General features: G+C 43.0%; 2 protein-coding genes across 2 annotated transcripts in view; both read left to right on the forward strand.

Moving 5' to 3' along the window:
• Positions 1-13,460: 13,460 nt before the first annotated feature.
• HEPH (hephaestin) lies at positions 13,461-96,886 on the forward strand. The gene is made up of 21 exons (XM_074199882.1): positions 13,461-13,644; positions 24,384-24,594; positions 26,562-26,806; positions 28,040-28,252; positions 29,171-29,353; positions 34,645-34,899; positions 35,497-35,665; positions 39,437-39,576; positions 39,912-40,043; positions 42,279-42,490; positions 43,383-43,527; positions 58,611-58,823; positions 63,729-63,942; positions 81,322-81,461; positions 83,884-84,015; positions 86,341-86,447; positions 87,083-87,308; positions 91,957-92,096; positions 94,666-94,828; positions 95,629-95,667; positions 96,582-96,886. The coding sequence occupies exons 2-21, from the start codon at positions 24,419-24,421 to the stop codon at positions 96,812-96,814; spliced, it is 3,477 nt and encodes a 1,158-aa protein (XP_074055983.1). The 5' UTR covers positions 13,461-13,644; positions 24,384-24,418; the 3' UTR covers positions 96,815-96,886.
• Positions 96,887-131,200: 34,314 nt separating this feature from the next.
• Positions 131,201-144,179, forward strand: part of LOC141501738 (G-protein coupled receptor 83-like) — a 15,622-nt gene continuing 2,643 nt past the window's right edge. Inside the window, exons 1-2 of the mRNA XM_074206012.1 lie at positions 131,201-131,453; positions 135,134-135,259. Of these exons, the coding sequence (XP_074062113.1) occupies positions 131,247-131,453; positions 135,134-135,259 (333 nt within the window). The 5' untranslated portion in view covers positions 131,201-131,246. The remainder of the gene's footprint in view (positions 131,454-135,133; positions 135,260-144,179) is intronic.

The following is a 144,179-nucleotide window of genomic DNA, read 5'->3' on the forward strand; positions in this document are numbered from 1 at the left end:
TTATGTCTAAATCCTTTGTCCATTTGGATCTTATCTCGGTATAGGTTGTGAGGTGTTGGTCTAATCTAAGTTTCTTCCATACTAACTTCCAATTTTCCCAGAAGTTTTTATCAAAGAGAGAGTTTTTATCCCAATAGCTGGACTTTTGGGGTTTATCAAACAGCAGATTACTATAATTGTCTCCTGTTTTTGCACCTAGTCTATTCCACTGGTCCACCACTCTATTTCTTAGCCAGTACCAAACAGTTTTGATGACTGAAGCTTTATAATAAAATTTTAGATCCGGTAGGGCTAAGTCCCCTTCTTTTGCACTTTTTTTCATTAAGTTCCTAGAAATTCTTGACTTTTTATTTCTCCATATGAATTTACTTACAATTTTTTCTAACTCATTAAAGTAATGTTTTTGGAATTTTGATTGGTAGGGTACTAAACAGGTAGTTTAGTTTTGGTAGAATTGTCATTTTTATTATATTAGCTCTACCTATCCATGAGCAGTTGTTAAGAATGTGTTTCTCTCATCAATCAACCATAGGGCATATTGGTTCAAAAATAAAGGTATTTAATTAAGCATGAAAGCAAAATATACACACAGCAGTATAATCTCCTATAGGTCTTCATATCTTCTGGAGGAGAAGAAACCATACAGAAATTATTCATGGCCAGAAACATGCATAGTTGAATATACATGGCCAGGCACATGTATGGCTGAGTCAATTCATGGTTCTGATGCTGTTGTTTTCTCCCCAAAAACATTACCAATGTCTTCTGGATAGTAGATCTAAAGTGTCTTTTTAGTTTGAGTTAAGGTCCTCTTTGATTCTCCCTGCCCCCCCCCCCATTGGGATGTTCTCTGCTGGGAGTGTCTCCACTGAACTAATTTCTGTATCTCATTTCTACTGAGCTGTTGCTCTCTGTTTTCCTTTGCTGGTCTTTAGCTGCTCTGCATCTCCTGCCCCGCCCCCCATCCCCCAGCACCCCTCCATCAGCTCTTTTAATTCATAGTCTTGTGAGTTATTTCTGTCATCTCTTTTGTGATATAGACCCCAACTGGCTTCAGCCAGCTATTGAGTTAGCTAGAGACAACTGTAGACATTTAAAGCTATCTTTGGAGGTGAACTCTTCTACCCCCATTGCCTTATCCCTCTTATATGAACTAAGACTAGAAAATTTCTTTCAACTCCTATCATCCATCTCTTTGTCAGCCTGGATACCCACAATTCATTCCTAAAGTCTTACTTAGTAAAACTACTACAATGGAATTTAAGTGAAGCCCTCAGGATAAGATCGCAATTCCCATCATGCTCCCCTCCCATGTAAATTATCTTAGGTGCAAGCCCAGAAAGAAGAGGACCAAACTGGTGAAGTTGGTCTAGTTATTCCCATTAAAGAGATAGAGGGAGTCTTACTGTACTTTCCATGTCATCATAAATTTAGCAATGGAAGAGATGATAGAGGTCATCTAGTCAATCACTAAGATCTTCCATGGACTAATTGTTATTGGATTTTAAGCTGGAAGGGACCATGTTGTCCACCTCTCTCTTTTATAAGATGGAGGAATCTGAGGGAATAAAGGGGGAGGCTGACTTGCTAAAGTCAGAAAGCCTCAAACAGTCCCTATTCCTCTTCTTCTGGGACATGTATTGGCCACAACATTCTGCTTGGGTCTTTAGGCAAGGGCAGCAGGGTGAGGGAGCAGAAGACAGTGAGCAAAAACAAGGGAAAGGGAAAAACAAGCTACTTAGCATTTTTTCCTGTGTCCATATTCCAGCCCTAACTATAAGGTCCCAAGATCAGTTTGGAAGGAGGAGGTCTTTGAAGAAGACCATGACATCAGGGAGGTGATGCCATGACAAGCACATGAATTGGATTTGAGTGAGGTGGTGCTGTGCTAAGTTACCAGCTTCACTTTCTCCTCCTGAGCCATCTGAGTCTAGTGGCCAAACATGAATCAGTAAGACTAGAGATGACTCTGGATACAAGGCAAACAGGGTTAAGTGACTTGCCCAAGGTCACACAGCTATTAAGTGTCTGAGACCAGGTACTCCTGTCTTCAGGACCAGTGTGCTACATCAACTGGACCATCTAGTTGCCTGCAGAAATGGATGATCTTGGAGCAAGAGGGTTCTAGGCAGGCAGAGTAGGGTGTAAGAAGAAAAAAAATGTAGGAAGGAGACAGGTAATGATGAACTTTAAAAGCCAAAGTTTTTTCCTAGAAGTAAAAATTCTAGTCAGAAATTGTTGTTCAGTTGCTTCAGACTATCCATGACCCCATTTGGAATTTTCTTGGCAAAGATACTGGAGTGGATTGCCATTTCCTTCTCAAGGAGGAAACTGAGGCAAACAGGATTAAGTGACTTACCCAGGGTCAAACAACTGTTAAGTGTTTGAAGTCAAATTTGAACTCAGGGAGATGAGTCTTCCTGACTCCAGGCCTAGTACTCTGTGTACCATGGCACCACCTAGCTGTCCTCGGTATGCAAATCCTCTCTCTGATGTGGTCTAACTGTGGTCTAAGGTAAGTCATTCAAGTTTTCTGAGCCTCAGTTTCGCCCTCTTTCAATAAGAAATTTTAGAATGGGGGATTTGCCTCTGAGGTCCCACCTTGTTCTATATCTCTGATCCTATGTATAATCATGGGCCTTCCCCTTTCCTGGGCCTCAGTTTCTCATGTAAAATAACAGGATGGATTTAATTACCTTCTGAGGTCTTTTAGATCTACATCTAGGCTACTATTGGGCAACTAAATGATGCAGTGAATATAGCAACAGTTTTTTGAATCAGGAAGACTTGAATTCAAATCTGATCTCAGATATTTGACTCTTCCTAGCTGTGTGACCTTGGGCAAGTCACTTAACCATGATTGCCTCCGATTCAGGGTTATCATCCTGATTCCTATCTGGCCACTGGATTCAGTTGGTTCTGGAGGAGAAAGTGAGGCTGGTGTCTTAGCATAGCATCCCTCACTCAAATCCAATTCACGTTCTTGTCATGGCATTACCTCCCTGATGTCATGGTATTCTTTGAGACCGAGCATCATCGTCAAGCTACTATAATCAAATTTAATGATAACAACTGGTTTCTGCAATTCTTCAAGGATTTCAAAGCATTTTCCATGCAATCTCCCTTCATGTCCCAAACCCCAAAGACAGAGATAGTAAATGTATTACAATCTTTTTTTTTACAGGGAAGGAAATTGAGATAAGTGACTTTCTCAAAGTCCCCCACTCAGAGACCCTTAATCCTATATCTTCTCATTCCGAGTCAAGCACTCTCTTATTAAGAGAACAAAGCCAGCTCCATGACTCTTCCCCCATCTCCAACAGCTACCTGGTCATTTGGGAGTAGGAGAGGTACCCATGACTCCTAAGGCCCCTGAATAGCCTGAGTTTGTTTCTCAGACTAGCTTCTGAACTTCTTCCCTGCCCTTTATTTCATCCCCTTTCTTCCCCAGTTCCTTTTGAAATTTCCAAAAGAATGTCCAATGCTTGGGTTGCCAATGGATCCCAAGCCAGAGCGGCTTTGGGGCTGGGGCCACTCCAGCTAACTGCTCATTTTGACCAGAAGGAAATAATTGCAGAGAAAACTCTTCCAGCCCAATGCTTTGTGAGGAATGTGAAACTAGGGTAACCCCTACCTTTCCAGATGATTTGAATGCTTCTAGATTTAGTCTCATGGAACAATAGAGTCAGATGGGGGGGGGGGGCGGCTAGGTGGTACATGGATAGAGCACCGACCCAGGAGTCAGGAGGACCTGAGTTCAAATCTGACCTCAAACACTTAATAATGACCTAGCTGTGTGGCCTTGGGCAAGCCACTTAACTCCATTGCCTGGCAAAAACCTAAAAAATTAGAGTCAGATGGTAGCAGAGCAGAGGTGTCAAACACAAGGCATAAAGGCCACATTCAACCCACAACACTTACGAATGGGGCCTGAATTATATTAAAATGGAATTGAGAAATATTGAAAAAATAAAATACAAGAAGACATTACATACAATATAACATTACATTTTTAACATCAAGTCAACATGGCCAATGCAGAAATATGTTTTGCATGACCTCCTATGTATAAGGGGTATCGTATTTCTTGCCTTCTCCATGGCTGACATTGGGGTAAAGAGAGGGAGAGAATTGGGAACTGAAAAATATAAATTTTAAAAATAAGATAAAATTTTTAAAAAAGAGAAAAATTAAAACTCAGTCAATTTGTAGCCCATGGGGAGCCCCCTTTATAGTTGATTTTTGACCCTGTTTCTTCCTAGAACCAAAGCAAGAATGGAACATAACTGTCACTTATACAAGGTCACCCCAAAGTCTTAGTGTGGGTTTAAATTTTAATAGCTTAAACTAGTAATTGAACTCTGTATGGCACTTTAAGACACACTATCTCAGTTGATCCTCAAAATCCCAGGCAGTAGGTGCTACAGGTTTTCTTATCTACATTTCACAAATTGAGAAACTGAGGCTCAAGAACATTAAGTGAGTTTTCCATTGTAAAATCACAAGCCAGAATCACTCAGGAATAGAAGCCAGACCTCAGGAATTCTAGTCCAAGACAATTTTCCTCCACACCTGAGGTCTCCCTCCGCTCGATCCCCTCTACAGTTTGGAATGAATTTTTACTTTAAAAAAGGTCATTGGTATCTTTTGATTTGATATCACCTTCATTTTCAAATCTATCCATCCCCCTACCCTACCAAAGGAACAATCCTCTGTATCATTGAGTTAGAAAGAGAGAAGGAAACAAAAAAAAAAAACCCAATTTAGCAAGACTAGCCCCCTCATCAAGTATCTGGCAGTCTTCATAATGTTCCACATCCACAGGCCCCTGCCTCTTGGAAGACGCTGGGGCAGTGCATTTCCCACTTCTTCCAAAGTGTCAAGCTTGGTCATCCTAATTATACAGTGTTTAGGTTTGTTATAAACTGGTTGTTCTTTCGGGGATACAGTGTGAGTCTGTCCTCCATGTCTGTTATATGTCTCAGGTTGGGAATTTCTAGACAGTAAGGACCCAGGCTCTCCAAATGGTTCTGTACAAGCTTTGGCTTGACACCATGTAAAACCAAACACATAATCAGTACTTTGTGATGACAAAGAAAATAATACATCCATATTTGGGGAAAAGGGGGGGAGACAAAAACCCAAGCCAGAGTAATGGCCCCATTCTGCTGTCCGCCACCCTTCCCCCACCCAAATCTGCCATTGAGGTGTCCCTTTGCTAAAGCTCAGCCAATCTCCAATCAAATGCAATTCAAGGGAGGGTTGCAACATGCCAGTATGGGGTGGAGACTGAGACTGGGAACTGTGCCCAGTTCAGAGTTCGCAGCTGGCCCCATTTCTGAGGTTCCATGAAGATAGATCACGCCCATACTAGGTTTCTTGAGCAGGGATGCTTGAACGTGTTTCAGATAAGGGAGTTCTTTGAGCTCCAGTACTGACCCTGGACTGTCCAACATGGGAAAAGAATGACTCTCTTTTGATCCTGCCATCTACTTTCTAAGAGAACTTCTATATCTGTGATGTAATTTGATCCTTGTTATCCCATCAGAAAGGGGGCAGTGGACCCAAGGGTGAGGGTGGGGCTTTGCCCTCTAATCAGGAAGAGAGGTCCCTCAGATTGACTCAAGCTGGGGCACCATGGCACAAGGAGGCCAGTGAAATTGCTCTTCCTTTGCCCTCTCCTTCTCCCCACTGTGTGTAGGCAGGTAGGTGGCACAGTGGATGGAGCATCAGCCCTGGAGTCAGGAGGACCTGAGTACAAATTTGGTCTCAGACACTTGATTCTTATGAGCTGTGTGACCTTGGGCAAGTCACTTAATCCTGATTGTCTTGCATTTAGGGCCATCTGCAATCATCCTGATTCATTTCGGGCCAAGTGGCTCTGGAGAAGAAAGTGAGGCTGGTGACTTAGCACAGTGCATTTCAATCCAATCCAATTCATGTGCTTGTCATGACATCACTTTCCTGATGTTATGGTCTTCTTGGAGAATGAAGGACAAACATCATCATCATCATCATCATCATGGCCTAGGAATCAGCAGGTCTGGGTTCTAATCTGATCTTTGACATTGTGAGATAAGATTCATTAGGACCTCCATTCTATTCCAAAATACCATTTGGATATTTTCCATAAATCATATAGAGATAATTAGATAAAATAAGTTCTTCTGGGGCAGCTAGGTGGAGCAGTGGGTAGAGTAGGGGCCCTGGAGTCAGGAGAACCTGAATTCAAATCTAACCTCAGACACTTAATAATCAGCTAGCTGGTCACATACAGCCGCTAAAGTGGTAGAACTGAAATGTCAACTGTTCTCCTTTAACTCCTAAGCTACTATAAGTTCCAAGGTCACCCATCAAGATTAACTCTGGCCTCAGCTTTCTCACTGACTTCCTGTGTCAAGGCAGAGGGACATTCTGCCCACTTCCCCTGTTCAGTCTGATCTTGGCTTCTAGGCCCTCCCCGTAATTGTTTACCCTGAAGCCCTTCATATATTTACAACCCTGCACATAACCCTTAGGGCCTCATTTGTAAAATAAGCAGCCAGATTAGATGAACTTTTAGCAAAGACCTTTACAGATCTGACATTTTCTGTTCTCGCTTATTCAAAAAAATGAATATTTTTTGCTTTTAATTTCTCAGTATAGCCCTCCTCCCTCCCCTCCCTTATCTCTGGTAGCAAAGACTAAGAGAAAGAAAAAGATTCATTAAGCAAAAACACCAAACACAACTAAATATGAACATGAATAGCCATGAAGGGAGATAGGGAAGGATAAACATTTTCTTAACTCTTTTACCTTGGCAAGCCTGCTAATACATGCTTCATTGTGCTTGTTCAATTTTTGTGTGTGAATGTATATGTTGGTATATATGCGTGTATGTGTGTTTGTGTGTGTAGGTATGTGTGTTTGCCTGTATGTGTGATGATTGGATCCATGGTTTTAGTGACAGAAACCAAAAGGAAAAGGTCATGTGTTATTCCCTCCTGCCCCTCTTCCTGTTTGCTCTGCCTTTTTAATAATGAGCTGTATGTGAGTCTGAGGAATGTCGTCTGACTCAGAGCTGCTTAGCTTCAAGTTAGCTCTAGAGTCTTAGTAAGCCCTGGATGCCAGGCACCATATTGGGCACCGAAGAGGATGGATGCATAGTAAAGCTACGCCTTGGTCTGGGTCTTCACGTCCCAGCCTGGCACAGGCCTACCATGCTTACACAGGAAGACTGAGTGGAGTGAATGAGAAAGGGGAGGACTTGGGGGCGGGGTGGTGGCTGCCTCTGACTTATGACCAAGGGGTTTTCTCCAGTGTCTCCTTCCACCTAGCGCATCCTCCTCCCCTCCCTCTCCATCGCCACCATGTTTCCCAGTACTTGCCAAGACCTCTCCTTTGTCCTGGCTCTCTGACCATTGGGACCAGGGTTATATTGCATGTTTGTGTTCCTGCCCCACCTTAGCTCATTTCCCTAGGACAGCCTTTGGGACCAGAACTCCCCAGCCTCCTTCTCCCTTCTGCCTCTTGGGTTCTTGCTCTTCCTCCTAGGGCCCCTTCCCCTCATTTGTCTCTCTTCCCCTCCCCCCCCAGCAGAGGGTCTGCCACACAGTAGGCAATATTGTTTGGTGATTGATTATACACGTATAACCTAGATTAGATTCCTTTCTATGGGGGGAGGGGGAGAGAAGGAAGAGAGGGAGAAAAATGGAAAACTAAAAACTACAGAATATGATCGTTGAAAACTGTCTTTGCACGTAATTGAAAAAATAAGGAAAATATTTAAAAAATGAAGGGGAACAAGAGCAATAACAACAACAAAAGTCACGGCCGCCCTGTACCTCAGTTTTCTCATCTGTAAATTTAGAAGGTTGGTCACGGCCTTTTCTATTCTGCTCTGTTATCTTTTGAGTCTCCCTTGTTAGAAAGTAAGACAGTGCATCATTCCTGTCCAAGCACAGTGCCTCGGAACTGACTTTGTTTTTTAATGGAAGAGTCATTCATTTCCTTGGTGTGGGGAACGTTTAGAAAGGAAGGGCTCTCACTCTCTCCCCCCAAAACAGACTAGTGTCTTCTCTTTAAGACTCTTGAGAGGGCAACTAGGTAGTGCAGTGGATAGAGCACCAGTCCTGGAGTCAGGAGGACCTGAGTTCAAAACCAGACACTTAATAATTACCTGTCTTACCTTGTATATATCACTTAACTCCATTGCCTTGCAACAAAACAATGTCTGGTACTCTCAGAGATTAGGTAACTTATCCAGGATGTACCTACCAGAGGAAGGATAAGAACTCCTGGTTTCCATACTAAGACTTGTGTTCTCTCTCCTTATACTCATTAGGAGAGGGACCGATTGGATCTCTGGATTTCTTTAGTTACAAAATTGGAACTTTCTGGAGAAAGACATTTGCTATGCAATTTATAGTCTTAGAGAGTTAGTTACTCAGAAGACTTCCCCAAGACCAATATATGCCAGAGATGGGACTTGAACCCATAACTTTCTTCTCTTCCTTGCCAGGCTTTCTTTCACCCTAATACTTCAGAGGTACTAAAGAAACAGTACACCAAATTCAATCCAACAGAAGAGGTATCCTGGCTCTCTTCCTCCTACCTCTGTGTCCTTAAGCCAATCACTTCTCCAATCTGGACTTCCGTCTCCCCTTCTGGAAATGAGGGAGGGTGTCAGTCAACATGATCTCCAAAGGAATGCCAATTATGTGTTTAATGCTGCATTATATGTTGTGGACCACAGTAAAATTACACAAGTCCATCCCTTCCCTGAGGGAATTGAGTTGGGGAGATGAGATCTCACAAAGGGTGGAAGGGCAGTGGTTTATAATTAAGGACCAAACTGTGTGGGATGGATAGTTAGTGCTACAGGGATTCATAGGGTCTTTGACTGAAGCCAGAAGGGACTGCAGAGGCCATCCAGACCAACCTCCTTTTACAGATGAGGGAACTGAGGTCTAGGGAGAGGACGTGACTCGCCCAAGGTAGGAAAGAGCTAACCTGGGATTGGAACTGAGGCTCTCCCTCTAGTCTTCCACTTCTCCCGGCCCCTCCCTTCCCTCCACTGCAATAGAAGAGAGAAGAGAGTAGGTTCCAGAAGGAGTTTTGACTTGTGTTGATCCTCAAAGGATGGCTAGAGACTAGAATGCAAAAGTGAAGGTTCCAAAACAAGCCTGAACATGACCAAGAGGGGCAGAGCCTTTCTGAAAAGGTTTTCACCCACCAGGAATCTGGGAGCCTTGTGCTCTCCATGGAGCAAATAGGATTTAACTAATCCCCAAAGAAATCCCTGAGGGGCTAAGAGGGCAGGATTTTCTGGAATTGAAATTGTGAATTTATTTTAAAAAAAGGGATCATGGGATTTAAGACTGGTGGGACCTTACAGGTCATCTAATTAAACTCTATTCTACAGAGGAAGAGACTGAGGCAGAGAGAGAACAACTGACTTGTCCCAGGTCACAGATGATTTGTTTGGGTCAAGGGAGAATGCTCCAGCAAAATTTAAAAACAAATCTTAGTGCTTGGTACCTTTTTTTCTTTTGACCTCATGATCTCCTTGGCAGAGGAGCCCTCTCAATGAAGAGTGGCATCTGGAGATCCAGGTACTGAGTGCCTGGGGGCATTGTGAATTGAAGTGATTGGCTCAGAGTCACACTGCCAATGGATATTCCATCTGGGATTTGAACCTTGGTTTTCCTAGTTCTGTGACCCAGGCAGATACTCTCTCTTCACTTGTGCTTTTCTCCATCCCTCAGCTACAGTGTCAGCTTCCTGAGGTCAGAGATTAGGCTTCCTCGTTCTTTGTATGGTCTGGATTTGGGTAAGCAGAGCGTGAGTATTTGCTTAAGATGTGTGAGAATTTGGTATTTAACTGGTCTCAGAGAAAGAGACCTTTAGTGAGCAGAGGGAATTGGACCCTTGAAAGATCAACTCCCATTTAGGCAGTTTTTTTCCATCTGGGAAATAGGGCTAATATGGACATCTCTATCATCCCAACAACATTATCTTCCATTTCCCTAGCACTCCGAGGTCTACAGCATGACATATATGGCCGCTAGTGTTGTTCATCAGGAAGTTAATGTCTCGACTTGCAAGTGACTTGGATTTCAGTGAGGCAGTGCAGGGCAAAATCAGTTCCACTCTCTCCTCCAGAGTCATCAAAGTCCAGTGGTAAGACATAGGTCAAGATGACTGGAGGTGGTACCATAGTGGTTAGAGCTGACCTGAAGCCAAGTGGTCCAGGATTCAAATTCTGCCTCTGACACAGGTGACCCTGGGCAAATTATTTAACCTCTCAATGTCCCAGGCAGGTTTCTAAGACTTAGAAGTTGAAGAGCAGTTTGGTGATCTGCTTCAGGGCAGGGAGATTTCTCATCCTGGAGGTCCCCAGATGAATAAAATCACAGGCTAGTCTGAAATTTTTAAAAGGAATATTTCACTATTTCACCATTTAACTCATGGGAAAGGGTGAGAAAAGCACCTTGTAATCCTTCAAGCAACAAATATTTATTAATCGCCTACTCTGAGCCAGGTATTTATGCTTTTCAATGGTGATGCAAAAAGATTCAGAAGACAGTCCCTGTCCTCAATGAATTTACAGTCCAATGGGGAAGACAAGATGCAAATCACAACAGGGACCGAGCTGGCTAAATAGAGAAGACAAATCAGGAATAATTAATAGAGAGAAAAATCTAAGAATAAGAGGGAGTGGAGGAGTTTCCGGTAAAGGAAGAGATTTTATCTGAGATTTAAAAGAAACCATGGAGGGGCAGCTAGGTGGTGTAGTGGATAGAGCACTGTCCCTTGGATTAGGAGGACCTGAATTGAAATCCAGATACTTGATATGTACCAGCTATGTGATCTTGGGCAAGTCATTTAACCTTATTCACCCACAAAACCCAAAAAACCCAACCCCCCCCCCATAAAACCCAAGGAAGTCAGTAGGTAGGGTGGAAGAAGGAAGGAAGAAAGGTAGGCATTTATCATCATCATCATTAATCATGTTATCATTTTAAAAGGTTTTTAAGGGGTGATGGCTGGCTAGATTCAAACTCTGATCTGCAGACTAGGGCTGTCTTTTCACACTAATGCAAACGTGCCCACAGCTGGCAGAGAGGTGAGACTGCCCCCCAAATGATTAGTAAAGGCCTATCCTGACCCTTTGATACCTCCAGGACCTCTATAACGTGTCTCCTGTTGGTTTCAGTGAGTCACAGTTGTGACTTCCCCTCCCTGCAATAAAAGCCTTACTGCCTGGACTTGGACCCCAACTTAATGAATCCTGTTCCCACCTTGCTGCCTGGGCCACGGTGCTCCAAGGTTCAGGGTGATGACGTGGAGTAGTCCTGCCTCCTCCCATCTTGCCCAGGGCTTACGGCCTGAGGTCCAAACCCAGAGGCCCAAGCTCGGGTCATCTCCTAGGTCTCCAGGGCCACTGGGCCACTTCTAGAGCTTTATGACACAGACTTTGTCCTCTCAGCCCATGCTTTTGGCCCATCCTCCTCCTAAGGCCATGTCTCAGACTCTCAAGCCACAAGAAGTCAGTGTGTAAGGCCAGCTTCCAGGACTGCAGCTGCTCCTAACTTGGGACACCTCTTCAACAAGTAAGGGCCACGGATGGAGGCAGGGTTCTGGGCCCCCATCTCCCTTCTCCCAAGCCCTTTCTTTCTTTCATTGGTGAGCCAGCTTAGGGCATTCTCTCTAGTGCTGCTGAGACCTCACCTATCTCCTTCCCTTCTTCAATCAAAAAGAGACTTCCCAAGGCTTTCCCAGTCTCCTGATCAGGACTTTTGCAATGGAAAATTTTCGTCCTTTGGCAGAGATTTCTTCTCACCTCAAATATATTCAGACTGCTGGGAGACGCCTTTGGACCTAGGGAAGCTGAGCTAGATATTTCATGTTCTAAGGTACCACCCAAACTCTGACATCCCATATCCTTAGCATCCAAGAACAGAGTACGTTCCACAGAAAAGGATCCAAGTCTCGGATTCTCGAGCATCTCCCTCCCCAGAGGTCTCTGGATAGATTCCAGGGGCTTAGATAGAAAAACAAACCATTTACGTTTATTGGCACAAACCTCCTAGTTTTCACCAGACTGCTGGTGGTCTACAAGAGACTTAATGCAAAAGATCCAGAGCCCCTGCTCAAATCCAACCTTCTCATTTTCCGCATGAGAAAAGTGAGGCCCAGAAAGGAGACAAGTGATTTGGTCAAGGTCATGCTACCAGTAAAAGTGGCAGATTTGGGATCAGAATCCTCCCTGGCCTGTGGTTATTTCTAGTTCCACATGTTACTTCCTGTAAGAGGTCAACCTGGTGGTTTTTACATAAAGAGAGTTAGCAGCAGCACCAAAACACAGAAGCAATTAGCAAGTCCTGAGAGTCTTAGATTAAGCTTGTGGTCTGGAGGGAAGTGACTTGGCCAAGGCCACCCAATGTGCTAGTCACTAAGTAGCAAAACCAGGTCTTGACTTCTAGGCCAACCCTCTTTCCTGCTCCTTTTGCTTTTTCTATGGGGGCCTGTGCCACTTCCTAAAGGGCAATGTTTAGGCTACTATTGCCTGAGCTGGTAGGCTGTTAGAGGAAGTAGCAAGGTAGGAGGAGGGAGCCTGGGAGGATAGAAGTGGGTTGAGAAGCAGGAGGCCTCAGGCCTTCAACCTGGGAGGCTCAACCATTTGCTAGTTGGGGGAGGCAGCCAGGTAGGGTGGGATATGCTCTGGCTTCTGAGCCAGAGCACCTGTGTCACATTATTGCCTGATCCAGCTGAGTGACATATTGGCCTTGGGGCTCAGCTGCTCCATCTCTAATGATGGGGGGTTGGGGGAGGGAGGTTGGACCAAAGAGTGGCTCTGGGGTGCTTCCTGGCTAGGAATGTCTAATGTGAGGAAGTGATTTTATTTCTGCCTTCCTGGGCTTTGACTTCCTCTTTTGTAAAGTGAAGGGATTAGAAGGCTGTTTTAGAAATGCTAAGGTCTTTCCCAGCCCAGGCACTCTCTGTTTGAAGGCTCCCTCCCAGCTCTGCCATTCCCTGTTCTAAGGAACCTCCCAGCTCTGCCATTCCCTGTTCCAGGAGCCTTGGCAGCTCTGATAGTCCCTATTCTAAAATCCCTCCCAGCTCCAACATTCCCTGTTCTAAGGGCCCTTGCAGGTCTGACCTTCCTCCTTCCACAGGCCCTCCCAGCCCTGGCTCTTGCCTTATGCACCAGAGCAGGAGACAGGGCAGCCCTGCAGAGGCTGGGGACCCCGGGATCCCCTTTTCGCTTCTGCCTGATGCCTGAGAGAGAGGCCCCAGAAGTACCTGTCTAAGGATGGGGCAGTGGGCCTGGGGAGCGGCTCCTCAACCCTGGCCATGCTTTTCTCCTCCCTAACCCCTTCCTCTCAGACCAGATAACAAAGACTCCCCGATCCCGCCCCTGAACCCCGCCCCCGGCCCCTGGCCCCGCCCCTGGGCCCCAGCCCGGGCCTCTGGGAGTCCCTGCCAGGATCTCGGCCCAGGTTGAGCCAATCCCAAAGGCCCCGGACGCTTTGGGGACCAGGTCTGGGAAGGGGCCAGGGCCTGGGCCCTGGGCAAAACCCGGGGCTCCCCTCCTAGTTCCCTGTGGCTTCCTTGAGCTTGGTTTCCCTAGGCTGCTGAGGGCTGGGCCCAGGAGGCCAGGTAAGCCCCTTCCTCTGGAGGCCCTTTCCTGTCTCTCTTTTCCCTCTCTCCCTTCCTCTTTCCCCTCCCCCCCCCCCCAAGACAAATAAGGTCCAAATTGTCGGTACCCAGAGGGCACAGTGGCATGGGGTTCAGTGGCAAGAGCAAATGGACCAAGTACTTGAGGATCCAGATGCACTTCTTGTGCTCTTTGTGTGCGTGGGCAAGGCCCTTTCCCCCTCATTCAAATAAAAGGCTTGGACCAAGAGACTCCTGTCCTAAGGCAGGGAGACCCTAAGCCTTTGATTTGGAGACCCTGTTCCTTTCTAGCCCTTTGAGCTCAAACCCTTTCTGGGCCTCAGTTTCTTCTTGTGTAAAATGAAAGGGTGGGACTACCTAATCTGACTCATGATGCAGCAGCAATGGCAAAAACCAAACCAAAACAAACAACCCTCTTTGGTTGGGATCTGGGTGGTAATTTGTGCTCTGTTGCAACCCGTGTGACTTTCTAGGCCCCAGGGATTTAGAGCTGACCTAGGGGTCAGGAAACTGAGGTAAAGGGTGCTAAAGGCATTTGTGTGAGATCAGAGCTAGGAGGCAAAGCCTGATGGGCTCTTCAGATTCTAAAATGAAAGCTCTACATTGGCTTCCCCTCCCTGGGCCTCAGTTTCCTTCTCAGCCAAAGTCTTCAAGGCTGGTGAACTGAAAGGGTGAATTCCTAGACAGTCCTGCTCTACTCCACCCCCCCCCCACACACACACACCTCCCAGAAGCCAGTGAGGTGAGGAGTGTGAAAGAGTGTGGGATGACCACTTAAACTATTAAAAAAGCCCAACCAGCTCTGTGTCAGAGCTCTGCTTTGATGTGGTTTCAAACTGGTAATGTGAGGCTAGGAAGCTGCTTCTGAAGGGCTAAATTTGAACACTTCCACGTTGAGTAAGCCAAGTCACAACACAGACGGTCAACACAATGCCAAGTCAGTCTGGTTTGGTGGGCCAAGGTCTGCGTTGGAACGATGCTGGTGGCTGAGGTGTTGGATGGAGTCAGGCAGAGGGGACCCCAGGGAGAAATGGACTCTTGCTCTCGTCTTGTCACTAAGGAATCCAGGCCCCCATGGGCAAATCTCTAGGCCTCAATTTCCTTAGCCATGTGTACTCAGTGGTAGCAAGGACATGGTGGATACGGAGTGCAAAATTTCTAGGTTCATGGTCCAACTCTCATACTTACTTGCTCTCTGACCCTGGGAAACCCATTTTTACATGGTGAGTCTCAGTATCCTTATTTGTCAAATGGGCAGGTTGGATTAGATGGCCTCTAAAGTCTCTCCCAACATGGTGCTTTCAAACTCTCCCATTCAATGGTCTAAGTTTTCTCCTAGCTCTGACTTTGGGTCTGCTAAAGGTCTTCTCAGCTGTGTCTTTTGGGCATCCTGAAGACACGATGAGCTCTAAGGTACCTTTCAGTTGTGAGATTCTGGGTTCCCAGCTCTGACATTCTCTGTTCTGAGACCCCTCCACTTCTAATATTTTGTCCTTCCAAAGATCCCTCCCAGTTCTGGCAGTTTATGTTGGAATTTGAGTTGAGTCTTGAAGGAAGCCAATGAAGCCAGAAGATCAAGGGGAGGATGGAGAGAACCTTCCAGGCAAGGGGAACAGCAAGTACAAAGGCAGGAAGACTAGAGACTGGGCTTCATGTTTGAGCAACTACGTGTTGGCTGTTGTAGCTGGATCATAGAATTCATGGAGGGATGGCTAATGGAAGATTGTAACTTTAGAAGGGGCCTAAGTTGTGAAGGCCTTCAAACAGAGCATAGTTTCATTGATCCTGGAGGTAATAGAGAACCACTGAAGTTTACTGAGTAGGGTGAGTCAAGCCTGAACTAAGGAGAATCCATTTGGCAACGGAGTGGATGCAAGGAAAGAAGATGGATAGGCTGAAGTGGAGGATAGACGAGAAAGGGGAGGCCAAGCATGGCACCACTGTGGCATGAGATGCTGAACACCTACCACGAGCATTTGGTGTGTGGGCAGAAAAGGCCTGGCATGCAGGACCACTCACTAAATCAGTATTGGTTGTTGTCAGCAGGCTGACTCTGGCTCCAGGTGAAGGGGATGGCAAGGCAGGGTTCCTGTACTTTGACCTTAAAAGAATAGCATGCAAATTCTCACCTGTTGTGCATATCTTCCTTGGACAGGATGCTTACGTCCCAGGATGGAACAAAGTCTCCCTACCAGGCTGAGACTTTGCCAAGTCCACCCAGCCCAGGGCTACTTTTTCCCATCTCCTTTCTTCAACTCTTGCCCCCTTCCGCACTTCCTGTTGCACTTAGTTCCTGGCGTGCACTCCTCCTTCCTCTTTCACTTCTCATTCCTAGACTTCCACTTGGGCCTTCAAGTTGCTGTTGCCCTGTAGATAGCGCCTGGTCTGTTTCCTGATGTTTGGCTAGCTTTCGCTGTTTACAGAGCTCTGCGATGGGGCCTGGCATGGGAACCCAGTTGGGCTGCACCCCTTATTTCACAAATTATGGAGAGGTGAGGGACCTGCCCAAAGTCACATGTACTCTCTTCCTCTCTCTCCCCCTTCTCCTTCCTTCCTTCCTCCGCAATCAGTATATGGCAGCATTGTATCAATCTTCAAATGCAGTTGTGTATAATTAATTCATTTGCTCAATAAACATTTATGTAGAACCCTCACAACTTAGGAATGAGGAGTTCTGACTTCATGGGGTTTATACTAAAATGAGGGAAAAAAATGTAAAAAAATGTATAGCTCTTAGTATGATGCCTGTGGCACATAGAAGGTTCTACATATATGTTGTTTTATTGTGATGAAGATGATGATGATGATGATGATGATGCTACATAGTCGATGTTAGGGATAATGTAGGGAATCAATCAATCCAAAAACCTAAGTGGCATAGGGCGGGCTTGACCCAGATTGGTCCAAGTTCAGGTTAAGAATTGGGACAAAAATCAGACATGCAGATACCATCTATAATTTAACAAAAAGAAGGTTATTTAGCAAGGACGCAGTATGTATTTTTTCAGCTGAGAACAGCTTCCTTGCCTCTGACTTGGCCGTGTTGGTATCTTGATCAGAATCTCCCCACTTCTGGTGAGCAGACTTTCATCTGGGACCTGGAAATTAAATGAACACCTTCAGCTTTAGCCTCCTTTTCCCAATTCAGTCTTGGGAATATTTCAGATTACGTCACATAGATGTTGATTCTGTGACACCATGTAACTGTACAGGCTCGTAGCACTAGAGACTTAAAAGGAACCTCAGAGGTCAACTAATCCAACCCCCATTTTATAAAGGAGTAAACTGAGGCCCTCAGAGGGGAAGGCTCAAGGTTTCATACCACAGGAGAGGACATGACTCATTCCATTTGACAGATAAGATGTGAGCTACAGAGCTGGAAGGGACCTCTGAGACTACTTAGTCCAATCCTTTTATTTTTACAGAGGAGGAAACTTAGTCCCAGGGAGGGGAAGGGATTTGCTCAAGATTTCACAGGTGGTACCAAACATTGGCGTGGTGTAAATCAAAATGTGCTTGTGGAGGACATTGAATGGGGGCAGTGGGGGATCAAGGTATTCTTGACATCAAGGTAGAGATGACATTTGAATTGGTTTTAAAGGATGGGGGGGGGGCAGCTAGGTAGCACAGTGGATAGAGGGTCAGTCCTGGAGTCAGGAGTACCTGAGTTCAAATCTGGCCTCAGACACTTAATAATTGCCTAACTGTGTGACCTTGGGTAAGTCACTTAACCCCGTTGACTTAAATAAATAAATAATCTTAAAAATGGTTAAAGGATGGGGAGGAGGTTATCATGTGGAGAGTGGGATGAAAGCCATTATAAGGGTATATAGTGAGATCTGTTGTTGTTCCTTCTTGAAGAGGACCATGACTTCAGGGAGGTGATGTCTTGACTTGCAAGTGAATTGAATTGATCAGGTCTCAGTTTGATGGAGGCCGTTCTGTAATTAGTGTAGCTAAGAAAGAAATGAGGCAAAAAATGGCCTCTTGCATAGTCCAAAGGCAATTAATCTGGAAAGGGAAGACCCTCAGGATTTCTGGTCAAGGCAGTAACAATTGCTGTTTGCATTCACTCTGAGGGAGGGCGGACAGTACTTGGTATATTGGAGGGAGTATCAGAGTACAAAGTAGGGAGAATAATAGAAGAATAGAAGAATAATAGAAGACTCTGAATGCCAGGCCAGGTCAGAAATACCAGCATGAAGGCAGTAGAAATAGGGGGGAAGGGGCAGGTACAAGGAAGGAACTCCAAGCTTGGTCTAGTTGGCCCCTAATAATATAGCCTCTTGCTATATTACAAACACTGTGCTAGTCCCTGTAGCCACAAGAAAAACACAGTCAGTTCCTATCCTCACAAAGTTTGCAGTCAAACGGAAGGTGATGGAAGATAACACACAACTCTGTACCGACAGAAGAGATCCAGAATTGGCCAGAGAGAATTTGATCATGCTTGAGGGAAGGCACTGGAAAGAGTTCTGAGCAGAAAATGGAAGGTGGAGTTAAGGAGGGCAAGTGTCCAGGCATGGGAATAACTATTGAGGATTCTGGGAAATGGGAGATTGGGTGAGGAAAAGCCTGGAGGCCAGTGTTGCTGGATCCCAGAGCACACAAAAGGGAGGAAGGGGTAAAAAGAATGGAAACAGGAAGGAGGCAGGTTGCAAAGTCATAGGGATAGTTATAGTGAGTTACTGGAACTTAATTGAACAAGGGAATGATGTGGGCTACTTTGGTAGCTGAGTGGAGGGAAGATGGGGAGAGCCTTGTGGCAGACAGAACCACCAACAGCTATTGCCATAGTCCTGGTGTGAGGTAATGAGGCCCTGCCCCAGGAGGGGGTTGTGTCAGAGGAGAGAAGGGGGTATATTGGAGAAATATTCAGAAGTAAGAAATGATGGGATTTGGCAGTAGATTGGATGTGGGGATGAGAATGAGGAGTCAAGGAGGACACCTCCATTTAGAGGCTTAAGGGCCCGGGACATAAGCCATGCCCATGGGTTGTGTCATGCACAACAGCAAAGAGGTTAGGGAGAGGGTGGCTTTGGAGAGAGCAGTTTCAGTTGACTGAAGATGTCGGAAAAGAAGAGAATAAGAGAAAAGGAAGAAGAGGCACCAATTGAAGGAGGCCTTCTCAAAGTCTTGAGAAAAGGTTTTAACAGCAAGAGGGGCTGGATGAATCACAGATGTGTGAGCCATGGGGATGTTTGTAGGCAATAGGGAAGGAGCTCATAGAAAGACTTTGAGGTTTAGTAACAAAGTAAAAGGAAGACAGAGGAGGCAGTATGCTGGAAAAAGCTAGGAGAGAATGAGGTTGCCCATGTAGAGGGGTTTGGCATCAGTCAGGGCCATCTCAGCATGGGGAACAGAATTGAAGGCATGGGAGTGATCTGACAACAGCCTCCATTTGTAGATAGGAGGCAGGATTCTCAGCTGAGAGGAGGGAGGAGGAAGCTTGAGGAGGGATGAGAATTAATTGTGGTGAAATTGTGACTTGTTACCTTGCCAATTGCCTTGTTACAGTGAAGGCCCAGTTGAACTTAAGTAACAGAAATTGGCAGTGGACCCAGTTGCCAGTGTTTCATAGTCTTCACCAGCTTTGTTCAGCAGAATATGAATAGAAGGGAAAGAAATGGGGGGAGGGGCAAGATTGGCCCTAGGATAAGGAGACTGAAGGGCCCCAGACAAGAATGTCAAACTCAAGACCCGCAGGCTGCCCAATAAGATCAAAATGTCTTTGGGAAAGGTGTAACGAAATAAATAAAAATACATTAAGGTATAACTCCATTAATTTGTGGCTTTCTATGTCAATATGTGGCCTGTGGGAATGTTTCAATTTGAGTCTGACACCCATGTTGTAAATTATTGCCCTGAAGCTAGGCCCTTTTAGACCCTTTGACTGGGCAATACTAGGTCTGTATCAGAGAAGAAGGAAGAAACCCACAGGTACAAGAATATTCTCAGTCGCTTTTTGTGGTTGCAAAAAATTGGAAATTGAGGGGAATGACTGAACAAGCTATGGTATATGAACATGATGGAATATCTTTGTTCTGTGAGAAATCATGAGCTGGATTTTCTCAGAAAAACTGGGAGGGCATATGATCTCATGCAAAGTGTAGAAAGCAGAAACAGGAGAATTGTTTATGCTGTAATAATAATAATTCCATAAATTCAAACAACTTTGAAAGACTTAGGGACTGTGAGAGGATGATGCCCGAGGACTGATGATCCAACAGGCTTACCCACCTCCCAATAGACGGGTGATAGACTCTCTCTTTTAACAGCCTCATCCACTCTTATGGTCTAGGAGTCATGGATTGAAGTGGTCCAAGTTGAGTTGTGTGTTATTTTGGACATGGAGAACCTGGGAACTTTTTTCCTTGACTATAAATATCTGTAAATTTCTGACTATAAATATTAATCAGTAGACAAAGGGAAGCTGAGAGGGAGAGAAGTTGGAAGTAAAAATACAATTAAAAAAAGAAGCCAAGGACAGAATAGATCTCAATGGACTCACCAAGGTATCCAGAAGGGGAAGGGAGGAGAGTGTAGGCGATGAAGGCTAGATGGTCATGGTGAGGATGAAGAACTGGGCTATAATAATAATAATAACGTCTGTCCTTCAATTTCGAAGAATACTATGACATCAGGGAGGTGGTGCCATGACAAGTACATGAATAGAATTTGAGTGAGGGGGCTGTGCTAAGTCACCAGTCTCACGTTCAACTGCAGGGCCATCTGGGCCTAGTGACTAGCTGTGGATCAGGGCAACTGGAGATGTCTCTGGATATGAGACAATCGGAGTTAAGTGACTTGCCCAGGGTCACACAGCTAATGAGAGTCAAGTGTCTGAGGCTGAATTTGAACTCCTATCCTCCTGACTCCAAGGCCAGTGCTCTATCCACTGTGCCCCGCAGCTGCCCCTGAAGAGCTGGACTAAGGGTTACAAGGCAGAGGAGAGGGTGAATGCCAACAGATTCTGATCAGATGGAGGAATTTCAGAGTTCATGAGTATGGAAGTTGTGCATTTGTGGGTGATGGCAAGGTCAAAAGTATGGCCATCTCTGAGAAAAGATAAGGTAGAGTGGAGGTAAACTGAGGAAATAGGAGGTCAGAAAGCATTTACTAAGGCTCTACTCTGGGCCTAACAGTCTAACGTGGGAGACAGAATGCATACAACTATGTTCAAATGAGGTAGATAAAGGTCATATTGGAGTTCACCTCAGAGGGAAGGCTTGTAGTTAGTTGGGAGAGGGACCAGCGAGGGAATGACCCAGGAAGCCCTGTGTTTAGGCAGGATTCATTTGGGAGCCCAGGGAAGGAAGTGGGAAAAGACGAGGCAGGCAGACCCTGCCTCAGACCTAGGCAGACTTAGCTGTTGCAATTGTCCAGGTCAGAGGTGAGAAGAGCCTGGACAAGGTGGTAGCAGTATCTAGGGAGAGAACAGGGCTTGAAGAGACATCATTTGGAGGAGTACCCATATGTAGGCTAATGCTCCTTACTAGGAGGGCAGGAGATGGGGAAGAGAGAAAGACTGTGAGTAAGGCACTGAATTCATTGAGGAAGGAAAGATTGCGTCCTGGGAGTTTGAAAAAAAAACAGCTGCCAGAAGCTTGTGTGATTAATATGGATTGAATGAACTTCAAACTGAAATTGTGTAAACGCAGCAGCAGTGAGGCTAGGCAGGTAAAGAGGTTGTCAGAAGAGAGAGGACAGAAGGATCCTGGATGGATCCTTGGGATACTCTTGAAATATGGTTCTGATCCAGTGAGCCTTCATCGGGAGATGTCCAGGGTTGTGTGTTTGTATGTGTATTTGTCTGTTTGTCTGAGGGGGGGGGCAGGCATGCATTATATTATTTCCTGATCTGCATTTCTGGGGGGAGAGGGACTCTGAAAGCAAGGTGGAATGTCTTGACCGCTCTGGGGATTAAGACTTGCCTCTGACTTGGAATAAGGACTGTAAAACTGGACTGAGAATCCCCTCTGGGTCTTCAAATGTATAGAGACAACTAAATCAGGATTCTGGCATCATCTTATTTGATTTTACCACAACTTTGAGAGGAGGAAGAGGCCAAGTCCTCTCTGGATCTCAGTTTCCCTTTATGTAAAATAGGATCAGACTATCCAACTGATCCCCTGCCAGCTCTGACATCTGGGGATTCTAACATTAGACTTTCCCTGGGATAAGAAGTACCAGAATGGTTCACATAAATCATTGGAAAGAATTTCTTTTTTCTTTTAATTTTTAATAACAAATTTAATTATTTTTTTCAACATATAAAGATAGTTTTTAACAATCATTTTTGGTAAGGTTTTTGAGTTCCATGTTTTTCCTCCCTCCCTCCCCTAGATAGAGAGTAATCTAATATAAACCTGTTTAGCCATGTTAAACATATTTCCACATTAACCATGTTGTAAAAGAAGAATTAGAACAAAAAGGAAAAAATGAGAGAACAAAAACATAAAACAAAACAAATTTAAAAAAAATATTTATTTTTCCAATTACATGCAAAGATACTTTTCAACAATCATTTTTGTAAGGTTTTAAATTTCACATTTTTCTCTGTTTCTCCTCTTGACAGAAAGGAATCTAATATAGGTTATACATACACAGCTATGTTTAAGATATATCCATATTAATCATGTTGAGAAAGAAGAATCAAAACAAAAATGAAAACATCATGAGAAGAAAAACACGTAATCCATAAAGCAAATTTAAAAAACTGAAAATAGTAAGCATTAGTCTGCATTCAGAATTTATAATTCCCTCTATGGATATATTCTCCATCACAAGTCTTTTTGAATTATCTTTGATTATTGTACTGCTGAGATGAGAAAGTCCATCATAGTTGATCATCACCCCATATTGATGTTAGTGTGTTCTTCTGGTATCCGTATTGGTCTGATCAGCCACAATTGGACACACTAATTTGTCTCAAACATAGTGATGTCATTTTGGTCTTTGATAATGACAGATATGAAGCAACCAAGCAACCAGCTTGTCCTCATTATTAGACTAATAGTGGTTAGGGTTTGGAGTGGACTGCCTCGGAAGGTAGTTACCTGCCTGGGACTAGACTAATAGTAGAGGGCGGGAGTTATTGTAGAGGGATCCTTATTCAGGTACAAGTTAGTTTAGTTGACCTGAAGTCCCTTCTTACCTGAAATTCTATGATTGCTTGAGATGAGTTTCTCCTTTTATGGGAGAGAGGGGAAGCTGAGACCCAAAGTGAGAAATGGGGGGGGGGGGGGGCTCTGGACCTTTGGGAAGAAAAGCAGGTGGGCCCAGTACTCCTGAGGGGTTTGGAGAACCCAGAAGGAAGGGGGCAATTCAAGGTAGCTCAGTGGAGCTGTGACTAGAATACCAGATCTGTAGTCAGGAAGACCTGAGTGAAAGACCAGTCTCAGACACTTCCTAACTGGCTGTCCCTGGGCAAGTCATTGTACCTCTTCTGCCTCAGTTTCCTCAACTATTCAATGGGGATCATAATAGCCTTTCAGGGTTATATTTTGAGGATCAAATGAGATCAGATTGGTAAAGCACCTAGTAGATTCCTTAATACTTGTCTTTTTCTCTTCCAGTCATAACTTGGGTGTTTTCCATTTTTTCACCCAGCTACCTGAGGGCAGGGGTGACCTTTCTCTCTGTCTTTGGTATCGTCTGAGCTCTTAGCCCAGTAGCTAGCCCCCAGGAAATGCTTAATTCCTGGTAATTGACCATAACATGGTCCTTCTTATTTTAGGTAATAGGGGAGAATGTTTTCTGCTCTCTCCCATCCTCCATAGAAACATCAAAATGCTTTTCACTCTTCTGTTTCTTCATTAACAATGTAGACAAATAAAGGATTAATGAACTATATATATATATATATATATATATATATATATATACATATAATTAAAAACTCTATCAATTAACAGGTGTGATGGCAGCTGCTTGTAATTTCAGGCACCGGAGAAGCAGGGGTTGATGCAGATTGGGTGTCTCTTCCTGTTAGCGTTTCTCTCTTCACCATCATCCCTCTGGGTCACTTTCTCAGTCCCATTTTCCAGACTCCAGACTGGGGCAAAGAAGGGATAGACCCCGATTCCCTCTCTCTTCACTTAAGAGGCCTGGGGAAGGTGAAGCCCCTTGATCTTTGTGAATTGCACCAATCCATTGGGATCCCCAAAGGTAGACCAGCCTTCTTGAGTTTCTGGCCTCTAATTAGAGAGGGCAGTAGGCAGTTACATAGTCATTAGAGGCTGGTTGTTGTAGCGGATCACAAGTCAAGTCTGCATCAGGAAGGTAGGAATGATGCTGGGGTAAGAGATCAGTGATCTAGCACCTTGTGATGGTTCATCACAAGTCAGTTGATCCATCCCCCCCATACCTCACATGAAGACAGGCTGGAATTGGCACTACCCAGAGGCTCCCAGTCCTTGGATCCAAGGGACACATATGGTGTCCCATAAGTCTTCATGCAGTTTCAAACTAGTTCAAGCCGTTTTTGTTCTTCTCCATGAAATGAAGGTAGTTAGACCAACATGTCTTAAAGGGTCTTGCCAGCTCCAAAACTTCTTGAAGTATGGAGCAGAGTTACTGGGAGAGGCTGGCACATGGCCTTGATGTTCTTGCCTTCCAGTTCATCTTTCTTTTTCCTTCCCCAGCACTGGGCTTAGGATACTCCTTGGCAATCTCTTGAGCTACATAGACTGAAGGCTTCTTTGATATCTCTCTTGTAGGACAGCAAGTGCCCCTCCACGTGCCTGCCAGAGAAATGCAGGCCATGGACCAATGGCAGCTTCTGGGGTCCCTGCTCTCTATCCTGGCATTGTGGCCTTATCCAGCTCAGGGGGTTACTCGGGTCTACTATGTGGGCATCCAAGAAGTCACTTGGAACTACTTGCCGAAGGAAAGGAACATCATCACGGGCAAGTCAGTGGAAGATGACAAGTAGGTGCTACCTTGAGTAGGATTGGGGGGTGGGGGTGTGTGCCAAGGGGGTGAAGAGCCCTGGATATTCTGGTCTCTACCATGGGTCAGGGAGTGGCCTCCTGGGAAAGAGGGACTTAAAACTGGAAGACTTTAGATATCTTCTAATATAGCCCACTCATTTTACAAATGAGGAAAGTGAGTCTCGGAGAAAAGTGACTTACCTACCCAAGGTAAGTATTTTGTTTTTGTTTTTGTTTTTTGCAAGGCAATGGGGTAAAGTGCCTTGCCCAAGGTCACACAGCTAGATAATTATTAAATGTTTGAGACCAGATTTGAACTCAGGTCCTCCTGACTCTAGGCCTGGTGCTCTATGCATTGTGCCACCTGTGTCCCCCCAGCCCCCAGGCAAGTCTTAGTGAACAGCAGAATTAAGATTTAAAATGAAGTCCCTTGACTCCAAATTAGTATTCTACTATTCTTTAGGATTCTAATGTGAGAATTATTGGTACCACTAATCATTGTTAACATTAAGGTTTACCAAGGAGCAGCTAGGTGACACAGTGGATTGAGTGCTGGACATGTAATTAGGAGGACCCGAGTTCAAATCTGGTCTCAGACACTTCCTAGCTATATGACCCTGGGCAAGTCATTTACTTTGTTTACCTCAGTTTCCTTATCTGTAACATGAGCTGGAGAAGGAAATGATGAACTAGCCCAGTATCTCTGCTAAGAAAACTCCAAATGGGGTCATGGAGAGTTGGTACAACTGAAAAATGTCTGAAGCAGAGTTTGCAAAGCACTTTACCCATGAGAACCCTCTGGGTAAAGTATTATGAATATCAAGAATTCCACTTTAGAGATGAGAAAACTGAGGTATAAAGAGGTGAAGGGACTAGGCCAAGGTCACATAGCTAGTAAATAGAGGAGTCTTTTGACACTAAGCTCTCCATAGCTGCTTGGTGTGGGTAATCACAGGTGCTCACTTTTCTTTAGCCTTTACAATCTAGAACATGTTTTCTAGACAACCACCCCACGAAGGTATATGGTACCCATTTTGCAGATGGGAGTGTGAAGCCCAAGTTCACAGTCTAGTTTCAGATTCCCATCTTGACTTTGTTCATAGAGACTCACTTTGGACCTCCAGAACCTTGGAGTTTGGGGCCAGTCATCCAAAGCCGATCTCAATTCTGTGACTTCCCATAAACCAGAAAACAGGGCTGGACATCTGGCTGCAGCCCAGTCTTTCAGAAAGAGCCCATCTTCCCCTTAAGCCCAGTTTTGGTATCCCAGACTCTCTGGGTTGGAACAGACTGGCCAAGGTCACTTCAGCCTCTCCCCTGCCTCAGACCTCACTAATAACCAGCTGGGTAGAGCAGAAGATTGCTGGAAGTGAAAGCAGTAGACTTTGAGTTCAAATCCCAACTCTTTCATGTATTAAGTATGTGACCTTGAGCAAGTTACTTCCTTTTTTCCAAGGCCTCCTTATAAAATAAGAGGCTTGGACTAGTTGGTCTCTGAGGTTCCATCCAGCTCCAGATCTAAGATCTTGTGTGTGACCTTGGACAAGTCACTTCCCTCTGGGTCTCAGTTTCCTTCTCTGTATAATGAGGACTAGCTAGACTAGCTAGACAATGTTCCTTTCAGGGTTCTAGGTGCCTAAGACGCAGTCTGCTCACTATTAAATGGGGACTATGATCAGCATGTTATCTACCTCCCCTGGTTATTGTCAGAACAGTCATTGACCAACCTCAGGGTGCTAGAGAAAGAGTTCTTGACTGGTATCCATGACAGATTTCAGGGAATTGGAACGTGGATGGGAAAAAGGGGGCAGGTTTGTTTCCTCTAATCTTTTATTTTGTTTGTATTTTTTAAATGATCCTGAGAAGACATTCATGGATTACCCCAGATTCACTAGCCAGGGAGCCCAGTCTGCACTCAGGAAAGACAGGTTGCTATTTCACTTCTCCTTTTCTCTCTCCCCATAGTGTGACTGCTGGTTTCTTGGAGCCCGGCAAGGACCGAATCGGGAGCATCTACCATAAAACTGTCTATAAGGAATACTCAGACAGCTCCTACACAACAGAGGTGCCCAAGCCGGCCTGGCTGGGCTTCCTGGGCCCAGTGCTGCAGGGGGAAGTGGGAGACATCATCCTGGTTCACCTAAAGAATTTTGCCAGGCGCCCCTACACGATCCACCCCCATGGTGTCTTCTATGAGAAAGTCTCTGAAGGTCAGCTGGCATGCCTTTCCTCCCCAAGCTGGGCCCCTCATCCTGATTGGAGGGAGTTCTGAGGGCCTTTCCAGGCCAGTAGTCAGGACATCTGAAGGTCAGGTCTGACTCTGCAGTTGCCAAAATGGGCACTTCTCTTGACTTCTCTGGGCTTTAGTGGCCCACTCTGTAAAATAGACCTAATAATCATGTTTGGCTTACATCAAGGATCAAATCTGTGGTTTGGGGGAGAGTGCTTGGAAAATTTGGAAGTGCTGTTCACAGAATTTGAAAGCCAAAGGGAACTTTAGGGTTCCAACAAAGAAACTGAGGCCCAGTGTGGACTTGCCTGAAGTCATGCAGCAAGGCAATAGCAGAGCTGAGACCTGAGCCCAGATCTGCTGGCTCCCTATTTTTATGTTACACTTTGATATGACCCCAGGGAGCAGATCAGAGAAAAGGAAGGGACTCAGACCCAGGCCAGTGCTGACACTATTAGAGAGAGTTGGCAACGATTCTGGCCCCAGGGTTTTCAAATTGCCATCTTGCGGAGATCCTAGAATTTAGTGCTGGAGGGGACTGTGTATGTATGTTCCTCATCTGGGTCAACTCCTTCTATTGATCAATGAGAAACCAGAGAAAGAGAGAGGGAAGGATGACAGGGAGGAAATGAGATAGGAAGGGAGAGAAGAAGGGAGGAAGGAAGAAAATCACTTCATTATATATAACCTGAAACAAAGGAAAGCTCTGCTGGGCCCTGGACTGGAATCCTGAGATATAAAAACATCCACCAAGCATATGCCTGTCTACAGGGAGTTTAGATTCTAAAAGGGGAACCCGAGCCTGAGGCCTGGATCCTGGAAAGAACCCTAGAAGGCTGCTGTTTAGTGTTGGGGAGGTCTCAACCCTGGCCAGGGAAAGGAAAGGCCCAGGTAGGCTACAGGAGGTGAGCTACAGGGCTGGAATTCCAACTTGGCTGTAATGATGCCTAATGGAGAGGTCTTTCCACCACCCTATCATAACTGGTCTGTTCTCTTAGCATCTTGGACCTTAGGAGCTCTTAGTGTTTGACTACTGGGTAAAACCCTTCTCACCTGGGAGAATTGAGGCATGGGGCAGGGTGGAAACTCCCTCTGGTTGGTGCTTCCTAGATCCAGAATCCCTCCTCCCTCAACTCAGGCGACATTGGGTGTCTTGCTTCCTAGATGAATCTTCCCTTCAGCCTCCTCATGCTGGAGCAATTCTGTTTACCAGGTTCCCTATACCCAGATGGCACCTCTGGAAGGCTGAAAGCAGATGATGCCGTTCCCCCAGGGGGGAGCCACACCTATAACTGGACTATCCCTGAGGGCCATGCACCTAGCCATGCTGACCCTGCTTGCCTCACCTGGATCTACCACTCCCACGTGGATGCTCCCCGAGACATTGCCTCTGGCCTCATTGGGCCCCTCATCACCTGCAAAAAAGGTAGGGTCTCCTAGGGAGAGTTCGAGGATAGAGCATGGGGTATCTGTCTGCTATTGCTGTCAGCCAGAGCCCTTTGAGCTGTTGGCATGAGGAAGTTGGCAGCTGCTGCCAAGAGCCCTAAATAGGACGCCAACTTCTTCACTCTGAGGCTGCTTAGTAGATAAAAACCTGGAGAGCCCAGGTCTGGGAGCCTAGGCTATTGCTGAAGAGGAAGTAGAGACTAGGAGAACTAAATGAGGCTTTTTCATGCCATAGCCAGGTAGCTTGAGGGTGGCTTCCCGTGGCTACCTCTGAGTTGGCTCAGAGAAACCTGATGTGCCGGACTGTGTTGTAGAGTTGTCTGATATATTGAGCTCAGACAACATGAAGAGGCTGGAAGATGATGCTTCTCAGTGTCGTAAAGTTATTGACTGCCTGAGTTGGAGGGGCTGCCCTCCTGCAACCCTTTTTATTCTTCTACTACCATCTTATTCCTCCGTACCTCCCTGGTAAGGTTCCTAGTGGTAGGCAGGTGGGTGTGATTAGGGTGGGGACCCATCAGGGTTTGCCTGGGATCAAGGAAGGAGTTTGCTTAGGGTTTGGTCTTGCTTCCTTGGGGCAGGGATTTTTAGGGTTGCGATTGGTTTGGAGGAGGGATGTTAGGGGTGTGGTGAGATTGGAGGCTTGGCTAGGGTTGGATATATATGTGATTAGAGTTGGGATTGTGGGTAGGGTGGGGCTTGTCTGAACTCAGGGTGTGGCCAGGGTGTGGTCTAGGGCAGGATGGGAACAGACTAAGCTGTTTCAGTTTCAATTGAAAGCCTACATCAGAAGGCTATAGACTTTTCCTGCCATTGATCAAGGCTCCTAGGCCTCCTCTCTTTCTTCTACTGTCCAACCCTTGGGGGTCCTCATGGCCATCTCATTTACTGTCTCCAGGAACTCTGACTGGAAGCTCACCTCCCAGGCGACAGGATGTGGACCGAGCCTTCTTCCTCCTCTTCAGCATAGTGGATGAGAATTTGAGCTGGTTCCTTGATGAGAACATTAACTCCTTCTGTTCAGACCCCAGCTCAGTGGACAAAGAGGATGAGGCTTTCCAAGAGAGCAACAAGATGCACGGTGAGCCTGCTGACTTCATGCTCCCCCTCACCCATCTCCTTGCCCTTATCAGGGAGCCAGACATTTGGAACCCCCGATTTGGGTCTCTGGTCCCCAGAGACGGATACCCACATCTCATCAGGCTGATGGGGCCTAGGGACCCTTGGGTGCCTAGCAAAGACAAGACTGCGGTTGGGTAGAAGTCTGCATTCTCCAAGCCCTAGTAGAAAGGACTTTTGGCTTGGCCAGTGCCCCAAGCATATCAGCAGGACCTGCCTCTAGAAGTTCAGTGTGTTTGGGTGAGGAATTGACCTTGCTCAAATTTCAGAAAATGTCAGAGCTAGAAGGAATCAATCACCAAACATTTATTAAGCCCTTACAGTGAGGCAAACAAAACAAGCATTTATTAAATGTCTACTACATGGCAGGCACTGTGCTAAGTGCTGGGGATACAAAAAGAAACAGAAGATAGTCTCTGCCCTCAAGGAGCTGCAATCTAATGGAGGAGACAACATGTAAGATAAGTGGAAAATAATGACAAGAGGGAAGGTCCTAGAAAAAAGAGGGCTGAGACAGGTTAGGACTGAAAGGAAATCTGGGAGAGAGGCAGGCAGTGAAGGAAGGTGAGCATTCCAGGCCTGGGGAATGGCCAAAGAGAATGCTGGGAGCTGAGATATCGAGGGTCTTGTTCCTGGAACAGGCAGGAGGGTGGGGTCACTGGAGAAAGGGAGTGAGGTAAGAATGTTGGATTTGATTTGTGTAGTGTTTGTATAGTATGTGTCATGTATGCATGTAGTGTACAGAGTGTGTATAGTATGCATGTAATATGTGTAGTGTGTATTTGTGCGTAGTTTTGTAATGTGTATATAATGTATGCATGTAGTATGTGTGTATTGTATGTAGTGTAGATTGTGATCATGTGTCTGTGTGTATGTAGTTCATGTACAGTGCGTGTTTGTATATAGTTTTATAGTGTGTTTATACTTGTATATAGTATGCACAGTATATGCATGTGTATGTAGTATGTGTATAGTGAATATATACATGTGTGTGCATAGCCTGCATAGTATGGGTGTGTACTATGTATATGTATGTAGTGTGTAGATTGTGTAGTATATCATATTTGTGTGTAGTTTGTGTAATGTATTCATAGTGAATGTAGTGTATCTATGTCTTTAGAATTTGTATAGTGTGTGTATGTTGTTCATACAGTGTGTGTAGTGTGTGTAGTATATATCTGCATGTAGTATATGTTGACTTGTGTAGACTGTGTGTATATGTAGTTTATTGTATTGTGTGTGCACAAATGCAAATGTGATTGAGGGAGGGGAGGTGCTGAGATGTGGTTCCTTGCTTTGAGGACTTTATATTCTGCTACAAATGACAACATTCCTGTAGCTATTGCATTGTGTTATTTATTTAAATGAATGGAGACAGCTTCGAGAGGCTGCAGTCCAGTTAGTCCAGCCTTTATAGTTTATGGAAGGGAAACTGAGCCTCAGGCAAGGCTTGCATGGTAGCAAGTGAGAATTAGCCCCAAGTGCTTTGCGTTCAGAGTCAGGGTTCTTTCCGCTGGAATTGGACTGTTTCTGAATATAACTCTGGGGTCAGTCCCATGATCCCTCCCATCCCAAGACTAGGCATCCCCCTAGTGCACCATGCTTCCCTCTCTGTCTGAGATAGGGTGAGGTTGTACCCATGAAGGAGGTATGGGTCAGGTTGAGGTCATAATTTGGCCTGGGAAGTAATCAGGCATGGACAGGAGGCGGAGATTGTGAACTTGGCCTGGGCAAGATGAAAGTTAAATAGAAAGGTGAAAACTTTCCCTACACCCTTACTGACCCCTTCTCTTGTTTTACCCTGGACGTTTTCTGATTGTGTGGTTGTAGGTTCTGTCAGTATTCCTTACTACTTGTGTGATCTTGTGCAACGTCCTGCAGCTCTCTGGGTCCCGTTTTGGTCATCTGGAAAATGGCAGCTCCTAGGTTCCTTGGTCTAAAACTGGGAGGAACCTTGGATCCCACTGAACCCAAGTCCACATTTTCCCCCTTTCATCTGCCTCTGTCTGTGGCTCTTTCCTTTCTGCACGTCTCCCTAAATGGCCATAATTCCCTCATCCTTAAAAACTCCTCACTTGATCCTTCTATTCTCACTAACTCTCTTCCTTTCTGTGGCTAAACTTGAGAAAGTCCCCTGTAAGAGGTGTCTCCACTTCCTTTCGCATCCCTCTCTTCTGGAGCCTCTCCAGTCTGCCTTGTGATCTCACCGTCACACCCAAAGTGCTCTCTCCAAAGTTACCATCCATCTCTCAGTTGTCAGCTCCAAGGCCTCTTCTCAGTCCTCATCCTCAGTGGCCTCTCAGCAGCCTTGGGCACTGTCAGTCACCCTCTGCTTTGATCTCTCTTCTCTAGCTTTCCTTGCCATGACCCTCTCTCTCTCCCTTTCAGATGGCACCTCAGTCTCCTTTGCTGGATCCACCTCCAGATCATCCCCTTTCATCACAGCCGTCCCTCAGGGGCCTGTCCTAGCCCTTTTTATCTTCTCCCTCTAGAATGTTTCATGGTAACCTCATTGGCTCCCAGAGATTTCATGATCATCTCAGAGGTGAGGATTCTCATATCTGCCTATTTGGCCTCAACCTCACATCTCCACTTGTCTTTCAGACATTTTGAATTGAAGTCCAGTAGACATCTTAAACTCAGTAAGTCCCAAACTGAGCTTGTTATCTTTCCCCCTAAACCCTCCCTCCTTCCCATCATCCCTATCACTACTAAGGGCACTTCCATCTTCCCAATCCCTTGGGCTCCCAGCCTAGAAATCACCCTAGATTTCTCTCTGTCTCTCACCCCCAATATCCAAACTGTTGCCAAGGTCTGTCAAATTTACCTCTTCAAGAGCTCTTGAGTACATCCCTTTCTCTCATCAGGCACTGCCCCACCCCGATACAGGCCTTTTATCACCTCAATTTGGACTATTGCAATAGCCCCCTTGGATGGGGGTGGGGGCTATCTGCCTCAGTTGCTTCCTCACTCCAGCTATCCTCCATTCTTCCAGCAAAGTTATTTTCCTAAAGTGCAGAAGTGATCCTATCACCCCCTTCCTCAGCAAACTCCCGTGATTCCTTATGGGCTCCAGTGTACAATACAGGATGCTCTGTTTGGCATTCAAAACCCTTCATGATCCATCCAGCTTCCTCCTACCTTCCTCGTCTTCTTGCTCCCTGACGTATACTCTTTGGCTCACTGACAGCAGCCTCCTGGCTTTCCCACAAACAAGCCCCTCTATCTCTTGGCTCTAGGCATTCTCTCTGGTCATTCTCCCGCAGCCGGAGTTGTCAACCCCACTCTGTTCTGATTACTCAACTTCTCTCAGCCTTTCTGTAAGTCTCAACTTGAGGGCAGCTAGGTGGCAAAATGGATAGAGCACCAGCCCTGGAGTCAAAAGGATCTAAGTTCAAATCCAGCCTCAGATATTTGACTCTCACTAGCTGTGTGACCTTGGACACTCTACTTAACCTTGGCTGCCTCACATCCAGGGCCATCTCCAGCCATCCTGATTCATATCTGACCACTGGACCCAGATGAATCCAGAGGAGAAAGTGAAGTTGGTGACTTGGCACAGCCTTCCTCCCTCCAATCCAATTCATATACTTGTCATGGCATCACCTCCCTGGTGTCATGGTCTTCTTTGAGAATGAAGGACAATTCAGTTGGGGAATGGCTTAGCAAACTGTGGTCTATGTATGTCATGGAACACTATTGTTCTATTAGAAACCAGGAGGGACGGGAATTCAGGGAAGCCTGGAGGGATTTGCATGAACTGATGCTGAGCGAGATGAGCAGAACCAGAAAAACTCTGTACACCCTAATAGTGACATGGGGGTGATGACCAAACTTGATGGACTTGCTCATTCCATCAGGGCAACAACCAGGGACAATTTGGGGCTGTCTGCAATGGAGAATACCATCTGTATCCAGAGAAAGAACTGTGGAGTTGGAACAAAGACCAAGGACTATTCCCTTTAATTTAGAAAAAATCAGATATCTTATTGTCTGACCTTGCGATCTCTTTTACTTTATGTTTTTTCCTTAAGCATATGATTTCTCTCCCATCACACTCAGTATGGAACAATGTACAACATGGAAACAAAATAAAGACTGACAGATTGCCTTCTGTGGGGGAAGGAAGTAAGATTAGGGGAAAATTGTAAAACTCAAAATAAAGAAAATCTTTAAGAGAGTGAAGGACAAACAAAAACAAAAGAGAACAAGTACTAACCAAAATCCTACCTCCTAAAGGAAGCCTACCCCAAGCCCTCTTAGTTCAAATGCCTTTCCTCCAGTCATTATTTCCTATTTATCCTGTCTAGAGCTGGTTTCTATATATTTGTTTTGATATTGTGTCCCCCATTTGATTGTAGACTCCTTGAGGGCAGGGCCTGGCAGGTGCACCTGATAAGTGCTTAATAAATGTTTTGATTGATGCCTGGAAAAGTTAAGTGATATGTCCAAAGATACTATCCCCATTTAACAGATAAGGAAACTGAGGCCCAGAGAAGTTGAATGACTTATTTCATATTATCTAGTCAAACAGTGGAGTCCCAGAGACTAGAACCCAGGTCTTCTGATTTTCGATCAGACTCTACTCTGTGCTAGATTGTAATAGCACCCGAGGTCCCTTTTAGTTTTAGAAATTGGATCCCATATGTGATCTTGGGGAAGTCAAGAATCTTCCTTGGCTCTCATTTTCCTTCTCTGTAAAATGAGGGGGTTGGAATAAATGGCATGTCTAGAGTCATGGTCCAAAGCTCTCACCCTATATTTTTGAGATGAGATGATGAAAGCCTTGGCCCTCCCTCCTACCTCATGTTTTTCAGGATAGTTTATATTTTAGTCATTTCTTTGCAAACCTTAAAGCTCTATATAAATGTTAGATATTTACTGTTGTGTTGTCATCCTGAAGAGGCCCAATTTTTACCCCTACATAGCAAGAACCTCTCCCCTTCCTCTTCTCTTGCCTTCTGCAGTCCTAGAGCTGTGATTTGATGGACACACGGTTTCACTGAGACTAAAGGAAATAAGGACATTTGCTCAAAGAAATGTTGTGTGAGTGATGAGGAGAGTGAACTCAATGGCCCTGGGTTCCAATTCAGATCTGTCACTGTGTGACCTTGGACAAATACCTCTATCTCCCTGGGTCTTGGATTCCTTATCTGGAACAATGAGGGGCTGGGCTGGATATTCTCTAAAATTCCCTCCAGTGCTAATCTTCTGGGATTTTGTGCTTTTTTTTTTTTTTTTTTTTTTTTTTAGCAATCAATGGCTTTGTCTTTGGGAACCTGCCTGAGCTGACCATGTGTGCTGGGGAGCATGTGGCCTGGCACCTGTTTAGCATGGGCAGTGAGGTGGACGTACACACAGCCTTCTTCCCCGGGCAGATGCTGACCATCCGGGGCCACCACACAGATGTGGCTTCCCTCTTCCCAGCCACCTTTGTGGCTGCTGAGATGGTGCCCCAGGTCCCAGGCAGGTGGCTACTGAGCTGTCAAGTCAACGGCCATCTAAGAGGTTCGTCTGGGTGCTCCAAGCTCCTGGGTGGGAAGAGGGGAAAGCAGCAGGAAAGGGGGGGGAGTCTTTGGGCCAGGGCTGTCTAGAGCTGCTCCCAGAGGAGCTCTCAGAAACATTCAGAGAGAATCTGAAGATACTATTATATAGATTGGAGAAGGAGAGCAGGGCTATGTGGCATCTGTGAGGATACTGTGGCATTCTGGGAGAAAGACAGAGATATCTGACAACAGAGTGTAAGAATACCTATGTGTTAGCACAGTCTAGAAGGCAAGGCAGCTGAGCTATGAGAGCAAGAGGGCAACAGCTGCTGCTAATAGTTTTCTTTCTGGGGTAGTAATTAGAATGAGGGTAGTCAGTCAAGAAACATGTACTAAATGAATGGCTCCAAATCTTCTCTCCCTTACTTGCTTGGAGGTTGCTCTGTAAACACTTCCCCAATGATGAGTCAGAAGCCTCCTCCCAGTATTTGAAAATATGGTGGGCCTTTCTGGGTATGCCAAAATGTGGTGATAGGCCTGGCAGTGCTGAGGGGTTGAGGTGTGTGTGGGCTCAGGAGTACTATCCTCTGTCCACCATGATGTCCCTTCTTTTCTCCAGATGGCATGCAGGCACTCTATGAGGTCAAGCAATGCTCCATGGCCCCTCCAAAGATCTCCCTTACAGGCCAAGTCCGGCGGTACTTCATTGGGGTCTCTGAGGAGAAATGGAACTATGGGCCTACAGAGAGAGATGGAAGGACAGGGAAGAACCTTCAGGAGCCAGGCAGGTAAAAGGTCATTCTCCAAACCAGGCCATGCAGCCCTCTCTCACTCTCTGGCCCTTGCTTCCCTTTGCTTTTCCTTTTTCTCTTCTTTCTTCTACCTCACCCAGCAAATTATTGGGCTGTAATTGCTCAAATATTTCCTGGTTAAGTTGAAACATGTTGAACTATATGTGAAGAAAGCTATATGCATGATGAACCCAGCTTGAGAGCCTTAGCTGGGAACGTTTCTTTTTTAAACATATATTTTATTTGATTCTATTTATTCCAGTTACACATAAAGATAGTTTGCAAAGTTCTTTTTTTGTAAGTTGAGTTCCACATTTTTCTGTTCCTCCCTCCTCCCTATGATATCAGATCATTTGATATATGGACAATCATGTGAAACACATTTCCATATTAAACATGTAAACAAAAAGAAAAAAAAAACCATGAGAAAGATAAAAGTATAAAACCAATTTTAAAAAGTGAAAATAGTAAGCTTTGGTCTACATTCAGACTCCGTAGATCTTTCTCTGAATGTGGAAGGTATTTTCCATCACAAATCCTTTTAGAATTGTCTTTGATCACTTTCTGACAAGAACTAAGTCATTCATGGTCGATCATCGCACAATGTTGCTGTTAATGTGTACAGTGTTCTCCTGGGTCTTCTTACTTCACTTAGCATCGGTTCATACAAGTCTTTTCTGAAATCAGCCTGCTTGTCATTTTGTATTGCACAATAATATCCCATCATATTCGTACATGCCGTAATTTGTTCAGCCATTCTCTATTTTAATAAGTATCCTCTCAATTTCCAATTTTTTTGCTACCACAAAAAAGAGGTACCGTAAATACTCTTGTAAATGGGGGCCTATTTCTCATTTCTTATGATGTCTTTGGAATACAGCCCTTGCAATGGTTTTGTTGGATCAAAGGGAATGCACATTTTTATTGCCCATTGGGTAGAAATCCCAATTGCTCTCCAGAAAGATGGGATCAGTTCAAAATTCCACCAACAATGCATTAGTGTTCATGTTTTCGCATATCCCCCCCTCCACTGATCGTTTTCCTTTTTTGTCATATTCATGAATCTGATAGGCATGAGGTAGTGCCGCAGAGTAGTTTTAATTTGCATTTCTCTAATCACTTAGGATTTAGAGCATGTTTTCATATGACTATGAATAGTTTTAATTTCTTCATCTGAAAACTGCCTGTTCGTATCCTTTGACCATTTATCAAGTGGAAAATGACCTGTCTTCTACATTTGACTCAGGTCTCTCTATAGTTTAGATATGAGTCCTTTATCCAAAACACTACCTGGGAAAATTATTTCATCTGGGAAGTTTCTTAACTGTGAAGAAAGACAGCCTTGGAGATAAAGCAGCAAACACCTCTGACTTTGGAGTCCAGTGGAACTGGGTTTAAATCTTCCTACTTGTGTAACTGGACAAACTTTCTCTTCTCCCTGGCCCTCAAGTCTCCTTGGCTGAAAAATAAAGTGATTCCATGAGCTGCAATCTGGGATCCCTCCAGAATGTGTGACTTTGGACAGTTTTTTTTTAAATTTGCTCCTCTATAAAAAAGAGGGAGCTGGACTAGCTGGCCTCCATTAACCTTTTCCAAGCTTGTTCCTTTGTCTCTCTGGGTCTCAGTTCCCCCCTTTGTAAAATGAGGGGCTGGAATAGCTGGCCTCTGAGGTCCCTTCCTATTCTAGATGTAGGATTCTAAGGGACTTCGGATAGACTGGGAAGACATAGGAGGTTGGGCAGGTGACCCTTGAGTAGGGACTGTTGTCTCGGCCTTCCCCAGTGCCTGAGCACCCCAGAAAACATTGTGGTTTCTTACTTATTACTTCCTCACAGACTTGTGTCAGAGCCAGGAAAGGGCCTGGAGTGTCAGAGATGGAAGAGATAATCTGACCTAGCCCCTCCTCATCTTACAGATAAGGAAACTGAGGCCCAGAGAGGTCATATACTCAGGGGTTTGGACTCCATATGTCAACCTTTTTACCACTGGTGCGAGTCTCCGCCTAGAGATGGCTCAGATAAGATTGGGAAGGAGAAGAAGGGAAAGAGACAGTTGGTTGTCCAGCCCTGTGACTGGAGCTGCCTGTTCTTATCCTTTCCTCTGAATGTCCTGGCTTCCTCTGCAGCCAAACTTGGGCAGCACGGAGTAGGAGGAAGTTAGGGTACCCAACCCTTGGAGGGAGGAGTCCTCTAGCTTCATCCAAGACTGTGGAGACTGAGAAGACAGTAGAGAAAAAGGCTTCTGGTGTTTTCTCCCAGCTCAGTTCTGTTATTAGAAAAGAGGAAAGGGAAACCTTTTACAATATGTGACAAGCAGAAAGGTGCTTATGAGAGGCAACATTATAAGCAGATTGCCTGGGAATTGGGAAGAAATACCTGGTTCAAATCCTGCCTCTGATATATACTGGCTGTGTGACTCTGGGCAGGTCATTAGAGATCTTAGTGACCAAGCTGGAAGTTAGAGAAGGGGGCGCCAATCTGCCCCAGAAGAGGCCTCCTATGAGGATGTTTCCTTCTATGAGGCAGCCTGGTATACTGTCCTGAGAAACAGCTTTCTGGCTCTAGTGTTTTGAAAATTCTTGCTGCTTCATCCAGGTCCAGTCCATGGCAGGAGACACGGTCAGCAGCTGGAATTCTGGTTGTCACAGTTACTCACTGTGTGACCCTGGACAAATCACTTCATCTCTGAAAAATGAAGGCAGTGGACCTTGATTGCTGCTTTGAACCTGCTTTGGAGGTTCTGAAATACTTTGTTGTGTGTCAGAGGGCTCATCAATTCTAATGGGCTCATTTTGCAGCTGTGGTCACTGTGAGGCCTTGGTCCAAGGTCTCCCGGTTAGTAGCCTTGGAGCCAGACCTCCTTACTAAATCTTTCAATCTTTTCATTCCCCAGAGGTCATAGGGGTGGAGGGCCTGTATTTGGGGCAGTATTGACATGACTAGGGGAGTGAGATGGGGCCTGTCACTGTACTTTGGGCTGGGTTGCCTGTCTAATATTCCATGGAGATGGGGAGAGGTATGGAACCTTTTTGTCGTTTTGGGTTTTTTTTTTGTTTCTGAATGCATTTGGATGTTATTCCATCACTTCTGCTTCCCCATGATTACTCCCCCCACCCCAAAATCACCAAGCTCTCCCTTATAATAAGGATAGTCAAAATAAGTCACCATATTGGGATTATAAGATTCTTTCATTCCACCCTTACAGTCCATGACTCCTCTGTTTCATCAAGGGTCCTTGGAAGTCATAATTGGTCACTGAATTGATCATAGGATCATTGACTTATAGCTCTGTCACTTCAAAGGAGCCTTGAAGACCATTGAATCCAACCCCCTCATTTTACAGAGAAGGAAACTAAGGCCTATGGAGCATAAGTGACTACTTCAAGGTCACACAGCTAGTAAGTGTTTGAGGCCAGATTTGAACCCAAGCCTTCCTGACTCATGGTTCTGCTTACTTCTGGGCAAAAATAACACAATGTACCGGTTTGTTCAAGTGTTCTCCAGTTGATGACAGTTCAATTTCCTTCTAGTTCTTTGATCAATATTTTCTCTATGTGGAACTTACCCTTTAGTCCTTGGGGTCCATACCCAACAGTGAAATCACTGGTTTGCATAGTCCAGTGGCTTTTGGGATGGTGGCCCAAACCCAAGCTCCACAGCAGCCGATATATGTTGTCCCTTCCAGTCATCTCCCCAGGGCCTGGGCTTCTCAAAAGGGGTTAGGAGATGGGAAGTGAAGTCATGTGACAATTGAGTCTTCCTGTCCTAGCAACTCAGAAAAGTTCTTCCAGAAGAGCTCCAGCAGGATTGGGGGCAGTTACTGGAAAGTCCGCTACATCCAATATACAGATGAGACATTCCTGACAAAGATGCCACAGACTGAGGAAGCCTTGCATCTGGGCATCATGGGTGAGTCTTGCAAGGGTAGAATTGGGGCCTCCAGAGCATGGGATGGGGCAGGCCAGATAACTGGGAGCAATTGGTCCCTGTGTACAGGAAGAGCTGACTTGATGCAGACTGAGTAGAGGATGGACCTTAATAATTAAGTCCTGTGGACCAGATACTGTCCTTAGTGCTGGAGATACAAAGACAAAGCCTGAGCTATCTTCTGTTTTGAATCAGTCAACTCTTATTATGTATCTGATGTGCACTAAACAATGGCCTCCTTGCTCTCTTTCTTTTCTGCTTGTTCCTGCCTGCCCTGTCTGCTTCCTTTCAACTGTCCTTTCTTTTTCCCTTCCCAGGACCAGTGATCAGGGCTGAGGTGGGCGATACCATCGAGGTAGTGTTCTACAATCGAGCCTCGCAACCATTCAGCATTCAACCTCACGGCGTCTTCTATGATAAGGACTTCGAGGGCATCGTGTACAATGATGGTCAGTCAGTCTCTGGCCCCTTGGGGGCCAGATTCATGGGCACTAGACTTCTCTTGGGCAGGCTGCTTTGCCCAGTGGCAAGAGCCCATAGTGACTGGTTGGTTGGTGGCTGTAGGGGTAGATGCTTGCGCCTTGATGTACCAAATTGCTTTCTTGATTCCTCATGAGAGCGGATAGCACTGAGTTTATACTAAGACTCAGAGAAGATAAAATTCATTAGAAAGAAATGGAAAGGGTTCTGCCTGCGTTAAATAAAAATAAACCAACTGCACAAGATCAGAATGTACTGGGCCTGAATGGCTTCCCAGGACAGCCCTTGGCAAGGGCATGAGGTGGTCACATCCAGGATAATGTACTCTCTTAGGTCGCATTGAAGGATTGTAAGGGGCTCTCCACAAAAGCTATTTTAACTGTAACATTGCCAACCAACAGTCTTTGTGCTTCTGCTTGAAGACTTGCAAGAATGGGAAGCTTACTATCTTTCAAGACAGCCTTTTGGGGTCAACTGTGCTTGCTGGGAAGGTTATGTGACATCCTCGGCCTCTGCGTATCTTGACCAAGGAGGTCTTTATGCATCTTGTCTCTGATCACATAATCTTCCAGTTAGTCCTAGTAGGACCCTCAGAGACCAGTCAGTCCCACCTCCAACCAGACTGGAAGACAAATTTTATGTCTTCAAGTTGGAACCTTCATTTCTCCAGACTAAACAATCTCAGTCCATTCAAATGATGCACATGAGTTTCTCAGAGTCCTTCTGAATCTGGGGGTTCTCAAATCCTCTAAATGAGGCCCGCTGTCCTCTGTCCTCCTTTCTGGGCTCCTCTTTGCAGGAGTGTCCAAAGAAAGGCAGTCAACCTAGGGAAAGTATTATATATATATATATATATATTATATATATATATATATATATATATATATATATATATATATATATATATCGGGTATTGTTGAAAGGAGCTGCGGATGCTCATTCTAGAAAAGAGAAGCTCCAAGGGGATGTGATAGCTGTCTGCAACTATTTGTTGTGTGAAAGAGGGGATGATGAGCTTGACTCTGCTTGCCCCCCCCCGGGGGGGGGCATATTTCACAGATAAGATTTCATTGTAATGGAAAGAAAGTTCCCTGACAACTTGAGCTGTCCTGAAGGTGAAGAGGCTGCTCCAGGATGGGCTGGGACCCCTCTTCCTAAAGTTCTTTGGTCAGGTGACAAGCTGGACTAGATGATCTCTGAGAGCCTTTTCAGCCCAGATAGTCAGAAGAATGAGACTTCAGACATTGAGAACTTTCTTCTTTGGGAAGGACCTAGGCAGTCATTACCTCAGGGCTAGTCTTGCTCTCTGAAATATGAAGGCAGTTCCCATTCCATCTGTTGCTTTTGTTCAGTTGTTTCATTCGTGTCCAATTCACTGTGATCTAATTTGGGGTTTTATTGGTAGAGATACTGGCGTGGTTTGCCATTTCCTTCTTCAGCTCATTTTACAGATGAGAAAACTAAAGCAAACAGGGTGAAGTGACTTGCCCAGGCTCACTCCTATAGTATCTGAGATTGGATTTGAACTTGGGAAGATGAATCTTCCTGACTTCAGGCCTGATGCAATTCTGCAGTACCACCTAACTCCACCCCCCAATCCCCAGTCCATCTACAGAAGTATGAATACTATCATCCCCATTTTATAGATGAGAAAATCAAGGCCCTAGATGCAGAAGGGAAATGACTTTCCTTGAGTCATCTAGCTGATCAGAGGCAAAGTTGGAATCCACTAATGCCTCACCATTGTGGCTTTTAATCTGGTTTGGACCCCTGGCAGTGATTTATCTAGGCTCTATTATCCTACATTTTAAGAGGCAGCATGGTATCAATGGGCAGAGTTCTTTAGAGGATGAGTCTTGCCTCCATCACTAACTACCTGTGTGAACTTGGCCAAGTTACTTCTCTTCCTTGAACCTCAGTTTCCTCATCTGTAAAATGAAAAATTGTATACTGGGTCCAAGGTTCTAAATGGGGGTGAGGGTGTTGATGAACTTTTGAATAAAACATTTTGCTAACTATTTTAATATCGTTGGCTTCTTTTGTAATCCTGTTTTGATGAAATGCATTTAAAAAGCATGATTCTGAAAAGAGGCCCAGAAACTTAAGCAGCCTGTTAATGGGAATTGATAACCCCCTAAAAGATTATGAGATAACCTTTGAGGTTCTTTCCAGCTATAAATCTAGGACTCTGTCATCCCATCCAGGGTCACGTCAACATGGCTTGTTGGCTAAGTCCTTTGAGAAGGTCACATACCGCTGGATGGTCCCTCCCCATGCAGGCCCCACCGCCAAGGACCCAGCCTGTCTCACTTGGATGTATTTCTCAGCCGTGAATCCCATCAAGGACACCAACTCTGGCCTTGTGGGGCCCCTTCTCGTCTGCAAGGCGGGCTCCCTGGGAGCCAATGGCAAGCAGGTGGAGCCTGTTGGAAGGGGGATGTCTGGGACAGGATGGCTGGCTGGGTTCAAGAGATTTGCCTGGCCTGATGGAGTTGCTGGTGGGGGTGCTTGGCAGGGTCATGGCATCGTGGGGTGGACTTTAGAGGACAGTGATGGAATGGGATTATGGGCTTCTTCCAAAAGCTGTCAGCTCACAAATAATAGTTCTTGAATTCAAGGGTACTCCTTTGTTCTCAAAAATGCCCCAAATTTCTCTTTCTTCTCTTGCTTTGTCTTCCTGTTTTCTCCTCCCCGCCCCCACCCCCACCATGAGTCTGACTTCTTCTTGTCCCATTTTCCTCTTAGTCTCTGGTCTTCTCCCTCATTCTCCCCCTTTGTTCTTCCCCTGTCCCCTGACACAGCCTAACCTTTACTTTCCTGTGCTAGCTCTGTCTGTTTGAGAAGTCTCTCCTGTCTGGGTGCTGTTTCTAGGGCTCTGGGGTTGGGGAAGTGAGCCAGATCAGAACACTGGCCCTGGCCCATGGCCATGGGAAGTCATTGTTCAGAGAGGCAGCTGGGTGACTGTGGGCAAGGCAATCACCTCACCTGCATCTCAGTTTCCTCAAAGATCAGTGAGAATATATAGCACTTTAAGGCTTGCTAAGCTCATGTGACCCTCCTGTACCCCTATGAGGGAGGTACTATTGTTATCCCTAATTTGTAGGTAAGGAAACTGAGGCACAGGTGCAAAGTTACTTGCCCAGGGTCATATAACTAGTAAGTGTCTAAGGCAGGATTTGAACTCAGGTTCTCCTGACACCAAGCCTGACACTCTAGACACTATAGCACCTAATTCAATGGTCCTTAAGATTCCTTCTAGTTCCAGGTTTATGACTCATGATTCTCTGTTCTCTCCCTGGAACCTGCAGAAAGGTGTGGACAAGGAATTCTTTCTTCTCTTCACTGTCTTCGATGAGAACCAGAGTTGGTACAGACAAATCAATGTGGTTTCCGCCATGTTGAACCAAAGGCACTTGGAAGATGAGAGCTTCCTAGAGTCCAACAAGATGCATGGTAAGGGACCCGGGGCAGTCCATTTCATTGGCCCTCTCTACTTCCAGCACTTCTACACCCAACAGGGCTCCATGGTTTATCCAACTCAGCCTAGAGTTTGCTAAGGCTGTGTGAGAGAAGAATTGAATGAGGCCTTTCCTGAGGAGCTTCTGTGTTTCTAGGCCTAGGCAGTTGAGAGTGGGGAGAAAGCATTGATACCAAGTTCATGGGGTCCTAATTTGGGTGACACATAGTCCTTACTTGTGTAGAATTGGGGCAATATGATGCCAACATTTCATTGCTTTGGGCATCCATAGTTGTGGCAGGCTGGCTAACCATGCCCTTCGCCCCAGACACAGGGAACTACAACTCAGCTGAATGACAAATTTGATAGAAAGACAAGTTTTGTGAGACTCACTTCTCTGTCCTTCCCTGACCTGTTCCAGTTCTGCCATTCTCTCCTCTGTACCAGAAATGTCTGAGAGATACAACCACAGTGCCCAATGAGGGCTCCAAGGGTTGCCTAGTCTGCTTAGATTAGAGATGTCCTAGAGAAAGACACGGCCAAAGTGTCTTGACTTCTGAGTTTGGGGAGCCTGGAATGCCATGGGAAGACTTGTGCAAAAGTTTTGGTTAAAGGAATGAAATGTCCAAGGTTAGACAGGAGGTCATTTGTCAGTGAAATAGAATAAATGAGAGATTGAGGCATGGTGGCATAGGAAAGAGAATACTGACTTTGGAAGGTCTGGATTCAAATCCTAATTTGGGCACTTAGCAACTGTGTGACTTTAGGTAAGTCCCTTCCTCTTCCTGGGCCTCAGTCTCCTCTTTTGTAAAATTAAGGGGTCAGACCCCACATCCTAAACTTTTTTGGTTTCGAGACCACATTCCACTCTTAAAAATGACTGAGAACCCCTGGAGGTTTTGTTTATGTGCGTTATAGCTTTTGACATTTACCTTCTTGCAAAGTAAAATATCTTAGAATTATGAAAATAGGTATGACTTTGTGGACTCCCCTGAAAGTTCTTTATAATTATTATTATGCCATTGGATACTTGCCCAACCAGTAAGTTTCTGTGGTCAGATTTAAACTCAGGTTTTCCTTCTACCAGGACTTGAGCTCTATCCACTGAACTACCTAGCCTCTCATAAGGTTATTGCATTGGTTCAGGAGGCCATGAAGACTCACCCTATTGGCAGTGATTATAGAGGATCGATGTTCATTAGGGACTGAGGCTTTGCACACCAAGGGCTCTGCATTTGGAGATGGGGTTGTTGCAGGTTTGATGTCTGGTACTTCCTTCTTATACTGGATAGCAGGCCCAAGGATCTTTTCCTTTTATCTTGTCTCCCAATGTAGAGGGTGATTGATAAATATTTGCTGATTGAATTTCCAACTCTATGACAATTGAATGGGTTTCTAAAGGCGAAGCTGGCACCTTCTCCAGCCAGCGGGGGCAGTGTTGGTGGTGAGAAAAAACCCATTCTTTTGGAAGAAATTTCTAGAAAAACCATTTTCAGGTCTTTTTGTTCAGTCTCTCAGCAAGTCCTCTTTGCAGTACCTTGCTCTCTGAATTCATGTGGAAAAAGGCAAGGCCTCCCATTGGTATAGATTTGGTGATGGAGATCCTGGGCTGGGGTCTATGATTCTACTTTGTAGGAATTTGGGGATGACTGTCTTTGTATATGGGTGGTTTCCTTTGTGGTCCTTCCGATTTTATTGTATGCATTGACAAACCTGATTCTGAGAAGGGGCCCAATGACTTTACTAAGATGCTGAAGGGTTCTGGGACAAAAAGAGGTTTGAGAACCCTGGCTCCTCATTTTACAAATGAGGAAACTGAGGCTAAGGAGTGAAGTGACTTAGGCTTGTGGCCCTCTGATGCCACTTAGTCCAACACAGTCTTTTTATGGAGAAGGAAACTGAGGCCACAAAGGCAAAGTGGTTCACCTACAGTTAAAACAGGAGCTTAGTTGTCAAACTAGACAGGAACTCAGTTGCCCCTTTTACAGGCCAGTGAGGCCCTCTCTCACTTGGAAATCCCCTGATCCCAAGTCCCTTCCTCTCACTGGTTCACTTTCCCCATAGGGGGACCAATGGGATTGGCCTTGGAAGTTCTTTTGAACTTGAAAATATGTGATGCGGGGATTTCCAGAGAACAAGAGAGACCCTCTGGACCTCTTCATGTCAGAAACCTCTGATCCCCTCATCTTAACTCCCAGCTAGTCTCCGTGCCTCAGTTTCCCTGTCTGTGGAATAAGCAGACTGAAGCAAACTTCCCCAATGTCCCTTTGAACAATGAAGGCTAGGTTGACTATTGTATAGAGCAATGAGGCTGGAGGCAGGAAGTTGAGAGTTCAAAGCTGGTCTCGGCCACTTTCTAGCTTACTGCCCTGGGTAAGTCAGGAAACTGACCACTATTGGTTACAGTGAAAAAGCAGGAGGAATCTTTTGCATCTAAGTGCTTGGGTTGTTGTGAGGGTTAGATGAGATAAAATCTTTGGAAAACATATTGTAAATCAATTGTAAGTGAGGAGAAGTCTTTCAAAATCCCATTTAATGTATCAGACAGCAAGTTGAGCTGATTGGAGGACAAAGACATGCTTGAGCAGAGAAGTCCTGAATTCAAGATTAGCTTCAGACATTTTCTAGCTTGGTGTTTCCATGTGCAGTCATGATAATCTCAGAATAAAATGGGTGCAATGTGATTGCATGTAAATCTTAAGGTTGTAATGAGGATCCAAGGGGATGATATTTCTAAAAAGAGCACAGCAGAGTGTCTGGCACTCTGTAAGGGACATCTAGTTTATTAGGCAGCAAGGAGGATGAGTGAACAGAGGCGTAAGAATGAAGGTGAGAAGTAGGGAGATTAATATTAGATATGTTAGTTTAGTGACTCTGGATAAGTCATTCAGTGACCCTTTGCTCAGGGTTCTGAAGGGTAAAGTGGGTTTACTAATATGGCAACCAACTTGTAAGATTTTTGTGAGACTCTCCTGAGATAATCTTTGTAAAATGGGCTTAAGATGATGCCCAGTGTACAGGCAGGTCTTAATAACTGCCAGATATTGTTTGATTTATGGAGAAGAATATTGGGAGGACCTTTGCTGAATAAGAGGGGCAGCAAGGTGAGGGGGGCAAGAAGTAAGTGGGTGTAAAGAAGGCTTGAGTTCCCAATGAGCTCTGATTCACTTTTTACTTAGAGATCTTAGACAACTCACTTATCTATTCTTTGCCTCATTACTCTTAGGGAGTAAAATGGGTAGAGATGTATTTTTGTAAGCACTGAGAATGTCATCAGATCATGTAATACAATGATATTATTAAATGGACCTTCTAAATAAATAGTATGGGACCTTAGATAAGTCACTTAGCTAATCTTTGCTTCCCTATTCTTAGTGGTAAAAGAGGTGTAATTCTATTACATATTAGCCCTGAGACTATCATCAGAACATACAATACAATGATATTATTTAGTGGATCATTCTTATAAATAGTCAGAGACACTGAGAATATCATGAGACCTTGCAATTCAATGATATTATTAATTAGACCTTCTTCTTAAATACTAAGGGACCTTAGATAAGTCACTTAGTAATCACTATTCCCAGGAGTAAAATGGATATAATTGTATTTCATGGAAACCCTGAGACTATCATCAGACCATACAATACAATGATATTATTAAATAGATCTGCCTAATAAATAGAGACCTTAGATATGTCATTTGGTTATTCTTTGCCTCATTAGTCTTAATTGTGAAATGGGTATAAGTGTATTTCATATAAGCACTAAGACTATCTTCAGTCCATGAAATACAATGATTTTATTAATGGACCTTCCTCATAATTAATAAGGTGCCTTAGATACAACGCTTACCTATCCTTTGCCTCATTATTCATTTTTTTAGTTTTTTGCAAGGCAAGAGGGTTAAGTGACTTGCCCAAGGCCACACAGTTAGATAATTATTAAGTGTCTGGGTCCAATTTGAACTCAGGTCTCCTCCTGACTCCAGGGCCTGTGCTCTATCCACTGCACCACCTAGCTGCCCCTGTCTCATTATTCTTTTTTTTTAAAGAAAGATTTTATTTTGAATTTTACAATTTTTCCCCTATTCTTGCTTCCCCCCCACACCCCACAGAAGGCAATTTGCCAGCCTTTACATTATTTCCTTGGTATACATTGATCTCAGTTGAATGTGATGAGAGAGAAATCATATCCTTAAAGAAGAAAAATAAAATATAAGAGATAGCAAAATTACATAATAACATAATGGGTTTCTTTTTTCTAAATTGAAGGTAATAGTCTTTGGTCTTTTCAAACTGCACAATTCTTTCTCTGGATACAGATGGTATTCTCCATCGAAGGCAATGGAGAATGTCCCTGATTGTTGCATTGATGGAATGAGCAAGTCCATCAAGGTTGATCCTCACCCCCATGTTGCTGTTAGGATGTACAGTGTTTTTCTAGTTCTGCTCATCTTACTCGGCATCAGTTCATGCAAATCCCTCCAGGCTTCCCTGAATTCCCATCCCTCCTGATTTCTAATAGAACAATAGTGTTCCATGACATACATAGACCACAGTTTGCTAAGCCATTCCCCAATTGAAGGACATTCACTTGATTTCCAATTCTTTGCCATCACAAACAGAGCTGGTTTGGATGAGTTCACAGCTCTGCCGACAATGTATTAGTGTCCCAGATTGCCCACATCTCTTCCAACAATCATCATTGTCTTTTCTGGTCATATGACCAGTCTGAGAGGTGTGAGGTGGTGCCTCAGAGAAGCTTTGATTTGCATTTCTCTAATAAGTAATGATTTAGAGCAATTTTTCATATGACTCTGGATCATTTTGATCTTATCTGTAAATTGCCTTTGCTTATCCTTTGACTACTTTTCAATTGGGAATGGCTTATTTTCTTGAAAATTTGCCTCAGTTCTCTGTATATTTTAGAAATGAGTCCTTTATCAGAAATACTAGTTGTAAAAATTGTTTCCCAATTTACTACATTTCTTTTGATCTTGGTTACAGTGGTTTTGTCTGTGCAAAAACTTTTTAATTTAATGTAATCAAAATCATCTTGTTTATTTTTGGTGATGTTCTCCATCTCTTCCTTGGTCATAAACTGCTCCCCTTTCCATAGATCTGACAAGTAAACTATTCCTTGATCTTCTGGTTTGCTTATAGCATTGTTTATTATGTCGAAATCCTGTATCCATTTGGATCTTATCTTGGTAAAGGGTGTGCGGTGTTGGTCTAATCTAAGTTTCTTCCATACTAACTTCCAATTTTCCCAGCAGTTTTTATCAAAGGGGGAGTTTTTATCCCAATAGCTGGACTCTTTGGGTTTATCAAACAGCAGATTACTATAATCATTTCTTGCTATTGCACTTAGTCTTTTCCACTGATCCACCATTCTATTTCTTAGCCAATATCAGACAGTTTTGCTAGCTGATGCTTCATAATACAATTTTAGGTTTTTGTGGGGTTTTTTGTTTGTTTGTTTGCAAGGCAATGGGATTAAGTGACTTGCCCAAGGCCACACAGCTAGTGTCTGAAGCGGGATTTGAACTCAGGTACTCCTGACTCCAGGGTCGGTGCTCTATCCACTGTGCCACCTAGCTGCCCCCTATAATATAATTTTAGATCTGATAAGGCTAAGCCACCTTCTTTTGCACTTTGCCTTACTATTCTTAATGGCAAAATGGGTATAATTGTATTTCATGTAAGCCAACATGTATTGTCAACAGACAATACAATATACTCAGATTAATAAATGGACCTTCCTAATAAATAGTATGGGAGCATAGATAAGTCCCTTAGCTATGGTTTGCCTCACTATTCTTAGGGGTAAAATGGGTATAATTGCATGTCATGTTAAACTTTAGATTATCATCAGATCATGTAATGCAATTATATTACTAATATTATATTATTAATTCTTCATAATTAGTAAGGGACCTTAGCTAAGTCATGTAGGGGTGTAATGGGTATAATTGTATTTCATGAAACCTCTGAGATTATAATTTTTTTTATTGTTTTTTGAATTTTACAATTTTCCCCCCAATCTCGCTTCCCTCCCCCCACCTCCCAGTCTGATAGTCTTTACATTGTTTTCATTAATCAAAATTGAATGTGTTGAGAGAGAAATCATATCCTTAAGGAAAAAATAAAATATAAGAGATAGCAAAAATTACATAATAAGATACCTTAAAAAAATTAAATGTCTTTGGTCTTTGTTCAAACTCCACAGTTCTTTCTTTGGCTACAATGGTATTCTCCATTGCAGACACCCTAAAATCGTCCCTGATTGTTGCACTGATGACATGAGCACGTCCATTAAGATTGATCATCACCCTCATATTGCTGTTATGGTATACAATGTTCTTCTAGTTCTGCTCATTTTGCCCTGAGACTATAATTAGACTATGCAATACAATGAAATTTAGTGGACCGTCCTCATCAGTAGTCGGGGTCTTTGAGAATAGCATGAGACCTTGCAATAAAGCAGTATTATTAAATGGTTCGTTCTTATACATAGATGAGGTCCTCTGATAAGTTAATCAGCTATTCTTTGCCTCACTATTCTAAGAGGTTATTATCACACCATGCAATACAATGATACGATTTAGTGGGCCTTTCTCCTAAATAGTCAGAGACATTGAGAATATCATGAGACCTTGCAAATCAATTATATTATTGAATAGACCTTCCTCTTAAATAGCAAGTTACCTTAGATATGTCACTTAGCTATTCTTTGCCTCACTATTCTTAGGGGTAAAATGGGTATCATTATATTTCATGTAAGCCATGAGACTATCATCAGACCATTCAGTTCAGTGATTTTGTTTAATAGACCTTCCTTATAAATGTAAGAGACCTTAGAAGAGTTATTTATCTCTGGCCTCACTATTATTATTTATTTTTGGAATCGGTAAGCATTTATTAAGTGTCTCCTGTGCTAAGAGTTTGAGATACAAATAAAGACAAAAACGTGGTTTTGCCCTCAAGAAACTCAGATTCTAACACCCCTGACTAAAACTATGTCCCTGGACTTTGATGACCCTGGAAGAGAGAGTGAAGCTGATCCCTGCCTTGTGCTCTTCAGGAACAGGTATTACCAATGTACAAGGAGAAGTTGGAAATAATCAGTTGAAGGAAGGTAGGAGCATTAAGGGAGATGAGGAAGACTTCTTATAAAAACTAACTAAGAATTACAGAAAGCCAAGGAAGTGTAAGAAACAACAGGAAGGCCATGCCACTGGATTGCAGAGTACATGGGAGAAGTAAGATTCAAGAAGATGGGACAGATGGCAAGGGGCCAAGTTTGAAAGGGTTATAAAAGTCAAAGAAGGATTTTATATTTGATCCTGCTGGTAATGGGGAGCCACTTGAGTTTATTGAATGGGAGGTGGGGTCACATGGTCAAACCTGTGCTTTAGGAAGCTCAATTTGACACCTGTGTCAAATTACTCATATTAGAGTAAATAGAGGTCTGAGACAGGGAGAGAACTATCATCAGACTATTGCAGTAGTTTGCATGTGTGCCACCAAAATGGTGACAGTGTCTGAGGAGAGAAGGAAGTATGAAAGAGAGATGTTATCAAGGTAGAAATGATAGAATTTGACAACTGACTGAAGTATGGGAGGTGAGAGAGAGTGAGGAGTAAATTTGCCTCACTATTCTTATGGGTAAAATGGGTATAATTATACTGCATCTAAACCCTGAAACTATTATCAGACCATGCAATAAAATGAAATTATTAAATGGGTCTTTCTCATAAGTAGTAAGAGACCTTGCTTTCCAATGATATTATAAATATCATTGATTACATTATTATTATATATTATAGATCACATATTATAACATATGATTATAAAAATCATAAATAGATGAGACCCTCTGAGAAGTTACTTAGCTATTCTTTGCCTCACTATTCTTAGAGGTAAGATGAGTATAATTGTATTTCATGGAATCCCTGAGACTATCATTAGACTATACAATACAGTGATTTTATTAAATAGACCTTCCTCATAATTAGTAAGGGACTTTAGATAAATCACTTAGCAATTCTTTGCATCACTATTCGTAGGGTTAAAATGGGTTTAATTGTGTTTCATGGAAGCCCTGAGACTATCATGGGACCATGATATACATTGATTTTATTTAGTTGACATTCATCATAAAGAGTCCGGGGCCTGGAGAATATCATGAGACATTGCAATTCAATGATATCATTAAATGTATCTTCCTCATAAATAGTAGATGACCTAAGATAGGTCACTTAACTTTTCTTTGCCTCAATATTCTTAGGGCTAAAATGGGTATAATTGTATTTCATATTAGCCCTGAGACTTATCAGATCTTGCAATACATTGTTATTATTAAATGGATCTTCCTCATAAATAGTATGGGAGCTTACATAACTCATTTAAGTATTCTTTGCTTCGTCATGCTTAGGGTATAACTGGCTATAACTGTTTTTCATGTAGGACCTGAGACTATCAACAGACCATGCACTAGAATGACATAATTAAATAGATCTTTCTCATAAATAGTCAAGGGACCTTAGCTATGTCACTGAGTTATACTTTGCCTCACTATTCGTAGTGGTAAAAGGGGTATCATTGTATTTCATGTTAGCCTGGAGACTATCATCAGACCGTGAAATACAATGAATTTATTCAATGGGCCTTTCTCATAAGTAGTGGAAGATCTTCTCTAAGTCACTTAGCTATTCTGTGCCTCACTATTCTTAGGGGTAAAATGGACATAATAGAATTGAATTGAATTAACCGAGCAAGACAATGATATTATTGTGGTCCTTCCTCATAAATAGTGGACCTTACATAAGTCTGTTAGCTATACTTTGCCTCACTCTTCTTAGAGGTAAACTGGCTATAATGGAAGACCTGAGATAATCATAAGACCAGGCAATACAATGTTATTACTAAATAGATCTTCCTCGTAAATAACAAGAGAGCTTAGAAATGTCACTTAGCTGTTCTTTACCTCATTACTCTTAGAGGGAAAATGGATGTAATTGTATTTCATGTAAGCCCTATGAGGATCATCAGACCATGCAATGCAATGATTTTATTATATGGAACTTCCTCATCAATAGTAGGGGAGCATAGATAAGTCACTTAGCTATTGTTTACCTCGCTCTTCTTAGAGATAAAATGGGTATAATTGTATTTTATGTACCCCCATACAATCATCAGAGCATGCAAAACAGTGAATTTATTAAATGGGCCTTTTTCTTAACTAGTAGAGGATTGTCGATAAGTCACTTAGCTGTTCTTTGCCTTACTATTCTAAGAGGTAAAATGGGTGTGTCATGTTAACCCAGAGGCTATCATCAGACCCTGCAATCCAATGATATTATTAAGTGGATCTTCTTCATAATTACTAAGGGACTTTAGCAAGGTCACTTAATTACTCATTGCCTCACTATATTTAGGAGTACAATGGGTTTCATTGTATTTTATAAATAAAAGCACTTATAAAAGTGAGGAGACTATAATTAGATCATGTAATACATTGAAATGATTTCTTTGGCCTTCCTCGTAAATAGACAGGGTCTTTGAGAATAGCATGAGACCTTGTAATAAAGCAATATTATTAAATGGTTTGTCCTCATATGTAAATGAGGTCCCCTGAAACGTTGCTTTGCTATTCTCTGTCTCACTATTCTAAGAGGTAAAATGAGTATAATTGTACTTCATGGAAGCTCTGAGACGATCATCAGAACATGCACTTCAGTGATTTTCTTATAAATGTAAGGGACCTTAGAGAAGTCACTTAGCTATTCCCTGTCACATTTCTCTTATGAATAAAATGGGTATAATTGTTTTTCATATAACCCCTGAGGCTATCATCAGACCATACAACATAATGATATTATTAAATGGACCTTCCTTATTCATTGTAGGGGACCTTAAATAAGTCACTTAGCTATTCTTTGCCTCACTTTTCTTAGGGGTAAACTTAGTATAATTGGATTTCATGGAAGCCCTGAGGCTATCATGAGACCAGGCAATAAAATGGTATTATTAAATAGATGTCCCTCATAAAAAACTAAGAGACCTTAGATGGGTCACTTAGCTATTCTATGCCTCAGTCTTCTTAGGTATTAAATGGGTATAATTTTATTTCCTGTAAGCCCTGAGACTATCATCAAACCAAGCAAGACAATGATATTATTAAGTAGACTTTCCTCATAAATAATCAGTTACCTTAGATAAGACACTTAGCTATTCTTTGCCTCACTTTCTTTAGGGATAAGGTGGGTATAATTGTATTTCATGGAAGACCTGAGATTACCATCAGGTCCTACAATACACTAATAATATTATATGGATTTTTGTCATAAATAGTAAGGGACCTTAGATAAATCATTTAGCTATTCTTTGCCTCACGTTTCTTATGAGTAAAATGGGTATAATTGTATTTTGTGTAAGCCCTGAGACTATCATCAGATCCAGCAATATAGTGATGTTTTTTTAGTGGGCCTTCTTCATAAATATTTGGGGACCTTGAAAATATTTTGAGACCTTACAATACCATGATAATTCTAAAGGGTTCTTCCTCATAAATAGTAGAGGCCCTCTGATAAGTCACTTAACTATTCTTTATTTCACTATCCTTTGGGGTAACGTGGGTATCATATTTCCTTTAAGCCCTGAGCCTACCATCAGACCATAGAATACAATGATTTTATTAAAGAGACTTTTCTCATTAATAGTATGTGACTTTAGATGAGTCACTTAACTATATTTTGTCTCACTCTTCCTAGGGGTAAAAGGGTTATAATTGTATTTCAAGGAAGCTCTGAGACTATCATTTGACTATACAATACAATGACTTTATTAAATGGGTCTTCCTTATAAATAGTAGAGGCCCTCTGATAAGTCACTTAGCTATGTCACTAAACTATGCCTCACTATTCTTAGGGGTCAAATGGGTATAATTGTATTTCATGTAAACCTTGAGACTATCATCAGAACATAGAAAGCAATGATATTATTGAACAGATCTTTATTATAAATAGTATGTGACCTTAGATAAGTCACTTAACTATACTCACTATTCTTAGGGTTAAAATGGATAATTTATATTTCATGTAAGCCCTGAGACTATTGTTTGACCATGCAATACAATGATATTATTAAGTGATCCTTCCTCATAAATAGTAAGAGACCTTAGATATGTCACTTAGCTATTCTTTGCCTCACTATTCTTAGTTGTAAAATGGGCAGAATTATATTTTATGTAAGCACTAGGACTATCATCAGTCCAGGAAACACAATGATTTGATTAACTGGACCTTCCTAATAATTAGTAAGGTACCTCAGATAAATCACTTAACTATATTTTGCCTTGCTATTCTTAGGGATCAAATGGGTATAATTGTATTTCATGGAAGCCCTGAAACTATCATCAGAACATGGAAAACAATGACATTTTTAAGTAGATCTTTCTCATAAATAGTATGGGACCTTAGATAAGTCACTTTACTGTACTATTCATAGGGCTAAAATGGATATTTTTGTATTTCGCATTAACTCTGAGATTATCATCTGACCATGCAACACACTGATATTTTTAATTGGATTTACCTTATACACTGTAGAGTACCTTAGATAAATCACTTAGCTATTCTTTGCCTAACTATTCTTAGGGGTTAAATTGGTATAATTGTATTTCATGTAAGCCTTGAGACTATGCAATACAATGAAGTTGTCAAATGAGCCTTCTTCATAAATAGTAAGGGACCTTAGATAAGTCACATTCTTATTCTTCATCTCAGTGTTCCTAGGGCTAAAATGTATTTGTATTGTATTTCATGAAATTGTATTTCATGAAAACCCTGAGACTATCATCAGACCAAGCAGTACAAAGATATTGTTAAACAAATATTTCTAATAAATATTATAGGACCTAACTTAAGTCACATAACAGTACTTTACCTCATTATTAGGGTTAAATGGGTATATTTGCCTTTCATATTAGCTCTTAGACTACCACCAGACTGTACAATTCAGTGATATTATTTGTTTGTTTGTTTGTTTTGGTTTTTGCAAGGCAAAGGGTTTAAGTGACTTGCCCAAGTCACACAGCTAGGTCATTATTATGTGTTTGAGACTAGATTTGAACTCAGGTCCTCCTGACTCCAGGGCCGGTGTGTAGCCACTGCGTCACCTAGCCGCCCCCAGTTCAGTGATATTATTCAAGTCGACCTCCCTCACAAAGAGTGGAGGACTTAAGATAAGTCACTCAGTTATTCTTTCCCTCACTATTATCGCAGATAGTACTGTATAATTGTGTTATAGAAATAATTGTATGTCATGTAAACCCTGAGACTATCATCAGATCCTACAACACAATATTATTAAATGGACCGTCTTCATAAATACTATGGATCCTTAGCTAAGTAACTTAGCTACTCTTTGCCTCAGTACTCTTAGTGGTTCAATGGATATAATTGTGTTTCATATAAGCCCTGAGACTATCATCAGACCATGCAGTACTGTGTTATTATTTAGTGGGCCTTCTTCAAATAGTTGGGGACATTGAGAATATCACAAAACCTTGCAATACAATGATATGACTAATTGTCCTTTCCCTTTTTTCTTTTTCTTTTTTTAAAATTTATCTAAGGCAATGGGATTAAATGACTTACCCAAGGTCACACAGCTAGGCAATAATTAAGTGCTGGAGGCCGGATTCAAACTCAGGTCCTCTTGACCCGCAGGGCTGCTGCTCTATCCTCTATACCACCTAGCTGTCCCTGGTTCTTTCTCATAAATAGTAGAGGACCTCTGATACATCACTGCGCTATTTTTTTTTTTTTTGCTTCACTATTCTTAGCAGTAAAGTGGATATCATGGTATTTCATTTAAGCCCTGAGCCTTTCATCAGACCATACAATACAATGATTTCATTAAATAGACCTTTCTCATAAATAGTGTGGGCACTTAGTTATTCATTGCCTCACTCTTCTTAGAGGTAAATTTTGTGTAATTCTATTTCATGGAAGCCCTGACACTATCATCAGACCATATAATACAATGATATTATTAAATAAATCTTTCTCATAAAAAGTCAGGGACCTTAGATAAGTCACTTAGTTATTCTTCGCCTCACTATTCTTAGGGGTAAAATGCATATAATTGTATTTCATTTATGCCCGGAGGGTATCATCAGACCATTCAATACCATGATAATATTAAATGGACCTTCCTTATAAATAGTAGAGACCATTAGATAAGTCAGTTAAATATATTTTGCCTCACTATTCTTATGGGTAAAATGAATATAATTGTTATATGTGTAAGCCTTGAAACTATCATCAGACCTTACAATTTACAATGGGGCCTGATTTACTTTTTGGCTTAGACAGTTGGGATACCCTTCAATTTTTCCTCGCCTCAGTGTTTTCAGTTGTTAAATGGGTATAATTTTATTTCTTGGAACTCCTAAAAATTTCATGAGCATGAAATACAATGCTATTACTCATTGGTCTAGAGGACATTTCATGGCGCACAGTAGTGGTAAAATCAATTCTAGTGGTCAGTATAATTTTATAGGAAAATTCTTTGAGAAGGGCATTTAATGAATTAGGGAGAAAGCAAGGTGAGGGGATAGAGAACTAAGCCTAATTCAAAGAAAGGTTGAATTCATAATCACTTAGGGACCTTAGATAAGTCACTCAGCTATTCATTGTCTCAGCATTCTCAGAGGGAAAATGGAACTGAGTGCTTCATATCACTCCTAAAAATTTCATGAGCATGAAATGCTCTAATGTTGCTTAATGAGGCATGGGACAGTCCATGGAACATGGTAGGAGTGCATACTAGATATCAGTATAATTATATAATAGCAAACATTGCAATGGGCATTTCTTGAGGCAGGCAGCTAGTTTGAGTCCAAAATTGATCTAATTAACTTTTTAAGTTAAGAAGCTTATAGAAACCACTCTATTCCTCTTTTACCTCAGTGTTCTCAGGTATAAAAAGTGTCTAATATTATTTTCGGTAATTCCTGAGAATATCATGAGCAAGAAATGAACTGTTATTATTAAATAGAACTTATCACAGTCTGTGATGCATAGTAGGGGCTCAATCAATGCTAGTGGTCAGTATCATTCCACTGGAAAATTCTGGGAAAAGAGTTTTTAGCATTGCACAAGATTAGCAATGTGAGTGAATTAAGCCTGTATAAAGAAAGCCTGAGATTAAAATGGGCCTGAGACATTCTCTAACTTTGTGACCTTATAAACGTCACTCAACGACTCTGCCTCAGTGTTCTCAGGTATAAAATGGGTAGAATAATTTTTCACATAACTTTGGAGAGTTTTGTGAACATGCTGTACAATGATATTACTCAGTGAGGCAGAGGATAGTTCATGACACATAGTAGGGATGCACTAATGCTAATTTTCTGTACAATTATAGGAGAGAATTTTCTAAAAAGGACATTTACTGTGTTAGGAAGCTAGCTAGAGTTCCCAGTGAACCCGACTCATTTTTTAACTTAGAGACCTTAGATAAGTCACTGGACTATTCTTTGCCTCAATATTTGTAGGTGCTACCTAGAAAGAAGGCTTGAGTTCAAAATCAGCCAGAGAAGCTTTCTAGCTGAGTGACCTCAGAGAAGTCACTCAACTACTCTTTTGCCTCAGTGATCTCCAGTGTAAAGTGGGTACAATAGTATTACAGGTAAGTCCAAGGAGGTTCAACATTCCTTTCTTGTAAGCTTTTGATTTCCACATTTTTCGCCATCCTTCCCTTTACTTCCCCCTCCCAATTACAGTGAGTCAGATGCAGCTTGCAAAGCCAATGAGGATCAAATGGGGTAGTGCCAGGGTCTGTCATACAGGAGCTGCTTAATAAATGGCAACTGCCACTAGAAGTCTATGGAAACAATCTACTAATTTGTTCATTCAGTGCAAACCCTGTGTTGTCAGTGGTGGTAGCAGCTGTAGCCTCCTTCAGAGATGGCAACTTGGCTGGGCAAATAAGGCTTGGTGGTGTTGGCCTTGCTGCAGCCATTGTTAACCCTCAGCCTGTGGCTGGGTTTTTTCTCTCTTTTTCAGCCATTAATGGTTTTGTCTTCTCAAACCTTCCTGGGTTAACCATGTGCCAGGGGGACACAGTAGCCTGGCACTTCCTCAGCTTGGGCACCGAGACTGACATACATGGAGCCATGTTCAAAGGCCATACCATCCAGATGCTGGGTATGCGGAAGGCTGGAGCTTCCCTCTTCCCACACACTTTTGCTACAGGGCTCATGTTTCCGGACACTCCAGGTAAATGCTTTTGACTTATTGTGAGATCCTGGTAATGGCATGAGGTGCCTCCCTGGGTCTCCCATCCCCCAGTCCATTGCTTCCTCTCTACCCCAGATCTCTGAACCTTTCAAAAGGCCTAAACTGAATTGGCAGGCTACAAGGTCTCTCTCCTTGCCCTTCTCCAGGCCCTCCAGTGTCTGAGTGGGCCTAAGGGGTCAATATTTATTAAGCACCTACTATGTGTCAATCCTTGCCCTTAGAGAGCTCCCACTCTAATCAGCCAGACAACTTGCACGCAACTGCGTACGACCTGCGTCTAGTAGGACTAATTAGCCGCAATCCGTTGAGGGAAGACCCCAGGATGGGGGAAAACTGGAACAGGTAGAGGGTAGCTTAGGCGGCTCACTAATTGGAGGACTGGGCCTGGGCTCAGTAGGCAGCCTTGAATTCCAGTCTTAGTAGCTTAGCGGGGTGACCCTGGGCAAGTCACTTCACTTCTGCTTTAGTTTCTCTCACTGAAAATGAAGATCCTAATCTCACCTAACTTCCTAGAATTGTGGGGAAGATCAAATGAGATGATTTTTGTAAAATGTGTGGCACTCAGGGCCTTCTCCAGTCATCCTGATTCTTATCTGGCCACTGGACCCAGATGGCTCTGGAGGAAAAGTGAGGCTGGGGACTTAACACAGCATCCCCCCCCCCACTCAAATCCTATTCACATGCTTGTCATGGTATCACCTCCCTGATGTCATGGTCTTATTCAAAAATGAGAACAAACCTTATTAGAGGCGCTTAGGGTTTTATTCCCTTCTTCCCCCTCCCCATCTCCTTCTTACTGTAGAAGGTGGGATTTTAGCTGGGACCTGAAGGAAGTCAGAAAAGACAGAAGGTGGAGAGGAGGAGGGAGGGGCTTCCAGGCAGAGGGCATAGCCAAGGAGAATGCCTGGAGTTGAGAGATGAAGGGTCTTTTGGAACCACTGTGGGGAGATCCATATCCCAGAATCAGAGAGTCTGTGGGGAGGGGGTGGTGACATACGATGTAGGAAGCGTGGAAATATGTGTTTAAAGGATGGTGAACACCAAAGTAGATTTTTGATGGGCTCCTGGAGGCAATAGGGGGGCACTAGAGTTTGTTGAGTAGGTTATGTGGCAGATCGCTGGCAGTTGGGCAGAAGGTGCTCTAGAGTGGGGACACTGAAGTAAACCTGTCAGCAGCCATTGCCAGAGTCCAGGTGTAAGGGCCTGTACCTTGGAACATTTGTGAAAGATGCTGGAAAGGTCAGATTGATCTGTTTTGGCAACAGCTTGGATACGGGGGTGAGATGGCAGGAGGGAGGGAGGCTTGAAAAGACAAGACAGAAAATTTTGGAGGCAAAGCTAATGAGATGTTTTGGACATGTTGAATTTCAGATGTCCATGGGGCATCCAGTCTGAGATGTCTAAAAGGCAGCTGGTGATGGGAACCAGCAGGTCAGCGGAGAGGTTAGGCTGAATAAGTAGATCTGAGAACCGTCACCATATAACAACACAGAGATGCTAATTGAATCCATGAGAACAGATGAAATCACCATCATGAGCAAGAGAACGGGGGAGTCGGCCTCCAGGAACTCTGGGAGCCACCCCCACATCCTGATACAACGTAGCCAGGACTTCCTGGCGCAGTGGGGACCCAGGTGCAGGGTCAGACAACAGGGGGCAATGGAGGCCTAGTTTTGATGAGACCCAGCTCTTGAGGGCTTTAGGGATCCAGAACACCAAGACCCAGACAATGTTGCAATCCTGTCTCCTAATTAGCCCAGTAGAGATAGAGCAGAGTCTCCAAAACAAACTGAGGGGCCTGGGGGATTGCTACCAGTGCTGCTGATAGTTGGGGGCCAGGCTGAGGTGGTCCAAGACTGACTGGGCCCAGAGACATGACCAATAAAGTCTTGGAGATTTGAGGGCAGAGAAGAATCCATTTTGGTTAGAGCATTGAGTAGGTCGTAGGGGAATGATAAGAGATAAGACTGGAAAAGGGGTGAAATCCCATGAACCCTATCCTTCTATTAGGAAAATTGTGGAGAGAATTTCTGTATTGATTAAGAGAGAATCTCTGTATAAAGAGACTGAGAGATAGGGGAAGGGGAAGGGGGAGGAAGAGCAAGAATGAGAGAGACTTGGGGGGTCATTTCATGTTCTATTAGATTGAGTTGATAGAAAATTAGTTTTTCTACCCCTGCCCTCCCTTTATTTTTGATTTTGAGTTACTTATTATTTTATTAATTCGTTCATTTATTCATTTATTTATTTGTTATTAATTTTTGATTTTGATTTTTTATTCCTTTCTAAATTGGGGAAGGTTGTATCAAGGAATGAAGAAGATGTAAAAATAAAAGCTAGTAACACTAAAAGCCAAGGGCCTCCGAGACAGACAAATGCCCCTCCCTCCCTTCCTTACAGCAGGCAGCTCTCCAAATTGAAGCACAGGGGTTTTTTTTCCTCTCAATCCTTTCAATTTCAATCAATGCATAGCATGGGAGCCATGGAAAGATGATCAGACTGCCTTCTGGAGGAGGGAGGGAGGGAGGGAAGGGAGGGGAGGGGAAAGAGTGTAAAGTTCAAAACCTTCCCAAAAATGATAGGTGGGAACTACCATTGTCTATTAGTGGAAAACAAACAGAATATTTATATAATAAGAACAAACAAATGAAAAAGCAAACACTATTGAGAGAGATGGGGACCTAGGTCTTGGGCTGCCATCTTGCCCAACTCTCTCATTTTACAGAGGGACAGTGACAGGATCCAGGGTCCCCAGGAAGGGAGCAGCCCTCTGCCCCCGTCCAACTTCCCCAGGGGCTTGTGCACTCAACCTTGGCTCTGTGTTCCCTATGTAGCCAGCAGGTGTACCCAGTGCTGCTTGGAGAACAAGCAAGTTACCTGCCCCGGCCCCTCCCATGGGTGCTAAAAAAGAAAATCTCATGGGCTCACCTGGCACCTGACTGGGAGAAGCTGCCCTTAAATGTCGCACTTCAGACTGGGCAGCCATCATTCTTCCCTCGCCCTTATTTTTGCCCTTCTGTTTTCTGATCCTATCCAATGGCCTAGTACAGCAAGAACATGCCTGATTCTTCCCACTGCTTTAACCTGTCTTGTAAAACCAGTTTGGAAGGATTCCATTTTTCAAAAAGGAATTCCTCTGGTTTTTTCCATGACAGATCTTTCCCAGTATTCATTCTGCGCCCCCCATTCCCTCCAATTCCTGGTGTCTTATATCCTGCTCTCCGAGTATACTCTCCCGGGAGGGGGACCTGCAGAACATTTGAGCGGGAAGTGGGGCCTAGAAAATGGAATATCAGAGCTAATGGGACCCCAAAATATATAACGTCAGAGCTAGCGGGGACCCCCCAAATACAGAATGCCAGAGCTGATAGAACCTTCAAAACACAGAATGTCAGAGCCAACAGGCACCCCAAAATATGGAATGCCAGAGCTGGTGGGACCCCAAAACACAAATGTCAGAGCTAATGGGATGCCCAAAGCACAGAATGCCAGAACGGAGACAGAGGGGCCTCAGAATGCCTAATGACAGAGCTGGGAGGCCCCTCAGAACAGAGAATCAATGGCACACCATTTTATGATGTGTTGGGCTTGTGCTGGGCTTGTGCTGGTACTGGGCATGCACAGAGACAAAAGGAAAATCATTGCTGTTGAAATCAAAAGATCCCCTACCCCCCCCCCCCCAGGCTAAGGGGTGGGGAAGGGACAAGATCATCTTGCACAGGTAATGGGGAGCCGCTGTAGAGTCTGGAGCTGAGGAGCCATGGAATGAAAGAAAATGAATGTCTGGCCTGTGTCCCCTGATCTTGAACCTCTGACGTGGAACTTGGAACCTGAGCAAGTCAGATTTTAGGGTTCCATGGACAGCCAATTCGGAACTGTCACCAGGGAATGTGCAGCTGATTGGCTTGACTTACTCCCAACACCCAGAAGGCTGAGGAAGATGGGTTCTGGAGGCCAGAGCTAGTTGTGACCACGGTTCCAGCTCAGCCAGTGCTGAGAGACCAAGGCTCTGAGCTGAGCTTCCAGTGAGACCATCTGTTGGCAAGACTTCCCCCACCTCCCAACCCCAAGATGTTGGATGGCTCCTGTTCCATGGGGGACCCTTTCCCCATCTCTTAACTTAGTTTTGCCTCATAACTTTCTACTAAGACCCTGTCTCTCTCTCTCCCTCTGTGTGTCTCTCTCTCTGTCTCTGTTTTTCTCTCTTGATCTCTCTGTTTCTCTTTCTTCCTGTTTGTTGTCTTTGGATCTTTCTCTCTCTGTTATTATCACTCTCTGTTTGTCTTTCTCTTTCTCTATCCTTGAATCTCTCTGGATCTCTAGATCTCTCTATTTTTCTCTCTAGATCTTTCTCTTCCTGTTTGTATCTCTGTCTCTCTCTGTGTCTCTCTTCTCTCTCTGTGTCTCTCTTCTCTCTGTGTGTCTCTTATCTCTCTGTGTCTGTCTGTCTGTCTGTCTCTCTCTTTCATTCTCTCTTACTCCCTCCATCCTCTGGTGGACACAGGCACTATTCTTGTTAGGGGATGACTACCTGACAAAGGCAGTGTGGTGTAGTAGAGAGAATCACTGGATTTGAGTGCTGGCTTGGTCATTTTATAATTTGGCAAATCACTCTGCTCCTAACCTCCATTTCCCACCTTCATACCTTTGTCTATGATGTTCTCGATGCTTGGAATAGCTCTTCTGAGCCTCAATTTCCTCATCTGTAAGATGGGGTCAAGTTAATACATGTTCCTATCTCATTTTGCAAGCTTCAGGGTTCTTCTCATTATATTTCCCAGGGATCCCTGCCCAGGACCATCTCTTGCATGGCCTTCTGAGAGGACCAGGTTCTCTGGCAAGCGCTGAGTCTGATCTTTTCCCTTTTGACTCTCTTCTACCCAGGAACTTTTGAGATCTATTGCCAAGAAGGCAACCACCTCCAGGCAGGAATGAGGGCATCCTACAACGTCTCCATGTGCCAAGGCAAAAGGTCTGGAGCCCGGCAACGTTACCAAGCAGTTCGCACCTATTACATCATGGCTGAGGAAGTGGAATGGGACTATTGCCCTGACCGCAGTTGGGAGAGAAACTGGACTAATCAATCAGAGAAGGAGAGGTGAGGAGATCTACTGGGAGGGAAAAAGTCAAGACAAACATTTAGCTAAGAAGGGTCTCATCATTCATGAAATCCAAGGTCCAGGACATAGTTCTGGACTCTGAGTTATAATGATCTCCTGGCCTGGGGCAGCTAGGTGGCACAGTAGATAGAGCACCAGCCCTGGAATTAGGAGGATCTGAGTTCAAATTTGACTTCAGATATTTGATAGCTGATTGACCTTGGGCAAGTCACTTAACCCCATTGTCCCCCAAAAAACAAAAATAGAAAGGAAAATATCTCCTGGCCCCTCCCCTCAAGGAAAGGCATCTAGCGGGTGCCCACAGAGGGCTGAGCCTAGAGTCATGAAGACCTGAGTTCAAAAGCCTCAGACAATGCTCTAATTTCTCTTCAGATCGCATAAATCTTTCGCCTTTTACCAAAAGCCTCAGCCACTCACTAGCTGTGTGACTCTGGGCAAGTCACTTCCTTTCTGTCGGTCCTAGTTTCCTCAGCTGTTAAATGGGGATCACAACGTACCTCCCAGGGCAGTTAGGAAGATCCAATGAGACAATATTTATAAAAAGCCCAGTGCTTGGCCCTATGTAAATGTTCCTTATTATTTCAGGGGTGGGAGATGTCAGGGGAAGCCAGCAAGCTGTGATCTAGAGGAGAGGGCCAAGCAAAATATCATGGGAAAGGTGAGGAAAGGGCCTCATGGGTGTGGGGGCATCTGGGCTGGGGGACTTTAAGAAATAGGAAAAAAGAGAGATGAAGTCTATTCCAGATGTTAGGGAAAGGATGAGCAGAGTCATGGAATGAGAGGACCAGCAGGAGGCTTTGATCTGGAAGAGAGCTCAGGGCCTAAGTAGCCTAGGCTTCAGAGAGAGGAAGAACCTGCTCAGCATGGCACATGGTAGCTGAGTTCTGGAACTGGGAGGGGGGATGGGACCTTAGAGACTAGTTGGATCAAATCCCTCATTTTACATATGGGGAGACTGAGCCCCTATTGCAGGGGAGAGAAATGATTACTCAATGTCCACCATGAGATCCTAGATCTTGAGCTGCACGGGATCCTCTTGTGCAAGTTTTTCATTTTACAGTTGAAGAAATAGAGGCCCAGAATGCAGAAGTCCAGGCTCCCACGGGGATTTAGCGTTTGAGATTGGATTTAAGCCAAATATTCCTGACTTCAAGTCTGCTCCTACACCCACTAGTTCTCACTGCTTCGAGGGTAAGGATAAAGAGTAAGCCAGTCTGGTTGGAGTGCGGATGCTGCTCCTAAATGTCACTGAGGCTGAGGCCAAGCGAAGCTTAATTTAGAGCTAGGTGGCTGGGTGGATGCAATTGGAAAGACCTACCTAGCTTGGGAGCCTCTTGGTACCAAAATCGGTGTCTGCTGTGCACTGGCAGAGGGGTTTTCCACACTAGGAGTTCCTCCTATCATTGCCCTCACACCTCCACTTCCCTGACTTGAGCCTGACCCCCATCTCCATTGGGTCTTCCCAGCTGCACAATGCTCCTCCTCTTTCCCAGATGACTTCCCAGCAGGATTTAACCATCAGTAATGTCAAATTCCCACCAAAAAGAACCAGTGGGGCCGTGTGCTGACTTAGAAAAACACTCATTAACATTCTCTATGTTATATTTTTCTCTTGAATCTGATTCAGCTGATACCTTACCAACTCTGATCTAGTCCCGCCCCCTCCCCCCCCTCATGGCTTCCTCTTGGAGCAGAGGAGAACTTGGGGGATGGGCTAAGCAGCCAATTTAGACTCCTAGAAGGCAGTGACTCCCCCCCCCCCCTTTTGTGTCTGGTCAGGGCGTGATACTTTCTCTTACTTATCCCATGTCTCTACTCAGCTGCCAAATCCAGTTCATGTCTTGTCTGTGCAGCCATTACCTTTATTCAGGCTCTAGTCCCCTCTGGTTTTATCCATTGCATGGCCTCCTAATTAGCCTTCCTGTCTCTAGTCTTGCTACTCTTCAACCCATCGTGCACAAAGATCCCTTGGTGACATTCAGAAAGCAGAGGCCAGTCACGCCACTCTCCTATTCAGTGAACTCCACTAGCTTCCTATTACCTCTAAGATCAAATATTTTATTTTTCAGTCATTTAAGTTTATCTGACTCTCTGTGACCCCATTGGGGGGTTTTCTTGTCAGAGATACTAAAGTGGTTTGCCATTTCTTTCTCTAACTCATTTTGCAGATGAGGAAACTGAAGCAAACAGGGTAAAATGGCTCGCCCAGGGTCACGCATCTAGTAAATGTTTGAGACCAAATTTGAATTCAGGTCCTCCTGTCTTCAGGCCCAGTGTTTCATCCTCTGAGCCACGCTGGCTGCACCAAGATCAAACATAACCTCTGTTTAAAGCCTTTCATAATCTTTCCTACTCTTCTGGTCTTCTTCCATGTGATTCCCTTCTGTACATTCTATGATCCAATTAGACTAGTCTCTTTGCCATCTCTGGCCTCCTTGCCTTTGCCCTGACTGTTCCCATGCCTAGAATGCTCCTCAATGCTTAATAATTACCTTTTGTGGTTTGTTTCCAGAGTAACACAGTTGTTCTGCCAATTATTACCTTTTCTTCCCACTCATCTTGAGCCTCTCCCTTTTCCCCAGCCCCTTCCCCACTATTTACAAACCTGCCTCTGTTTCCCCACCTCCCTTTCGCTGCCAAATTCATCCAATGGATGGTTTCCTGTTGCTACCATTTCTCTTGTTTTTTTGTTATTGTTTTTTGCAAGGCAGTGGGGTTAAGTGGCTTGCCCAAGGTCACACAGCTGGGTGATTCTGAAGTGTCTGAGGCCAAATTTGAACTCAGGTCCTCCTGACTCCAGGGTCAGTGCTCTATACACTGTGCCACCTGGCTGCCCCAACCACCATTTCTCTACCCATCACCAGCCTTCCATCTTTGGCTTCTACCCCAGCCTCTCTGTGGAAAGGATTCTCTGCTGCTTGCCATTTATTTTCTGTTGGAAATCCAGTGGCCTTTTCAGCATTTACGTCTTTCCTGATCTCTGTAGCTCTTGTCACAGTTTCCCACCCACACACATTGATTTGGGTGACTGTTATCTCCTGGATCTCCCACCTGTCTGGTGGCTCTTGGAGTGAGTCATCCTTTATCTTCCATTGCTATGGTGAGGGGGTGGAGGGTCCCCAAGGCTCTTCTCTGGGTCTGCCTTTTATTCTTCTCTTTCAACATTAGGGATTCAGTTAGCTAGCAGCTCTCTCTGGGCAGTGGACATGGTGGATAAAGTGGTTGGTTTGGAGTCAGTAAGACCTGGGTTCAAATCTCACCTACAATATATGATTTTAGGCAGCCTTTCTGGTCTCAGTTTTCCCATACTTAATATGGGAGAGCAGCAGAGTTAACTCTGGGTTTTAATGTATGATTCCTTAATTCTGATTCTTTTTTCCCATAACATCTGTAGAAATCTCAGACTTCTTGACCCAAGGATTTTGCCTCTTCTCTAGACTCATTTTTATGGAAGGCACTCCAGGCTTCTGTCCTGACTGGTCCTTCTCTTCCTCTCCCTCCTCAAATCTAATCAGTTTTACAGACTGATCAATTCTCTCTTCTCAACATTCTCAGTATCTGCTCCCATAGCTCTACCTCACCACATATTAAGCCTCTGCCTTAGTGCAAGTGGTCATCAGTCTGCCTTGGACTATGCAGATAGCCTCTGAACTGCTCTGCCTGCCAGTTTCTCTCCCCTTGACCCTCCATCTTCTACTCAGTTGCAAAAGTAATACTCTCCTTATCCAAGTCTGATTATGTTATTCCCCTCCTCAAAACCCTTCTGTAGCTCCCTATTGCCTTTAGGAAAATTTAAAAACTCCTAGGTCTGGCATTTCCTACTGTAACCGCTGCTACTTGAGTTTGGATCTGCCTGTGAGGAATCATTATTCAGACTCAGGAAAGCAAGGGTGGAAATAAAACAACAATTTATTAACAGAAGTTACAACTCATAGTAATGGATAGGTAGAGAGATAACAGAACAGCCAAGCAGCATTGCTTGGGCCAGCAGGTCAGAGAAGACTGTGGCCCTGAGTGGGAGTCCAACCCAGGTTTTTGTGTCTCACCTCTCATCCAGAGGGAGAAAGGTGAACTCCCTTTCCCTTATTCGACTTGGAATTGGGTAGAAAGTGAAGTCTAAAGAGATCAGTATACAAATTTTACATTAGACAATGAATCAATGGTACATCTTTACATCAAGAATGAGGATCTCACCCAATTTGACAGGATTAGCAGCCTTCAAGATTATAAATTTTGTTTCTGTTGCAGTCATAATTCTTTATATCTCTTCCATGGTGGTCAATTTACATCTCCACCCGATTTCTACATTCACAATTCTCTTCATCTTTCCCCTACATCATTCCCCCCTCAAAATTATTCAGGACCCAGATTCTTCTAGGCCTTTTAGAGTCTATTGGAGATGAATGCATTACAGGGAAGACTTCATTGAGGCAGGGTCCAGAGAATGATCAGCTAGCAAAGGTGGTTGGCATTCTGCAGAGGCTGGTTTCAGAGATACAAAGCTACAGAAACAAAACTCAAGGGAAAAAATTGAGGAAGCAAAAACCAGAGATATTGTAACAAAGAAGGCTATTTAACAGAGGTCCAATAATTAGGGAAAAAAAACTAGGTCTATAAGGGGCAAGAATTATACTTTATGATCCTAAGCCAGTATCAAAATACCTTTTATAAGAACATGGGTTCCAATATAACATAAATTTGTTGATGGATGCCTCATAAGTTGGAAACAAAAACTCAAAAATAGTATAAACAAATGTACTGAAAAAGCATTTTAAAACTGCAAGTGGGGGGCGGCTCCGTGGTGCAGTGGATGGAGCACCAGCCTTGGAGTCAGGAGTACCTGATTTCAAATCTGGCCTCAGACACTTAAAAATTACCTAGCTGTGTGGCCTTGGGCAAGCCAGTTAACCCCCATTGCCTTGCAAAAAAAACAAAAACAAAAAACTAAAGAAAACTGCACATGTCCAAAAAGTAATTTGCAACAAAATTTTCTATTTTGCTTTGGCCATGTTTAGAATGAACAAAAATTCTAGTTGAAGAATGGATCTTTCCTTCAAAGCAGTCAAAGATATACCAATAAGGCATTATCCTGATATAAACAGCCAAACTTATATTTCTTTTCCTTAAGGGAATTTGTGGTAAAAAGTCATATCCTATATTAAAAGGCCAACTCTCATACTTAATTCTGATGCATCTGGAATGATCATGACAATTTGCTATTACAGAGAATGTTCCCTTAAGAAGTCATACAGACAATCCTTTTCAATGAGCCAGGTGAGGGATTCATTTAAGAGGATCCTAACCCAGTTGAGATTAGGGTCGTTCTTTCAAAAGTCACTTACTCTATCTGCAGCATTTAACATCAAACCCCATAGGGTTAAATGGGTTCATTTGCATATTGTCTTTCTATTTTATTATACCTGATGTCAGGCAGATCAATATGTTGTAATATTAGCAAATACCTATAACTAAAGCTTCAGGTGGCTTGAGCACTAAGGAGAACCAAGAGTGTGCCAGGCTGTAATTTGGCAGAAGAGATACAGGGAAAAAATTATAATTCAATTGTTACTCATGTACCTCAGGACAGTGCTGTAAATGAAATGCCACAAACAGATTTTGAGATATAAAAACAATGCAATAACCCTAATTTATATTTTTTATAAAATCAACTTTTTGCAATGAACTCATTTAGTTATTAACTATGTTTAAAATAACTAAACATCTTACAACTAGAGATTGCCACAGAAAAATCTCAAATTATCATTATTTTTTCTTCCTCATGTTACATACGTGTTTTTCCTTCAAAGCAAATAACCACAGTTTAGTTGCAGTTTACATATATAGCTAGAAAATTCTATATGTAAACTTTTAACTACTAGCCATCTTCAAAAACACAAATGGTTATTTTCAGAATTCTATAAAAACTATTAGAACAACTTAGGTAACCTTAAATTTCTGACGTGTGTTATTGATTCCAATGCAATAAAACAATAGTAAAAACAACCAGGCATTCAAATCAAACAACATGAATTATTAAGTTTTACAAAATAATATTTCCATCATTATATTATGCATGAATCCACAGATGTATCCCAGAAGAGGGTCATATTTTGTGATATTTCCCTTACCACTCCTTCAAAGCAATCACATGTTAATTCCAGGTTTTTAACATTATAGTATTCAAATAGCTTCCATGTTCACAAGAGAATCAAACACTGTAAATGTGATTGAAGTTGCAGAAGAATATCACATAACTGATAGATACATCCTATTCATCAATAAGTTACCTTAGAGGGACCACACAACTGCTATGTTCAGTCAAAGCTGCCTGCAGCTACCATGAGGAAGTCCACATTCTTGACTTCTTTAAAATTAAGCATACATTATTAATTTACATTGGACATAAGTTTCTGATTTAGAACCAGAGTAAAATGCTATACATGCTAGACAATGTTAATACATTTTCTTATTCTCAAATACTAGATGTTAAGTAGATTTTACTTTTAGTCATATATATATATGTGTATATATATATGCACACAAGGACACATATACATATATATATTCCTTCCATAAACATAAGAGACAAAGATTATTACAAACTTTCTCCTTTTACCAATAAAGGGCCTCGTGAGATTGTTGACAATTATCAAAATCAATTTAACATCAAAACAAATCAGATCACAAAATTTAGTACAATATTTCTCTTTCCCAAAAGAAATAAGTAAATGTATTACATAAAATATTCCCAAATTCCTTGACATACAATTTATCTCAATTATATTTTCCTTCTTAGTAACACATATAAATTCTCAAGACTTGTTACAGAACTTTCAAAGGTGACAATTACTCTCCTTTAACTACTCAGATTTAACTCTCTTTTTTCAACACCAGGTGGTGACTTTTTTTTTTTGCAGGGCAAACGGGGTTAAGTGGCTTGCCCAAGGCCACACAGCTGGGTAATTATCAAGTGTCCTCGACCGGATTTGAACCCAGGTACTCCTGACTCCAGGGCCAGTGCTTTGTCCACTGTGCCACCTAGCTGCCCCAGGTGGTGACTTTTTCCAATCAAAGGCCTTCCTGCCCTCTTTTCAAAGCCTCTTGAGGGCCCGAAGTCTACATTGACTTAAAGTCTCAATTAACATAAATTGAATACATCCTTCAATCAATATTTGGTTAACAAAAATTTCACTCACAGCTGAAATCATTTCAAACTTTGCCCTTATAAACTTTTAAATGGTGCAAAGGAATAGGCTCAGATCCCAACTTCATTAATTACTTAAAATTAGACCTTTTAAGCAATTAAATTCAAAACCCAAACTAAAAGAGTAACATTTAACTCAGCTAACCGTACCTATTTCAGATCTGAATTACACACACACACACACAGACAATACAGAAACATTTTCCCACTTCTCCAGGCCAGTGGAGAGATGTAAAAATGTCCCATTGGTGTTTAAATACACACACATATATTTAGATTATATATATTTTTGAATGTACCAATTAAGACCAGTCAAAAAATAACCTTTAGAATCAATCAGCTTTTCTTGAGGAACCTCTTATATATATTCATTAAGATTTTGAAATAGCCAACCAATAGTTAAAATTGAATGCATTCTTAAGTAACTTTATAAAGTTCAAATCCAGTTACTCTATTACAGCAATATTAGTTATTAGCACAGACTTAATTAAAAGATGAAATATGAATTTTCTAGTCCCAGAAAAAGTTATCTTCCCCCCTCCCCTCTTTTTTTCCTTAACTAATTGACATGAGGCTTCTCAATCAATCTGCCCATTTGCCTTCCCCCTCCCAAGGTGAAGCTTTCTCAGCCCAGCTAAATGGGGCTTGGAATTGATAAACACGTGTAGCCTAAGGAAAATGTGATCTCTGCCCACAGTGGGGCTAAAACAAGTTTTGGGGATCTTAGCCTTCCTGCAGTGAAGCCTGCATTCCATCTGAGACATAGGCTGGAGTTTCAAAGTTCTAAAAAGGAAGGTTTTCCTTCTCCCTCTCTCCTCCCCCTGCAGAGGGTGGGGGCAGCAGAGAATGAGAGAGAACATTTCTAAGAGAAAGAGAAAGAGAGTTCCACCCAAAGATAATTTCCTGAAGTTCAGGTGTTTTGCTTTTATCAAATCTAATTCCATCCAAGGAGCAAGCACACAGCTGGGGGCGGGGAGGGGGGGAGTCTTTGGTTGCACATTTTCCCCATGTTTTAATTTTCCATCAATTTATAGGTAGGCAAACATGTCAATTAAACATACACCAAATGTCCTTCCTTAATAACCCTCACTCCACAGTGTGTGGGACGAATGCCACTTAAATAAATTTCAGAGATTTCTCAAGGTATGAAGAGAAAGTTTTATTCATTTCTCCAGAAACGGACCCCAATCAAGTACAGAGACTGAGGCAAAGGGAAAAGACCCAAGGGTCACATTTATCCTAACTCGATCTCCCCCACCACTGACCCATCCTCATTAATGAGGAATGTGGTCTTCACAACCTAAACTCCTAAATTAATCTTAAAGAAAAAAGCATATAATTCAAACAGAAACTCGATTATCCCTTCAGCCCCGGAAATTGAATGGACATCCAGATTTCAACAGATAAGACGGGGTCAGTTGACTCTTCACCAGTATCCCAGAAGTTGCTTGTCAGGGGAGGAGGGGCACATAGTTCGACTATTTCCTAATCTCTAATATTCTACTGGAGAAATCTCAGACTTTATCCCACTCAATCCCTCCTCTTTATTCTGATGAGATTTTTTTCAAATTTCTGTAATATAAACTTACCTTGCTGGTCCATCTGATCATCATCCTCATGATTTATGTTGTTAAGAGGAATCCATCCCTGTCTGGTTGGAAGTGTCACCATTTTATTAAAACTATCCTGAACCACCTGGGTTTTTGAGTGGCTTGATTGGCCAAAAGATCTAAGGCCCTAGCTGTTTGATTAGTAATACTTTCTACAACTGCCTGGAGCCTCATTATTCTGTTCAGCATATAGATAGGGGCCCTATATCCCCAGCTTCCATCCTATGCCCAGGTAATAGGCCCTTAAGTCTAGATAACAACTCCCTGATCAACCCTATATAGCAACTCTGACCAACAATTTGGACAATTGGTTTAGGCAGTAGTCCTTCAAATTGAGAAATGTCCCTCTAGTGCTACTTGGTCTTCCAGGAATATAGGCTATAATATGGTTCCTCCTTACTTCCAGGGGGCCCTCTTAAATAGGCCATATAATCATCATGATATGAGAGGTACATTTCTAAAGTTGCTGTACCGCCTTCCACTGGCAAGTTTTTATACCGATATCAGGAAAGATCCTCCTAGCTCCAAAATTGATCAAAATAAATTCCTGATTTTGTGCCATTGGACCAATCCCAATAATAGCTACTATACCTAGTCATGTTCCTTAAATTATTTTTCTTGCAAACGGCCATTTCCGCACTTTCCTTGCAAGTCCATACTAAGTCATCATCAGTTTCCCTTTACAAATGTCCCAGTCTGTGTATCTTTACAAGAGATCCAGGTACCATCATTCATCTCACATGAGTCTGAGGCCACCTGTCTCTAAGTTGCACAGTCCTGAATATATGTGCCCTGCTTCTGGACATGTCCAGACATTTGCTGCTACCCAGGAAAATATCCTGGCCAGTCACTTATAAACAGTAGTCACCCTGAACTGACGCAGTCATATGCCACTGGCATCTCTCTCCTCTGGATCAGAATCCTGTGCCACCATGCACCTCTGACCAGGGACTGAGAATCTAGGGCAGACCCAGGGGTACTGTAACCCAAGGCCAATTCTCAAACTGCTGTGAACTACTGCAAGACCAACAGTTAGCCACACCAAAAGACTGGGCATTGTCTAAAGCAGAGATAGGACTCTCCATAGATAGAATATACAGACTCATGTAGATATAATCATGCCACCCAATAATCTCCCTCTTTCTCTCTCAGTGGAGAACCTTTTTACCCTGCCTCCTCTCCTCCTTACCTCTACACACCAGAACAGCTACCACCAGGTCAGTGAGGGAGGGGCTGATCTCTACATGGGGACCACTGAACAACTACTTCCTTCTCCTCTTGGAATGATATGTAAACCACTTTACAAAGTTCTCAAAATCCATCTTTGGTATACAAAGGCAACCCTGCTCAGATCTTCTGTCCACATACTTTTACTAATTTCCATACTTAACAAATGGTTCAAAAACCCCAATTGTCTCTTTGTCTGGATTTTCTTTCCAACTCTTTCCAAACCTCTGACCCAGACTATACAGCTCACAGTTTCCCTCCTTTTCATTAGCTCGTCTTGGCTTTTAATTCATACTATTCTGAACTAGAATCACATAGCTTATACAGCTATATAAATCACAGATATGACTCCACTTTTCACAATACATTTTCCATTCCAAGGGTTTAATATTTAACATTTCTGGATTATAGCTGCTAAAACCCTAGAGAAGGCAAACAGTCATTCAAAAATCCCTTAGCCTAATTAGAATATTCCCTGCCCCCTTCAAATAGAGTAAGCTGAATACCTTTTATAGAGGAACAATCCTTTCTGGGGGGGGGGGGTTCATCTTCTATTCTTCAATCCTTACATGTCCTATAATTTTCTGTTATAACTAATATTATCAGAATCTATATTGATAAATTCCTGAAGCTTTAATGATGCCATATCATTCTGGAAAAAGTATAACTAGTTGCCTGTGTACTGGAATAACTTGGTAACTACAATATATACCGTAGGATTAACTTGACTGTCTTGTCTTTCTGAAATTTATTTTTCCACAACTTTCTCAAATTAAAATCTCTTTCCTGTTTCTTTAACTTCAAAATAAGGTCCCTTTTAACACCCATTTTACAAATTCTTTCAGAAGTAACTCTCTCTGAGTCTTTGTTTTGAAAGGGGGGAGCACTCTGGCACCACAGAATCACAGAGATCAGGGAAGAGAAGGGAACATAAACAGGGAAGCTGGGGGGGGGCTTCTCATAATGGTAGAATAACAGGGTGAGTAGTTTGGTCTCAGTCAGTTTAACACCATAATCCATTCCTTTTTAAATAAAATTAAAAAAAAAATCTCTCTTATAAGTGCTCAAGAGACAGCCCAAGGAAGTCTTGAGGGGAACTCCCTGACTCCCCCTTTCCCCCACAAGTAAATAGATAACCTAAACACATAAAGACAGACAACACACAAACACAGATCACACAAACACAACAGAATCTTTCACACTGACAATTTCAACATATATCAACAAACACAGGCCAATGGCAAATTCCTGATGTCTCAGGAATACCATGAGGGGAAATTTCAGTGTCGCATCCGACAATCTCTCCCTCCCAAAGGCAAACCAAATGTGTTCCTTCTCCTATATCTTTATTTCCCCATACAAGACAACAATACTTAATCATTTTCATCTTACTTTTACCTTATTTACCTCGAGGGAAGGCTTAGGACAGGGCCCTTCCCATTTTAAATATTGGCAGAGATGTCTCAGGATCAAGTGCCTTCAGATCCAAGTCTCTTACGTTCAAACTAGAAGGGGTCACCCCCAACCTTCAGTCACCTAAATGGACCCTCCAGGAATCTAGTGCCTTCAGATTCCAAGGTTCACATCTTTTCTTATTTGGGCCTCCATGTACAGAAATTGCTGACTGCTCTTCGTTTTTTGCTGCTGATTTGCTCTTTCTTCCTACCGAGTCTCTCTACTTTGGGTCACTTGCACAGAGGGGAAACCAAGGCCCTCAGAAAATGGCAAACTGCTGAATTTGGGCAGGGGCTCCTTTTTGCCAAGTCCTGAAAGGCTGCAGTCCCCAATGGGCATGTAATCCCATACAAGTCCCCAAACTGTGTGGGACAAATGCCACTTAAATAGATTTCAGAGATTTCTCAAGGTATGAAGAGAAAATTTTATTTGTTTCTTAAGAAACAGGCCCCAATCAATTACAGAGACTGAGGCAAAAGGGAAAAGATCCAAGGGTCACATTTATCCTAACATGATTCCCCCCCCCCACCCAACCTCATTAATGAGGAATGTGGTCTTCACAATCTAAACTCCTAAATTAATCCAAGGGAAAAAGCATATAATTCAAACAGAAACTGGATTATCCCATCAGCCCCAGGAATTAAATGGACATCCAGACTTCAACAGATAAGACAGGGTCAGTTGGCTCTTCACCAGTATCCCAGAAGTTACTTGTCAGGGGAGGAGGGGCACATAATTCAACTATTTTCTATTCTAGAATATTCTCAGACTTTATCCCACTCTGGTATAAACCAAAGATACCTCAGAACTGCCTTCTCTGGTCAGTCTGAACAAAACAGGACAGGCCCAAATAAGGGCAGCCAAAAACAACACAGGGCAGACCCACACCAGGGCTACTACAAAACGCCACATGGGATCAGCTTAGCTGACATCCCACAAAACTTAACCTTTTTCCATTTTCTGGAAAAAGGGACAGAGAAAGAGGGCTAGAGGTCCAATAATTTTCCTACTTTCCTAAAAATCTAGGATCTAAAAAAAAGGGTGTGCTTCTCACCTATGGAGCGCCATCCAATTTCCCAAGTGTGGGCTGAGTCTCCTAACTGGCTCACCATTATGTAGCCATTGGCTTTTTGAATTTGGTTTCTGCCTATGAGGAATCATTCAGACTTGAGAAAGCAAGGGTGGAAATAAAACAAAAATTTATCAAAAGAAGTTACAACACATAGGAAGAGATAGGGAGAGAGAGAAAGAGAGAGATAAAAGAACAGCTAAGCAGCATTGACTGAGCCAGCAGGTCAGAGAGACCTGCGGCCCCAAGCAGGAGTCCAACCCAGATTTTTGTCTTGCCTCTCATCCAGAGAGCAAAAGGTGAACTTCCCCTTACTGGATTTGGAATTAAGTAGAAGGTGAAGCCAAAGGAGATCAGGATACAAATTTTACATTGACCAATAAATCAATGGTACATCTTCACTTCAATAGGGGGATCTCCACCCAATTTGACAAGATGAGAAACCTTTAAGATTACAAATTTTGTTTCTGTTACAATCATAATTCTCTACAACTTTTCCATGATAGTCAATTTACATCTCAAGAGTAGGTGGTAGTCAATTTACATCCCCACCTGATTTCTACATTTACAATTCTCTTCATCTTTCCCCTGCATCAATACCCTCTATGCCCTGTCTTCACCTGACCGTTCCAGTCTTGTTTTATGTAACTGGCCTTCACGAACTCCATGTTCTAGTCAGACTGGTATATCTCACAACCTTCCTGTCTCTTGTAGGGCATGTACATGGAACATTCTTTTTCTTCATGATTCTTCGAATTCTTCTTTCATCCTTTATCCTTCCTCCAGTGATCCTGCCTTTACTTTTCTGTATTCATACTGCCCTCTCCAACTGAGTGTTAGTTGAGAGCACTAAAAGGGTGTCAACAGTTTGTCTTTTCCCTGCACAGTATTTGTTGCATTGGAGTCAGAATTTAAGTTATGCTTTGACCACTGACCCACTGTGTACCCTTGGGTAAGTGACTGCATGTCTCTGAGCTTTGGTTTCTTCACCTATAAGATGAGTCTCAGAGAGTTATTCTTTAATGAGAATACTTCCCTGCCAGGAATATCCTTCCTTCTCTTCTTCACCTTTCAGAATCATTCTCTTTCATCAAATTCAGGTGTCCCAGATTCAGTGGTGCCTTCCTTGAACCTTAAAGTTATTAATGTTCTCTCCTTGAATATTCCTAGACGGTTTATAATCATCTATTTTCCTCTTCTTGTATCATACTTATTTGGGCAGAAGTGCTTTTCCCTCCGTGGAATAACAGTGACAACATCAATGATAACAACACCAAGCATTTCTCTAGTGCTTTAAGGTTTGACAAGTCCTATACCTGATTGTCTCATTCCATCTTCAGAACCCCCTAAGGAACGTAGTGGTAGGCCCATGTAACAGATAAGAACATTGAAGTTGAAAGTAGTTTAACAATTTGGCTAGGATCAAACTCCAGGAAGGCAGGGACTCTAATTTTTGTCTTTGTTTAGCTCAGTGTCTATTACATGATTTTATAAAAATTGGATTGAAAAAGGTAGTTTGGATCTTATTTTTATTTTAAAAAAGATCAATATCTTTTTTTATTTTCTTCATTTCCCAGGGTGTGTGTTTGTGTGTTTGTTTGTGTGTGTGTGTGTGTGTCTGTGTCTGTGTCTGTGTATGTGTCCCTTTCACTCCTTCAAAGATAGAGGTGGAGAACCTCCTTATCCCCCCTCAGCCCCACCTTCAGGTTGACATCTACCTATTAATGACTCCTCTTTGGGTCTGATTATTTCAGGGCAGAAAGGGACCTCGGAGGCCATCTAGTACAAACCCCTCATTTTACAGAGGAGAAAACTGAGGCCCAGGTGGGGAAGGATCTTGTCCTAGCTCTCTTAGTTCTGAATCCCAGTCCCCAACCACTCCAAAGCATTCTTGATTGCGTATCCTGCCAAGTGGATCTGCTTAACTCTGCTATGTCACTTGGTCCATATCTCTCATCTTGCCCCCAAGGGCAGTGTGAGTGATTTTGTCAGATGTTTTGGTGAAGTCTAGCCATGCAGTGTCTACAGGAATTCCCTGATCTCCTGGGTTTGTGAACCTCTTCGAAAGGAAATAAGGTGAGTCTAGCTTGACTTATGCCTAGTTCTTTGTTAAACTGTGTCATGTTAACTTTTAGTGTTAACATTTCCCCCTGTAATTGCCCAGATAGCAGTCCTTTAATAATACATTTTATGTCTGTCAAAACACAAAGTCGAGTTCTTTGGCTCCCTTTGGGGCCTCCTTCAATCTTTCCTTTTTGAAAATGGATCTGCTCTCCTCCAGTCCTGTGCCCCTTCAGTGCCCTCCACCACCTTTCAAAGAGAAGCAGTCAATAGATAACCTCTTTGGCAGCTGTGTGGGGGCCTCCATAATGTGGTGCTCTGGGGCTGACGGCCACTCAGTTGCATCCCGGGTCTGGGGCAGGCATGTTCTCTTTTATTATCTACTCACTTAGTGAAAGTTTTGCCTCCCTATTGACCATTTTTTTCTGGCCTTCTCAGGCTGAAGACCATTTTCCTTGGCAGGAAAAAAAAATAAGAGCACAGTGGCATGGCAGATTGCTTTCTGGATTTGGAACTTAGAAAGCCTTGGGTTCAAATACTGCCAAAGGTACTTAGCTGTGTGACCTTGGACAAATCACTTTCTTTCCCTTGCCTGTGTGTGTGAGCTTGGACCATCTTTTCCCCTCTGTGAATCTCAATTTCCTCCTCTGATAAAAGGAGGGAATTGGACTAGATAACCTCTGAGGGCTTAGGATCTTTTTATGCCTTTGAACGCACTGCTTCCTTCACTCTTCCAATCCATTCATTGAGAGCTGTGCTTATCCTTTGGACAGTTCTGGGTCCTGCTTTTGCATTCAGCCTCAGTTACTCACCTTCACTTCTTTTTCCAAGACATGGTTGATAAAAGAGCTAGGCTTTGGGCCCACTTCCCACAGTTCTCTGATGTAGGCTTTTAGAATCTCATTCTCACAAGCCTCCCTGTCCTTCCTGGGCTGAATTCTGTCAAATTTTTAGATCATGGGGAACCTTTCAGGCCTAGCTTCTCTCTGAATCCCTTCCAAACTTATGGACCACCCTGCATTAGGCTTTCTGTTAACCAGCAACACTGGAAATTTGTGTAAAGTCACCTGAGTCCACGGCTCTGGACTTTATTGCTTGATCCCATCAAGCAATTATCTTCTGTCAATTACTGGCCTCCACTGCCATTTGCCTAGATTGGAATATAGCGGTTATATTCTACAACAATTAACGTGGCAGATGTATGTAGGAAACGTGCTCCTTTCCATCTGAAGCCTTTGTGAATGGATTCACAGCACTCCAGACAAATGTATACACATATGTACATATATATACACACACGCACATATATATAAACATGTGTATATGTACTAATGTGTATAGACTCATGGCTAGATGGATGGATGGACAGATGGACTCGCTGCCCTTGATCCAACATTCATCATTTCTCCATCCAGAAGTATAACTTCCTCTCAGAGATGACATCTTCACCAGCCATTCAATTCCCAAGTTATCTTTTCTCCTCAGAATTGTTCTAACTCCAATCCATCCATAGTAATGAGGACAACATCACCTGTGCCCCTGAGGTCTTGAGTCTCTGCTTTCAGTGGTTTTACCCTCCTGAGTAGCCAGACACGTGAGTGAGCCTTGTTGCGTCTTGGGGGGCTCAGCACCATGTCCACGGTGCATGTCTCTAGGAGACGGCAGACTTCTCTGGAATGAAATGCACGTCAACTAATAGATGACTTATCTTCCTTAGCAGAGAGCCACCAGCAACCCACTTCTTGTCCCATTCTTTGGCTTGGTGTCCTTCTGCCTCTTACAATGGATCTCTCACCCCATTGCTTGTCTCCATCTACCCATCCCCATTTCTTGGAGGATGATCAGGGGTCAACTCTGTTCCTCCTTTGGCCTCTTTCCTTCTCTATGACATTGTTCCATCCTCTTAGTCTCTTGATGTGAATTGGCATTCCTCTTAATCATTTTGCTTGGGTGGCGAAGTCATCCTTAACATTTCTAAGGAGATTTTAATTCTCCCCACTCCTGTGAGAAGTAGAAAGGTGTTTCCTGATGCTTTGGACCTTCTCTTCTTGGAGGGAGAATAGTTCAGGCCTTGAGGATCAGTTGCAATCTTCAGACACTGATAGAAGCATTCCCTGTAGGTTCCTACCCTCAGGGGATGCTAGAAGTCAGATTTTCTGCTCTCTTAGAGAGGTATAGGTCAAACTGTTTTTTGTTCTTGCTGGAAACTCAGACTTGTCCAAGGGCACTGCTCATTTCCTGTCTTCTAGTCTGGTGCTTTCATTACTTCGAATTACAGGTTTTAGAACTGCCAAAGATCTTTCCCTTTGACTTCCTTCCTTTAGATGGTGTTATCCCCATGTTCCAGGTGAGGACCCTGAGATTCAGAGAGCAGAGGTAACTTGTTCAGTCACATGCTGAATTTGTGGCAGAACCAAACTTCTTCCCACTGTATTGGCTTGCCTCCTCTTAGCTTGGGGTACAACTGAGAGGGACCAGTGACAGGAGACACTGCAGCTGCAACCCTGACCAGGCAATGGGACTCTCAGAGTATACCTGTAGAAAGGGGAGAATCACTTCTCTGTGCCTCAGTTTTTCCATCTATAGTATGGGACTATGTCCTTCCTTACATCTAAAAAGGAGCTGATATACTCTCCCCCTCCTCCCCCACTCCTCACCAGCCTCATCCCCCAGAGTAAGGAATTGTACCTAGAGAGCCAAGTGTTGATGACATACTTTCTGGATTTCCCAGCTATGGTCATGTCTTTCTGAGCAATGAAGATGGGCTCCTGGGTTCCCAATATAAGAAAGTTGTGTACAGGGAGTATAATGATGGCACCTTCAGTACTCCTCGCCCAAGGACTGGTCCAGAAAAGCATCTGGGAATTCTGGGTAAGCATACCAATGTTATCTCCCTTCTTTCTCCCTTCCCTTCTTTCTCTTCTCCTATACTTACAACCTGGCAGCCTGATCTGGGGTCAGGAATCTGTGATAAGGGGAAAGGAAAAAAAAACAAATCAAGGCACAGCTGGCTCCATCGAAGGCATCTGATTCAGAAGATTTGTTTAGAGACAGTTGGACACCTACTCAGCTAGATGGTTCATTAAATAGGGTACCAATCCCGGAGTCAGGGACACACGAGTTCAAATCCAGCCTCACACACACTTACTAGCTGGATGATCCTGAGCAAATCACTTAATATCTGCCTGTCTCAGTTTCTTTATTTGTGAAATAGGGACCATAACAGTATCTACCTCCCAAGAGTTGTTGAGAGGGTCCAATTGGAGAATATGTAAAATATTTAGGGCAGTACCTGTTGGATTGTAGGTGCTTCAGAAATCTTTCTTCTCCCCTTCCTCCCTCGCTCTGACTAGACCACAGAGTTGGACCATGTATTGGCTGGTTTGCCTACCTCCTAATTTGGCACATATGTTGCTGCTTACTATTAGTTTTATTTTTTCCTCTTTCTTTCTTTCTTTCTTTCTTTCTTTCTTTCTTTCTTTCTTTCTTTCTTTCTTTCTATCTTTCCTTCCTTCTTTCCTTCCTTCCTTCCTTCCTTCCTTCCTTCCTTCCTTCCTTCCTTCCTTCCTTCCTTCCTTTTTTCTTTCTTTTTTGTTTTTTGTGGGGTAATGGGATTAAGTGACTTGCCAAAGGTCACATAGCTAGTAAGGATCAAGTATCTGGGGTCAGATTTGTAGTGAAGTCCTCCTGATTCGAGGGCTGATGCTCTATCTACTCTACCACCTAGCTACCCCCTTCTTTACTATTACTGTTGAAAACACATTTGATGGAAGCCGTTTGATAATCTACCAGTCATTTCCAGAAATGCCCCATTACAAAATGAACTCTGACTTGTGACAAAATAGAACAATTGATGACTGTGAGGAGGGAGCTAGTCTGTTCTCCAATGTTTCCCCGTTGCTACCTCAGAGTTTGGCTTCCTTCTAATAATAATAGTTAACAATTGATAAGCATCTATGGTGTGCTAAACACTTTTCCCACATATTGCTTTGGATCCTCACAATTGCCTTAGGAATCAACTACTCTTATCATCCTCATTTTATACTTGAGGGAAATGAGGCAAACAGTTTAAGTGACTAGACTAGACTCACATAGCTAGAAAATGTCTTTTTTTTTTTTTTTAAATTTAAGGCAATGGGGTTAAGTGATTTGCCCAAGGTCACCCAGCTAGTTAGTATCTAGTGTCTGACCAGATTTGAACTCAGGTCCTCCTGACTCCAGGGCCAGTGCTCTATTTACTGTGCCACCTAGTTGCCCCTAGAAAGTATCTTGAGTCTACTTTTGAAGTCAGGACTTTTTGCCTCTAAGCCCGGGTCTCTAGCTCCTGAGTTATCTAGCTGTCTAATTAATTCAGTGAATGTTTAGGAGACATCTCCCACAGAATTATAATGACAGCTAGCGTTTATTAACCACCTACTGTGTCCCAAGCACTATGTGAAGTATTCTTTAAAAGAAATATTATCTCATTTGATACTCCCAACAACTATTATTATCTCCATTTTGTAGATGAGGAAACCGAGGCAAACAGAGGTGAAGTGACTTGTCTAGGAAATGTTTGAGGCTGGATCTGAACTTGGATTTTTAAATTTTTTCCCTTAGCTACTTAGCCTTTCCTTGGCTCTCCTTTGCTTAGCTCGGGGCCTAGTAAATGCTTACTTTTTTATTGATGATGTTGCTCATCTCAATTCTCCCTTGTTTATGTGAGAACTCTCACTTGATACAGTTATGAAAGGTTATTTTCTTTCATTTTTTAAGATGTGACCTTTTCTATTCATGCTTGCTCTCCCTTCAGAGACAGGTTCTATCTTTATAGCTATGTTATGGAGTCCAGTAAGTATTGGGTGATGTGACTGGAATCCAAAGAAAATCGAACAGTGGGTCAAGCAGTTGGCCATGAGCCACATGCTCCCCACCTGAACTGGTGAGCTACCTGCCCATTAAATGTAGGGAGAGTTACTGGAGCCCAGGTCCTTCCCTTGTCTTTCTGTATGGCCCAGGGTTTTTACACTTTTTAATAAAATTTTATTGTAAGTAAAAATATAAAAACCATTTGGAGCCCTTTGGCCAGAGGGATTTGGCCCATGGGCCAAGCTGTAGTTTGCTGACTCCTGCCTTAGACCCTGTCTGCCCTTGGGTTTGGTCAGAGAAGAGACTGCTCCCTTGTTGTACCAACAAGACCAGGCAGCTGGAGGAGACTTTGCCCATTTCAAGAGTCCCTTCAGGCTGCTCCTCTATTCTCAATTTTCCTTTCTGATCCATTAATGCAGCCCTGTTCTCTTCTTCTCTTCACCAGGACCACTGCTCCGGGGAGAAATTGGGGACATATTGACTGTGGTGTTCAAGAACAATGCCAGCCGTCTCTACTCTCTTCATGCCCCTGGGGTACTGGAGCAGGGGGTGGGTGCAGCACAGCCTGCTGAGCCTGGTGAGTGGGGCTCTTCTGGTGCAGGGATGGGGTCTATACTAGTTGTGTCTTGCTGTGGACTCTTGGCTTTCTTAGGCCTCTTCTGAGAGACCAGGATACTGGTCAGGACAAGGCCTCAGTGCAGGATCTCAGGTCTGTTGGATCATGATACTAATGAAGGCAGCCATCTTGGCCTGGGGAGGAAGTATAGAGGTTGGAGTCAAGCGATCTGTGTTCTAATCTAGCAAGTTATATTAATTCTCTGGGCCTTATTTCCTCATCTGTAAAACAAGGGGGTTGGATTTGATGTCCTCAGATATCCATTCCAAGCTTTGAATATCTGTGATCCCATTATTGGTTGTTAGGATAAACATTCCAAGTTTCTTCAGGTAGAAGATATTGCTAAGATAATTCCCATCTGAGACTGGGAGGATATGGTCCCTTGTGGAATCTCCAATGGGTAAAAAAGGGATTTGATTTTCCTTGCTTGTATTCAGAGAGGAAGAAGGTAAATAGCAACTGATTTAGTTGGTGAGGGCTTCAAGAAAAGCATACTCTGAAATTGGACCAATCTCCAAGTACAGTGGGCCACCTTAGGCTTTTGGAACTTGCCTGTCTCAGAAAGTTTTCAAGTGGAAGCCAGTCCTTCTGTTGAGGACATTGAAAAAGGACTTTGTGCTAAAGTCTTCATTGGATCCAATATCCCCAGGAGACCCAAGTGATTTTCAGATCTCAATGCACCAAAAGATGCTCCCATTGAAATAGGCACTGTATACCCTATCCCCTACTCACCCTACTTCAGGGGCCCCCATGACCTCAAGGGTCTGACAGGAAGTCCTCTCTTTAGCATTTCCAACCCCTCACATCCTGGTCCCTTCTGTGATTGCCAGCCTTTTTACATCTTGCATACCTGTGTAAGATCTAGCCACACTGGTCTGACTGCAGGTCCTCCCACTTGGTGTACCAGTCTCCATCTCTAGGTCTTTGTACATGTCAGCAACATATTTCCCTCCTTGCTCCCATCTCTTGGAATCCCTAAGTTTTCTCATGACTCAGCTTAAACACCACCTTCTGCTGCAGTCCCCAGTACTAGCATCCCCCCTTGTAGATCATCTTCCATCCTCTCTGTCTCTCTCTATCTCTCTCCCCTCTCCCCATCTCTCATAACTACATATACGCATCATAATATCATAATCCATATATACCTATATCTCCATGTATACAATGTCTCTACCTTTGGAAAGAAAACTTCCTGAAGTCAGGAGCTCTCTTTCCTTTCCCTTGGATCCTGAAGCTCATCAGTGCTTCCGAACTGAGTAACTGATGGCCTATCCTGGGTAGCTCAATTCAACAGGCTTACTAAATGCAGACTATATTCAAGACACAGGAACAGGATCATGACCAACTTAGAAAGAAAGGAAGGATTTGAATCCTGCCTCTGTGACTCCTGAGCAAATGACTTAACTTGAGGTACTCCCGTGTTGGGGCTTCCTATTCTGCAGGTTCCAGAATCTGGGAAATCATAGGCCCTTGGCATATTGATTTCCATGTGAGATTTGTAATTAAGACTGAGGGCAACTAGGTGGCTCAGGAGATAGAGCACAGGCCTTGAAGTCAGGAGGACCTGAGTTCAAATCCAGTCTCAGACACTTGTCACTAGCTGTGTGACCTTGGGCAAATTATTTCACCCCGACAGCCTCACATCCAGGGCCATCTCCAGTCATCCTGATTGATATCTGGCCACTGGACTCAGAGGAGCTCTGGAGGAGAAAGGTTGGCTGTGACTTAACACAGTATCCCCCTCACTGAAAATCGAATTCATGTGTTGTCATGGCATCACCTCCATGATGTCATGATTTTCTTCTAGAATGAAGGATAAACCTCATCCATGTGAGATACTATTCTAGAAATTAAAAGGCAAAACTAAATGACAGTCTGGGCCCTCTACATTCTATTGGAAAAGGAAGCACATGCACACATATACACCTTGTATGGCAGATTGGGTTGGCCTCAAAGTCATGCAGACCTCTCTTTCAGTCCTTCCTTTGCTAAATATTGACTGCACACTTGCTATTTACATGACATAAGTCCCATTGGGGGGTTGGAGGGGTGGGAAGTGGGAGGAGCGGAAAGAACCATGGGCTGGAGCAGTCAGCTTCCTGGTGGCCTTGAAGAACAGCAATATGAAGGAAGGAAGATTGACCAGAAGAAGAAAGGACATGATGTCAATGAGTCTGGTTGGCCGGACAGTGTTAGTCTACATCCTGACCTTGGCCCATGATGGCCTGGGTTTGGGAGGACCTGCCGGCCAAGCTTTGTTAGAAAGTTCTCCCTGCCCCTTTCCAGGTGAAGTGGTCATGTACCAGTGGAGGATCCCTGAACGATCTGGCCCCGGGCCCAATGACTCAGCCTGCATCCCCTGGATCTATTACTCTGATGTGGATCCCATCAAGGTAAAGTTTGGCCTGGATGGGGTAAGGCAGGGCTGCATGGGTCCTCATGATCATGGTTTAGAGGCCCAGCCTTGGGCTACTTGGGAGTCTGGGTCTTCTGAACTTGTATTTTCCTCCGCATTGAAGAGCTGGAGGTTAGAAATCAGGAGACCTGGGTTTTCTTCCCAGGTCAGTCCCTGACCTGCCTCAGCTTTCAACAGGAGTAAGAGTTTGTGCTTCTGTTGGGGTACAGACTGAAGACCAGGTCAGGGAATCATAAGTGCCCCTTTGCGTGACCTGGTATTGAGAATCGTAAGCCAAGACTTGGCAGGGCCCTCAGGGACGAGAGGAAGACACCGATGTTCAAGGAGGTTAAACCCATATAGGAACCCGGAGCTACAGGGGATCTCAGTCCCCTAGTCCAACCCTCTTATTTTCAGAAAAGGAAAATGAGGTCAGGGAGAAGTGACTTGCTAAGGTCTTAGCTCTAAAGCTGGTAGAGTCCTTAGAGGTCATGGAATCCAATCCTCTCATTTAACAGTGTAGGATTCTGAGGCACAAAGAGAAAGGTGCTTGCCCCAGATCACATAGCAGTTGTTCCCCACCAGACCTAAGGGGTGAGGGGCACCCCCAGCCTTCTTACTTTTCTTTTCCAGGATATGTACAGTGGCCTGATAGGGCCCTTGGTCATCTGCCGGAAAGGGACACTTACGTCCACTGGAGGCCGGAGGGATGTGGCCCGGGACTTTGCCCTACTATTTCTGATCTTTGATGAAAACCAGTCTTGGTACCTGGAGGAGAACGTGGCAGCCCATGGGCCCCAAGATTCAAGCCACATCAACCTGCAAGATGAGACCTTCCTAGAAAGCAACAAGATGCATGGTTTGTGGGCCCAGTGCATGCAGTAGCGGGTGGGACCTGGCAGGGAGAGGACCCTTCAGTACCTCCTGACCCTTCATCAACAGGTGTGGAGAGGACTGGCATCCTTGAGACCTAGCTCAGGTCCAACTTCCTCCTGCCCAGCCATGTACACTAACCAGAGGACCACAGCAAGACACAGATAGAAGAGATCTTAGTCCAAGAGAATTAGAGCAAGGATGCTTGGAGGCCAGCTAGTCTAATTCACTCTTTTGACAGAGGAGGAAACTGAGGCCTAGAAAGGGAAAGGAAGTTACCAGGGTCACACATGAGCTCCCAGACTGAGGGCTGGCTAGGCCAAATCCTTTTATTACAGAGGAGGAAATGGAAGCTCATGGAGGTCAGGTGACTTGCCCAAATAGCTTCATAGTCTCCAAAGTTCAGTTTAGAACTCTTCTTCTTTTTCTCAACCCCATTCTCTTTCCACTGGGCTGTGTTGCACTATACAGTGCTCTTTGGCCAATATTGGAACCTATGTATAGAATATGTCTATCTATATGTGTATATGTATATGTATAAGTGCCAGTCCTTGGAGCTTAGAGTTCAGCAGTAAAAGGAAGGGGAATAAGACAACAAGGGTTAAGAGTGAGAGCCTCAAGGGCAATGGCCTCCATGAATGAATCAGCTCTCAGTGTATGCTAAGAAGTGCTGGTGCTCTAGAAACAAAAGCAAAGTGTCCCTGCCCTTAACAAAGGACTTTGACACTGCCACTCCCAGCAGGGGAGAGGTACCCAAAGCAAAGGGGAGTCATGGAAGGGAGTTGTGTTCTTGGAGGCTTGGTACAGAGATGATGAATGGAGCTCTCCATTGGTCAGATCTTTGACATGGTCCTTCCCAAAGGGATGCTGCTGTTGCTTTGATTGTCAAGTATTGTGAAGGTAGCACTGAGGTGATTAGAAGAGGCCTTTGAGACCCAATAATGTGGTTGGGAGGGAAAAGGCCTAAATTTGGATTCAGAGGGCCTAGGTTCAAATTCTGACTGCCACTTCTTACTTGTATAAGACCCTTGCTCTGTGTCTCCATTTTCTCCTATGTAAAATAAACGGGTTGGACCAGATAACTTCCAAAGGGCCTTTATAACTTCAAATCTATAGTCCCCATGGGCAGATATGGAACCTGAGGCTCAGAGCGGTTGAGGGACTCACTCAAGGTCACATAGCAAGGAACAATAGTTGGAATTTGAACCAATATTCTTTGACTCTAAGGCCAATGCCCTGCTGCCCCAAGAGGTAAAGAGCACAGTAGGCTGCGTTGGTCAGGGCATTCATTCATTCATTCATTCGTTGGTCTGTCCATCCATCCCAATGACCAATATATCGAATGCTTCTTCTACGTAAGGGTTTGTGCTAGGTTCCATGGAAGGGCAGAGCATGTAGGGTGACCCTCTGATTGAAGTATGGTAGGGAGGGATTGGAGATCAGGCTATAAAGGAGGGGGGGGAGGAGGGAGGCTGCCTGTCAAAGGACTTTGAATTAAATTTGTTTGGGTTCAACAGTGCAAAGCTCTGGGGAGCGAAATGCAAAAAGGTGACAACCTCTGGCCTCAGACAACTTCTTCGATGGTGTGGCAAGGGTATGTGTGTGAGGTCAGAACTGAGGAGGAAAAGTGAGTTTTGATGGCAGGCAGGAGCTGGGAAGATGCCACCTCTTGGGGTGGCTGGGAACAGCCTTGCCGGAATACCAGGATTCTGAAGCAGAGGAAGGAAGTTAGGAAGACCATTCCTGCCCCGGAGGTGGAAGCACATGGAGGTAGAACATGACATGTCTGTCTGTGGAGTTCAGGGAACGTCTGGCAGTTAAGTCTGTCCTGATCCAAGCTTGTGTGAAGGGGAATAACGAAAGACAGGTCCAGAGGCAGGCCTGAGCCCGGCTACAGAGAGTTCAGTTCCACATTCAGGAGCTTCTATTTGGTCAGCATCAAAGGTGTCTGACCATTCACAAAGACCCAGTCAGATGTGGATCAGGGTTCTCTGTTCAGTACTCACTCTGGTAAGTGTGTGAGCCAGAAGTGGACCTCTCAATTTGGTAGCCGTGTTGAGGATGAAACAGGGAAGAGCAAGGCTGGAAGCAGCTAAAATCAACTAGGAGGCAAGACATGGGGAGCCCATGAACTGGGGCTGAGGAGAAGGGGACAGATGTAAGAGATGCTATCAGAGGCCGCTCACCAAGACACCCTTGAGTCACAGAACATTAGAATTTGTCTTCTGGTGCAACTCATGCATTGTTGGAAGGAAAAGACTCTCCCCAATAACCTACCTGACAAGTATATTTAATTGACTGCTAATTGGTTGGGGGTGGCGCACCAAGAGAAGGGAGGACAAAGTAGGCAAAGAGGGTGGAGTTTCTAAGTGTGGCCCTGGCTGGCTAGAACATATCCTGCTGGGAAGGCTTACAGGGAAGGCAGGCTGCCAGGTCAGGAGCTGGATCTCTCCCCAGTAGATAGTGGTGTTGAAAAGAAGTAGCAGAACACAGTGGGGAGGCCATCAATCAAGCCTTGGATTGCCTCCAATCCGGGAATCTCATTTTCTGATTGCCAAAATGGAACTACACCTCTCCCTTCCAACTTGTGGGGGTTAGGGGTATGGTACCCCGGCCATCCGGAAAATTCCTGTGTCTTTTTTCAGCCTTCCCTTTGTAGCAGAGAAGCCTGCATTTTTCCTTTTTTATTTATGGGGTGTTTATGGGATGTAACATTTGGGTAAGGATCTCTGTCATCTGCTGGCCTCCTTATGAGTGGTCTGTGGCTTCTGCAAAGCTCCCCCAGAATTCCTATTTGATTTCTTATACCGACCTGTGATATATCTGTTCTATTTCGAAGCCACGATGGGGAAAGTTGTGGAAAGGATAGCTGTCCTTCCCCTGGCTAGGGGGAGATAACTGAGAAGTTCCTTACTCAACAGTTCCTTAGCAGGTACTGACTGTATACCCCATGCTCAGCATTGGGGGAACAAAGAGGAGAATGAAATAATCCTGGCCTCAAGGAGCTTCCATTCTGTCAAGGAACACGGTAGAGATGTGTATGATACACACAAAGAAAATACAGGCTAACTTCAGAAGAGGGACATTGGATCAGGGAAGGCTTCATGTAGGAGGGGCTATTGGAGATGAATTTTGGAAGATGCTAGAGATTGTAAATAGTAGCATTGAGGAGGAGTGTGTACCAGTCACGGGGTTCTATGGGGCAAATTCATGGAATCAGGAAGTGAAAAGTTTCATGTGAGGAACCACAGGGCTGGTTTGGCCAACTCATAGAGTACATGAAGGGGAGTAATATATAATACAGAGAGGCTTCTGGGTCGCTTGCACTAGAATTGCAGGAGACCTTAGAGGACCTCTATCCCACTCCCCTCTTTTGCTAAACAAGAAGCTGAGGATCAGAGAGAGGCTCTCGGGTGTTAGGTTACAAAGCCAGGATTAAAATCCGTGTCCTTTGACTCCCTGCCACCATGTTACTCCAATGTGGTTGGAACCAGATTGGGAAGGACTTAAAATGGCCAAGAAAGGAGAGTCTTGGGGACAAGAGGGAGTCACTGACATTTATCAGAAGTTGAGTGGTATGGCCAACTCTCTGCTTTAGTATGACCACTTTGACATCCACATGGAGGATGCATTGGAGGGGAGAGAGGACCAAGGGCCAGTAGCCTAGGTAAGGGATGGGGAGGGCTTGGCCTTGAGTAGTAGTTGTGGGAGTGGAGGAAGGAAACCCATGGCAAAGATGTTGAAGAGGTAAAGTGGGTGACAAGGTATCTAGGGGAATGGGATGGGCCAGGGGGAAGAATTAGGAACTAAAGGTGACTCCAAGGTCAATGTCAGAAGAATGGTGGTGCCCTAAAAAAAAGGAAATTTGAGGAGGAAGATTGGGTTCTGTTTGTGATATGAGTTTGCCCATCTGAAACATTTAATTTGGCTGTTTGTCTTTCATTCTTAAAGAGGTGATGTGAAACCACAGCTCAGGATCAAGACTAGGGCTGAGTAAATTTGGTTTTAGAAGCCATTAGGGTAGATGACAACTGAGTATGTGAGAGCTACTGAGATCACCAAGATAAAGAGAAAATGCCAGGGCCCTAGCATAGAGCATTGGGGAATACACACAGCTACAGGGCATACCATGGGTGGCAATCAAGCAGAGGAGACTGAGGAAGAGCAGTCAGACTGGGGAAGAAGCAGCAGAGCAGGGTCACGGAAACCCAGAGTGTGGAGTTTTCAGAAGGAGAGAGTGGTCAACAATATCAAAGATGAGGTGTGCGAAAGAAGGCCAAGGATGGAGAATGAATGGGCTGCGAGATTTGACAGCTTTAGAGGAATCCCAGTCGCAAGATGATGGGGACAGAAAATAGACCACAAAAGACTGGAGAGGGAAGGGAAAGCAAAATGTAGAGGTATTGGCAGGGAGGGGAGTTGGTTTTTCAAGGAGTTTTCCAAGAGAATACTTTGTAAGCTGGACACTGCAGACACATGAACCCTTGAGCAGAGGGCAGGGACGTTGTGCCACCTGTGGAGAGTAGATCAGAGAGCAAAGAGAGTCTAGAATGCTTCAGTGTGAATGAATGGGTAGCAGGGGAGGCAACAAGAATAAAGGGAACAGGATGAACAGTGGTTTTTCTCCTTTGCAGCCATCAATGGGAAGCTGTATGCCAACCTTCAGGGACTGACCATGTATCAGGGAGAGAGAATAAGTTGGTACATGCTCGCCATGGGGCAGGATATTGACTTGCACACTGTCCATTTCCATGCAGAGAGCTTCCTCTACCAGGTGAGTGGGGAAGAGGCTGGAGATCAATAAACTGGTGACTGGGAAGGCAAAGGGAAGAGGAGGGAACAGGGTTGGCAGCTGTTCCGTGACCAGAGAAGAATGCTTTCTGGGCCTAGGCACCCAGCTCTTCTTATTCTTGCGGGTTTAAGACAAGAACATATATGGGATACATGTAAGGTCCTGCCCTTGGATTAAAAAAAAAAACAATTTCATAAGCACAGGCTAGAGGGCAGATTTTGAAGCCTGAGGGATCTTAGGGGGACAACTCAGCAAGTGAACAGTGTGGTGTGGTAGCCAAAAAAAAAAAAAAGTCACTCAGTCTACATTCAGGGAGGCCTGGTAGCGAGGATGGAGATCGTAGTTCTTCTGTCACCACTCTGCTTAATTCACATCAAAATGGGGACATTGACAAACCACAGAGATGTCCAAGGATGAGGAGAAGATGGTGAGGATTGACTGAAGACCTGAGGATATGGAGCCTGAAGAAGAGGTTTGGGAGAGAGGGGATGCATGAGATGATGTAAGTGGATTAGTCTCATTCTGTTTGACCCCAGAATGAGAGGGATCCTTAAATTAGGCTGTCAGGAAAAGCATGTGTGTGGATATGGGTATCTGTATGCAAGCATGAGAATGCATGTGTCTATATGTCTGTGTATGCTTATGTTTCTGAGTGTCTATGTGTATCTGTGTATATGTGTTGTCTGTGTGGCTCTATATATGTCTAGGTGTATATGTTTCTTTGAATGTCTCTGAGTATGTGAATATGTATGTATCTGTGAATATGTATTTCTGTTGTCTCTCTATATATGTTCTTTGTATTTCTATGTGTACCTGTCTCTGTATGTCCATGTATGTTTGCATGCATTTCTTTGTGTAGGTGTGTCTGAATATATATATATATATATATATATATATATACATCTGCTTATATGTATGTTTCTCTATATGTCTCTATGTGTATGTTTCTGTGTATGTATGTGTATGTCTGAATATGCATGTCTATAGGTCTGTGTGTTTGTGTGTCTATGTGAATATCTGGGAATGTGTGTCTCTTTCTCTGTATGTTGCTGTGTCTGTGTGTTTATATGTGTCTATGGGTCTGTATTGATCAATATGAATAGTTGTGGGACTATTTTCTTCATATTTGCGTGTTTTGTATGTGTATATGTGTCTGTGAATGTCTCTGTGTCTCAGTTTCTGTGTGCATTGGTGTATCCTTATTGTTCCTGCATGTTATCTGTATGTTTCTGTATGCAGCCTTTCTAGGTGTGTGTGTTTCTGTCTGCATGTGTCCCTGTATACTTTTGTTTCTATGTGTATCTCTGTGTTTCTGTGCATACATGTATGTATGTGTATCTAAGCAAGGAGGTTAACAAACCAGCTCACTGATGCTTGGCCCAGGACAGCTCTGAGACATTCTGGAAGGAGGAGAGTCTCATTGACAGTCAGGGCTCCTGGAAATTAACATCCTTTCCATGCGCTGAGAATCACTCCACAGGCTATGGACCAGAGGAGGCCCACTCTTTCTGTTGAAAGCATGAAGCCCCTTCACAGGATTCTCAGAGTCTGAGGCACTAAGATCCCTAGCCAGAAGAGGCCCTGAAGAGCAGCTGGTCCAGCCCCCTTGAGGCTAGGGCAAGGCAATGACTTGACCAGGTGCTACAGAGGAGCCTTACTGGCCAATAGGAGAACTTGCGGAGGTCATCTAGTCCAGGAGATCTTCACTTTGGCTCTTGGAAATTCTCTATTTGATGTGTTAATAAGTCTATTTCAATAGAATTTATTCATTCTGTGACTCTCTGTTTTTCACTTTTTTCCACTTAAAAACATAATGCTGAGAAAAGGCCCGTAGGCTTCACCAACATCATGGCCCAAAAGGTCTCTGAATATGAAGGGAAAGAAACTAATATTGGGCAGCTAGGTGGTGCAATAGATAGAGCATTGGCCCTGGAATCAGGAGGACCTGCATTTGAAACTGGCCTCAGACACTTGATATGTTCTACCTGTGTGACCTTGGGCAAGTCACTTAACCCCACAGACTCACAACATTCCCCCCAAATAAATAAATATAAAGATGCCCCAATATAGTCCAATCTTCTTACCTTGAAGATGAAGAAACTGAGGCCCAGAGATGTGAAGTGTCTTGTCCAAAGTCCAATAGCTAATAGAAGCTTGAAGAGGGACTTGAATTCAGCTCTTTCTGCCTCTCTGACTACACTTATTCATAGCTACCACACCTGTCAGGGCTGGAAGGGAGAGCTCCCAACATAGAAGGGGAAACTAGAAGCTGAGCTGGTTTCCAAAGGGCACTCTAACAGGAAAAAAATGGAACAAGAAAGTGTTAGCATGACACCAAGTCATTTCTTGCTTCCCAGTTCAGAAGATTGGGCCATCTTCCTTGGAGGCCAACCACAGAGTTGTGGTTGGTTTAGGGCCTGAAGTTGATGGCTCCCTCTGGCTGCCAGTTTGAGTGAGGCTCAGGATTGAGTACTTCCCAGGCCTAAGGCAGCTGTGATGTTGGAGGTCTGGAATTGCCTTCCTCCCCTCACTGGTCACATCTCTCTGACAGAGTGGGGAGAGCTACCGAGCTGACGTGGTTGACCTGTTCCCAGGAACCTTTGAGACTGTGGAGATGGTGGCCAGCAACCCTGGAACATGGCTACTACACTGCCATGTGGCTGACCACGTCCATGCTGGCATGGAGACCCTCTTCACAGTCCTGGCCCAAGGAGGTAAAATTGAAGGGAGCGAAGGGAAGTGGGGATGTCTGAAAGGACACCAAAGTTTTAGAACCCCAAATGTCTGAGCTGCGAGGGAGTCTTGGAACACAGCATCTTAGATCTGGGAGGACCCTTAGAACAGGGAATGTCAGAGAGGGGAGGGGTCTTAAAACAAGGGATGTCAGCTGTAGAATGGACCTTGAAGCACAATGTTGAAGTTGGAAGTGGCCTTAAAATGAGAAATGTCAGAACTGGGAGGAGCCTCAGACCAGGGAGTGTCAGAGCTGGGAGACATCTAAGAACTCAGTATGCTAGCTCTAGAGTGGACCCTAGAACATAAAATGTTAAAGTTGGAAGAGGGAATGTTAAAGCTGGAAGGGACCTTAAAACCCAGAATGTCAAAACCAGGAGGGAGTTTAGAGCCCAGAATATCAGTGCTAGGGGATAGGCTAGAGCCTAGAACATTAACTCTGAAAAGGATCTTAGAAAAGAGAATATAAAAACTAGGGAGGGATAAGGGCTTTTAGGACACAGACTTTCAGACCTGGGGGGCCCTGGATTGCTAGTCCCCTCATAAAATGGGGAACCTGAGGCTTGTTCAAGATCACACAGCATTTTTGTTAGTTGGTGGAACCAGATCCTCTGATTCCCAGTCCAGGGCCATCCATTGCTGCCACTGGCCCCTTAGTATCATGGGAATGACCCATCATCCTTGCTTCTAAGTGTCCTGCTCCCATACATACACAGCCTAAGCACCTAGAGAAACAAGGGGTTGAGTTTGAGGGGACTAAGCTGCTGCCTCCTTTTTTCAGAGCCTATGAATACCACCAGCAACGAGAAACAAGGAACAGGTATGAAGGATATCATGCAAGCATGAACTACCCAAGGGGGAGGAAAAATGGCTAGGGTCCTAACCAGGGTATGTGTTTGTGTGTGTGTGTGTGTGTGTGTGTATGTGTGTGTGTGTATTTGTGTGACCCACCCAGGGGCCCCAGACTGGTTCAGGCTGGTTCCTAATGAGGAAGGTACCAGGTGCCAGACAGCCATCAGAGACCAGGTACTGGCTAATTCCATTTCCTCATTCTTCATTGTGTGCACAAGCCCACACCACAACCTTAGGTGTGCAAGAGACCTTAGAGAGGATGAGTAATTTTCCAGAGGAAGAAACTGAGGTTTAGATAGGGAGAAGCATAGAACTGACCTGTATCACTTGGGGGTCTAGTTCCCCTAATTGCCGCTTAGTAAATTCTCTTGAAGGGATGGATGGATGGATGGATGGATGGATGGATGGATGGATGGATGGATGGATGGATGGATAGATCTAATATGAGAAGATCATAACCAACCCCCTCATTTTACAGAGGGAGCAGAGTAAATGACTTGCTCAGGGTCACACAGCTAGAAGTTCGACTGAGGGTTTCCTGATACCCAGTGCTCTGTCTCATTCTGGATCTGATACTTGTTAACTGGTGTATATCAGACAAGTCACTCACTCTCTCTGGGCTTTTATATCTATTTCCTTGGTTCCTTACAACAAATGGAGGAGGAAGGTGAGACAGGTAGTGTCATCTCCCTTTCACAGCGAAAGAAATAGTCTCAGAGAAGTTGAGTGACTTGCCCAGGGTCACACATTTAGTCATTACTCAAATTCAGTCCAATAGGTATCCTGGATAATGCCCTATGTCCAAGCTCCCTATTAGCAATAAGCCATTCCCTACCCACCCCACCCCATTGGGTTACTCTTTTCAATCTCTTGACATTCCAGCTACAGTCTCTGAAGAAATGGATGGGGCCAAAGTCAAGATCCTGGGTATGAAGGTTCCTGTGAAGCATGCAGAGACCCTTGCCGTGGTCCTCGTTGTTCTGGGGCTCATCCTTCTCATCATTGTGGTGGCCTTGGCTGGGATCTTGTGCTACCAGCAGCGGCAGAGGAAGCTGAGGCGCAACAGGCGGTCCATCCTGGATGATAGCTTCAAACTCTTGTCCCTCAAGCAATAGAACCTGTGCCCAGGGGCACAAATCAGGAATGGCACTCCTGGGGGAGCCAGCTGGATGACTTTGGCAGTTGGGGGTGGGATAGGGTGGGGTGGGACATTCATTCAGTAAGATGTTTTATGTGTCACTAAACCACATGAATGGGTTCTAAACAACAACGGCAATAACCTCAAACCTCCCAGCAGCCTCTGGTACCCCTTCAAAAATTGTCAGATGTGTCCAGCTGTGAGGTTGGTACCTGGACAAAGAGAGAATAGGTCAATTGAAGACCCAGCTAACTTGGGGGGGGGGATGCCACATCTTGGCCATAAAGACTATGAAAGGGGGCTAGGTTTGGGGCTGTGGAAGACAGAGTCTACCATGGACCCTGATTCTCCTTGGAGCTGATTCCTTTAGCAGGGACTGGGTTGTGTTGGGAGAGGTTGGTAAGAAAAAGAATGCCAGTTCTGGAAGACAGTCCTCTTGATGGGCATAGGTCCATGCCCAGAGGGAGGGCCTGGCATGTGTCCCATTGTCATTCATAGCCAACACTACATTAAAGAGCTGATGGAACCTGAGAGCATAAGACTAAAGTGGGGGGGAGGACCCAATCTGCCTGCTCTTATAGTCCAATACCCTGCCAGCTTATGTGGGTGTCTCTTCCTCAGCATCTATGGTGGTCAGAGGGCATCTGGTTCATCCCTTTATCCTTGGGAGGACCTAACCCTACTCTGGCCAGACATTAAGAAGTCTCTTGGCACCGTGTTCTGCTCGTTGTTGGGGGAAATCTACCAATTGAGATATTGAGCAGACGAGATGAGAGCAGGAAAGAGAACACTGGCTCCTCTGGGTGTGTTTGGCAAAGGGGAGAGAACAAGGGCAGGGAAGATCCTTTCCCTTTCCAGGTTTGGGAGATGGAAAAGAGGGAGGCAGTGTGGTGTGATGGAGAGGGTACAGGATTTGGGGTAAGGAAGGCCTGGGCTCAACTCTCACCACAGTCACCACAGCCAGGAGACTGGGGTATCCTAGGCAAGTCACCACCTTCTTTGGTTTCCTGTAAAATGAGAGGGCTGAAATTCATGTCCCCTAAGAACCTTTTAAGTTCTAAGTCTCAGAGTTCCTGATCCTCTGAAAGGCTTCACCTCTGGAGGTGGAAGTCTAGTTCTGGGTGCCAAAAGACAATGGCAGAGAGAGGGGGAGGATAGGCTTAGGTGGACCAGGGGAAGGGGGATATGGGTCTTTTAGGGAACCTCTTCCTATTGAAGGGGATTGATCTGGGGGTCAGTAGTGTGGTAGGAATATCAACCTTATTTCGGGGGTCCCTAGAAAATAGATTCCTTCCCCCCACTCTGCATTACTAAGCGGGATGACTTTTCTTCTATTAGTTGAGAGCTCTGTGAAACCCATGCTGGTGCCCCAGAAGGAAGGGAGAAGCAGAGGTAGAATGGGCATCCAGCTGGCCTGCCTTGTGGTACTGAAAACCCAAGAGGGATTAAGGAGGGTGTTTATGCCAGCCATGATCTCCTCCAAAGCCCTGACCCTCTTTTCCCATTTCCCCCCCTCCTCCCCAACTACCTACAACAACTTCTCCAGGTTTCCGCATATTTCACTTGATTGCTGCCCTTGGGTTCAAGTTCTGCCCTCAGTAAGTAGCTCTCTAGGCCTCATTTTCCTCCTCCGTAGAATGGAACTAACATCACTTGTACTCCCAATTTCCCCAGATCATAGGTAGCGCTAAAGAAAAGTGAGCTAGCATTGTTGGCTGAGCAAGAGAATGGTAGCCCAGCTACTGACCGATCTTTGTGGGACCATAAACACCCCAGAACTTGAGCTGTCTTTGGTGCTGAAAGCTGAGCTCTTAGTACCTAGCCCTAAAGGCTAAATCGACTTCGTTTTACAGATGAGGAAACTGAAGAAATATCTGACTCAGGGTCCCAGAGGTAGCTAGTCCAAGTTTTGTGACTTTGAATCCCAAATAGAGAGCCCACGAAGTTTGAATCATCTCAGCAGCTTTCTAGAAGAATGACATAAATACTGGAAGCTTCAGTTTATTAATCCCATGGAATACCTAGGAGTCTTTAAAGCATTACTGAAGTAATGCCTTTATGGCAAGAGAGCATTTTGACCTGGCTGGTTAATTTGTGGGGTAATGAAAGCCCAATGCACTCTAGGGCCTCATCAGTTGTATGTGGACTCCACTCTGGCAAAGGGTGCCCATGCCTGCCCAGCCTGCGTGACTCTTATCCTTGGCCTCCCCCAATGCTGTTGCCCAGTGGGTCCAAGGGGCAATCAATTGATATTTGCATAGACACGTGGATTTTTGGTGGAGACAAAGCTGAGGGTTTCAGCTCTAGTGACTGACAAGAGTGCTAAAATGTAGAGCCTGCCACTTTGGGTGGGGGGAGACACACGGGACAATGGGGTTAAGTGACTTGCCCAAAGTCACCCAGCTAAGAAGTATCAAGAGTTTGAGTCTAGATTTGAACTCAGGTCTTCCTGACTCCAGGGTCAGTGCTCTATCCACCTAACTATCCCCTCCCTACCACTCTCCTAAGGGGAGGAAACAAACTTTTATTAAGCATCTCCGGGCACTGTATCAACCACTTTACAGACATTTGATCCCCACAACGCCCCTGGAAGATAGATACTCTTACTATCCCCATTTGACAAGTTGGGAAAATTGAGGAAGAGAGAGGAGGTGTGACTTGCCAGGATCACACAGCTGGTGTCTGAGACCAAACTCGAACTCTCTTCTTCCCGACGCCAGTCCCAGAGCTCCCCCCACTTCAGCACCTAGCTGCCATATATTAGTGGCATGGGATCCGAGACGAGTGGGAAAGCACACTCCACGTGCAGTAACAAGGAATAAAAGGGCGCTCCCAAACCTTTTAGAGGCCTGTTGCTGTTTTGTTTTCAAAGTAAAGCTGATAACTTGATTGTTGTTTACCCAAATTCATGAGCAAGTAAATTCCACAGTACTCTGACTGCCAAAGAGGTTTCTTTTTATTTCTGCTCTGGTCTGTTTTCTTCAGCCTCACTGGAAACTGGTACAATAGAATGTCAAAAGTAGAAAGGTCCTTAGAATGTGGAATTTCAGAGCTGGGAGGCATCCTAGAACATAGACTAGGTTTCTGTTCCCATCATGCCCCCCTCCTGGCCTAATCACTGAACTTCTGCTCCCATTTCTATAATTTTTCTCTTTCTCCAATCTGTATCAACCATGTATGTGCATATACACACACACGTATGTATAAAACCTATGCCACCTTACCCCCACCCCCCAGCTTATCTGAATTTTCTTTGGGTTCTAGAATTCTGTAGGGATGGCATGGAATGGTAGAAAAAGAACTGACCTCAGAACTGGGAAGACCTGTATTCTAGCCCTGCCTTTGACACATGCGAGCTATGTGACCCTGGACAAGTCACTTCACCTCAGGGTACCTCGGGTAGTTCTCTAGGTTACAAAAAGAAAGGCACCGACTTGAATTTATAGAGAGCGTTACCTCATCTGGGAGTACCCTAGATCAAAGAAATCACTAGACTCTATCCCTTTCTGGAATTTCTTTTTTTGGAAGTAGAAAAGCTCAGGATTTTTTATTTTACAAGCCTGCAAAGTTCACAGATGAAATTTTTTCCTGGAGAGGAAATAAGCTGCTTGAGGATAGACTGAATAACAAAGGTCTAGTGAAAGTGTCGGAGGAAAAGAGAAAGAAAAACAGCCATTAAGAGCTGGTTGGGCTTAGACTGGAGAGAGTCCAGCCCCTGGTGTGGCCTAGGCCAGGAGCACGTGGTTCTAGCTTAGAGAAAGTGGCCATCCTACAAAGGAGAGAGGAAAGGGGAGACAGAGAGAGCACTCTCTGGAATTTCTTATTTGGCATCTGTCTCTTCTATTCACAATTGACTTGGACACTAGCAACTGCTATTTCTATCCATTTTTTTGTGCCACAAAGTCCCCTACAGCTTTAAAATTCACTTGATCTGTACCATCATCTGAGCAAGGTGGCACCAGTAGTATCTATGTCTGGGTCTCGGTGATTCTAGGCAAGTCATTTTATGTTTATGAGCCTCAGTTTCCTCATCTTGAAAACTGTTGTCCTGCATGACTGATGAGAGAAAAATACCATGTAAGCCTTAAGACCCTCTGCAAAGTAAGCTAGAATAGTGCTAGAAGGGACCAGCATGATCAAGCCTAGCCTCCTCATTTTACAGAGGAGTAAGCAGAACACAGCTGGAACCTTGAAGCAGAGAATGTCAGAGCTAGAGATGTCTTTGAATAGAGAAGGTCAAGACTGGAAGGATGTTTATAACAGACCATTTTGTTCTAGAGCTCTGTGTACCCATAGGCCTGTGTGACAGGCATATATGTATACATTGGTGCATATGTATATGAGGTTGGGATAGTAGCAATACATAGGGCTTTAAAGACGGGACTGGATTTGGATGGTCTTTTCTTTTTTGTGGCTTTTTTGCAAGGCAATGGGGTTAAGTGATTTGTCCAAGGTCACACAGCTAGATAATTATGAAGTGTCTAAGGTTGGATTGGAACTCACCTCCTGACTCCAGGGCCGGTGTTCTATCCACTAAGCCATCTAGCTGCCCCTGGATGATTCTTTCATTGGGTCCTGAGGGTCATGGACACATTTGCTTTGCCATGTTCAAGGGTACTGCATCATGGGGATGATGTTTGAACCAGTTTTATATCCTGGGAAGTAGCAAGTTGCAGCTTGTGTATAAATTAGGGAGAAGAGAACATGCTGACCAAAAACACTGATTAGGAGGGCCATCTTGGCTTAATTCTCCAGGGGCCCTCAAATTCATTACTATGTGTATTTCTGTCTGAATGACATGGATATCTCAGTCCTTCATCACAAAGCCAAGCTGCACTTCCTTGGGGAAGGGGGGCATCTGCCCCACTCCACAGAAGCACCTACTTTACACTGGCACTAAAGGGTAGGAACAGGGTCATGATGCATCCCTAGGGTTCATGAAGATTCGATGATACTCCCAACTTGTTCTTTGCGAACAATGTCCTTTAGGAAGGCACAACAGGCTTTCTGTATATATGTGGATAGGACCTTCCTTCTCCCTCTCTCAGTATTACAGCTCAAGTTTGGTTTAGTCTAAGAGTATCAGGAAAATAATCTTTAATATTCATCCTCCTCCTCCCATCTCATTGATATTCTAGTCTCCTCACCTTTATGACTCACTCATAAATAGATTAGAGTCTATCAGTCTAAAGAAGACTCCAAATAATCCAAATGCAGACCTAGTCTGAGCAGATGTGCTGCTGAATGGGGTCTGATTTCTCAACTCCCCAGGACTCATTACTTGAACATCTCTTCTTTTCTTTTTTCTTTTTTCTGCAAGGCAAATGGGGTTAAGTGGCTTGCCCAAGGCCACACAGCTAAGTAATTATTAAGTGTCTGAGGTCGGATTTGAACTCAGGTCCTCCTGACTCCAGGGCTGGTGCCACCTAGCTGCCCCACATCTCTACTTTTCAAACTATCACCAAGGAAGATCTGAAATTTCAGTTTCCCCTTTTCATCTCTGGTACTAATTTTTCCCACAACTGCCCCCTACAGATGATGTTGAAAGGGGAAAAGTCCTTAAGCATTTTGGTCTCAAAGGTAAAGGGTACAGAATGATCTCTTTCTAATCTCATCATATTAAGCCATCATTGTTGCTGTTCAGTCCTTTCAGTCATATCTGACTTGTTGTGACCCCATTTGGGGTTTTCTTGGCACAGAACCTAGAATGATTTACCATTTCATTCTCTAGCTCATTTTCCAGATGAGGAAACTACGATAAACAGGGGCAAGTGACTTGCCTAGGGTCACACAGTAATTGTCTGAGGCCAGATTTGAAGTTGTGTCTTCCTGACTCCAAGTCTGCCACTCAACCATCATTATGTCTCCATGAATATTCTGAGTGGAAGGTAGACAAATACCCTGCTGTCTACCTCTGAGGTTCAGCGGTACATGCTGACCTAGTAACCCACTCCTGCAGATTACCAGTAGCTTTTGTTGGTGTCTTTCACATAAAACCCTGGTCATTTTCTTTTAACTTTATAAATATTTTATATTTTCCAATTATATACAAAAACAGTGTCTACCAATCAATTTTTTGCAAGTTTTTGAATATTACAATTTTCCTCTTCCTTATCTTCCCTTCCCCCTCCCCCAATAGAAGGCAATCTGACCTTTGTTTCCAAGATATGCATAGATGAAAATTGAATGTTGAAAGAAAGAACATCTACAAGGAAGAAATAAAATATTAAAGATAGCAAGATTATGTAATACATAAGACAACTTCTTTAAAATTTTAAGATGGTAATCTTTGGTCTCCATTTAAACTCCATAGTTGCTTATCTAGTTAGAGATGGTATTCTCTATCAGATCCCCTCAAATTGTCCTTGATCCTCGCACTGGTCAAGTTTGATCATCATCCTATGTTGTTGCTAAAGTGTACAATGTCCTTCTGGTTCTCCTCATCTCACCCAGGATCAGTTCTTGGAAGGTTTTCCAGGCGTCTCTGAAATCCCATCTCTCCTGATTTCTAATAGAATAATAGTGTTCCATCACATACACATACCAAAATTTGTTCAGCCATTCCCCAATTGATGGACATCCCCTTGATAGCCAATTCTTTGCTACTACAAGCAGAGCTGCTATGAATATTTTTGTACACGTGGGATTTTTACCTTTTTTCATGATCACTTCAGAATATAGACCATCATGGTATTGCTGGATCAAAGGGTACGCACATTTTTATTGCCCTTTGGCCATAATTCCAAATTGCTCTCCAGAAAGGTTGAATGAGTTCACAGCTCCACCAACAACTCATTGGTGTCCCAGATTTCCCACATTCCTTCCAACATTGATCATTATGCTTTCTAGTCATATTGGTCAATCTGAGAGGTTTGAGGTGGTGCCTCGGATATACTTTAATGTGCATTTCTCTAATCAGTAATGAATTAGAGCAATTTTTCATATGACTATACATAGTTTTGATTTCCTCATCTGAAAATTGCCTTTGCATATCCTTTAATCATTTGTCAATTGGGGAATGACTTATTTTATTTTTATAAATTGGACTCAATTCTCTATATATTATATTTTATGTTTTTTATTATTTTATTTATTTAAGGCAATGGGGTGAGGCCGAACTTGAACTCAGGTACTCCTGACTCCAGTGTCATTGTTCTATCCACTGTGCCAATTAGCTGCTCCAGTTCTCTATATATTTTAGAAATGAGTACTTTGTCAGAAACACTAGTTGTAAAATTTGTTTCCCAATTTACTATATTTCTTTTGATCTTGGTTACAATGGTTTTGTTTGTGCAAAAGCTTTTAAATTTAATGTAATCAAAATTATCCAGTTTATTTTTTATAACGTTCTCTATCTTTTCCTTGGTCTTTCAATAGATCTGACAGGTAAACTATTCTTTGTTCTCCTAATTTGCTTATAATATTGTCTTTTATGCCTAAATCCTTCACCCATTTTGAACTTATCTGGATATAGGGTGTGAGATGTTATTCTAATCCTAGTTTCTGTCATACTATCATCCAGCTTTCCCAGCAGCTTTTATCGAAGAGTGAGTTCTTTTCCCAGAAAATGAACTCTTTGGGTTTTTCAAACAGCAGATTACTATAATCACATCCTGCTGTCTCTTTTGCACCCAATCTATTCCACTGATCCACCACTATATTTCTTTGCCAAAACCAGACAGTTTTGATGACTGATGCTTTATAATAAAATTTTATATTTGATAAGGCTAAGCTGCCTTCTTTTGCATGTTTTTCTTTAAATCCCTTGATATTCTTGACTTTTTGTTTCTTCATATGAATTTAGTTTCAATTTTTTCTAACTCTCTAAAATAATTTTTTGGAAGTTTGATTAGCACGGCCCTAAATAAGTAGTTTTAATTTAGTTAGAATTGTCATTTTTATTATATTAGTTCAATCTATCCATGAGCAGTTGATATTTGCCCAGTTATTTAGATCTGATTTTAATTGTGTGAAAATTTTTTTTAGTGGTTTTCATAGAGTTTTTGAGTCTGTCTTGGCAGGTAGACTCCCCAAATATTTTTAAGTTTGAAATTATTTTAAATGGATTTTCTTTTTCTAACTCTTCCTGCTGTATCTTGTTAGTAATATATAGAAATATTGAGGATTTCTGTGGATTTATTTTATATCCTGTGACTTTGCTAAAGTTGCTAATTGTTTCCAGTAGGTTTTTAGATGATTGTTTAGGGTCCTCTAGGTATATTTTCATATCATCTGCAAACAGTGAAAGTTTTGTTTCTTTCTTCCCAATTCTAATTTCTTCAATTTCTTTTTCTTCTCTTATTGCTAAAGCTAACATTTGTTTCAGGTTTTTACAAGGCAATGAGGTTAAATGGTCTGTCCAAGGCCACACAGCTAGGTAATTATTAAGTGTCTGAGGCCGAATTTGAACCCAGGTACTCCTGACTCTAGGGCCAGTGCTCTATCCACTGCGCCACCTAGCCGCCCCTTAAACCTAACATTTCTAATACATTATTGAATAGTAGTGGTGATAACCTGCATCCTTGTTTCACCCCTGATCTTATTGGGAATGCTTCTAGCTTTGTATTGGATATAATGCTTGTTGATGGTTTAAGATAGATACTGCTTTTCATTTTAAGGAACAATCCATTTATTCCTACTCTCTCTCTCTCTCTAGTGTTGTTTTTTTAGGTTTTTGCAAGGCAAATGGGGTTAAGTGGCTTGCCCAAGGCCACACAGCTAGGTAATGATTAAGTAAGTGTCTGAGACTGGATTTGAACCCAGGTACTCCTGACTCCAGGGTCGGTGCTTTATCCACTATGCCACTTAGCCGCCCCTCTCTCTAGTGTTTTTACTAGAAATGGGTGCAGTACTTTGTCAAAGGTTTTTCAGCATCTATTGAGATAATCAAATTATTTTTGTCAGGTTTGTTATTGACACAGTCAATTATGCTGACAGTTTTTCTAATACTGAACCAACCCTGCATTGCCGGAATAAATTCTGCTGAGTCATAGTGTATTATACTAATGATAACTTGCTGTGATCACTTTGCTAATAGTTTATTTAAGATTTTTGCATCCCTATTCATTAGGGAAATTGGTCTATAATTTTCTTTCTCTGTTTTAACTCTTCCTGGTTTAGGTATCAGCACCATATTGGTGTCACAGAAGGTATTAGGCAGAGTTCTGTCTTCACCTATTTTTCCAAAGTGTTTATATATAATTGGAACCAATTGTTCATTAAATGTTTGATAGAATTCACTTGTGAATCCATCTGACCCTGGAGAGTTTTTCTTAGGGGGTTTCTGACAAATGACTCATTTCTAAAATATATTGTTTTTGAATTTCTTTTTTCTGAGATAGGGTTATTTAGGTATTTAATTTCCTCTTCATTTAACCTGGGCAATTTATATTTTTGTAAATATTCATCAATTTCACTTAGATTATCAAATTTATTGGCATACAGTTGGACAAAATATTTCTGAATTATTACTTTAATTTCCTCCTCATTGATGGTGAGTTTACTTTTTTCATTTTTTGATACTGGTAATTTGGATTTCCTCTTTCTTTATTATAATCAAATTAACCAAAGATTTATTTATTTTATTGTTTCTTTCAGAAAACAAACTCTTGATTTTATTTATTATTTCAATAGTTTTCTTGCTTTCAATTTTATTAATTTATCATTTAATTTTTAGAATTTCTAATTTGATATTTAATTGGAGGTTTTTAATTTATTCTTTAACTTTTTTTAGTTGCATGTTCAGTTCATTGATTTCCTTTTTCTCTATTGAATTCATGTAAGCATTTAGACATATAATATATCCCCTAATAACTACTTTGTCTATATCCCATTAGTTTTGATATGTTGTCTCATTATTGTCATTGTCTTGGATGAAATCATTAATTCTTTCTATGATTTGTTATTTGATCCACTCATTCTTTAAAGTGAGGCTATTTAGTTTCCAATTAGTGTTAAGTGTCTTTCGCTCCATGACCCATTATAGTATGTGATTTTTATTGCATTATGGTCTGAAAAGGATGCACTCGATATTTCTGATATTTCTGCCTTTCTGCATTTGATTATGCCATAGTACATGGTCAATTTTTGTGTAGGTGCCATGTACTGCAGGAAAAAAAAGGTATAATCCTTTTTATCCCCATTCAATCTTCTCCAAAGGTCTATTATGTCTAAGTTTTCTAACTTGCTATTTACCTCCTTAACTTCCTTCTTGTTTATTTTATTGTTAGATTCATCTAATTCTGAGAGAAGAAGGTTGAGGTCTTCCACCAGTAGAGTTTTGCTGTCTGTGTCTTCCTATAACTCATTCAGCTTTTCCTCTAAGAATTTGGATGCTATACCATTTGGTGCATACATATTTAGTATTGAAATTACTTCTTTGTCTATGGTACCTTTTAGGAGGATATGGTTTCCTTCCTTATCTCCTTTAATGCTATCTATTTTGCAGCTACTTTGTCTGAGATAAGGATTGCTACCCCTGCCTTTTTCACTTCAGCTGAAGGATAATATATTCTGCTCCAGCCTTTTACCTTCACTCTCTAAGTATCTCTCTGTTTCAAATGCATTTCTTGTAAGCAACTTATTGTAGGATTCTCCTTTTTAGATCATTCTGCTATTTGCTTACATTTTATGGGAGAGTTCATCCCATTCAAATTCAAAGTTATAATTATTAATTCTGTATTGTCCTCCATGCTGTCTTCCATCTGTTTGTATTTCCCCATATATTACCTTATCCCTATTCCCCATTATTTTGCTTCTGAAAACACCTCCTTCAGTGTGTTTGCTCCATTCTATTCAAACCCCTTCCCCTTCATTTTGCTTAGTGCCTTCTTCCTTCCCTTCCTTCTGCCAGTTTCTCTTTTCCTCCCCTCTCCCCCTTTCCCCTCTTAATACTTGAAAGGTAAGATAAGTTTGTAAACTCAACTGAATGTGTGTGTGTGTGTGTGTGTGTGTGTTTTAAATCCTCTTTGAGTCAAATCTGATGAAAGTAAGATTTAAATGGTTCTCACCTCCTCCCTTCTTCTCCTCTATTGCAACAGGTCCTTTGCACCTTTTCATGTGATGTAAGTTGCCCTATTCAGTCTCCCCTTTACTCCCAACTCTTTACTGTGCTCCCTTTTTAAAGAGATATTATTTTAAATCATTCCATCAGAGTCACAGACAAGTTATGAGTGTCCATTACTTCTGGCTAAGTATATTCCCTCTAATAGAGTTACATTTTTCAGGAGTTATATGCATCTTCCTCATTGGTGGGGATATAGCCAGTTTCATCTTATTGGATAAAAGTTTTTTTTTTCTTTTCCCCTGTTAACCATTTCATGTGTTGCTTGAATATCCTGTTTGAAGATAAAATTTTCTGTTTAGCTCTGGTCTTTTCATCAGGAAAATTTGGAAGTTTCCTATTTTGCTAGATATCCATCTGGAAGAGAAGACTCAGTTCTGCAGGATATTGAATTCTTTACTGTCTTGCTCTCCAGAATATCATATTCCAGGCCCTTCAATCCCTTAATGTTGATGCAGCCAGGTCCTATGTAACCCTGACTGTGGCTCTTAGTATTTGAATTGTTTCTTTCTGGTCACATCCAGGATTTTCTCCTTGATTTGTTAGTTCTGGAATTTGGCCACAATATTCCTTGGTGTTTTCATTTTGGGATCCCTTTCAGGAGGGGATTGATGTATTCTTTCAATGACTATTTTGCCCTCTGGTTTCAGGATATCAGGGCATTTCTCCTTCATTGTATACTGAAGTATGATGTCCAGGCTTTTTTTTCCTTGTCGCTCCTAGATCTATTTTTCAGGTCTGTTGTTTTGCTAATGAAGTATTTTACATTTTCTTCCATTTTTTTTTATTTTGCTTTATAGATCTGTGGTTTCTTGTGATGTCATTAGCTTCCACAGATTCCAATCTCATTTTTTAGAGAAGAGTTTTCTTCATTTACCTTTTGCAACTCCTTTTTCACTTGGTCAATGCTATTTTTGAAGAAATTGTTGTCTTTTTTCATTTATCTAATTGTGTCTTTGAGAGAATTACTTTCTTTTTGCACTTATGCCTGATTAAGGAGTTTAGGTTTCAATTCGCTCCTACAAAATGACACGTTCACACCAACAAAACAAAAAAGAGTATATTTAATAAAGTGATAATAAAACAGGTAGAAATAAATCAGTTTTACAGCAAAAGTAACCAATAAATCCCAATATAATAAAAGGAAGAGCAAAGCCTACATACAGATAGATATTAAAAGAAAACATCATCAGTTGGGGGAGCAGCAACATCTGAATCAACAGCGGCTGGGGAATTCCGGGGGGGTACAACCTTAAGAGTCCTGAATGGGAAAACATCCCAGGCAAAGCATCCTTTCCATGGGTGAAACTCTGAGGGGCTGCTCAATTCCAGGGACTTTTAAGGGGTCCCAGCAAAGGTGGTACATTGCTAATGGGCTTATATAAGCTTTTTTGGCACTTAAGCAGGACATACATGACCATGTGAAGAGTACATGTATGACCTGGGACGACTCATGGCCAAGGTTCTGAAATTAATTAAATGTTGAACCTCTGGGTGGGTAGCCAACCCTCCCAGGATTCAACCTCCAGGAATGGCTAGTTCCTGGAGGGAGTATCTGACACATGCAAAGACAACCAAGTTCATGCAAAGGTGATGGGGGACCTTGGGTAGGGGAACCAGCATATGTCCCTGACTAAGATCAGAATGGGTATTAACCCTTCAACTTGTCTAATTGTATTTTCAAAGGATTTGTTTTCTTGTTGTAATATACTAATTTTCTCTTGTATCTCTTTTCCCAATTTATCCATTTGATTTTTCAACTCCTTTCTGATCTCTTCTAAGAAGTCTTTCTGGGCTGGAGACCAATTCATATTCTCCCCTGAAGCTCCAGTCTCTTTGAATTAGGGTCCTAGTCTTCAAGGTAATAGTCTATGGACCCTGCCTTTCACTGACCTTTCTTCATTTTAGGCCCTTTCCCTAGGGTCTCGTGTTCGGGAAGGAGCTAATTCACAGACCTTCCATGTCTCTCCCTAGAGTCTTTGCCCACTTCAGGGCTTTACTCAGTGGATCGAAACGGATGTAAGGGATACCTGAAGCTTTCTCTGGATTGTCTGTGATGTTGATCAGTGGCCCATTCCCTAGGCTTGGAGTTTGGGGGGGGGTGGCAAGATTGGGGCTGTTTTTACACAATGTGGGCTGGGCCATTCCAGTTAGACAGTTAATCAACTTAATCCACAATTAGCACTGGGGGAGATCTGCTGCCCACACCTGAGCCTTGGGGCAAGGTAAAAACACCTAGGGGCTATTACTGTGTTTGCTCTGGAGAAAGTCATGTTCTCCCATAGGCCTGGGGTGGGGGACTCATTTGGAAACACAGGGACTCTGCTGAAAACATGGAGGCTCGTGGCCCAGGTCTTCCAGACCAGCCAAGCTGACTGGGGATAGATGTCTGGGCTGCTGTACTGGAGCTCTCCCACCTGTCACACACACACACACACACACACACAGAGCAAATGCTTTGGCTGCTTTTCTCAGGTCAGTCCCCAGGCCTCACTTCACCACCCCTGCACTGGGTCTCTGCTCTCTGCCCCAGGCATGTCCATACTCCCCTTGCTAGAAGATGTTCTTCTCTGTTCTTCTCTGGGTTCTGTGGATCCAAATTCTGCTAAAAGACTTGGTTCATGTTGGTTCTGAGAGAAAGTCAGGAGTACTTAAAACAGTGTCTGACTTCTCTCTGCCACCTTGCCTGGAAGTCCTGGCCATTTTCTTTAAAGATAGACATTTGAGTAAACTTAGACAATTGTTTTTCTGGAAAAGCAGAGGAGGATATAAAAGGGGAAAAAAAGACCTGGATACATTTGAAGATATATTTGACTTTGAAGTTAGGATCACTAACCCCATTTAACAGATGGGCATACTGGGAGAAGAGGACCTGTTTAGTCATGAATAAGTTCAGCAGTTCATAAGTGCACTCAGTGTACTATATTGGAAATAGCCTTGGACTAAGTATCAGGAGATCTGGGTTCTAGTCTCAGCTTTCTCATTTGTAAGAGGAAAAGTGAAGTCCCTAGGTGTCCTTCTAACTCTGATGTTCTGGAACTTCCAATGCCTAGCTTTTTCCACTTAATGGCCTCTGAGTCTAGGGTAGGAAGGTTGGAGGATATTTAAACTGGTTGATCAAGTGGGTGGGGGAGCAAATCTAGGACCCTCTTTCCTCTCAACCCCACCCCAGACCTGGGAGTCATAGAAAGAAACAATCAACTCTAAGCATTAGGACCAAAAAAATGGGTCAACAAAGGGGTAACTTTTCAGTGGAGACTAGAGGGAAACATGAATCTGTGGTTATGACCTAGAAGCTGAGAAGTAGAAAGAAAGAGAGAAAGCCCAGAGAACAATATCTGGGGGAGGAAGAGTTTGACAATTCCTGGGGGTTTTTGGATGCGGGGGTGGGGGGAGGCCATTTGTCCTTTGTATCCACAAGGCTATAGGATCTTTTTTTGGAACATTTCTATGCTGACATTCAGAAGCAAATTCACCCACACAGGCAGGTACTGATGGGCAAAGATCCATGAGGAGGAGAGTGAACCCTGTCCATGATATTAGAAGTTATACCTGGAACCAGCTGTGGACAAATTTTAAATCCAAAAAGGATCTATTCATTCGGTCAACAGATTCCTTAAGGGCCCTCCCTGGAAAGCAGACCCTTGTCTACTGCCCTCTGTGGCACTGTTCTCTCTGCTTCTTTTGCTTAGCTGCCTTTGTTGAGTCTCCCATGCTGGATCATAGTTCATTTCCTGGGCATGGGTCTCTTCTCTCTGCTTTGGATAGCTCTGGATCTAGAAGTATTCTTGTGTCTTATCTGTACTCCCACCCCTCATTACCCTCTCCATTCAGATATGCTACCACTGAAGTTTTTCCATAATCAAGCTCTCTAACCACCTACTTTTTCAGTCTTTTTTTTTCTTTTGTTTTTTAGGTTTTTACAAGGCAGTGGAGTTTAGTGACTTGTCCAAGGCCACACAGCTAGGTAATTATTAAGTATCTGAGGCCGGATTTGAGCTCAGGTTACTCCTGACTCCAGAGCTGGTGCTCTATCCACTATGCCACCTAGCCGTCCCTAGTCTTTTTTCTTATTACTCTTCACCATGACTTTACATTCCTGGCAAACTGGTCTGCTAACTGTTGCTTGAACACAATCTACCTGGCTAAACCCAAATACTAGTCCTCTCTCTCCAGGCACCTTGATGATGTTTGTCCTTCATTTTTGAAGACCATGCCATCAGAGAGGTGATGCCATGACAAGCACATGAATTGGATTTGAAGGAAGGGGTGCTATGCTAAGTCACCTGCCTCACTTTCTCTTCTAGAGCCATCTGAGTCCAGTGGCCAGATATGACTGAAGATGGCTCTGGATGTAAGACAATCAGGGATAAGTGAATTGCCCAAGGTCACACAGCTAGTAAGTGTCAAGGGTCTGAGACAGGATTCAAACTCGCATCCTCCTAACTCCAAGGTCAGTGTACTGTGTAGTATGTACTGTGCTATGGAGGAGAAACTGAGGCTAGTGACTGCACAGCCCCTCTCATTCAAATATTATGATCTTCTTGGGACAGCCTAAGATTAGGCTTTCTCGTACAGCTTACATGTCCAGTGCCCCCATAGTGAACTAAAACTGAGGTGACTGGCACTTTGCCCCAGGACACTGAAATGTATAGGGTGCTGACAGCATTTGTATTCCTTCAGCAGACAGAAACCACTGGGCTTAGTAGATAGTTAGGAAGAAAATTGACAAGAAAAAAGAATTTTATTATTAAATAAATATTTTTTTTTAAATAAGGCAATTATACAGCTATTTCTTCTCTCCTATCCCAGATGAGTTATTTCCTAGTATGGCTCCATTCTGATCTCTCCCTTCCTATCTGGACAGCATCCCCAGTCAAGGCCTGAAAGTCCTGGAATTTTTGCCTGTAGTCAACAGGCTCCTTATCCTAGAGTTTCTTCTCTTTGTATCCTGGAGCTATAGTTTGCTCCTCACAACTTTTCTCCTCTTCCCTTCCTAATTGCTCTGTCCCCAAGACATTTTGAGATACTTTTGCTCCAGGTCTTAGAATGAGTCTTTCTTTGGGGATTCCTAGTGAGTTTCTCTTTACTTGGTCTGTATAATGGCATCCTGTGATTTCAAGGAAAGAGATTCTGGCAAAATGGGTTTTAAGATGGAATAGTTATCAGCTCAAATTTATGGCATCTGTAATGGAGAGGAAAGGCTACTGAATTTGGAACCACCTTGGCTTTCAATCTTGTCTCTGCTTTACATGACTTGAGGCAAATCTTAGTTTCTTGATCAAAGGGTTTTTGCCATTCCCAAACATAATAATCCTTTCCCAACAGAGCCTCAGACACTTATTAGCTCTGTGACCTTGGGCAAATCACTTCACCCAGTTTGCCTCAGTGTTCTTATCTGTCAAATGAGCTGGAGAAGGAAATGGTAAACCACTCCAGTAACTATGACAGGAAAATCCGGGATCAGGGAGAGTCAGATTTGACTGATACAAGTAAGCAATTACAACTTCCTGACTTTAAGACCAGAGCCTTAACTACTGCATTATGTTGTCTCATTTCCCTGGTTGAGGTTATCCAAAACTGTCTTCTATAGAGAGGATATTTGGGGATATTCTTTCCCTCTAGAATTTTATCTTTCCACCTTCTCTTCAACAAACACCTCTTCAGCTGATATCTGCAAGATATATGGAACTAAATCTCTACCTTACATCTCTATTTCTTCTCCAAGAAGTAGTCTGCCTTCCATGTTCCACTGGGCCCTTTGGTCCTGCCCCATCCCCCTTCCCACCCTAAAAGACACAAACCAGTTCAGGTTCTCCTATTTGTCTTAAAGAAAAGGATATGGGGGTGGCTAGGTGGTGCAGTGGATAAAGCATGGGCCCTGGAGTCAGGAGTACCTGGGTTCAAATCCAGTCTCAGACACTTAATAGTTACGTGGCCTTGGGCAAGCCACTTAACCCCATTTGCCTTGCAAAAACCTAAAAAAAAAGGATATGGACCCTGGAATCAGAGGACCTAAGCTTGAATCCCAGGTATTCTAGTCACCAACTGTGTGTCTTTGGGAAATTCTCTTTCTCTCTTTAGGACTAGGGTTCCTTGTCTTTAAATTTAGGGGTTTTTGACTAGATCAGAAGTGTAGTTCAAACTTACTCCCAAGTGTGGTATGAAGCAAAATATAATTGAGACCCTGTTGAACAAAACAAACAAAATGATACTAGAACCTAGCATGGTAGCATCCAAGTCATTATGCAGCCCTCAGGGAGCCTTACCTATAGTTTAGTGAACTTTATTTCTATTTGAATTTGGCACCATTGGACTAGATGGCTACCGAAGCTCCTTCCAATTCTGGATCTAGTATTCTATTGTGACCTTGGGTGAGTCCCTCCTATAAAATTAGGAAGTTGGATTACATGACCTTTGTGGTTCCTTCAAACTCTAAATCTATGACCATCTGATATTTTGAACATCCTCTCACTTACTAGCATCTCCTCCTGTACTTATCTCCTTTCTTCCCCACCGTCTTCAGTCAGGAACTAAGGACAGAGAAAGGGGATGACTTTCATAATGTTAAGCAACTAACAAGTTGTAAAACTGGGACGAGAACTTAGGTCTCTCCTTTTTCTTATTCCATTGTTTGGCTTGGGAGGAAATTCCAGCAAAAGTCCTACCCTGGGGAAGTGTGGCTGGCTACTGCCTAGTGCAGAGTTTCTTAACCGGGAGCCCCTTGGAGTTGATTTCTTTTGTGACCCCATGTATATTTCATGCATTTTGAGAATGATATTGAGTAGTACCTCAGTTGGCCAGACTGATAATTTGAGGAAGCTGTGACTGCAAAAAGCTTCAGATTCCCTGCTCCAGTGTTGGGGGCTTGGGTGAGGGTGAAGGACCAAAAGGGACCATGTCAACTTGAGTCTTGGAAAGAGGAGGGGAGCTGCCAGCTGAAAGGATGAGCTCATCGAGTCCCTGGGATGGAAGGATAGAGGACACAGACAATGTATAATCTTACAAAAAGACATCAAAAGAGGGCAAGATCACATTATCTCTTCCAAACTGGATTTCATAGGGGGAAAAAAGTGCATTTCATCATGCCCCAACATTGTCTGACATGACCTCTGACCTTCTTAAATGAATGCCTCAGAAGCAAGAACAGAGATGTGAAGTCTCAACATCATCAGTCAAACCTAAATAATAATGATTGTGTGTGCTGTGTTCAGAAAAGAAGGGATAGATGAAATCAGCATAAAGAGAGCATCTAGTAAGCTGGGAACTTCATAAAAGATTGCAGAAAGTATCACTTTGTCCCTTGTGTTCATGGCAAGGCAACATAATATGGTGGAAAACAGACTGCCATGGAGTTTGAGAGGCCTGAGCACCATTTGTCCAAGACCTGTGTTCAAATCCAGCCTCAACCACCTAACTATGTGATCCTGAACAAATCACTTAATCTCTGTCTGCCTCAATTTTCGCAGCGGTAAAATAAGGATAATAATACCAACAACAGATAATGCTAGTAATAATAGCAGATGATAACAATATGACCATTTCTTCCCAGAGGGTAAAATAAAACATTTGACGACCTTGTACCCCTTAAAATGCTATTGTGTTATTATTCTTCCCAACTGTCATGTTCTGACTGGGGATTTTCACTGCTTCTCCTGCTGCCTTCAGTGCCTTGGCTTCCTCAGCTTCCTTCAAATCCCAGCTCTACTCTTACTTTCCTCAGGAAATCTTTACTCGTTCTGATTAATGCCCACATCTCCCTTCTGTTGCTTACCTCCAATTTATCCTGCATCTGGCTTGCTTGTACATAATTGTTATCATGTTATCTTACCCATTAGACTATGATTGCCTTGGGAGGAGCAGCTGGTTTTTGTCTTTCATTGTACCTCCAAAACATAGCAAAGTGCACATAGTAGGGGATGATAAATGTTTGTGTGTTATGATTTTACCATGTATCTTGTTACTATCACCAATGGTTTTCCCGTCTGCCCTTTTGCTGCCCTGTCAGCCTCCCCAACCTACCCTTATAACTATCCCTGCAGCCTCTGGGCAACCCTGACATATTCCCCATCTCCCTACCCTTAAAAAATGTATTTCTTTTTTTGGATGCTATTTTATTTAATTTTATCTTTCTAATTACATGCAATAGTAGTTTTTCAATATTCATCCATTTGCAAGCTTATGAGTTCCATATTTTTCTACTACCTTTCCTTCCCTCCCCCCTCTCCATGGCAGTGAACAAACAGTAAAAGTTGTACATGTACAATCATGTTTAACACATTTCCATGTAGTCATGATGCAAAAGAGGAATTAGAACTCAGGAGGAAAAATATGAGAAAGAAAGAAAAAACATAATAGAAAATTTTAAAAGTTGATATAGTAAGCTTTGATCTGCATTCAGACTCCATAGTTTTTTCCTCTGGATATGGATAGCATTGTCCCATCATAAGTCTTTTAGAATTGTCCTTGACCACTGAACCGCTGAGAAGAGCAGCATCCATCATAATTGTTCATTTTATAGTGTTCCTATAACTGTGTACAATGTTCTCCTGGTTCTGCTCACTTCTCTCAGAATTAGCAAGTCTTTCCAGGCTTGAAAAAATGTATTTCATCATTATTTATTAGAGAAATTCAAATTAAAGCATCTCTAAGGTACCACTTCACACCTCTCAGACTGGCCAATATGACCAGAAAGGACAATGATCATTGTTGGAAGGGATGTGGGAAATCTGGGACACTAATACATTGTTGGTGGAGCTGTGAATTCATCCAACCTTTCTGGAGAGAAATTTGGAACTATGTCCAAAGGGCAACAAAAATGTGCATACCCTTTGATCCAGCAACACCACTACTGGGCCTATACCCTGAAGAGATGATGAAAAAGGGTAAAAACATTGTTTGTACAAAAATATTCATAGCGGCCCTGTTTATGGTGGCAAAGAATTGGAAATCAAGTAAATGTCCTTCAATTGGGGAATGGCTTAGCAAACTGTGGTATATGTATGTCATGGAACACTACTGTTCTATTAGAAACCAGGAGGGATGGGAATTCAGGGAAGCCTGGAGGGATTTGCATGAACTGATGCTGAGTGAGATGAGCAGAACCAGAAAAACACTGTCCACCCTAACAGCAACGTGGGGGCGATGATCAACCTTGATGGACTTGCTCATCAGGGACAATTTGGAGCTCTCTGCGAAGGAGAATCCCATCTGTATCCAGAGAAAGAACTGAGGAGTTTGAACAAAGACCAAGGACTATTCCCTTTAATTTAGAAAAACCCTGATATCTTATTGGCTGATCTTGCTATCTCTTATACCTTATGTTTCTTCCTTAAAGGCTATGATTTCTCTCTCATCACACTCAATTTGGATCAATGTATACCATGGAAACAATGTAAAGACTGGCAAATTGCCTTCTGTGGGAGTGGGGGAGGGAAGTAAGATTGGTGGAAAATTGTAAAACTCAAAATAAATACAATCTTTAAAAAAATAAAAAAAAATTATTTCAATACAACTGGTTTCCTTTCTTGTCCTTTGTATAAAAACATGACTGGGAGAAGGGGTCCCTAGGCTACCCCAGAATCTATAGCACCAAAAACCTTGAGAGCTCCTGGCCTATTAGATGGGAAGTTCTTTAGGTAGTGACTGCCTTATTTTCATATTTTGTGTCACAGAGCACTTAGCCCAGTGATATTTACATAGTAAACATTAAAAAATGCTTTATTCATTCATTTTTCATTCATTCATTCATCTATTTCTTCCCAATTCTAACATTTCCCATTGTTCCAAGAGTCGTTCTTTAGCAAATATTCTATGATTTCTCTCCTAGCTCTTCTTTCCATCTCAAGATTTTGTGAAAGACCAAAGATAACTTGAGTGAACACTGCTAAACGTGAGCTACTTAAGACTTCTTTGCAGTTTCTTACCTAAAGTTTGACCTAGTATCTTGCTGAGACTAGTCCTTTTGAGAGAGCATTTGAAGCAGGCTGCTTTGGGGCAAGCATCTGTCCATGATTTGTCTGTGTCCGACACAAGATTGTAACCCAGGTCCCCTCAAAACAAATCCATCACACCAAGCTGCCTCAAAGTTGCAAGAACCAGAAGTCTGGATACTCCCAACTCACAGGGTGAATCCCTCAGCAGATTCCTGGTTCTGTACCCCCCTAAAATTTGGTACTGGTCAGGGAGTAGTCTTGGTGTGCCAAAGAGTTTGGCAATAGGAGCAAGGTAGAGAAAACACTCATTTCGGTCAAGGCTAGGAGAAACAAATGGGACCCTTAGAAGAGTGGATCTGGAAAGATTTTTTCACTCTTCCGATGGCTGAGCATGCTAGGTTAGAGCTGCTGCTGAGAACCAGAAATGATTGAAATCACTTCTCCCATGAAGAACAGGTGACTAGCACCTCTGAAGAGTAAACTAAAAACTGCAGAGAGGCTCTTTAAGCTATTGTAGAAGACACTGTTGTTGAAGGTGAGAGGTGGGAGCTGCCCCTCCACATGTAAACACTGTTCCCCAGAATCCCTAGAAGATACTCATGCTCCCCATATATGTAGTCCTCTGTACCTGCTCCCTATGTGCATCCACTCTTCCTCCTTGAATGTGGGAAAGTGGACCCTGAGTTTCTAGGAGGAAATGTTGTATTGCGACCTTTTCTTACTATGTTATTTCACAAAATAACTTGGAGTTATGTCCTCTGCCTGCATAGAAGTAAACACGGTGAGGGCCTCTGAGCTATGGATTGAAATGGATGCAGACCCTCAGCATACTTTGAACTTGGGGAATCTTATGTGGGGGACCCACTGTGTAAGCAGTAAGATGCCTTCCAGGTCCTACAGCATTAAGATGACAGCTTTGGAGGGCCTATAAGGGAAAAGGCAGAGAGATGAAAAGAGACAGGGAGACAATGGGAGACAGGGACAAGTTGGCAAGTGGCAAATTTGATAATTGCTACTTTCCAACACAAATAGGGGAAAAGAAATGTTTACCGTCTCCATTCATTAGTTCAGACTGCTGAGCAGCTGAGTGTTTGCCCATCTCTTGTGTAAAGAATATGAATTACATCTTCAAAGTTCTTTGAAATAATATGCTCTCAATGAGGGGAACAGCTTGCCAGGCACAGAGCCTGCTCAGGAGAACTTTGGTGGAGTTGGCAAGGATCCCTATGGCCATTTTTCCCCATTGGTTTCCCCGGTCCCATGAAATACCTGGAGTAGGGGCGGCTAGGTGGCACAGTGGATAAAGCACGGGCACTGGAGTCAGGAGTACTTGGGTTCAAATCCGGTCTCAGACACTTAATAATTACCTAGCTGTGTGGCCTTGGGCAAGCCACTTAACCCCATTTGCCTTGTAAAAACCTAAAAAAAAAGAAAAAGAAATACATGGAGGAAATAGAGCTGAGCATATAAACCTCACTGGACAAATAGAACCTAACTGGCTTTAATTACCACCATGACACTCAGTTCAGACATGGGAGAGCCTGCATTGAACCCCATCATGCTGCTTGTCTTCCAGTTATGCTTTGAGCAAGAGAGATGGGACTGAGTCACCTGCTGACTGGGGTTTCTGATTCATCCTCCTTGGAAGGAGGTAGAGATTTGGACTTTTGGAAAATTATGGCCTGAGATGTTTGTGAGGCCCCTGCCCCCAGGCTTGAATGTATTATTGTGTGTGTGTGTGTGTGTGTGTGTGTGTGTGTGTGTGTGTGTGTTCAGTGTGGGGTGGAAAGCTGGTAAGAAGAAAGGAAGAAAACACAGGTAATTATACAGGAAACTGAGGCTAAGTAAGTGAAGGAATTGAAGTAGAGGCAGCTGGGGTACTACAGACCCAGGTTTCCTGATTCCACAGGTGCCTTGGCTCATCGTCAGCACTGTCCATTTGAACATAATGGTGTCCTTCTTCTTCTAGGCCACTTTCAGCTTAACATTATTTATTTAGCTCTGATAGCCTAGGTTTTAAGGCCACTTCTGACAATCTGTATTCAAATGTCCTTCTGACCCTGATATTTTTTAAAGATTTTATTTATTTTGAGTTTTACAATTTGCACCCAATCTTACTTCCCTTTCCCCACTCCCCACAGAAGGCAATTTGCCAGTCTTTACATTGTTTCCATGGTATACATTGATCCAAATTGTATGTGATAAGAGAGAAATCATATCCTTAAGGAAGAAACATAAAGTATAACAGAAAGATCAGACAATAAGATATCAGGTTTTTTTTCTAAATTAAAGGAAATAGTCCTTGGTCTTTGTTCAAACTCCACAGTTCTTTCTCTGGATACACATGGTATTCTCCCTTGCAGACAGCCCAAAATTGCCCCTGAATGTTTCACTGATGGAATGAGCAAGTCCATTAAGGTTGAACATCACCCCCATGTTGCTGTTAAGATGTACAGTGTGTTTCTGGTTCTTCTCATCTGGCTCAGCATCAGTTCATGCAAATCCCTCCAGGCTTCCCTAAATTCCCATCCCTCCTGGTTTCTAATAGAACCACAGTGTTCCATGACATACCTATAACACAGTTTGCTAAGCCATTCCCCAATGGAAGGACATTTACTTGATTTCCAATTCTTTGCCACCACAAACAGGGCTGCTATAAATATTTTTGTACAAGTGATGTTTTTACCCTTTTTATCATTTCTTCAGGATATAGACCCAGTAGTGGTATTGCTGGATCAGAGGGTATGCACATTTCTGTTGCCCTTTGGGCATAGTTCCAAATTGTTCTCCAGAAAGGTTGGATGAGTTCACAGCTCCAACAACAATGTATTAGTGTCCCAGATTTCCAACAACACTTTCACTTCTGGCCCTGATATTCTATGATTTGAGTGGGCTACAAACTTTTTTGATAGTACAGCCCTATCAGTTTAAAACAAAATTGGAGCACTACCCCCATATATGTATATAGGGTGTTCCAAAAGTCTTGGGGCAGTTTTTATGGTCTTTCTGAATTTGAGGTTCTGTGTTCTAAGATTCCTTCAGCTCCAATACGCTATGCTTTAGGGCAACTAGGCAGCACAGTGGATAGAGTACCAGTCTTGGAGTCAGGAAGGACTGAGTTCAAATCACGTCTCAGGTACTTATTAGCTGTGTGATCCTGGGCAAAGTTCTGCTATATAACAATAACATTAACAATGATAATGATGATGATGGTGATGAAGTGATTCTTCACCATTTGCTAATTTAGAAAATGAACTGGAGAAGGAAATGGCAAACCACTCCAATACCTTTGCCAAGAAAACCCCAAATGGGATCACTGAGAGTCAGACATGACTGAAACAATTTTACATTCTAAGATTCGTCCTCACTCTAATATTAATCTTCTAAGGTCCCTCCTATCTTACATAGTCTATGCTCTAATATTCCTCCCAGCTCTGATATTCCATATTCTGAGATCCCTCCCATCTTTGATGTTTTATGTTTTAAGGAGACTCTTAGCTCTGACAGTCTCCATTATTTAGGGCAGGTCTTCTTTCCTGACATTCTATAGAAATATTGGAGGATGAGCAGCCACCCAAAGGGGTCACTGGAATTCAAGGTTCCTGCCAATGACCCCTTCTTCATAGCTCTTTGTCACCTCTGGGTGCAGAGCTAGAGATGTGTGTTGGAGGATTAAGCTGGTGTTCCTTTCTCGCGCTCCTTCTCCCCCTCCTCCTCAACTCAGTTCTCTGCTGCTTTTGCCATTAACAGCTGGTGCCTGGAAACCAGAGCTAGATGAAGCTTAATGAGAAGTGAGTCAGGAAGGACAGCAGGAATTAACTAGACTGTGTTAAGAGGGAGGCAGAGAGTGTACAAAATGAGGGAGGGGACTGTCTGAATGCCCTCAGCCTTAGTCACCATCCAGAATGCCGTGTCCTATTTTGGGCACCATACTTTTAAAAGGACATTAGAGAAGAGTCACTGGGATGGTGAAGGCACTGGAGACAAGGCCATATTGAAGGCTGCTTGAAGGCCTTGGAGATCTTTTTCCTGGAGAAGAGAAGAATGAGGTGTCACATAGAGAAGCATGTGAAAGGCTCTCTCACATAGAAAAGGGCTTGGATTTGTCCCGCTTGGGCCCACAAGGCAGGGACAGAAAAAATGAGCAACACAATAGTAGAGTTAAGAAACAACAGTAGCTTTTGAATTAGAGGACCTGGCTTTGTCTCCAAGTTCTGCTCGAGAATAATAACACCACCAACAACAATGATGAAGACAAAATGATTTAATAATAATGGTTTAATAATATGTAGCGCCTTAAGGGTTATAAAGGGTTTTACAAGCATCTCATTGCATCTTTGCACCATTCCTAGGAGATAAGTGCTGTTAGTTCCATTTTACAAAGGAGGAAACTGAGGCATGATCTCTCATTGCTAGCAAGTATCTGAGTCAGAATTTGAAATCAGGGTTACCTGAGTCTAGATCTAGCTCTCTATCTCTTACATGCTCTTGGGTAAGTCACTTACCCTGGGAATTTCAGTTTCCTCATTTATAACTTGAGGTGATTAGAGTTGATACCTCTAACTTTACCTTACTCTCTTCTGGTTCTTATATTTATAGTTCTCTGATGCTAAGATGGGGGTAGAAAGAGTTGATCTTGATGGAAGGGAAGATGGTGTAATAATGCTCTCTCAAGATGGAATGGCTCAAGACGTAATGGGTTCCATGGAGGTGGGAATGGATTTGAGTGGATGTTGCATGACTATTTACTGGGCATACTATGGAGGGCATTCCCTTGTAGGCACTGGATGGCTTCCAGGAGGCCCTGAAACTTGGAGATTCAAAGATTTCAAAGAACAGATGGGCACTCTCTGCTCTGGAGCATTTCTAGTCTTCTTGGAGTTCATCCAGGTCTAGCCAGGCCCAGCAAGTGTTTTCTTCCTTGCTTATTTATTGAAGTGCAAACCATCCAAGATCTCCTATCATCAATCCCTAGCAAGGCCCTCTCAATGATCAACTTCCTAGCAGGTAGTGATTTCCTCATTAGTGGAGGCCTTTGAGTAGACCCTGGAAGGGTCGCTTGTCTGGGATATCATAGAGGGAACTTGTGATTCTCTAAGAGAGCACCAAGCTGCTTACCCCAGGAATCATAAGAGCTTTGGGTTCAAAAATACTCCTATTAATGCCAAAATCCCCAACCTGCTGAATTTTCCTCTTTTAGAACAACCAGGATTTATCAAATGGCCTTGCATCCTAGTGAGAATAAGAGCACTTTACTTAAAGGAAAAAAGCCCTGTGATATTAAGGATGTGAATAAACAGCAAACAAATACTTCCCCCAACATTCATAGCCCTACTTTCCTTTCTCCCATAAAGGCAGGGATGGAAGACTGTGAGTTGAGCCTAGTTTCAACCAAATGGTCTTGCCCTAGTTCCATGGCTAAAATGGACCTTGTATCCAGGGCCACCTCCAGTCATCGTGATCCAAACCTGGCCACTGGACCCAGATGGTTCCAGAGGAGAAAGTGAGGCACAGCACCCCCTGACTCAAACCCAATTCACAAACATGCCATGACATCATCTCACTGATGAAATAGTCCTCTTTAAGAATGAAGGACAAACATCAACATAGGTGGAGTGAGGTCTGTCCAAGGTCTGAGCAAACAGAGTTTGGAGCAAGACATAATGACAAAACTCATCTAGGGAGAGCAACTGATCCTTCTGCTACCAAAAGTCAGCCCAGAAAGAGGGAAGCTAACCCTTCAACATCATCTCAAAGTCATATGATATGGCAGTACCCAGAAGGAACACTTGGAACATTGTGGTCATTTTCTCTCCTTTGCTTCTTTTTCCTGTCTCTTCCTGTGCACAGGTGTCAGACATGCTGGGACATGTGGAAACTCTGGAAGCCACCATTAATGTTAGGGTTAATTGTCACTCTGGCCTCTATTCCATCTTCTCCCCAGTAGAATATTTGCAGTCTGTGTGAATGATATAGGTAATATAGGGAGAGCTATAAACATAGATCATAAACATTCAGAAATTTATATATAATGGTCACAGGGAATTATGCTAAACATCTAATATATACATACATATATATATATATATATATCATCTACATTATAATTGAAAGCAAGAAGCAGGAGCACCCACAGAAACAGAAAATAGACTAATGACAATAAGAGCTAGTCTTTAAGACAGAGCTATGAGATCTGCAGAGAGCTTTACAAATACTATTTCATAGGAACCCTGGGAAGTGAGTGCTAATATTAACTTCATTTAGAGATGGGGAAATTGAGGCAAACAGAGATTTAGTAACTTGCTGAGGGTCACCCAGCTAATAAATGTCCGAGGTAGGGTTCCATTAGAATTAAAAATGAGATTTTAAAAAAGCACCAACAAGTTCCTGAGACAGGGTTTTACAACTGGCTCCAACATCTGTGCTTCTCAGGGCCCGAAACTGAAGCTAAGAAAATGGGTATGCTGCTGAACAGGCTTCATGGTCTGCCTCCCATAACTCACTTTCATTCTGGTGTCAATCCCAAAGCACGATCGGTGGGTGGGAAAATGTTGGGCAGTGGCGCTTGAGTCCTGACTCCAACTCCAACCTTCTCTCCACTGTATTGTAGTTACTCTTTGTCCTCTGTTTTGTGAAGTGGACTAAAGATAGCATAGGTGATGTCTGGACTCATAGGTGAATTGAATTTAAGTGAGGTGCAGTTGCACATGGTCATCAACTTCACTCTTTCTTCCTGACTCACCAAAGTCAAGTGACAAGACAAGAAGCTTCTGGGAGGCTGGCCAAGCAATTAAATCCCCATGAGCTTCAATTTCCTTAATTGTAAAATGGGGAGGGGTGTGGGATGCAATAACTTCTAAGACCCCTTTCATCTCTAAATACATGATCCCATTGGCAGATACCAAAGGGTGGAGGTGACCACAGGGCACTGTCACTTAAGAAATGCCAAGACCACCCAGTTGGTGCCCAGACTGACTTAGGATACTTTCGGAGTAATGAAAAAAGAACTTGTACCTGGAGTCTGTAGCTAAATCCAAAGTGCTGATCTAAGGGGAGGAATTCGATCTCTGTGGATCACCTATGTGATTGGTTACCGCACAGGACTTGGCCTCTTGAAAGCAGGGCTCTGCTACGTATGTAATGTACATGTGTGTCTATACGCAATGTATACCAGATATTGTGTGTGCATGTATTATTGCTTTAGGTATCTTGTGCTTTTGGTGAGATAGCAGAGGAGTGTTAGAAGACACCAAAGACTGAGGATGTCAAGGTCATCTCCTGAATCCTGGGCCTTTATTAATCAGCCTGACTTTTATCTTGTCATTGAACTTTGATGACTCAGGAAGAGAGAATGAGGCCAATGACTTTTTGTAGCTGGTCCTTTATGAAAAGAAAGGACATGGGGTAGCTAGGTGGCACAGTGGATACAGCACCAGACCTGGAGTCAGGAGTACCTGAGTTCAAATCCGGCTTCAGACACTTAATTACCTAGCTGTGTGGCCTTGGGCAAGCATTGTCTTGCAAAAACCTAAAAAGAAAAAAGAAAAAATTAAAAAAAAAAGAAAACAGGACAAACAACATGTGAGGCAGGATTTGAACCGAGATCTAGAACCCATGCCTATCACTCCAGTCACTGCTCCTATCTTGGTCTTGTAGATGGCCCAGGAAGATGCATGATGGAAAGGGAGGAGAGGGAAGGCGAACTCTGGACAAGAATTTGTAAGGCTCTTTGTAAGCTGTCTGAGGGCAGAGCCATTTCATTTTTATGGAGCTCTCCTGAATTCAGAATGTCATCTGGCATACAGTAGGTGCTTAATAAGCGCTTATTGATTGACTGGCACTGGAAGGTAGAACTGAGCATAATGTGGAAGAAGACAGAAAGAAGCAAATTTAGGTCTTAAGTAATTTTGATCAAAGAACTAGAGCTGGAAAGGGCCACAGATGTCATTTACAGATGAGGAAACTGAGGCACAGACATGTGCAGTGTCCTGACCAAGGTCAAAATAGGATCATAGATCTAGGGCAAAGATACTGTGGATATAGGAACAGATTTGGGGGGGGGCTGGTACATAGACTTGGATGAGAAAAATGTGGTCCCAGGTATCTGTAACACAACCCTCCTACAAGCAGTCAGAATAAGGGCTCTGTTGAATCAGACAGCAGGGTCTCTTTGTGCCTCCAGTGAGGGACTTGGGTCATGCCCAGGTCACCACCTCCTCCCATGGACTCTGGGAGAGAAGGGGGAAGGTGGCTGTCTTTGACCTTCCAGTCTCCTGTGGAACCCTGGACAGCTGGTCTGGCCAAAATTTAATCAGCAATTCACATGCTCTTCTTTTTTTTTTTTTTTTAAGGTTTTTTTTTTTTTTTGCAAGGCAAATGGTGTTAAGTGGCTTGCCCAAGGCCACACAGCTAGGTCATTATGAAGTGTCTGAGGTCGGATTTGAACTCAGGTCCTCCTGACTCCAGGACCGGTGCTCTATCCACTGTACCACCTAGCCGCCCTTCACGTGCCCTTCTCTTAAAACTCTAACTTTTCTATCTCTTTCTTAATATGCTGTAACTTCCTTGAATAAATCTCTATTTTCTTTCCAAAACCTACATTCCCAAGTGTGAGTCACGATTCCTTCCAGGGCAGAACTGAACCCAAGAAACAAATCAGTGGCTACAGTTTCAGGTAAAGGCAAACAGTATGAACTGCAAAGGTGGTGAAGCAAGAAAGTTCAAGGCATGCCCTGGGGCGAGAGAATTGTTCATTTGGCTGGAGTGGAGAATGCATGGAGGGGAGGAGGGGGAGGCATGACTGGGAAGGGAAGGTGGGACCAGTCTGGAACAGGAAGCTCGAATAATAATAATGATAATAAGCAATTAGGAGCTATTTATGTCTTTTGTGTTGAGAAGTAATTGGGCTCTCTGCCTGCACACATATGTATGTATGTATGTATTTACCAGTATATATAGATAGATATATTTTATATATATGTATGTATATATATATATATATATATATATATATATATATATATATATACAATAATTTTTTTATGTTCAATGGGTCAAGGGACTATATTATATACTCTTTGAATGCCCAACACTCCCGAACCAGAGCTAGGCAATCCATAAATCTTGGACTTAGATGGCCTTGAAGGTCCCTTCTAGAATCTGGGATTCTATGGTCTGAGGAACTGGGGGTCACTGTATTTGGAGGCATACATTCTTGTTATAAACAGGACTGGGTGATTGGGAGGTGTAGAGAAAAGGCAACACTCCGAGGGCTCAAGTCCTATAACTGGCCCCATCTTTACTATGTCTTAGATCCTATCCAATAAAAGCTATAATAAATTAGCTCATTTTTCTATACCTCTGTACATTTTATGAGGCATTTCTTTTCATGAACTCTGAAAAGTAGGGAGGAAAAGTGTATTCCCATTTTAGGTGATTTTAAATGAAGTTCATTTGTTCCAAAGTCTCACAACTAGGGAGAATTGGAATTAGACCTCGAATTCAGGTCCTCTCATTGAAACTAGTGAGTTTCCCATAATGCCATGTGGCCTTTCATTACAGAGAATATTAGACTGATACAATATCCAAGCTCCAGGGGCCTCCTACGTCATCCAACCCAACTCCTTCATTTGACAGAGGAGGCAACTGAGACCCAAGAGGAGTAGTTTCTCTTATCCAAAATCACACATAGGACTCTAGCCCTAAAGCTACAAGGACCCCCATAGACTCATTATACAGAGGAGGAAACTGAGGCTCAGAAAGGGGAAATGACTTGTCCAGGGTACCACAGCCAGTTAATAACCAAATTGGGAGAAAGACACAAATGTATATGAAACCCTTTGTAAAATTTTCAATTGTTATCATACTTTAAAATACAGTTGGAGTCAAAAGCCTAGGTTTCAATTCTGGATTCCACTCATCAGTGTATGACCTAGGGTGAATCTGGGTCTCTCTGGATCTCAGTTTCTTCATCCTTAAAAATCAAGGATTTCACTGGATGAACTACAAAAATATTTCCAGTTTTATATCTATTACCCTATGGTTATGCAAATATATAAATATATTTCCTATAACGAAATATGACTTTTTCAAGTTGTCTCATCAAAATTCATCTATTCATTCCAACTGGTTCACCTGGGAGACTAGGCACTACTCCCGCAATGCCATCATGCTCAGAACATGCCCATCAAGTCACTCCATAGTAGAGCCTCATACTTCCTGTCACCTAGAATTGATCTCTCTCCACCCCCTTTCAGTTTAAGCTCTTTATTCTCTCCTCCTCTTCAACTCGTAGTAGTCAGATATCTGCCCATACTATTTTCTCCTCAACTCCTATCTGACGAAAAGGTAGCCTTTCTTTCTTCTTGTCAAGGCAAGTCCCTCTCCAGACATCTTTGATCAAGCATCTTTCCAACTTTTCAACAAATTTCTCCCCCTGTCATCCTTACGCTCTCTAATTACAATTCTCTACCTTGCTTTCTAGCTACTGACTACTACCCACAAAACACTCACTTGATCAAATCATCTTCATGTGTCTCTTCAGCTAATCTGAGAAAGTCATCTCCACTCCATCTCCACTCTCTGTTCTCACCCTTTTCTAAACCCTCTGCAATATGGTTTCTGACCTCATCACTCAACCCGAAACTCTGCAAAGTTAACCACGATCACTTAGTGACCAAATCCAAAGGCCTTTTCTTAAGCCTCACTCTCCTTGACCTCTCTTGTAGCAGTGGACAATGTCCATCACTCTTTCTTCTCTAGGGTTTAGTGGCCCTTTTCTCTCCTGGTTTCTCACATCAGTTCTGATGGCATTAACTGTATATTAATGTTATTGTAGTAACATTAGCATCCCTGTAGATGAGACTCAGGTGAGCTTCAGTCCCATATCATCAAGGGACTTTTGTATGGCTATAGATACGCACTGCTGGGGTGGTTGCAGTGGATAGAGAATTGACTGTGTAGTCAAGAAGACCCGGGTTAAAATCCAGTCTCAGCCACTTGCCCCTTCTAACTGTGTGTTCTTGGGCAAGTCACTTCACCCTGACTGCCTCCCACCCAGGGCCTGATCCATATCTGGCTACTGGACCCCATTTAGCTCTGGAGGAAAAAGTCAAGCTGGTGACTTTGTACAACAGCCCTTACTCAAATCCAACTCACATGCTTGTCATAGCATCACTTCCCTGATGTCATGATCTTCCTTGAGAATGAAGGAAAAAAAAACTATGTCTAAAACATATCTTTTTCTACCAGAATCCCCCCCGCTTCCTACTTCTTTGCTATTGTTAAAGGCACCAAATTTTCCCAGTCAGAAAACATAGACCTTTCTCTCACACTCATTCCACAGTCCAATCACTTGTCAAATCTTGTTGATTCTACTCTCACAGAATTTCTTGGATATGTCCCTTTCTATGTACTCAGCTCAGCTGCTAGTGCAATAGAGATTGGCAACCTCTCTCCACAGATTACTGCACTAACCTCTTCCTTGGTTTCCCTGGCCCTCTCCAACACATGTTCCACTTACCTGTGAAAGTGATTTTGTTTTAAAGCTCAGGTCTGGTTGTTGTACTTCCCTACTCAAAAAACTCCAGTGTCATCTTATCATCTCCAAGATCATGTATAAACCCATTTTCATTTGGATTTTAAAGACCTTTCCAACCTGGCCTCAACCTACCATCCCATCTTCCTTCTCTTAACTACCCTCTCTGTTCTCTCAAATCCAATTCTACTGACTCCCTTGCCTTGGCTCCTGACTCTAAATGTTTATACAATGCTATCTCATTCCTGGAATGGTCCCCCTTTTCATTTTGGCCTCCTGGATTCCTTCAAGACTCAGCTCAAATTCCATGTTCTCCCTGGAGAGCTCTCCCCAGTCTTGCTGGTACCTCCTCTCAGCTGATTATTTTGAATTTATCCTCCATATGACTAATTTGTACACAACTGTCTACCAGTTAGATTGGGAGCCCCTTGAAGGCAGAACTTTTCAAGTCTCTACTTAGCACAGGGGCTTGGGTTTGTTGACTGACTTTCTAAACTTCAAACTCATCCTCAGAGGCAGAAATTTCCTGAAACCTGAGTAACTTCAAAAGGACACATGATAGGCTCTGAAGAGAAGTTTCAGAAAGTGGTGTGTGAGCAATGCAGCCTCTGGAAATAAATCCAGAGTGTGGATCCTCTTCAGGGGGCAGTTTCAAAGGTGGCAACATTCAGTGGACTGAGTAACTTAGACAACATTTGGTAGATAGCAACAGAAATGGTCCTCTGATTTTATACCTCCATGTGGTATTGGGAAAACCTCTAGTATTCTCTCTTCTCCTCCATCCTCCCTCCTCTGTCTTCCCACCTTTCCTTTTCCATTTTTCCTTTTCTTGTCCTCTACTCTCTCCATCCCTTTCTTCCTCTCTATTCTCCTCTCATATTTCTCTCCTTTCCTCTAATCAACTGAAGGGGAAAGGCGTGAATAGATCCCCTCAATCTCCACTTCTTTTCCTGTCTCCTGCAGCCTTCATCATTGTTTCTTCACCTCCAACTCTCTTCACCCAAGGGATGAAGGTCAGACTATTTTTAAGTTCTGGAAGGGAGAGAGAGAGAGAGAAAGAGAGAGAGAGAGAGGGAGAGAGAGAGAGAGAGAGAGAGAGAGAGAGAGAGAGAGAGAGAGAGAGAGGAGAGGATAAGAGAGGGGGGAAGAGAGGAGAAGGAAGGGAAGAGAGATATTGGGGAATGATTGGAGAATAAAGAGAAGAGAGGGATGGGGTAGGAGAGCTAGAGACAGTCACAAAAATGAGAGTAGGAAAGGGAAGGAAGGGGGGAAAGTTGAGAAAGGGGAAGGAAAAAAGAGAGAGGGAGAAGAAGAGGAAGTGAGAAGGAGAAAGAACAGAAGAGAAAAATGGAAAGAGATGGAAAGAGGAAGAGAGACAGGAGCAGAGAGACAAAGACAGAGAGGAGGGAGAAAAAGACAGAGACAAAGACACAGAGAGACTGAAAAAGAGAGAGAAACAGCGAGTCAGAGAGAAGGGAGGGGGAGAGGGGGAGAGAGGGGGGAGGGGGGAGAGACAGAGCGAGACACAGAGACAGAGAGACAGAGAAAGACATTGAGGGAGAGAGAGAGAGAGAGAGAGAGAGAGAGAGACAGAGAGAGACCAAGAGAGATGAGGGAGGGTCAGTGAGCCCAGTAGGTGAATATGGCTGCTCTTCCCTCTGCTTGGGGAATGGAAGGGGGGGGGGAAGAGGGCATGGCCAAGCCCACCTAGGATCTGCAACGTAGAGGAGGGGGCGTGGCTTCAGAGATCCAGCCAATCAGCTTGTCCGTAAAGCACGGCACAGCCTGCGCGCCCAGACGTTGGGACAGCCCACTTCTTTCGACGCCTTCTGCGAAGCTTGCGGCTGGGAAGGGAAGTAGCTCTCACGCTGGCGCCATGGCGTCCTTTCAGCTTCCTGGCTCCATAAAAAGCCTTTTTATGTTTGCCTACTTCTTCATCACCTGTGTTTCTTTTATTGGCAACCTAATGGTCTGCATCATGATCTTGAAGCATAAGAGGGCCCATTCGGCGTCTGGTATCTTCACCATCAACCTAGCCTTGGCGAACTTCCTGATTACTTTGCTGAACACACCCTTCGCTTTGGTAAGTGTAGAGTGGATTGAGTTATGGCGGGGAGGGAAATACGGGAGAGAAAGGTCTAAGGTAAAATTTGGACTCGAAGACTAAGGTTAAGTTAGATATCCAGGCCTCTGAGTAAAACTTTGATCTCCAGATTTGGTATAAAATGTTTATTATCCTCAGGCTTTTAAGGCCAAATTTAAATTAAGAAAAGACTGAAGTAAAAATTGAATTCAAAGACTCTGAGGCAAAATTTGAGCTCAAAGTTCGGAACTCAAGGAGTAAAAGGTAAAATTGGATCTCCATGGCCCTGAGGTCAAATTGGATAAATAGGCCTCTGAGGTAAAATTTGATCTCAAAGAGAAAAATGTAAAATTTGATCTAAAAAGAGTCTGAGGTAACATTTGATCTTCAGGTCGCTGAGGCATAATTTGATTTCAGGCCTCAGAAGTAAATTCGGATCTCAAAGAGTGGGTAAAAATGGAAATCAAAAAAGAGTATGAGGTAAAATTTGAACTCAAAATATCTGAGGTAAAATTGGATCTCCAGGTCTGGTACAAAATGTCCTCTCAGGCATAGGAGACAAAATTTGAATGCAAAAAAGTTTCAGGAAAAATAGGAATTAAAAGACTAAAATTTGAGCTTTAAAGTACCTGAACTCAGAGTCAGAAGTAAAGTTGTATCTCCATGCCCCTGAGGTCAAATTGGATCTCCAGGACTCTGAGGTAAAATTTGAACTCAAAATTTCTGAGGTAAAATTTGAACTCAACATGTCTGAGATAAAATTTGATCTTAAAGAGTCTGAGGAAAAACTTCATCCTCTGACCTCTGAGGTGAAATGTGATCTCAGGCATCAAAAGTAAACTAGGAACTCAAAGCGTCTGAGGTATAATTTGAAATCTAAAAGGAGTCTGAGGTAAAATTTGAACTCAAATTATCTGAAGCAAATTGGATCTCTAGGCCCCTGGGGTAGAATTTGAAATCAAAGTGTCTGCTGTAAAATTGGACCTCCAAACTTCTGAGGTCAAATTGGATCCCTAAGGCTTCTGAGATCAAATTGGAACTCAAAAGTAAATGTTATCTCAGGTAAAATGTTATCTCAGGCATATTAGACAAAATTTGAATTCAAAAATGTCTGAGGTAAAACTGGTACTCAAGAGTATAAGGTAAATTTGAACTCAAAGTATCTGAGGTAAAATTTGAACTCAGAGTCAGAGGTCAAATTGGATCTCTAGGCCTCTGGGGAAGAATTTGAAATTAAAGTGTCTGCTGTAAAATTGGACCTCCAAACTTCTGAGGTCAAATAGGATCCCTAAGGCTTCTGAGATCAAATTGGAACTCAAAAGTAAATGTTATCTCAGGCATATCAGACAAAATTTGAATTCAAAAATGTCTGAGGTAAAACTGGTACTCAAGAGTATGAGGTAAATTTGAACTCAAAGTATCTGAGGTAAAATTTGAACTCAGAGTCAGAGGTCAAATTGGACCTCTAGGCCTCTGAGGTCAAATTGAAACTCAAAAAAGAGTGAGCTAAAATTTGAACCCAGACTATCTGAGGTAAAATTTGAACTCAAAGAATCTTAGTAAAATAGGATTGCCAGGCTTCTGAGATCCAATTGGTTCTTCTGCTCTGGCTTAGAATGTTATATCAGGCAGATGAGACAAAGTATGAAAGCAAAAATGTCAGAGGTAAAATTTGAATTCAAAGAGTCTAAGCTAAAATTTGATCTCAGCTCTCAGAAGTAAATTTAGTACTAAACGAATCTGAAGTAAAATTGGAACTCAAAGTTTTTGACGTAAATTGGATCTCCAGAACTCTGAGGTCAAATTGGATCTCCAGGCTTTTGAGGGAAGATTTGATGCCCAGGCCTATGAGGTAAAATTGGATAACCAGGTCTGGCATAAGATGTTATCTCAGGCAAAGGAGGCCAAATTTGAATTCAAGAAATTCTGAGGTAAAACTTGAATTCAAAAGGTAATCTAAAATTTGAACTCAGTGCATCTGAGCTCAAAGAATCACAGGTCAAACTGGAATTCAAAAACAATTGTGAGGTAAAATTTGAATTCAGAGTTTCTGAGGTAAGATTTGAACTCAGAGGCAGAGGTAAAATTGGATCTCCAGGCCTCTGAACTGAAAGAGTTCTAGATAAAATTGGAACTCGAAGTATCTGTGGTAAAATTGAACTTGAAGAGGATGAAGTATAATTTGGACTCAGAGGGTGAGGAAAAAATTTGATTTCAGTCTTCTGAGGTAAAATTGGACCTCCAGGCCTCCAAGGTAAAATGTGAATTCAAATATCAGGTAAAATTTCACCTGAGGTCTTTGGGACACCAGGACCAGTCCCCTGCCCTCATACAGCCTCCCCTCTCTATATTTTCTTTATTTTCTTCTGATCTCTCTCCCTTCCCTCTTCTCTTCTCCTCTTTTCTCTTCTCCTCATTTCCTTCTCCTTTCCCTTCCTTCTTTCATTTCCCTCTTTTCTCCTTTTCTGCCTTACCCCTTCTCTACTGTGATCAATTGTTCTACAGTTTCTTTTCTCGCTCCCATTCATCACTAATCCCATTTATCTCCTGTCATCCAAGGAGACTTGTACCATCTCCAGAGCTGGCATGAGGCTATCTTGTTTTGAAAGGGAATTTTTTTTTAGGTTTTTGCAAGGCAAATGGGGTTAAGTGGCTTGCCCAAGGCCACACAGCTAGGTCATTATTAAGTGTCTGAGGCCAGATTGGAACCCAGCTACTGCTGACCCCAGGGCCGGTGCTTTATCCACTGCGCCACCTAGCCACCCTTCGAAAGGGAATTTGAAAGCCTCCTTTGGGTTCCTGCTCCTGGGGTTGTCTCTTAAAACATACTTTACCTTCAATCCACCCTGCTCTGACTACAAATCACAGGAAGATCCCTCTTGGTTCAGCAGGTAGAAATTTGTGTCCCTGGGCAAATCACTTCACTTTTCTGAGACTGAGTTTCCTGTAAAGTGAGGAAAGCTCATTTCAATCTTCCCCACAAGTTAAGAAGAAATCTCTAGCTTAAAGAATGATAGATTTGTTGACTGGCATCATTCTTTGGCTCAGCTCTTACTTTGAAGGATCTTTCTCGTTAATTAATCTTGCTAATGATTTGGTTTTAGACCAGTAACAGGGTTTGAGAGAAGAGGCCAGTTATTGACTTCTAGTACAGAGTGGATGTTCAGTAAAAATGAGCTGTCTTTCCTGGGATGATTTTAAGCTGGTAAATTGGAAGGAACCTTAGAGTGCTTATCCAGTTAGCCCTTCGTTTTACAGAAGAAACACTTTTATTAAAGAAGTGACTCACCCAAGGTCACACAGCAAGGTTACGTGGTTGAGATTTGAAATTTAGCCCTCTTGACTCCCAAACCTGTTGGGTTGAGTATTCAAAATTTTTATCTAATAGGATCCAAGGGAATCATTTATTTAAGGATTCATAAATATTTGCCCCTTAAATTAATTCACATAGATTCACATGCATTATGAATTAATCTGAATTTCCTTCAAGTCTTTAAGTGGAAAAAGACTGATGCCCTTTTTTTTTGCTTTTTTTTTGTGGTCCTTATTAAGTTCTCATTGCTAACATTCAGACCCCACTTCTTCTCTCTGTTGCTACATCCCTCCTATTCATTGGCTCTTGGGACTCCCAAGACTGAGGCTTCCTGTGGTTCACCTGGTACTTCAACTTTTGTCCACAGGTCAGCTTCATCAACAACACCTGGATGTATGGACACATGATATGCTACCTGAGTCGTTTCGTTCAATTCTGCTCCGTCTACGTTTCCATGCTGACTCTAGGGGCTCTCTCACTGGATCGTTATCGGGTATCAAAGGGCCCCTGGAACCCACTAGGGGAGGGTTTTGTGGTAGCTGAGAATGGGGCACAAAGGGGGTATCCGGATTACTAATGAGGGGTCTCAGCAGGGACAGTGCTTGGTGACTCATAGTCATTGGCCTCAGCATAAGCTGCTATAGAACCCCTGCTAAAAGTCTTGTTATTGCCACAATCCTTAAAGGGAAGCCAGACAGCTGGAGGCCAATCGCCCTCTGCCCCACATACATTCAAAGCGTTATCGCTAAGGGTTCAGCATCAGGTTGGCAGGAAGTCTCCAGTGGAGTGCTTCGGGGATTTGTTGCTTGGGCCCTGTGCTCTTTAACGTCTTCATCAATGACTTGAATTAAAGCATAGAGTACATTCATCAACTGCAGCCAACACCAAACTGAGAGGGAGAGCTAACACACTGAGTGGCAACATCAGGATTCACAAAGATACCCACAGGCAAGAGTATGGACTGAAGAGAATAAGATGAAATATGTTAGGGATCCATGGAAGGCCTTCCACTTGGAGTCAGAAAGTCAGAGTCTCATGTCTAGAATAAGAGCAGCTCAGGTCCATGTGAGTTTTTTTTGATGAGGGATTTGGGAGTTTTAGTAGGCGGCAAACTCAAAGTGAGTCTGAGGTGGGATGAAGTGGTGCAGAAGCCAGTGGGGATCTTGGGTTGCATTGAGAAACATGAGGCTTCTAAGACATAACTCCTCTGTCCTGGATCAGACTCATCTGGAGCATTGGGTTCAGTTCTGGGCAGTTTAAGGACAATAATAAACCGAAGGTGGGGGGACATCCAGATAAATGAGGGGCTCTCTGTTTTCTTTTTTTTCTTTTCTTTTTTTTTTAGGTTTTTGCAAGGCAAATGGGGTTAAGTGGCTTGCCCAAGGCCACACAGCTAGGTAATTATTAAGTGTCTGAGACTGGATTTGAACCCAGGTCCTCCTGACTCCAGGGCCGGTGCTTTATCCACTGCGCCACCCAGCTGCCCCTTGGGGCTCTCTTTTTTAGAAGAAGTTATGTTTTCTTTGGTCCTAGAGATCAGACCCACAAGGAGCATAGTAGAGAGGACAGTTGCAAGGAGACTGGGGAATTGGGATGGCTTGCCTTGAGAGGAGCAGGTTGCTCCTCTTTGGAGATCTCCAGGTAGAGAGATTGGGGAACAGTTCGTAGATATGTTATATCAGTGTATTGTTTCATATATAAGTTTGACAAGATGACTTCTGAAGTATCTTCCAATTTCAGAATCTGAGATTCTTTAGAAAATGTCTGACCCAACTGTTTCCAGAAGGGAGAAGTATAGGTCTGGGGAATGGAAAGAAGGAAGGAAGTTAAGCAGGGGGAGAGGAGCAGAGAATAAAAGACAGACGCTTGAGAGAGAGCTTAGAGGTCATCTAGTCCAATCCCTTTCATTTTACAGAATAAGAAATTGAGGGTCAGAGATGCTCATGATGCCTAAAGAATAGCAAAGTTAGCATTTGAACCCAGGTTCTCTGACTCCTAAGTCTACACTCTCCCTCACTAAATCTTGAGGAGAGGGAAGAGGATCACTTTCACCAAAAAGTGAAATGATCTTTGAGACCCTCCCCTCTCTCTGGTATTTTTTGTTCCTTCATGCACTAGTAACTTCCCTTCTCATCCACAAACAAGGAGAATAAGAATCTAGTGTTTATAGATGGCAAAACATGCAGTAGGCAAAGGTTTCTGCAATTAACTCATAACTAGTTCCCGCAGTCAGGCCCTTTATTTTGCGAGTGTCTTTTCCCTTTGCCGTGAAGTAATGGTGCAGCCATATATAAATTCCAGTGAAGCTGACCATCCCTAAGGGATGGCAGTGGTGGGGGGTGGGGGTGGGGGACTGCATTTGGAGGAGCTGGCCTTACAGACAAGCTGGCATTTCCACGATGCTGGAGGGTTTGCGAAGCATCTTGTGAATATTGCCATGACTTGTTCAATCCTCACAACAACCCTGGAAGATAGGTGCTGTTATTATCAACTAAGGAAGACTGATGTGCAGTTAGGGCAGCTTTACTGTTGTATTAGCAGTGACCTCGGGCAAGTTACAAGACCCTTCTGGGTCTCAGTTTAAGTGCCTTTATGTCTAAATTCTATGCTTCGCTCAATGTGACTTTCCCCTGTTGTTGGATAAAGCAATTGTAAAAGTTGTCCAGTTGGGTGATAATAAAGGGCTGTATGAGGGGTAGAATTGGGTTTATCAAGTTGTCAATCGAATGATTTTAATGTATAGAAATGAATTATAATAGAAATAAATCAATTTTAGTTTGTAAATGAAAGCTTAGAAACAAGATTCTCCCCAGGCCAGATTAGATGGCCCCTGTGTTCCCTTTAGACTTTAAAGTCTTTGATCCTGATGAGTCTTTTTCTGTCTCAAAGATGCTGCTGCTGCCCTGTCAGTAGGTATCGTAAGCAGCACTCCTATCTTAATCCCCCTTATGATCCAGAGTTTTGGGGACAGTGACTAGAAAACTGAGAGAAACTGATTGTTCCATGGGAACTGACCTTGGGATCTTGGTGTTATTATGCAACTGACCTAATGGGTATCTCTGACCATGGTCAGCAAGAAGTCCAGCCTCTCCCAAAATATTCAGAACACTTGGGAAGGAATCTGGACATGGGGAGAATCTGATTTCTGAATTTTAATGATTTAAATTTATTTATTTATATTTTGACTTATTTAGATAAATTAAAATGAATTTAATTGATAACTTGATAAGTCCAATTCTGCCCTCTCCTCCAGTCCTTCATTATCACCCAACTGGACAACTTTTCCAATGGCTTCTTCATAAAACTTGGGACCTCTGCTGTCTTCCCACTCCTTCCATCCCTCGTGTTTAGTCAGAACAATCTTTCTCAGATCTGGCATGCTATTTTTCTGCTTTAGAAAATTTCACTGGCCTCTCATTGCTTGACATTCTAAATTCAGCCTTCCTCATTCCAGCCACAAACATCTTTAAGCAGTTACTAGTGTTGGGCACTTCACTAGGTTCAAGTGACAAAGACAAATTTATATTGTCTCTGCCCCCAAGAAGAAGTGTGCATTCTTTGTAGCAGACAACATGTGCCTGTTTTAGCATTTGGGAGATATAAACCAAGTAAGCACAAAATGACTTTGGAGGGAAGGATACCAGCAGCTGAAGGGTTCAGGAAGGGGCTCCTTGCAAAGGTGATACTACGTTGAGGCCAGAAAATAACCAAGGACTGCAAGAGGCTGAGGTAAGGCAAGAGGGCATTTCAGGCATGGGACAAAAGCATGGAGATGCAAGATGATGCCTCATGTTCCCAGGATGGCAAATAGGCCAATGTGGCTGACCAGTGGAATGTATGAAGGGGGAGCAATATGTAAGAGGACTTAAAAGGGAGAAAAGGAAAGTATTAAATGACTAAAAGAGCCATTTGATCTTAGGAGTAATTAGGAGGCATGAAAGTTATGCTCTATGAAAATCACAGGGGCAGCTGTATGGAGAGTAGTGTGGAAAGGGAAGAGACTTGAGACAGGGAGACCAACTGGGAGGCTATTGAAGGTGGGTCCAGGAGAGAGAGGAATGAGGGTCTGGACTCAGGTAATGTGTACACATAATATGTGCATATTGCATATAATAGAAATGCATGTGTATGTATGTATATGTATATACACACAAAACACATTTATATGTTTATAAGAGGATACAGGATGAAGACTTAATAAGAGTTTTAGAGAGAGAGTAGCTTTAGTTGCATGATGAGGTCAGAAGCCAGATTGGAAAGTTAAAGATGAACACAAGAGGAGAGCAAATGGTTCACATTCTGACTTGTTCTCTTCCCTGTTTGGGTCTGTGTCTGTCCATTGAAGAGTACCAGCCCCTGGTCACTTTGCGGTGGAGTGCCCTTCCAAAGGAAGTGTGATTGTGTTAAAGAAAACCTTCCTTCTCCAATCACTAAACTTTTGTTCTTTTCATTGCTGTTTGGTCTTTTAAATCCTTGTGCCTCAGACTGCGCTTGTTAAGTCTGGGAAGGAGAAGGAGTTTGTAGAAGACCTTTTCAGGAATCAGATATTAGAGCAAAAGAGATTAGTGATTGTGCATGAAATCAAATGATCTGTTATGCTCTCTGGTGTCGATTGATACATTGGAAACATGAAACTATACTCCATGAATGTTTGTTAGCTTTGATTTCTTCCTGTACGTTTCCCACTAGAATGATTGTTTTGGGGGAACAGGAGAGTATGTTTTTAATTTTTTAAGGTGTGTAAAAGGGGAAGTGAGGACCATCTTTTAATCAGAAACTAGAGGAAAGGAGAACATAATTGGAAATGATGACAAGGGGGTACAAGATGGGGAGACAGGGTCTTGAATTTCCTAAGAAAATATAATTCCAGGTTTTCTGTCAAGAGGGCAGAGGGAGGAGATGCCACATAAAATGTTAAGAGAGATGAAAAGATTTGTAACAACCGCTGCCATCTGTGAGTTAGACGATCGATTAGGGAGGAGAAGAAGGATTAACTTCCTGAAATAAGAGCCCACTTGAGTTTTGGTAACATAAATTTGTAGTGATCTCATCACTCTAGTGTAATTTCCTTCCTCTATTTGACAGTGTATAGGAGAGAAAGAGGCGGATTATGGGAGGAATCTGGACTTGGAATTTGGCAAGGGGTGAAGGGTGATAGGACAAGGGGGCAAGAGACCGGAGTGTAAGAACGGAAGTTGGACTGGCTCACTAAGGGAGGGGGAGGGAGAAAGGAAGAAGAGTGTAACCAAAATAGGTGATGACCTGGGAAAAAAACTGAGGGAAAAAGGAGGTCCTGATGAAAGGGAGAATAGATTTAGGAAGAGGAAAATCTAGGGAGAGATAAAATGATGGGAGTGAATGGAAAAGTGAAAAAAAAGAGGAGAGTCAATGGAAACACCAAATATTGAGAGCTCTTTCAAAAAATTTGGATGAGAAAAAGAGAAGTACAGGAAACTAACCAGTAGATATGCTAGGGTCTACTGAAGGGGGTTTTTGGAGGATGGAGAAACTTTGGGTGTGTTTGTAGGCAGCAGGAAAGGAACCAGTTGATTGAGAGAGATAGAAGATTAGAGAGAGATTGGGATTGACATTGGGGGTAGAGATTGGGATTGACATTGGGGGTAGTTGACCAGATTGCCTGAGACCTGAGAGAAACATTTCAGAACTCAGGAGGTAAATGACCTAATCAAGAGTATGACTTAAGGGGAGGCTAGATGGCGCAGTGGATAGAGCACCGGCCCTGGAGTCAGGAGTACCTGGGTTCAAATCCGACCTCAGACACTTAATAAATACCTAGCTATGTGACCTTGGGTAAGTCACTTAACCCCATTTGCCTTGCAAAAAAAAACAACCTAAAAAAAGAGTATGACTTCTATCATCCACATGTATGTAGATATTCCCTGGTATGAAGTCAGGAGTTTGGATTGTGAGAAAGACAATGAGGCTGGCCCCGAATTCACTGAAAAAGGAGGGGGAATGTGCTGGGGCTTGGAAAATAATTCCTACCAGGATCTGATCTGGATATTTTGATAACATGAGTCATAGAGGAGCAAAGGTTGTTGAGGGATGGGACTGGCCATGAGGGAAATAAGGAGTGTTCAAAGGCCCCAGCTAATAGTGTTGAGTTGGGGGCTGGGGTTGATAGAAGGTATAATGATTACTGGAGTGGATGGCCAGAGATGCAGAGTTAAAGAGAAGGATCTAGGTCTCAGGCAGAGTCAGGAGATGTCAGGAGCAAAGGAGCAAATGAAGGAAAGCTTGTTGATGATAAGGCAAGAATCCCAGAAGGCATAGGGGAAGGGATGGGCAGATTTGAAGGGTAGGTATCCTACCTTGGAGGGTAGGATAAGGTGCCTAGGGATTAGAGTGGGCAACAAGACATGGAGAGTGGGCTTTGCTCTTTGGATTCAGTATCAAAGAAATTGGGAGAGTAAGATAGGGAGGTAGAAACTTGTTCCTTATCTGCAAATGGGTCCAGGCAGAGTAACAGGGGAGGGGGAAGGCACTCTTCCCAATGAAGGTCAAGGCCAGGATTCTGGTCAATCCCAAATACTTCTTCAGGCTTGAGTGATTCAATGGGTTATCCAGAGTAAGAGAAACCCAAGTGACAGGCTGCATTGACAGTGGGGACTTTGTGCCCCATATGGCTGCCTGCTGGATTTTTCCTTAGTCTTTTTAAAAAAAAATATTTTATTTTTATTTTAAATTTTTTTCTCCCAGCTATATGCAAAAGTAAGTTTCAACATTTACTTCCAAAACCTTGAGTTCAAATTTTCTCCCTTCTTCCCACCCCACTCCCCTCATTGAGAAAGCAACTTACTTGGTGTAGGTTAAAAATGTGTAGCCATGAAGAACATTGCTATAATAGTCATATCATTATAGTAAACATAACCCCTCCCTAACCAAAGAAAGAGAAACCTTAAGAAAAATAGTGAGAAAAAAAGACTAAAAAGAATGCTTCAGTTTGTATTCAGATGCCATCAGCTCTCTCTTTGAGATGGATAGCATTCTTTATCATAAGTCCATCATAGAAATTGCTTTAATATTTTTTCCCACAGTTGCTATTACTAGTTGTATTTCCCTCCATCCTATTCCCCCTACCCCCATTTATTCTATTCTACCTCTCCTTTCACCCTGGTCCCTCCTCAGAAATGTGTTCTATCTGACTACCCTCACCCACAATCTTCTCTCTTCTATCAACTATACTCTGCCTCCCCTCCCCCAACCCCTTTTTTCCCATCCTTTTCCTCTCCTATTTTCCTCTATGGTAAGATATATTTCTATATCCAATTGAGTGTGTATGTTATTACCTTTCTGAGTCATTTCCGATGAGAGTAAGACTCACCCCCTCCCCTCCCCCTCCCCCTCTTCTACTACATTGCAAAAACTTTTTCTTGCCTCTTATATGTGAAATAAATCACCCTATGCTATCTCTCTTTCCCCTATCTCCCAGTACATTCGTTTCCCCCCCATTAACTCGATCTTTTTACTATTTTATAACTTCAAATTCAACTCTTTCCTCTGTTTCTTCTAGCTACCCTAATAAATGAGAAGGTTCATATGAGTTATCAGTATCATCTTTCCATGCAGAAATATGAGCAGTTCAACATCATTAAGTCCCTCATGGTTTGCCCTTTCTCTTCACTCTCTCTATGCTTCTTCTTCCTGTACTGAAGATCAAGCTTTCTGTTCAGCTTTGGTTGTTTCATCAGGAAAGTTTGAAAGTCCCCTATTTAATTGATTATCCATCTTTTTCCCTGAAAGATTATGTTCAGTTTTGCTGGGTAATTGATTCTTGGTTGTAATCCAAGCTCTTTTGCCTTCCAAGAATATCATATTCTGAGTCCCATGAGCCCTTAGTTGAAGTTGCTAAATCTTGTGTTATCCTGACTGTAGCTCCACAATATTTCTGAATGTGTAGTATTTTCTCCTTGACCTGGGAAATCTGAAATTTGCCTATAATATTCCTGGAAGTTTTGATTTTGGGATCTCTTTCAGGAGGTGATCAGTCTATTTTTTTTAAATTTCTATTTTACCCTCTGCCCAAGCTCCTCTTCCCCAAACCACTCCAAATACCTTTAAATGATAACTCTAACCAAATTCTAGAGTAACCAAAGTCCCCGAAAGACTGAATGAAACAACTTTCCAATCCAAGACAACTTGGAAAATACAAGGGTCTGTTACAGTGGGGTTAGAAAGTGGCAAGTGAACCTGCTCCAGTCATCCAGGAATAGCCCATGGGCATGCCTGGACCCCTGGCAGGGTGGGGCTCAGCAGGAAAACTCCTGCACCAAAGTGAGAGAGGCAGTCCTCAGCACAGACCAGGCCCTAGAGGACCAGGAACAGGCCTAAGAAACTACCCAGCAAGGAACTATCTGGCAACTGCTTCCAGAGCACTCACTCCACAGATGGTAAGGGGGTCTGGGAGATTGTAGAGGTCTTTTTACTATTCCTGAGGCAGGACTCTTTGGCTTTGTCCATACTCAGATCCAGGTCACAGTCTGGGGCCCTAGGCTCAGGAAAAGGAGCAGAAGCACAATAGAGCTCACTGACTGCCTGCAGCATAACAGGGACCCTCCTCATGGTTCTAGGTCAGAAAGGAGTACTTATGGTCACCCACAGACCAGAGAGAGTACAGACCAGGAAAGCAGTCAGAGCCTCTAATAAGACCTTGGAGGAATTGAGAACTTGCAGGTCTGGGGGGGGGGGGGGTTTGTCTTTGAAAACAATTGCAAAAACCATCAAAAGCTTGAGAAAGTGTCTTTTCCACCCAGGAAGCAGAGCCCCACCTTAATAGAGAGTTAAAATCAAGTCATAGGGAAAGGAAACGAGCAAACAATAGAAGAAAATATCAGACCATAGACAATTACTTTGGTCCTATGGAGGATCAAAATATATACTCAGAGGATAGGAAAATCAAAGCTCCTACATCCAAGCCTCCTAGAAAAACAATGAATTAGTCTCAGGCTGTGGAAGAAATCAAAAAAGATTCTAAAAATCAAGGGAGGTGGAGGAAAAATTGAGAAGAGAAATGAGAGCAACAAGGGAAAATCATGAAAAACAAAGTCATGCCTTTATTCCACTATCTCAGTGACCCCTCCTTAATCTTTTGAGCCACTTTCAAATGTTGTCTCCTTCACAAAGTTTTCTTGGCTTCCTCCCATGGGTAACAACTTTGACATGACACTTTACTCAGACAGCACTTTGCACTTTGTCTCTCTCTTGATGCCCTTATCAGCCATTGTTATATTTAATAGCTAACTGTGTTCAGAATGTATTCTTGTCCCAAGCTCCAGCAGGGCAGGGATTGTCATCCAAACTATCTTCTAGAGCCTAGTACAGTTCTGTAAAGATGTGTGTGTTATCAGATTTTGTTAAATAATGAAAGAAATGCCCCAATTCCCACACCTGAC

The sequence above is a fragment of the Macrotis lagotis genome, chromosome X (assembly GCF_037893015.1).
Source record: "Macrotis lagotis isolate mMagLag1 chromosome X, bilby.v1.9.chrom.fasta, whole genome shotgun sequence".
In the NCBI taxonomy this organism is placed as follows: Eukaryota; Metazoa; Chordata; class Mammalia; order Peramelemorphia; family Peramelidae; genus Macrotis; species Macrotis lagotis.

Coding starts and splice junctions, on each gene's coding strand:
- HEPH (XM_074199882.1), top strand. CDS start 24,419: ATGCAGGCCATGGACCAATGGCAGCTTCTGGGGTCCCTGCTCTCTATC. Junction 34,900..35,496: donor AGTCAACGGCCATCTAAGAG/GTTCGTCTGGGT, acceptor TCTTTTCTCCAG/ATGGCATGCAGGCACTCTAT. Junction 63,943..81,321: donor AATCAATCAGAGAAGGAGAG/GTGAGGAGATCT, acceptor TGGATTTCCCAG/CTATGGTCATGTCTTTCTGA.